The sequence below is a fragment of the Acinonyx jubatus genome, chromosome X, assembly GCF_027475565.1.
Source record: "Acinonyx jubatus isolate Ajub_Pintada_27869175 chromosome X, VMU_Ajub_asm_v1.0, whole genome shotgun sequence".
NCBI classification, from domain to species: domain Eukaryota; kingdom Metazoa; phylum Chordata; class Mammalia; order Carnivora; family Felidae; genus Acinonyx; species Acinonyx jubatus.
The window spans coordinates 23458156-23602334 of NC_069389.1; the positions used below are offsets into that span (position 1 = coordinate 23458156).

At 36.0% G+C, this 144179-nt stretch overlaps 1 pseudogene; it reads left to right on the top strand.

Annotated features, from left to right (window-relative positions):
* Nucleotides 1-17288: 17288 nt before the first annotated feature.
* Nucleotides 17289-54765, top strand: LOC106986300 (ferritin light chain-like; annotated as a pseudogene).
* The last annotated feature ends 89414 nt before the right edge of the window (nt 54766-144179 follow it).

Genomic DNA, 144179 nt, shown 5'->3' on the forward strand with positions numbered 1-144179 from the left:
GTCTTAATTTATCTTTGCATATTCAGGATATAGTTTAATGTTTAATTCAGGACTTAATAATTAATTGATTAGTCCATACATTGTCTCAGGCATCATTTTGAATACCCATGTCTTATTTAGTACAACCATACAGGTAAATTGTGGAACTGAACTGAATCTTTATTTTGCAAACATACATTTCAATCAGTGATTGCAAATGATGTTGGTTTTCTACTACCTCTGTTGGACAGCTAGTTTCTTTCTAGAGTATGCTTGAAGGTGCCACATCTTGATGAGAAGGTGAAAAGTACTCTGTTTAATCAGTGATGTTATGGATATGAGGAGTTTGATAGTTGGAGTTTTGCAAACAATTTGCTATTACCAGTCTTGTTTTCCTAGATTTGTCGTATCAATTTCTTTTATGTTGTATTTGTGTTTTTACAGATGCCAAATCCAAGAGACAGAAGAGAGAAATACAGCTAAGAATTTCTGATCAAAAATATGTTTAAATTGAATTTTTCTAACATGTAAACTATGCATATTTTGGAAAACACGCACAGAATACACATTTTACAATCAAATTGTGCTATAGTCATTTCTGTTCTTATGTGATTGATCTAACATCATAAAATTCTAAATGATTTGTTACCAAGTGATGGTTTGTGAAAACAGAAGGTTTATTAAAATAAAAATTCCTAACATTCTTTTCAAAAGTACAAGTAGGAAAAAGAAACCAAGTAGAAACCAAGAAAATGACATAAGAAAAAGCATGACATGCCCATAGATTAGCAACTTTTTATAGTCATTTAAATGCCATAAGGATGAATTATTTATAAATACTCAAAATCCCTTATCTGTAGGTTTTTCAGTTTATATTCCCTTGATTCACTGCCTAAAGGGAATATGATAGCAAAACAGTAAAATCCCTGGATCTACGGCCATGCAATAGTTCGCACAGATAACTGTGCACTCCTTATGGGTAATAGGGACTTCAGTAGAAGTCTCAAAAGACTACCTCTTGCGAGTGTGTTTCAATTTCCATCCACTTACTTCACAATCTAAGTTGACAACAACATGTTATCTCTTCAGGAATATTTAGAATGTGTCCTTCCATTTAACATTTGCTTTTCTTTCTTGCTTTTTTAAGTACAACTACAGAAAATGGAAAAAATCTTCAAAAGCAATGTTTTTAGTTATCAAAAAGTGAATGGAAGGGTACTTGACAACATTCATAAATTTGGACTAAATATTAAAAGGATACGGCCTCTAAGTGAAGAAATATTTATAATGGAAAGATTAAGTGAGGCTTCTTCTTTGTCATTTCTTCAAGTAAAATATTAATTTTGAAATCCATTCAATTCTCAATCATATAGTATTTAGTAACCATTTATGAAGTACCAGTATTGTTCACAGTACTATTCTATATAGTTAATAGATGTTTAAACCAATTAAAAATGTATAAACAATGTAAAAAGTAGCTGTATTTATAACTGGTTCTCACCTAAACATCTTCCACATACCCAGAAGCCTGATGGAAATTTACAAACTGAACATGTTTACAATCTGCTGACCTCAAGATTTCTGTTTACTCTGAGGTCTAAGGCACTACCCTCATTACAATAAAATGTGAAATTCCTATTAATAAATTTGCTCTTTCTGCCGAAACAACAATCACAAGGATATGGTATTTAGTTATATTGAAATAATCCAGGATAATATACTAGACTGAGCCTAGCTATAAATATGCCTCCATAAATACATTAACACAATCTCATGGCTTGTTTTATTGGCCTATCTAGCTGTGACCTTGGAAATTAGAGAAAATGACCCCAAACTGATCACACCCAAAGCAAATAGTTTGTGATGGTAAGAGAAAAAAAATGAAGCAGTAGGCTATGCCTCTGAAAAGCAATCAAAGTATGATTTTTTATAGAGGTAGGGCCATGAATAGTCCTGTTTTGAAAACTGGATAAGTATTACAGAACAAATTTGCATATGCTTGCAAATTTTGCATATTTGTATACATTTACCACACCTCTTCTAGTATGTATTTTCTAGGCTAAAAGGTGACTGTGTTAGCACTATAGTGTAGTAAATAAACTTTACATTTGATTTAACATCAAACCTTACAGGATATTACATCTGGGAAAAAAATTTCACATTATTCAATCACATTCTCCCATTCCACACATGGAAAAATTATCTTCACATTGCCCTTATCCCAACAAAGACCATTATTGCCAGTTGTTACAGACATTTTTTAGCAGATATAAAACATGAAGATAGCAACAGACATGAAAAAAGCTTAGTCTAAATAAATACCCCTTCAAAAGGTTTTTGTGATATAGTACGTATCAAAAACATCTCATTAAAAGTATTCCTCATTGATAATGAATTCGACATTCTTTGTTACTGAATGTTTACTCTGGGCCAGGCACAGTGCTAAATTCTAGAGATTTCATGTGATTAAATCAGAATTTCTTCTTTCATTTAGCTCAGAATTTAGAGAGAAAAATAGACTTCTATCCCCTTATGATTTTTCAAAGTGCGATGAGAATTCAGATGATGTAACATTTAATTTCATAAAATGTATCTGGTAACCTTTATTGCTTTATGATATGCAAAAAACTTTCACATACATTCGTGAAAATCTCACAACTCTGTGGAGTTGGTACTATTGTCTTACAAGAATTATAGATAACCAAGAATGTGATTTAAGAATAGACATATATGAAATTGAGAATACCACACGCTTATCAAGAAAATAATGTATATTTAACAGAAAAAGAAGTTTTTAATTTCTAAGAGGTTTATATCATTAAAAGTTTAATTAATATTATACCATATGAATTAAGACATTATTTTTAGAAGGCTATTTTCTACTAAAACAAAGAAATCTCCAACAATTATCAAAGCATTGTTATTACATTCTAGGAAATGGTTAGAGAATGGGGTTTTAGTTAAACTGAATTACCATTTAACTAAGAATCCCCTGTGTGTTAAATAGAACAGCCTAAGGCAAGGACACTGATGCAAAGCTATGGGAGCATGTGGCCCAAAACTCTCTCATGAGTGGACAATTATATTGCTTGCTCTCGCAAGTTATTTCTTTTTAGAAATATAGCACTTACCAACCACAAATCTTTAATATAAGTGAACACAGCATCAACCACAAAGTTGAAAGAGAGGTCAGAAATCATAAAGCTTAAGTTATTGCTTCTGGCATTCTAGCAGACTAAGTAACCTGAACAAAACCTTTCAGTAGAAAAAAAAAAACGCAAAAACAAAGGCGCTGGAGAAAATATTTAAAAATATTTTTAAATACATCCAAGAATTGAAAAACTGGTCAACAAATATCCAGAGGCCAATAAAATAAATGTAAGCTAGAACTGAGAAGAAAAATAAGTTGAGGGATGGCTTTCAACTTCTTAACACATGACCAAAAGGTCATCTTGAACTTTGGTTTTCAGATCCTCTCAAGACCCAGAGGAGAATAGGTAAATCCTAGGAGTCAGCCAAGTTGGGGTATCTAATAGGAAATAACCCCCATATAGAGCTAGGGCTAGTCTTCAAAATAAGACTATGCTGGCAGGAAGCCAGCCTCCCTCCCCACTCCCTGCCTCAAGAATGAAAGAAAAATGTCCCACTGAGCTCTGGCATTGAATGCAGGGGAAGAAAAAAATCCTCCTTGAAAATTTGTAGCCAAAATCCAGCCCTTATGTGCATTTGTAACCTGAATTCCCCTACATGAGTAGTCTGAAAAATCTCTAACCAAGAGTTTAAGGGGTCCAGAGCTGGTAAAACCTCCTAGGTAGTCTGCAAAAGAAAATGAAAATGCTTTTTGGATCAGCTCACCTAAAACCCAAGTTTCAAAGGATTTCCAGAGGTAAAATTTCTAGAATTATGAGCTCAAATTCAAAAATCACAAAACGCAAAATGAAACAAAGAAGGCATCAGACAGTGGAGTCGGACCTGTTGATACTCCATACACTTGAATTATTACAAAGAGAACAAAAATAAGTATGATCGCAGATTTAAAAAATAAGTGATTAAATGAGGTAAATGAAGAAATATAAAAATGAACAGATCTAAAAATATCTGTATTTAACGTGAAGATTTAAAAAATATAATATTGAATATTAAGAGTTCAATAGATGAGAAAAACATGCTTGATAAAATTTAACATCAATTTTTAATTTAAAAGTGATCTCAAAAAAAGAATAGAAGGAAACTTCCTTACTTCAATAAAAGAGAACTCCACAAATCCTACAGTAAAAATCACAATAAATGGAAAAACATGAAGACTGTTGCCTTTAGATTCAGGAACATGATATGACTCTTATTTACACATTATACTGAAGTTAAAAGCCAGAATAATTAGCGAAGTAAAATAAATGATTAGAAAGGGAAAAACAAGATTACTCTTTTTCTCTGATAATAGCACTCTGTTTATAAAGATCACCATCTACAGATTTTTTAATTACACATAAGAAAGTTTCTAAAATCCTGCTTGATAAAAATATAAAAATCAGTTGCATTTTTAAACAATAAGAGTAAGCAGATACAAAGTGGAACTTTTTCCATTTTCACATATATATTCAAAGTAGAGCATACACTTCTATCCACAGTTAAACAAATATTAACAGAGTGGAGAACCATATAACTAACATTTAGTCACAAAGTAGAATACTGTCAGCAGTGAAGCAACCCCTTACATACCCCTCCTTAATCATAACTACTTCCTTCCCCCTAAGTGTCAACACTGTCCTGGTGTGGAGCCAGGATAATAAAATAATTAAAAATAGAATTAAAATAATTATAATATAAAATATATAAATTATGTATACAAATATAACTAAAATAATTAAACATTTTAAAAATATTTTTTAAAATTAAAAAATAATCAAAAAGGTAATTAAAATAATTCTCTTATTTTCACTAGTTTTAACATATATGTAGGTATGCGTAGACAATATAAATTAGTTGTGCCTGGTTTTCCTCTTTATGCAAATATAATCATATTAACAAATTCTTTCATGTTTTACCTCTTTTGTCACGGTATCAATAAGAAAAGGATAAATAATTCAACTGAAGAAATGGGCAACATACCTGGAGAGGGACTTTGCAAAAGAAGAAACTCAAGTAATGAATAAACCTATAAGTAATCAGATGATCAGTCTCATTACTAACCAATAAAATACAAATTAAAAACATGAGATGCCATTTCATACCCAACATAGTAGGGAAAAAATATCAAGCATATGTGGGGATATGAATTAACTAGAACCATTATGTACTGTGGTGAGAATGTAACTTGGTATAACCACTTTGGAAAATGAACCAACTTTATAAAGTGCAACTGGAAATGCACATATTCTGTGTTCCAACTTTTCTACTTTTAGGTAAATAACAAGTAATAAGCAAGTAAATTCTTGCTTCACTAACCATGATGTATTCATATAAATTGTTCTTAGCAGCACCGGTTTTAGAGCAAAACTTAGAACTCAAACGCAATAGTAAAATGCATAATTAAAATAATATATGAATTACAGTATACAAATACTATACAATTGAATACTATACAAATATGACAAAATTTATGAATTATAGTTACAAATCATGATGGTGAATATCAATACTAACATTTCTGGGCCTCAGACTCTTTGTCTATAAAATTAAGGGTTTTCATGGAAGAGTGATTTGTACTGTCCCTTTCACGCAAACTGAAAAAAAGATCCTCTAAGAACAAATTGTTAATAATAATAAAAACAGATTCATTAAAGAAGAATTCAGGATGTATTATCAGAACTTCAGTGATATCATTTATGTAATTTTTCACTGAACCCTCTTTTTAGTGGGATCTTTTGTCTGCAGATGGAGGAAGAGTCTGCAGTGCAAGGTTATGCCCATGCAGAATACTGGCCAAGGTGGGTTAAAAATGTAACTCGTCACAAGATTTTACCAAGAAATGCTAATCATTAGAAAACCATCTCGAGGAAGTGTCTTGTCAGGAGAAAAAATCTAAGTCCAAAGCTGAATAGAACAAGAGTGCTGAGAGGACAGAGAGGAGTTGATGAGTAACATGTGAAGAAGGTAATCTCAAACACCCTGTATGCTTTTGTCGAAATATACTGAAAGAGGAAGCTCAAAGTCTGAGTAAGCTGGTCTTATTTCTGTTGGGCGTTTTTCCTTATATTGGCAGAACAACACTACACATCTTACATGAGTCTATATAAATAAAATCAACTAAATCCATTTGAGAGGTTGGGGTGGGTAAGGGGAAGGATTTTCACCAGCATTACAAATTGAAAATTAATTTGCAATTACCTCTCCATTTTTGAGAAACTGATTACATGATCAGTAGCAGAGGGGAGGCACTAGAAAAACATAGTAACATGGAGATTATATTTAAACAATGGAACATGGACCATGGCAGTAAAATATCTGCTTTCTCCTTTATGACTTTTTTTTAAAGTATTTATTTATTTATTTATTTATTTATTTATTTATTTATTTGAGAGAGAGAGAGAGAGAGAGAGACAGAGAGAGAGAACGAACACACTAGGGAGGGGCAGAGAGAGGGAGAATCCCAAGCAGGCTCTGCACTGTCAGTACAAAGCATGAAGTGGGGCTCAAACTCACGAACCTTGAGATCATGACCTGAACCAAAATCAAGAGTCAGACACCTCTTTTATGGCTTTTAATCAACTATCAATAATTGGACATTCAGGTCAATTTGATTCTTTATACTAGGACACAGGGATCTTTGTAACCTTACATTCTAAGGAATCTCTAACTCTATTTCTCAGCTGCTGGCGACTAGATTACCAGGCCATACTTCATTGCTTTGCACCTACAACCATCTTTGACCTTCATCATTGTGAAAGCAGTTGGTTTCTCTAACCTCGTCATTCTCTCTCTCATTCCTGGGTCCAGACCAAAGAGGTGATCTTCGAATTCGCCATTCTGGACCATTTTTGTAAAGTGATGATGGTCAGATCAAATTATATAAAATCCTGTACCAGACACCATGATGTATCAAGTCTAATTTACTATTATCCTTATCCTAGGTAGACAGTATAGATATATTAATTCAATATCTTCATCTCTGCAATAAAACACTGGAAGATAAAAGCCAAATTTAAGTCAAAAATAATTTAATATTTAATTTTTCAAGAGTGTTGAGTTAATTTCCCCAAAGGCAGAGACTGAGATGGGAATTGTTGAACAGGTAATCTAGGGAGGAGTGTTCTCAGGTGAAAGGAAGTTAAGGAAGCAGACACAGCAAGTAAAATAAAAATTAAAAAAAGCAAGAATGTGGTTTAAGCTGGAGTCTACATTGATGTTGATATGGTGCCACGAAGGTCTACTAGAAGCAGAAAGAAATTTTCTAGAAACACTTTCACTGTTTACTGGACCATGGAATTGGTATAATAAAAGTGGCCAAGTTTGAATTCTGTACAATATATTGCTTGATACTTCACAAGCATATTTCAATTTATAAGAACAAAAAAGACTAGATTTTTAGAATAACTTCAGTTTAAAATGAGATAGAACCTACACTTTTAGGGCATAACTTCTAGTAAGATTGCACTGAGTAACAATACTTGTAAACTGAATCACTGACGATTGCCAAGTGGAAGAGACTGTACCAATACAAATTGCAACATTTTGAAAGAGTTGACAGAATAATGAGGATTTGCAACAGTTTAAGATTCTTGTATAATTTCTGAAATATTTTATTTATAAAACACAAGTAAATCAAATTTATCTGACCAGAAAAGGGGAAAACTTCAGGAAGAGAGGTATTTCCTCTGAGAACTCTGAATAGAAACATATATCTTTTCTCTCAAAAAAAAAAAAAAGTCTAAAATCAACATTTACCAGCAATCCCAAATCACATATAGTTTTAAAACCACCTACTACTGATAAGTTTTGTAATCATATATGAGCAAAAGAAAGCACTAATTATTATACGTCAACTTAAAGCCAAGCAACAATCTTTGGCTGCAGCTAAGGCTACAGGTGCTACCCAGTCTTACTGCAAGGAACTTGACTCAGCAGTTTTCCCATCCTCCTGCCTCATGTAAATGAGTGTGGTCATCTTTCCACACACCTAAGTTAAGGTCTGGGAGCTTTGCACTTCCGCTATTTCTGACGACACCCTAAGCACTGCTCCATTCTACTGTACTCACTTCCACACATTCTTGAAAACAGTAGTAATTTCATTGCAAGGGGAAAGTGGAGGGCATCAATATTTGTTGAGTATCTTTTAGAACATAGGAAATGTATATATGTTTTCACCAAGCAGTAACTTTTCACATCCATTATCTTTTAAAATAACCCTATAAATTGTATCCTCATCTGAAAGCCAAAAACCTCAAGTTAAAAGAAGATAAATAACTTGCCAGATGTCTCCCGAAGAAGAAATGACTGGACAGATATTGGAGCCCAAAGACTGGCCTCTTTAAAAATCTGTGCCCTATTATACCAGCTGTTCCCAAAGTGCAGTCCCTGGACCAACAGCATCACCTCAAAATTTGGTGGAAGTACAAGTTCTGGTACCATATTCCAGACCTACTGGTCTAGACACTGCCATATGTAGGCCCAGAAATCTGCATTTTCACAAGTCCTTCAGATGAATGTGGTGCATGCTGAAGCTTAAGAATCTCTATCCCACAGTCTATTTCCTTTTATCAGTGAAAAGAAAGAGATGATGTCTATGATTCAGCTTTAGGTAGTGTTTCCTATTAGAAATTGTACATCCTATGGACCCCAAAGATAACCCTGAACTTGGACTTTGAAAAGTTTCTGTTAACAAGTGTATTCAAGGTTTTGTTTATTTTTCTTGAGGCTGGTAAACAGGTCTATTTCCTCATCAACCTGAGTCTTTCCAACATTACCACACTTTTAACCTAATGCTTATTTCTTCATTCATTCATCTGTGCAGACTTCCATGCAGCAACTATTATTGGAAAGCATTTCACATGTCAGGTATTGTGCTAGGCATATTAATGACCCCCCCCCCCTCCAAGAGGTCCATGTTCTAATCCACAGAAACTTTGAATATGTTATGTTACATGACAAAGGGAAGTTAAGGTTGCAGATAGATTTAAGACTTTGAATCAGCTAGCCTTAAAACATTGAGATTTTCATGGATTATTAGCACTTACAAATGAAGTAATTAGATATAAATCTTAAAAAACACACAAAATCTATATGAGGAAAACTACTAAACTCTGAAAAAAATCAAAATATAATTAAATAAATGGAGAGATAATCTGTGTTCATGGATAGGAAGACTCAAAACTGTCAAGGTGTGTTTTCTTCCCAATTTGATCTATGGATTCAATACAATCAAAATCCCAAAAAGTTATTTTATGTATATCAACAAACTGATTCTAAAATTTATATGGAGAGCAAAAGACAAAAAAGAAAAAAAAAGCTAAAACACTATTGACAGAGAACAACAAAATTGGAGGACTAATGCCACCTTGCTTTAAGACTCAATATAAAGCTACAGTAATCAAGATAATGTAGTATTGATGAAAGAACAAATTAATGAGACAAAATTGAGAGCCAAAAACAGACCCCCATCAATATAGTTAACCAGTATTTAACAAAGGAGCAAAAGCCATACAATGAAGCAAAGACAGGCTGTTTAATAATTGGTGCTGGAACAATGGGACATCTACATGCATAAAAAAATTAATCTGGACACAGATCTCACACCTATCACAAAAATTAACTCGAAATAGATCATAGAGTTAAATGTAAAATTCAAAGCATGTAATTTCTAATAAGAAACATAGGATAAACCCTAGATGACTTTGGGTTTGGTGATGACTTTTTAGATATAACACCAATGACACAATCCATGAAGAAATAAATGATAAGCTGGACTTCAGTAAAATTAAAAATTTTTCTCTGTGAAAAGTAACATCAAGAGAATACGAAAACAAGCCACAGACTGGGAGCAAATATTTGCAAAAGACACATCTGATACAGGACTGTTATCAAAAATGCACAAAGAACTTTTAAAACAATAAGCAAACAACCTTAAAATGTGCCAGAGACCTCAACAGACCCCTTACCAAAGAAGATATACAAATGGCAGATAAAGATATAAAAAGATGCTCCACATCTGGAGCGCATGGGTGGCTCAGTTGGTTAAGTGTCAGACTCTTGGCTTGGGCTCAGGTCATGATCTCATGGTTCCTGAGTTCGAGCCTCTCATTAGGCTCTGTGCTGACAGTGCAGAGCCTCTCGGACTTCTCTCTCTTTCCCTCTGTCTCACCCCTTCCGCTGCTTGCTCTCTCTCTCTCTCAAAATAAATGAACTTACAAAAAACTTAAAAAAAAAAAAGATGCTCCACATCATATGTCATCAGGGCAATGTGAATTAAAACAATGAGAGAGCATGAAGCACACCCAGGAATGGCCAAAATCCAAAGCACTGATGACACTAAGTGCTGATGAAGAAGTGGAATATCAGGAATTCTCATACATTGCTGTTGGTAATGCAGAATTGTACAGCTACTTTGACAGTTTGGCAGTTTATTACAAAATTAAACATTGTTTTACCATACAACCTAGCAATTGCACTCCTTGGTATTTACCCAAAGGAGGGGAAAACCTATGTCCACACAAAAACCTCCACATGGATGTTTAGAGCAGCTTCATTCCTAACTGACAAAATTGGAAACAGTCAAGAGGTCCTTCAGTATGTGAATGAATAAACTGTGGTAAGCCCAGAATGTTTTCAATATTAAAAAGAAATGAGCTTTCCATCTTTGAAAAGACATGGAGGGATGTTATATTCCTATTACTGAGTGAAAGAAGGCAATCTGAGAGTATATACTGTAGGATTCCAACTCTAGGACATTCTGGAAAAGGTCAAACTTGTGGACACAATAAAAGGACCACTGGTTGCTAGGGAGAGGGGAGAGATAAATAGGCAGAGCACAGTGAATGTTTAGGGTGGTGAAAATACTCCGTATGATATTATAATGATGAGTATATGTCATTATACATTTGTCCAAACTCATTGAATGTACAACACCAAGAGTGGACCCTAAGGTAAACTATGGCCTTTGAGTGATTATGATGTATCAATGTAGGTTTATGCTTGGTAAAAAATGTACTACCCTGGTGAGTAGTATTGATAATGAGGGATGGTATGCATGTGTATGTTCAGGGGGTATATGGGAAATCTCCATTTTACTCAATTTTATTGTAAACCTAAAACTACTCTAAAAAATAAAGTCTTAAAAAACTTAAAAAGTCCTATTTAAAGAGGAACTTTACATCCCTTAACAATCAGTTTCTTCCCTAGCATTTCTTTCGCCAATGTGAGTGTGTGGGAAGAGGAGCTGTTTTTCTAAAAGGCTTCTAAATGATAATTTTTTCTAGCTACAGATTTTGAAAAGCATTTAAAACCAGTTTCCTAGTGTACTCTCCTGGATGACATCTTTCTCTTGATGTAGAGGAATGACTTTCTTAAAAAGTATGTTTTTAAACAGTTGCTCTCCCCAAGGCAAAAATGCCTCATTCTCATGTCTTTTCAGCTTCCAGCCTTTTCACCCTCCATTTTTCCCAAGTCTTTCAACACCACTGATACAATTTCCCAATATTTTATTAGGTGGGCTGGATGAAATGAAATATTTTATTCTATGTTGCCATCCATTTTGAAATTATAAAGAAAAATAGGGGCCTGGGGGGCTCCGTTGGGTAAGCATGATCTCAATGGTTTGTGGGTTCAAGCCGTGCATTGGGCTCTGTGTTAACAGAGCTTGCTTATGAATCTTTGTCTCATGTTCTGCCTGTACTTGCTTGTGCTTTCTCTCTCAAAAATAAATAAACATCAAAAAAAATTTAAAAAGAAATTATAAAGAAAAATATTCTAGGTAATAAAACTCATTTTTTTTCTGGGTTCAATTCCATTGAACATTCTAATTACCTCAACCATTTCTGTTTTCCTTCTTTTTTAAAAGAAACACAAAAAGCACAAATCCACATGGTTGGATATAGAGATATTAAGATTAAAAATGGATGTGCTTTAAGTGCGTGACAATTAAAAATAAAGAAAATAAACAGTGTCCTGGAGTTTTACTGTAACACCCAGAGTAGCAGGAGAGAAGTGTGATATTTACTACGATCTTTCTTGATATTTCACCAAACTGTATAACCTAATTTGAATTTCCCAGGCCTTGTTAATAATGCAGGAACCTCATATTTGTACATAAACTTCTTTCTGAATAGTTCAAATCTCTTCCATAACATTTTGTCTAACCATGACAACATTCTACTCAGAAATCTTAGTTATTTATTTTTCCCCAGTGCTACAAGTGAGAAAATGAGACCTAAAGACTAAGGATATCTGACAGCCTGCAAAGTTGTTGAATCAAAGCTATGATGCATCACTTAAGTTCCAAACCAATTATCAAATCAGCTTTGATTCTTTCTTAGGTTAAAAGTTAACATTTACTCTTTAGAGGGTGAGAAACTTACTCTTCTTTCCATGACTGGATATAGCTTCCTGTGTCAAACAACTAAAAACAAGGCAAAGTGCGTATTTAAAAAATGGTTTAGACACTGTATAGCAGTATCAGAGAACAATGATCCCTAAGATAAGGAAAACCAATGGGATAATACCCTAAGTGTACCAGCTTCCTACCAAGAGAAAGTTTCCTGGCTATAACACAGGGATTGAGAGCACTTGCAGAATGCAAAGGCCACCATGATTTGAGGAGATGGAGCTAGAATCTGGTGATACTAGGGCAGCAAGAGTCTTCAGACAGTATACCAGAAGGGAAGAACTTCACAAAGAAATTCAGAGACATGCAGAAGGTCCCCAAGTCATCTTCTAAGTAGAGATCAATGCACATATATGAGGAATTATCTGAGGTCAGGCAAAGACCTGTTCAGAGACAATTCTCTATGGGTCTCTTCATTAGTCTACCAAGGTTTGCATAACAAAATACCCAAACCGGGTGATTTAAACAACAGAAATTTATTTTCTCACACTTCTGGCAGCTAAAAGTCAGAGATCAAGGTGCTAGCAGGCTTGGTTTCTCCTAAGGCCTCTCTCTTGATTTGCACATGGCCCCCTTCTTGCTGCGTCCTCCCATGGTCTTTTCTCTGTGCATGTATATTCCTGGTATCTCTTTCTCTTCTTTTAAACACATAAGTGATACTGGATTAGAGCCTTACTCTTAGGACATCATTTAATCTCTATTATCTCTTTAAATAGATATGGTCCAAATATAGTCACATTAGGTATAAGGGCTTCAATATATAAATGTTGGGGGTTCATCATTAAGTCCGTAACAGTCTCTTCAGGTCTTCCAAGCAGATTCACTAACTGCCTCTGTTAGGCATTTTGAGGAGGTTTAAAGAGTGAACTGTCTTGTAAGACAGAAATAATGTCTCCCTTGGAAGTAAAGGAAAGGTATACTTAGTGTCCAGTACAGAATATCTAAATTCACCAAACTTAGAGTTCGCCTCCTGTAATGTAACCTAGTGCATGTGCCGTAGTCACCTGTTTCTCTGTACACTGTGAGAATTGGGGCTCAGAGAGGTTAACTGTGTTCAGGATCTTACAGCTCCTGACAACATTTATGATACTCTGGCAGCTAAGTCGTCGGCTTGAAGTTGAACAAACGCTCAGATTCTTCACACATCTTCAAAAGAACTACCAAAGAGAATTAGAACAATCGCCATATCTCCCACAGGGACAGAAATAGTTTATGGTCCTACCAGTCAAAATGGAAATCTGTAGGGTTTAGGGGAGAGGACTCAGAATAACATGGATACAATAATGGAGAAAATTTAGCCTTAGATGAAAGACTGCTCTAGTCCCAACTAACAATGCTTAAAAGCAAGCCTTGAAAGGATCAAAGAATTTCAAAGTAATTTAAGTGCAAGTCAGAAGAAATTTCCAAGAAAATCCAGGGCCTCACAAGGTAATATTTGGCATTTCTGACATTCAAGAAAAATATGAGTAGGCTTGCAAAGAAACAGGAAAATATTAGCCACAAAAGGAAAAAAATAGATCAATGGAACACATCCAGAAATTATACAAAATGTTAGAATTATCAGATAAGGACTCTAAAACAGTTATCATAACTAATGCCAAATGTTCAAGAAGACTGAAGAAAAATTTAGCATATTAAATAGAGACACGCTTACAGAAATTAAAAATACAATATGTGATGCAAAAAAATACATTACATAATATTAAGAGATTAGCCACTGCAGAAAAAACAAAAACAATAGTGAACATGAAGACATCCTGTAGGAAGTGTCCCAAATAACACAGAAAAAGACTGAAAAAAAATGAGCAGAGTATCACTGAGCTGTGGTACAATATCAAGTTATCTAATATATATGTAAATGGAGTCCTCAAAAGTGAGGAGGAGTAGGGTGAACAGAAAAAGATATATTTGAAGAAACAATGGCCAAAATTTTTCTAACTTTGAGAAGAAGCATAAACCCCAAATCCACAAAGTGCAACAACCCACAGGCAAAAGAAACATCAAGAAAAATATACCATGGTACAACACAGTCAAATTGTATAAAACCAATGATAAGGAGAAAAATCTTAAAAGGATCTAGAGACAAAAAAAGACATTGCATACAGGGGAACAAAAGTAATAATTACAGCAGAATTTGCACGGGATTCAATGCAAATGAGAAGACATTGGAGCAGCATCTTTAAAGCAATGAATGGAAAGAAGGAAGGAGGGTAGGAAAGTAGGGCATAAACCCTGAATTATACACCTAGCCAAAATATCTTTCAAAAACAAATCTGAAATAAAGACTTTCATACTTATAAAATCTGAATGAAGTAAGTCCCCATCCAGACTTGCATTGCAAAAAAATGTTAAAAGAATTTGTCAGGTAGGATGAAAATAATACTAAATAAAAATCTCTATTTCCTCAAAGGAATGAAGAGGACTAGAAGCGGCAAAAACAAAGATGCGAAAAATTATTTTTTAATAGTCTTTAAAATATAATTGTCAATTAAAGGCATTAACAATAATAATAATAATAATAATGTAGGGTATCATTTACAGCATATATAGAAATAAAATCCATTAACACCATAGCATAATGACTGAGACGGGTAAATTTTTGTAAGGTTCTTATACCATAGATCAAATACTATAGTGTTAACTTAATGACTAGGATAAATTATATGGATATATATATATAGATATACACACACACACATACACACACACACACACACACACACACACATATACACCCTATAAACCCTGAAGCAATCACATAAAAAGAAGAAACATAGCTAAATAGCCAACAAAGGAAATAAAATCATAAACTCATTCCCCCCCAAAAAAGGAAAGGAGAAAAATAAGCAAATAATTGATGCATGTAAACACAAATAGAAAGATGGTAAATTTAAACCATCAACAGTATCAATAACCACATTACATTAAGTGGTCTAAATATCACAATAAAAGATAGAAATAGACTGAATAGTGTAAAAAGGTAGAGTAAACCATAAGCCAAACCAAGAAATCCACTTTGAATATGAAGATAAAAGTAGGTTCAAAGTAACAACAAAAGATATATTACACTAAAACTAATCAAAAGGCTAGAGCAGTTAAATTAATACACGAACAAGTAGATTTCATAACAGAATATTCTTTAGGGTGAATAAGAGGCTGCTTTGAATACTATATCCCTGAAGAATAACAAAATGTGGTCAATTACTAACTCAAATTTGAATTCTGGTCACTATCCTTTTTCTTTTCTGATCTTTATTTTCCTCAGATGTGTGGTAAGGGATTTAGACTAGAAGATTTTTAATTCTTGTATGTTATTAGAAGTCTGGCTTCTTAGCAAGTTTTCCACTACTGAAAATTATCTAACTATATGAAAACTCATGGATAATGCCTTTGATGATATTTATGAATGGTATAAAATATGGCTGTTACTGTCATCAAATCTCTTATAAAAGTGGAATTCTAGGTTTTTATATCAGTAACCACATTTTTTATAAAAGTTTATGAACTACTGAATAAAATAAAGGTCTTACGACAACTCCACGGGAGTTTTGCTGGTGAGTCCAAAAAAAATTGAAAGTCCAATTAAATATTTAAAAAAGTGTTAGCTTTTAAATTTATACATTGCTAGGTAGACCTAGAAGGAGATGAGGAAAACCTGTTTCAAGACTAAGCAACAAATGGCAGATCAAAGATATACCCTCAACCAGGCAGGATAAATTGTTCAAATGTATTTTAGCAGCTGCTAAAGCAACTAGAGATACAGAGGAGATAAAACAAAAGAATTTCAAATGATCTTATGAAGACTAATAAATTGTATGGTTTTAAGGTTATGTATTTCTGGGAATTCCAGCCTTGTCTAAGTTCTTAATTTTTCTTTTTAAACTTTTAACACATCAGGGAATTGTCATCTTGTGTCCTGGTGCTCTGCCCATCTCAAAGAACTACCAGAAAGTCCAGAGCTATTTCCGGGGGAAAAGTAAAACTCATGTTAACCAAGTGCAAGTCAATTTCTAGTTAAAGAAATGATTGTTCTCGACACTGGAATATATATCCTAATTGACTTATGGAATTGACTTGGCAGGCTAAAAAGTTTGAAGTCAGAGTGACCGATATGGTTGTGTACTGAGAATAATGGTTCGGAAAGCAGGAGACCAGTCTTTGTTACGATAGTAACAGTTATGGGGGCCCTGAGAAGTTGCTCAGCATCTCCTGGCTCAATTTCCTTGTTTATACACAGGGGAAATCATTCCTGCCCTCGCTATCTCAGAGACCTTTTATATGGATCAAATTATACAAATTCTATAAAGTATTTAAAAATAGTAAATAGAATAGAAAGAGAAAAGGGGCAATAACCAGGGGAAATTATTCGTGAATTATTCTAAGTATTTTAAAGGTTATAGTGCCTAATATTTGATAAATTTGAGATGTATCACTTATTTTTATTATTTTACCACTTCATTATTTTACCATTTATTATTTTATTATTTAAACCACCTTTTGAATTACGTAAGGAAAATAGGTAATTTTCTAAAAGAGAAACTGAAAAAGGGATTGTCCAAGTTCAAAACTTAATTCATAATATAGTCATCAACCTATCTTCTGTGTAAGAAAGATATCTCCCAACAATTTAAGGTGCCCAGAAAATGGAACAAACTATCTGCTAAAGAAATAAGTTCCATTTCTGTAAATATTATAAGAAGGATTATTCCTGCCAAATAGGGCCAAGTCTCAAAAAATGCTAAAGACTCCTAGGGCCTAGTGATTCTCCTACATAATGGGGTTTGGCCTTGATGTGCTGGCAAAAGCAAGATTTGAGCAAAATGTGGGAAACAGAGGAAGGAGAGGCTTGCACAAGTCTGGAAAAATTCTGGTTAGATGCACTAATGGCAGTCTTAAGGTTAACATAACACGTATACATACACACAAACATACAACACATGTTATGTCAGGGTAATCTCCTGTTTCACCCTATTTCAAACATCAAATTGTATACATTTCAATGTCAATGGTTTTTTTAAATAAAAAGTCACATTTAAATTCCCACATCTGTGCATAATCCAAACCATGAAACAGATCCGAGGTTAAGTATAAGATATTTACATTAATTGAAGAAGAAAAATTTTCAGCAATTATATTTCAGAGGAAAAGCAAATATTCCCTAGAGATATACTTAGTTTTAAATACCACTTTACAATTTACAAACTGTCACAAAAACATTGAACTTTTCACTGAGTTTCTAAGAAAGATAGTAATATATTAACGATGTTATAAAGATATTTATAAGAAAGACACTAACAATATATTAAACAACTACTAACCCTCACAAGAACCCTATGAGGTAGGTACTATTCTTATCTCCATTTTAAAATAGGAGCTTGGGTTTTAGGGAGATTAAGGTATTTTCCCACAAGTCACAAAAATGGAGAAGCCTGGATTTGAACTAATTCATTTAGAATCAGATCATCGCTGTATGCGATGGCTGTGTGGCAGGAACCATGGTAAGGAATTTGCTTACATGGTTCCATTTGATCCTCTATAACTCCATTAATTCAGTAGTATTATGATCCTCTTTACAGATAGGCAAACTGAGATTAGTGAGATCTAGAGTCTCCTAGCTAGGATATTGAAGATTTGGGATTCTCCCCAGGCAGTCTGACTCTAAAGCCAATGTGTTTAATTCCTGCACTCTACTGCTTTTGCAAAGTAAGAGAGGTGCTTAAAATGACTTGTGCATAGAAATACTATAATCATCTTATCCTTTATCACAATGCAGGAGCATAAATCCTTCCAATTCTTCAAACTTGATTCTATTTTTCATTTGTATTGAGTTACTTTCTTAAGAATGTGGTACACGTTACGAATTTTAAAAATATCCATTCACTGGAGCCTCATGTTAGGTTATGTGGACCTAAGTTCCCTCAACGTGTGAGTGCAGTACCCTTTTAGATAGAGAACTCTGTGCTGTTAAATACAGCCACACAGTAAAAACCTCTCCTACTTAAAGGGGGGAAACCCCAAATAATTAGACAATGAAAAGACAAGTAGACTGCAAAAAAATGCATTCTCACAATATTACTTATGCTCATTTCACTTTTTCAAAAACAGGAAGGGGCTACAATTTGGTAACCTTTCCTGAAAATCCCAAACAACGGTTTATCTAGTACTTGCTTCTCCTAAAACGTCTATCACACAAAATCCCTTCTGTGATATTCCTGCCAAAAATGCATAACCTGAAACTTAATCAGAAGGAACCATCAGACTAACTTAAATAGAAGGGCATTCTACAAAATAACTGCCCAGTAGTCTTCCAAAATATCACAATCATGAAAGGCAAAGAAATCTGAGGAAGTAAGTGTTCTAGATTAAAGAAGACTTAAGAGATATGACAACTTAATGTAACAGGCGATTCTGGACTGGAACATGAACTAGAGTAATTTTTTTTTTCTAAAGAAGATTTTGGGTCAACTGGCAAAAATTTGAATCAGATCTATGGGTTAGCTGATAGTATTACTTCAGAACAAATTTCTTGATTTAAATAATTGTGCCGTGGTGATTTAAGAGGTTGTCTTTAAGGAAATAATTAGAGGTAAAGAAATGGTATTTTTATAAATCTCAAATATTTCAGAAAAAAATATATCCAAATCCACTGTTTTTACAAAACCAATTTTACATGCTTTTACCCTCTATTAAATTATACATGGATTCACTGGATGCCAAGAGCCAGTTTGTTCATTTTTGAAGGATTGGGCATGCATTAGCATTTTAGAAAACATGAATAAAATATTGGAAATGATGTTTCCTATATTCGCTTTAGGGAAAATCTGGTTTGGGACGATTATTACTCTATAAGCCATATGTGTGGTTTGAAACCCTCTTATATCTAGAAGTTGGCTTGGCTTCTGTAGGTCACATGAGAAAGGTAGGTCTGACGATAGTCAATCAACACAATATGCCTGTCAGTTCTCAACCTTGTCAGCTCTAATCCCCAGCATTACTGGTCACTTCTTAGCCAGTCCTGAGCATCTTGGAAGCCCAGGATGTAATGGACTCTGATCCCTTGGTGAGTTAGACTCTGTCACTATACTAATCTGCATGTGCTTTCTACCACATTGCAACTCTCAAGTTCTTGAAACTCTCTCTCTATGACCTCAAACTAACCCATGACATACTGTTTGCAGGAATATATGGATCCTCAGATTAAAAGAGGCACATTCACACTCCCAACCCTCTATACTTCTACTTTTAAAATTGGAAAAATTAAAAATTTCCACTTTCATATTTTTTTGATTTTTTTAATGGTAGATTAAGCCTTAAGCCCTGATGGTTTCTAAGGGATAGCTTTTTGGGAGAAATATAGCATAATTGATCAAATTAATTATCATCCAAGCAACATAAAAGGAGAATATTAAATAAGAAGCTTACATATTCTTATACATTATAAGAATAAGTTGATTTTTCCTGATTCACCCTTGGGGATGGAAATCTTTTCTTAAAATAATCCTCAGATTTGTTCACTATAAATTTGATACCCCATATAATGTGAGCATTGATGAAAGAGGATTTTAAATACTTCCATGATTTGTCACTGGGGGAAATACTCCATTTTACAATATGCTGTACAGTACAAAGCCCTTAACTGCCCTTACTTTGAAAACCAGAGATATGGTCATCTAAACTTCTCGTTGATAAGGACCGTCAAAAGACCAATAACTAAAAGCAAACAATAAAAAGCTAAACACAGACACAGTCCATTGAAATGCCTCAAATACACAATAATTTATTATTTCAGTATAAAGCTTTACTGTTTGTAAAAGTTTTCACCAATGTTTTCTAAAACTCAGAAGTATCCCTTAACTCCATGACCATTCCAGCCTCCACATCAGGACATCTTTCTTTTTATTCTACCATAGTTTCTGAGCATTATATATCCCTTATACTTTCACATCTAGTAAATTGTGCTATGTTGACCCCTCAACCTATAATTCCTTCATCAATTACAACCTCCCAATTTCCTGGTTTCTGCCAAATTCTTATCTGCCTTTTAAGCTGCAAGTACAATATCAACTTCTCACTCACAACCCTCTCAGTAAGTTAAAATTAAATGTTGTCTCATAAGCACCCCATGGCACTTTCACAAATACAGACTACGGAAGATCTTACATGGCTTTTAATAATATTAGGTTGATGTGGTAGTTATTTTTACATGTCAACTTGGCTGGACTATCGCATTCAGATATTTGATCACACATAATTCTACAAGTTTTTGTAAAGACACTTTTTTATGGGAGATTAAAATTTAAATCAGCAGACTGTGAATAAAGACTACCATCCATAATGTGGGTGGGCCTCATCTAATCAGTTGGAGGACTTAACAGCACAAGACTTACCTCCTGCTAGGAGGGAATTCTGCCAGAAGCCTTCAGACTTGAACTGCTTTGCTTTTCCTCCCTTGTCACTCCATCTAGACAGAGATATGAATATAAATATATACACACATCTTACTGGTTCAGTTTCTTTGGAGAACCCAGACTAAACTAATATAGCAGAGGATACGGGCATGCTTTATTTTGGTTCTCTGCATTTTTCTGCATCTATAAATTTTTCTGTAACTGCAATCCCACTGATATTTAGATATAAAAAAATTCAGAGGCCTTTTGTTAAACTGGATGCACATACTGTAAAATGCTATTATCTTATTGTGTCTTTCATCATTTTTTCTTTACGTGAGACTCTATTTTCAAGCATTCTGTAAAGAACTGTATTACTTATGTTAAACAAAAAGTTACATTCAGTGACAAAAGCATCAAAAATCCCTTTAAGTGAACTGGAGATTCCATTTATCTCTAGGGCTCCATGCACCCTGATTTGAAGACAAGTGAATAAATACTTGAGGTCAGCCATTTTGGAAAGTCAATAAGAAATGAGAAAAACTATGGTGAACTGGAGAACGTATACCGCATCAACAAACGGCATTAGCTATAGGCCCAGTAGATTATAATTACAAGTTTTAAAACTATGTTAGCCTCTTATTTTGTTCAAAACGTAACAATTTTAAAATGATGACAACTAAGTAAAAAAATAATAATAATAACCACTTTGCTTTCCAAACAAAGAAACCACTGAGGACTCTGGTTTCTGGCCTCAGGCTGATTCTCTTTAAAAACTGATTGAACTTGTCAGAAATAGATTGATTTTAGTACACTCCACTGAGAATATCATCTTTCAGAATGGTATTGAATGCTTATACATGTTGACTATGATATGAATTTCAGAGGCAGAATTAAAGAACTCCACATATCTATTGATGAATGATAATTAACTGCACTTAAAGCAGAGTGGTTCTATGATAATCGCTCTCACTTCAGGCAATTCAAGGGATCTTCCAGCTAAAAATTACTCATTCACATAACTCTAGGCTATTTTAAAAATATATATGAACAATAAATTTAAGAAGTATCAAGGAGATCTCTTGCTGACATAGTTCATTTAGATCAGTAGTATTCTAAGGGGGCCTGTATCACTCACTCCAGGGGAACATTTTAGGTTATCAAAGTGATAGGGGTGGAAAGCTACCAGAATCAAGTACACAGAGGTCCATAAATGCTCCAGATTATACCAAATGTAAAGAAATATCCTGCCCCTCTGTGACTTTCAAACATCCCCATGAATGTTCATGAACACAAAAAGCCTCTTTATCTGTGAGGACAGATAACCTCATCTCATTTTATAAACACAAAGCACTTTTGGAAAGTTTTAAAATAACCTGAATTTTCTGGAAATCCAACTTCTAGGTTTATTAAGGAAGGGTGTGCTTTGCTCTCCAGAATGTTACCAAGAATTTCTCAGTATTCTCAAAAATTATGCCAGTGAAGTCATTGCTGCTTATAGTATTTGAGTAGCCCACATTACACATCTATGTCTATTGGTATGAACAGCTGTCACAAGTCCATAGACTCTATGGAGATGACATACAAGTATGTGAATACTGCATCATGTCTTCTAGAATAGTCATACCAAAGAATTTACATAATAAAAATATCTTTCTTAAAAAATAAAGTGTTTGGTATTTAATGTCTCCTTTATATTACAGCACTTTTGAAAATTTATGTCAGTAGGTCCTATTACCTATTAATTTTATTTCAAGATATTAAATGAGGCATTAAAATATTAATATTAAAAGAGACTGTTAGGTCCAATTGAGTTGAAAAACACTAATTTAGAATATATCCTGATTGATGAGCCTAATCCATATTCATGTCCTCAAGGTGAGAAATACAGCGCAGTCATTCCACCTCTGAAATGAAATGTTTTCTTTTTGCCAAATTATGGACTTATCACAGAGTGGAGCATCATTTCGTAAAACTTTGTGAAAGCTTTCTTGTTTAAAAATTCAACGACTTGATTTCCCACCTACTTTTTCATAATCATCAAGCAGGATTTAGTATACTTATTTTAGCACTCTTCACTGTTATGGTTTGTGCTGTCTCAAAAAAGAAATAGTAAAACACACTTAGAGCACTCATGAAGCATTTTTAAAATTTTGTTTCTGTGCACACCATTACTAAACAACCTGTTACTAATGACACTTCAAACACTATTACAGCCTGTTACCAAAATCAGATCCCTGTGAGCTACAGTGCCGTCCTCTACTTTTAGACTGTGTACAAGACACTTGGCATCCCAGGCTTAAATTGTTAAACTCTCCTCTCAGTGAGATCTAACTAATAATCCCATTCTAGGAGAAATAGAGAAGCCTTTTTATTAATGATTTAAGAAGGGATAAATTCTCCTTTAAATTGACCTTCAGAACTTTTTGGAAGTTCTACCTGGAGGTGAGATGTAGCTATATGCTTATCAAAACCACTTAAAGTCAGTCATCATCTTAAATGAAGCATGCAGCTTCTGGAAGAAAACAAGGGGAGTGGTAAATATAGAAAGGGGCCACACACCTGGCCAGCCAGATAAGCTAAATTAATTCTGGATGAATCAACAGGTTGAGGTAGCTATAACACAATTTCATCCGCCAGAAATATCTTCCTACAATGTCATCTCAATCTACTTAAGCTATTCAAGTCTTCAGTAGACATTCTCCTCATTATGTTGTTATGCTCTTGAAAATCCAATTAGAATGCAGCATAATAAACAAACGACCAACAAGTAAATGAATGAAGATATTCTCCCTCCATCTTTTGCTTTCTCAGGGCTACCACCACTGCCCCAGTAATTTTAGACAAGACTATAGCTCTCATTTCTTTCTAATCATTTCACATAACATCTAGCTCATTCCTGTTTTCATTAGCTATTTAAATAAAAAAAGTACCCTATCCCATTTTCCCCCTTTAAATGTATTCTCTGGCATCTCCAAATAAATCTCATTGTGTCACTTGTCTGACCTACAAAGTCAAAACATCTTAATCTGACATTATTGAACAAGTTGGAATGGATGAGTTAACATACTGAAACAGCTTTAACTCATTATTTTCATAGTCTTACTGAAATGTAACTCATATACCATAATTCATTTAAAGTACACAATTCAATCCTAAAAGAGACCTCATACCCATAAACAGTCAATCCAAAACCTCCCTCCCCTACCCTAGCCCTAAGCAATATTAATTTTCTTCCCGTCTCCATTAATTTGCCTACTGTGGACATTTCATGTAAATAAGTCATACGATAAATGGTCTTTTGCAACTGAGTTCTTTTACTTAACATATTTTCAAGATTCCTCCAAGTTTTAACAGGTATTGGTACTTCGTTTTTACAGATAATCTACTATACGGTTATACCATACGTTATCCATTCATTAATTGATGGAAATTTTGGTTTCCACTTTTGGCTCATATAAACAATGGTACTATAAACATTCACATACAGGCTTGTGTGCGGACACGTTTTCATTTCTCTTCAGTATAGGCCTAGGGTATGTTGCTAAATCATATGGTAACTACATTTAACCATTTGAGAAGCCACCACCAACATTCCAAAGTATGTGCACCATTTACATTCCCACCAGCAATGTACAAAGACGCCAATTCCTATACATCCGTGCCAAATCTTGTTCCTCTCTTTTTCCTCATAGTGATCATAAAGGAGTTAAGCGGTTTTGATCTGTATTTCCCTAATGACTAAGGATGTTGAGCATCTTTTCATGTTCTCATTGGTTTGGGTACACCTTCTTTGGAGAATTATCTATTCAAGTTCTTTTCTCAATTTTAAATTGGGTTATTTGCCTTTCTAATCAAGTTGTGAGAGTTTATATATTCCATATACTAGTCACTTATCAGCTATATGATTTACAAATATTTTCTCCCATTCTGTGAATATTTTTCTTACTTCTTTGGTGATGTCCTTTGAAGCAGAAAAGTTAATTTTGATATAGTGCAATTTATATTTTCTTTTGTCATGTGTTTTTCATATCATATCCATGAAATCATTATTTACCCCAAGTTCATGAAGATTTACTCTTATGTTTTCTTCTAAGGGTTTTATGGTTTTAGCTCTTACATTTAGGTCTACTATCTGTTTGGAGTTAATTTTTTTGTGGGATCTTTGTAAGATGCTGTTGAATTTGTTGAGTTAATTTATTATATGCTTTATTTTAAAAATGGTCATACCAGTGGGTAGAGAAAATGTAACAGCGAATGCAGCCTCCCTTAAAAAGTGCTAATTATGGTGTGTCACCATTCAGTGTTTGCCTTAAGAACCCCAATCCGGGTTTTAATTTTCACTGTCACAGATATTTTTAAGGATGATAGTGGCCACTAAGTTCCATGTACTTTATATGGCACATTAAGAGGAATTCTTGCATGTCTACATGATACTGGGCAACTCATCCTTTGGACTTCAATTTCCTCATTCATGAAATGGTGACATAATAGGGCTCTTAAAGGAGTGTAACAGAAAATAATAAAAAGCATGTAAAGTGTTCAGAATTGTACTTGGTACATAATAAGCATATTAATTCTCTTTAACAATACCGTTCTTGTTGTGTTAATATTATTATTACTATCTCATTTAATCCCCACAACAGACTCTCTTGCACCAGGTTGTGCCAGTTATGAAAACAAATACAGTAAAACCTTGGTTTGCAAGCATAATTTGTTCCAGAAACACGCTTGAAATACAAAGCACATGCATATCAAAGCAAATTTCAAGAACCATTGGCTCAGTTGTGATCATGTGATGTTCAGTGTCACATACTACTCATATTGCAGGACATCGCTCGTTTACCAGATTAAAATTTATTAGAAATATTTGCTCATCTTGCGGAACACTTACAGAACAAGTTACTCACAATCCAAGGTATTAATTGTATTTCAAAACAGGTCACTGAAAACAAAGACCTAGATGCAGAAGTAATAGAGAGGGTGACAAAAGGGCAAGGTGAGGTAACCCAAAGAATAAAAATTAGTCAACTGCTGCCAGTTCTAAAGCTGGAGGAATAAAAAGGCTCAGTTATTTTGGTTGATCTCAGAAGATACAATTACCAATAGAGCTTGGAAACTCGGAACAGGTGATGTCTGAGAGGCTATCCAAGCAAGGACAGGAAACATGGAGGAGGGGGCGACCCTAGAAAGGAGGGCCCCAGTGGAAATGGGACTAGAGAAAAGAAAATATTCTGGTGTAATGACTACTCACTCCTGTCCTTCAGTGTCCTGACAGTGGTATCCATTGGCTAAACCTAACCAGAAGGAAGCCCCCCCACCCCACCCCACCTCCAGGAAATGTAGTATGCCTGGGAAAAGCAGTATGCAGTAAAGGGCTGAGAAGAGATCTGAGCGCAAACAAGCAGACATCCAGCACAGAGGCTAAGTATGTGTTAAGGATCTTGTCTCCTATGACTGCAGAGTAAGGATTCGGCCTGGGAATTCTCTTTTCACCATAATATAAAAACCTCTCTAGAATGCTTAAGAAAAAAGCACTGGAGGATGGCTGGCATAATCCCAGGAACAGTAATTTGATAGTAATTAATTTAGTAATTTAGGTGGCAGTCTGCTTTCCCTTTAACGGAGACTCAGATTGTTTCACTAGTCCTGAAATCATACAACTACATTGATTATTTCTGTCACTGCTTGAAAGAGCCATTATTCTAGCAGTGGAGAGACAGAGAGAGAGATACCTTGAGTTTAGTGAGTTGATCGTTTTACTCAGTTTGTGGTATACTGTCCCACACAAGGACCCAGTTTTGTGTCTTAATTGGTTGAATAATTGAGTAATACTCCCTTTTCTCTACACCCTACTCACTTTTCTCCTCTTGCCTTCAGTCACCATTTAAATTGTTTTACATGTTTCTTGCAAAATGTACATTGCTTTATGTAAACACACTTTTTAGTGCATGTAAAGGTAATAAGTTTTAGTTATCATTCTGCTTAATTTTTTTTAACGTTTATTTTTGAGACAGAGACAGAGCATTATTTTTGAGACAGACAGAGACAGAGCATGAAAGGGGGAGGGTCAGAGAGAGGGAGACACAGAATCCGAAGCAGGCTCCAGGCTCTGAGCTGTCAGCACAGAGCCCGACGTGGGGCTCGAACTCACGGGCTATGAGATCATGATCTGAGCCGAAGTCGGCCGCTTAACCCACTGAGCCACCCAGGCACCCCATCATTCTGCTTAATTTTTATCACTAAACTCCATCCATGCTCTTAAGATCTATGTAAGTTGCTTCTTGTACATCTCATGTTGCTTCGAACCACTCATAACGTTTTCAGTTGTGTATCTGCAGTGCTTTACCTGAACACTCTCTCAGAGATACACACGCAGATTGCCTGTGTCTCCCAGGCATACAATCGACACTTCAATAAACATCCCGCACATATACTCTCATGTGCCTTGATGAAAATTTCACTGCAGTAGAAACACAATCACAAAATTGCTAAACCTTAGGTATATATGTACATACGTATATTTATATACATATATTTATATTTATACATATATACACATGCATATATAAATATGTATATGTATACACACAAACACATATATATTTAATTTTACTAAGCAGTGCATAGTGCTTCCCTGAATGGCTGCACTGGGCTACAGCTTCAAAAGTAATGATGAGGATTTCTAGGTCCCCAAATCTCTGACTGCACTTGGCACAATCCAGCTTTCTAGTTATTGCCCGTCTAACAGCTGTAGAGTGATCCCGTTTTCTTTCCATCTGTATTTCTCAAACAATAATTTAGACAATCTCACCACAAGCTTGTTATTTTCTTGGGTTGTCTCTTTAGTAAAGTGCTTGTAAAAATCTTTGATCCATTATTTTCTGGAGCTGGAGTTCTATTTTCCTGCATTATTTGCAGGAGATCATTTTATACAAAACATAAAACACATTTTGATTTTAGACATTACAAATCTATGTTTCCATTTTTTAACTTTGAATTAAATTTGTCTAACATTCTTCACTGAAAAAGAACAGAAATCCTTAACTTTTATACAAACTCATTACATTTTGCCTTGTGGTTGGTATTTTTGAAATTTTAAAAATGTTTGCTTATTTATTTTTGAAAGAAAAAGAGGACAAGCAGGGGAGGGGCAGAGACAGGGAGACAGATTCCGAAGCAGGCTCCAGGCTCTGAGCTGTCAGCACAGAGCGTGACGTGGGGCTTGAGCTCACAAACTGTGAGATCAGAACCTGAGCTGAAGGCAGGTTCTCAGAACTGACTGAGCCACCCAGGTGCCCTGTAGTCTTGAAATTTTAAGGAGTCCTTACCTCTCATTCATACCCTGATGCCTTTTCTATTAACATTATTGTTGTACCATTCAAATTTTGGCCTGTACTCTAGTTAGAATACACCTCTCGCTGTGGTGGTAGATAATAATCCAGTTTTATTTATTCCATATAGGGATCTCTTTGGCCCACCACCATCTTTGAAACAATCCATTTTCCCCATCGATGTGTGTGACACATGTATGAAACTCCTATCCACGTCTGTTTCTGAACATACTTTGGTGTTTCATTTGAATTTTTTCTTGCTTTGACAGCGCACTCTATTTCTATGACTTTGTTTTTTATCTTAATATCTGGCATGGTTAGTCCTCCATCTTTACTCTTATTTTTAAAGATTGGCCTAGTTATTCCTGAATTTTCATTTATCCATACACTTTTTTAAGGTAAAAAATGAGTTCAGCAAGTTCCTCAAACATTATACTATAATTTTGATGGGTATATTATTAAATTTTTGAATGAACTTGGGGAAAATGGGTATCTTTACAATATTTTTTCATCTCAATCAAGAGCATGGAATATTTTGTGTTCTGTTAGTTTTAAACTTCAGCTATAAAGAGCTATTTTTCTTAAACTAATCCCTATATTATTAATGACAATGTGTTCTGGGGCACCTGGGTGGCTCAGTCGGTTAAACGTCCGACTTCAGCTCAGGTCATGATCTCGCGGTCTGTGAGTTGGAGCCCTGCGTCGGGCTCTGTGCTGATAGCTCAGAGCCTGAAGCCTGTTTCGGATCCTGTGTCTCCCTCTCTGACGCTCCCCCGTTCATGTTTGTCTCGGTCTCAAAAATAAATACATTTAAAAAAAAATAAAAAAAAATGACAATGTATTCTTTTATTAAATATTCTAATTGGTTATTTCTCATCATTTTTATGGAATAATCTTGTTATCAGCAACATAGCAGGTGAACATTTTAAAAATTCTTAATTCTGATAGTTTGTGTGGAGTCTGCCAGTTTTTCTAGGTAAATCATTTATCTACAAAAAAGGTGTCTATTTTATTGTTCTGTATTCCAATCCTATTTCTGGTTTCCTTCTCTAATACTGGCTAGGTCTTCCTATCCTAGATTAAAATGCAGTAGTGATAGTAAATATACTTGCTTTGTTCCAAATCATAAAAAGAACACATTTCAGTTACTACAATCAGTGTAATATTTGCTGTAGGGTTAGAACACAAATTTACCAAGATAAGGAAGTTCCTTTATATTCTTGGCTTAATAGAATTTTCTATTTTAAATTGATGAAGAGCTATATCAAATATTTGTTCTATACTGTTTAAGATAACTGTATAAATCCTTCTTTAATCGACTTATGTGGAAAACAATATTGATACATTTTCTGAATTGGGGACATTTTTGCATTTCTTGGATAACCTTACTTGATGATGATGATAATGATTATTATGTATTTTAAATAGAGAGCGTGAGTAGAGGAGAAGGGCAGGTGGGGGGAAAGAGAATCTTAAGCAGGCTCCACACACAGCATGGAACCCCACTTGGGGCTTGATCCCATAACCTTGGGATCATGACCTGAACCATAATCAAGAGTCAGATGCTCAGCTGACTCAGTCACCCAGGTGTCCCATGTTGTATTATTTTAATAAGGTATTAGATTTAATATTTTGGATATTGTCATCTATTTAAGAGAAAGGGAAATTCTTCTATGTGATTTTGTAATCAACATTATATTATCTTCATAAAACAACATAGGCACAAGTGCTCCTGTTTTTGTATTCTGGTCCACGAGAAAGGAAAAAAAAATAAAAGATCCTTGACCATTTGGTAGGACTCACATGTAAAACCATCTAATCCTGGAGCGTTTTCAAAGAAGTGGGTTTATCAACTTCCCAAAGAATCAATTGGTTTGATTCTTATTTACCTAGTGAAGTTCTTCTCTGTTTCTCTTTGCACCAATTTAAACATTTTATATTTTTCTAGATGATATACTTCACATCTTCAACTGTATTTGCACATGCAGTTATGTTATTTTTTCAATTATTTGTTGCATACAAATTCTTTATCTTACTTTGCATTTTATTTACATCCTCTTTTTGTTTTGACTATGTTACCAATGGTCTATTTTATTAACCTTTTAAAAATATAATGTCTGATTATGGTAATTTTCTGTATTAATGTTAGTCATTATTTGATTTCTACCCTTATATTTTCTTTTATATATTGAAGTATAATTAATATGCAGTATATTATTTTATAATACAGTGATTCAACAATTCTATACATTGCTTAGTGCTGATCACATTAAGTTTACTCTTAATCTCCTTTATCTGTTTCACCCAGCAGTGTCTACAATAGCCAAGCTATGGAAGTAACCCATGATCTTTTCTCATTTTAAAAAATGTGCAAGTTTTCCGTGATTTTTTTACATTAAGTATTTATTCTATTGATTCTGCCTTTGAATCAATGGCTTTAAAGGATTTACATTTATATTACAAATTTTAGAACATATTTATTTATACTATTCCTTTTTTTTTTGTTCGACTTTGTCCTTTACTTTTACACTTTCTTTCATTTTTATATTGCTCTTTGTGTTTTCTGGGTTTGTTTCAAGTTTTTATTCAAATTCTAGTTACTTAACATGTAGTGTAACATTGGTTTCAGGAGTCAAATTTAGTGATTCATCACTAACATGTAACACCCAGTGCTCATCACAGGTGCCCTCTTTAATACCCATCACCCATTTAGCCCATCCCCTGCCTACTTCCCCTCCAGCAACCCTCAGTTTGTTCTCTATAATCAATAGTCTTTTATCATTTACCTCCCTTTTTTTCTTCCTTTCCCTATGTTCATCTGTTCTGTTTGTTATATTCCATAAATGAGTGAAATCAGATGGTATTTGTCTTTCTGTTGGGTAGATCAATATTTCTCTTCTTGGTTTAAAATTTAAATATGCTACTGTGAAGAGATATCTATACCCTCATTTTTATTGCAACAGTTTTCACAACAGCCAAGATATGGAAACAATCTAAATGTCCCTTAATGGATAATAAAAATGGGATATCTATACACAATAGAGTATTATGCATCCATAAGAAAGGAGGAATCCTGCCATTTGCAACAACATGGAAGGATCCTGAGTACATTATGCTGAGCGAGCTAAGTCAGAAAGAGAAAAGTACTGTAGGACATCACTTACATGTGGCATCTAAAAAAAAAAAAAAAGACGAACCCATAAAAAACAGAACAAACTGGTAGTTGCCAGGGTTAACAGAGAATGGGAAATGGGGAGGGAAGACATTTGTTTAAGGGTACAAATTGGAAACAAGTGGTAAATAAACCACAGTAATCTAATGTACTGTGTGATAAATAAAGACAACAAACAATATTGCACTACAATTTTGTAATGTGATACATATGGCTACAAAGGTAATATTATAAATATAAATGTATCAAGTAACACACTGTGCACCTGAAATTCAAGGTTACAGGTCAAATATATTAAAGAAATAAATAAAATTGAAGCATTCTGTTTTGCCCTTACATGTTTGCCCTTCGATTAAGATGCACGGCATATTTATTTAGCCCTACTGATATTTAAATTTTTAATGTTTATTTGCAGCACAAGCAGGGAGGGGCAGAGAGAGAGAGACGGAGACAGAGAATGCAAAGCAGCCTCCAGGCCTTTCTTTTAATTCTTCTAGAATTTTTCTTAGATACAACTCATTTTTACCAGATATTGATTTGCCCATGATTAACATACATTTTTTCACTTTCTCCCAAATTTGTTTAATTATAAAAAAGCATTTGAAACCAGTTTTTGCATTTCACTCATAATTACCATGGCAATTTGGTCAAAATGTCCTAAAAAAGACTTGCCCTTCCAAGCAAAATATAGTACAGAAGACAAAAAAATAAAATCCTTTTTTGTTTCCAGAATTTCTTACTGTACAAGGGAAGGATGTATCTTGATATAATAAATAAAGGGTTAAACTCTCTCTGAAAAGTCATAAATTTTAGGTCTTCCTTTTCAACAGATGAATTCAGCATCCTTTTGCAAAACTTAAAAAATTGCAAGAACCTTTTATTTTAGAATGACGTGAGAACTTTCAACAGAAGACGAACTGAAAGTTTAACTTCAATTTGAAGATGTGGCAGAATTTGTTTTAATAGGAGTTTTAACTGAAGTAGGTAAATTGAAGTAGGCATCAACTAAGGGCTTATACGTTACCGATTCAGGATCCTGAAATAATCATATTGTTCAAGAAATAATCAACCTTTAAAATTCAGGAATGTGTACAGATACAGCAAAATCACAAGAAGTCCACGGATATAATTACACTTTTTAAAAAGAGTAATTTAGAATATATCTATTTTTTATCAGTTTCAGAGACATAGTTGAATAATAAAATATGTATCTGAGGCAACAGGGTGTAGATGAGAACTTTATTTTCTGATCAATTTTTCTGTGCACTTAAAATTTATTTAAAGAATAAAGGTTATTAACTTTTAAAAACTAAATTCGTGACTGGCATCATCATGCCAAATATCTCCACTAAAACTGGACCTAAAAATATCCTTAAAATAATTGCATTATCTACTTTGCAAAGAAACACAATAGGACAAAGCCATTTAATAACTCCTTCACTGATCTGTACACATTAGAGTACTCTTCCTTGGAAGAGGGATTACTAGTATAGACATGAATCTTCCTTTGTTCAGTATGCACAGATTAATGACTATATGCTCATTCATAAAATATTTCATAATAATAATTATGTGATATTACTCTGGGGATTCAGAGCAAACTGTAATGGTCATAAAAGATACCTGGAATCAGTTAAAGTTGTAGGTAACAATCTAGTGCAGAAGCATTCAGTACCACTAGGTATTTCAACATTTATCATTTCTTTTTTTTTAATTTTTAACGTTTATTTATTTTTGAGACAGAGAGAGACAGAGCATGAGTGGGGGAGGGTCAGAGAGAGAGGGAGACACAGAATCCGAAGCAGGCTCCAGGCTCTGAGCTGTCAGCCCAGAGCCCGACGCGGGGCTCAAACTCACGGACCGTGAGATCATGACCTGAGCCGAAGTCGGATGCTTAACCGACCGAGCCACCCAGGGGCCCCTCAACATTTATCATTCCTTAGGTAAAACTCTGTTAAATTACTTCCACAGATTAAAGTTCTCTTAGTATGCAGCAGCTTTAAATAACCTCAACAGAATAACCAAAATCTAATACTGTTAACCCAGGCCCCACCAAATTTAAGGACATAAGATTATTCTGTCAGTAACCTCTTGGACTCAATGCTCATTATGCAGTACATATTCAATAGTTTAAAAAGGGCTTATTTTCCAGCTTCAGGAAAAGGAAGTAATGGATTTAAATCCCATATCCACCATCTGGGCTCTAGGTTTTCCTCCTTCACACGGGAGGTTGTTGGTGTCTGGGGGGCTACTGCCTGTTTGAATCCCAGCCATAGCGTTTACCCAACAAAAGTTCCTGAACACTCTTGAGCTGTGATTTCCTTTTCTATTAATAGTAGCTGACACTATAGTTATACAATGTGCCAAGAATTCTTATGGATTTTGACCTTGATTCTTATGGAATTTGACCTTCATAATAAACCCATTCTTATATCCTATTTTTATTCCCATTTTTTTAATAGTGGATACCAAAGCACTGATACTAAAGTTTCTTGCTCAAATCACACACTAGGTCAGTGACTGGCACTGATACTGAGGGAGTCTGATTTCAGAGTCAGCGTAAGCTTTCCTACAGGATTGCTGTGAAGATTAAGAGACATCAACTCTTTAAAGCATTTATATGAGTTATAGGTTTTCAGTAATCACTGGATAAATGTTAACTACTAATCAAGTATAATAATATGTGTTCAAGAGATGGGAGGGTTAGGCCTTAAGTTTAGACTTTTGATGTAAGAAAGTATATTTATTAATATAGGCATATAAGTTTACATCTTTCATGTGTTTTTTATGATTTCATGAGAAAAATGAGTGGGGGAGGGGCAGACAGAGAGAATCTCAAGCAGGCTCTGTGCTGTCAGCACAGAACCAGATGCCAGGCTTGAACCTCAAAATTGCTAGATCATGACCTGAGCCAAAACCAACAGTCGGACACTCGATAGATTGAGCCACCCAGGCACCCCTAAATTTTCATCTTTCTTTGCAAAGATATTAATTTCTTATAACTAAGAATTTAAATTATACAATGGTTTTGGTAACCATTTTATGACTTTTTTTTTTTTTAAGAGAGAGAGAAAGCACAAGCAGATGAGGGGCAGAGGGAAAGGGAAAGAGGATCTTAAGAAGGCTCCATGCCCAATCCAGATCCTGATGTGGGGCTCAGGCTCAGGACTGTGATATCATCATCTGAGCCAAAACCAAGAGTTGGACGCTGAATTGACTGAGACATCCAGGCGCCCCACATTTCTTCATTTCTTTAAATTTGTAAGATACATTAAAAAATGAAGACCCAGACAATGAAATATGATTTGGCAATAGAAAGGAATAAAGTGCTGATCCATGCTACAAGGATGAACCTCACAAACATCATACTGAATCAAAGTAGCCAGACACAAAGACCACATATTGTATGATTCCATTTATATGAAATATCCATAAAAGGAAAATCTATGGGGACAGGAAGTAGATTAGCAACTGCCTGTGACTGGAGGTGGGAATGAGAGTGAATGGAAATGGGCATGAAGTTTCTTTTGTAAATGATGGAAATGTGGCACATTGTACTACAACCTAATTTTACTGTGGTATTTAGAGTATTTTATGGTATGTATTTTTTATATTCCAATAAAGCTATTAAAGAATATGGAAGTAACCTAGGTCTCTCTTTTCCTCTGTGAGCACCCATAATTAAATACTTGAATGCCCTTAAGCAATTCTCTTTTGTTGCCTCATTCTATCTAGGCTACTTCCTCATCTATCTTTTTTTGTTTCATTTTTAACAGTTTTACTGAGGTATAATACATAAAAACTGCATACTTAACACATACAATTTGATGAATTTGAACATATGCATACACCTGTGAAACTATCACCAGAGTTAAGGTAATAAACATATCACCTCCAAAAGTTTCCTCCTGCCCTTTGTGTAGTGTATGCGGTAAGAAAACTTAAAAGCAGATCTAGCCTCTTTAATTTTTTAAGTATACATTATGTTAACTATAGGCACTATATTGTACAGCAGACCTCTAGAACTTACTCTACTTGTACAACTGCAGTTTTAAAATCACTGAACAGCAACTCCCCATATAACCCTCCTCCTAGGCCCTTGTAACAAACATTCTATTCTCTGCTTCTTTAAATTTGACTTATTTAAGATAGTTCCTATAACTAAAAGCTCTATGTGTCTTCCAGGTTTATTCATGGTATTATATATGGCAGAATTTCCCCTTTTTAAGACCAAATAATATTCCATTCTATGTGTATACCACATTTTCTTTATCCATTGATCTGTCAATTGACTTTACTTCCTCATCTAGCAATCCTATCCTTGATGACTGATACCATGACTTTTTTAATCATTGTATTTCCACTAGGCACTTTGCAAACATCTGTTTAATAAATGAACATAATTTGAGAGACACACAGACACACACACACACACACAATCTTAAGCAGGCTCCATGCTCAATGTGGAGCCCAATGTGGGGCTTGATCCCCCAACCCTGGGATCATGACCTGAGCTCCAATCAAGAGTTGGACGCTCAACTGATCGAGCCACCCAGGAGCCTCAAAGGGTTACTTTTCTTATGGTTCTATATACTTAATACTTTCAATAAGCCCTGAGTGATTTTTCTTCATTTTGCACATGGAAAAATAAAGGCTGGGGCAGGTGAACTAAACAGTATCAGATTATGTAATGTGTAAATATTTGCAGGCAGAATTTGACCTAAGAATGATGATTGTGTCTAGAGTGTATCTGAACAAAAGCCTTAAGTGTATCTTTTTTCCAGCCCAGGATTGACATACTCTGCAGGAAAGACACATATCCCTAATTTAGTCTAAACTTCTGAAGGCTGTTCAGTTTGGCTTTAACCTTCCCTGAAATGCAGAAGCCACTTGTCTAATACAAGCAGTACTATTTCTTTAATTTCCTAAGTCTGACAGAGGCTTTATTAGTCTATGTCTGATCATGAGCCAAGGTCAGCATCCTTCAACATCCAAACTAAAGACAAAGTGACACAAGTTCTAAAAGAGATAAAAAGAGAATTATAAAGCATTCATGTCCTGAAAATGCTGATGCAGATTTCTTTAGTGCTTTTTTAAACAAATGTTAAAATGGTTTAGGAATTTTTAAGGAAATTAGCCAGAATTTTTGGCAGCTTTTGTTAAGAGAGTAAACTTCTGTGGAAGGGTAAGAAAAAACGTAGAATGAAATATAGACATTTCAGTTCTAGGGTACGGATGGTGAGTATTTACATCACTTGGAATTAAAAAAAACCTCTTATCTCTGTAGATATATAAAATTGGGCTTTTAAAAGAAGAAAAACTATATAGTTTGGATGTGAAAGAAAGTAAGGATTAATGTAACAATTTACAATCTACCCTTCTATTAGGGAAATCTCCCAAAATGAGAATTACAATCTTTATTTAGAAATCTAGCCCCATGTGGATTTTTCTACCTTAATAAGCTCATCTCAACTATTTTTTAAGTACATTTGCAAAGCTAATACCAAAACAAAGAGATAACTGAGATCAACAAAATAAAGTGGTATTTCCAGAATTCTAGGTAATCGAGTAATCCAAACAAGGTGGTAAAGATAAGGTTAAGAAACAAAACTTCCTTGTATTTCACCTATGTCAATAAGAGGGGTGACTCTACATGTTTAATGAAACCCAGTAATTTGACAAAACACAAAGATTAAGTCCTGTTAATTATTACATCAAATCAGCTATTTGTGTTTTTAATCAAATTCTTCTATGCCTACAAAAAAATAAATGACATCTATTCTTTCAAGTAACTTTATATATGTTAGCCCAATGTTCCAGAATCGGCTGCCATAAAATCATAATGCATAACCAGCCAAGAATGATATTTTCCTTCTTGGAGTTTCTAGAGTACATACTTCCTGTATCACTTATCATCTAGTCTTTGCAGACATTCTTTATATTCCTGTCTAGTTTTATTATTGGTTCTTGTACAGTGATTTCTCATCCACTGTCATGACTTAGGCCCAGTCTAGATTGACACTTCCTATTGAAAGGGACTGGGTATTATATTTCTGAGGGTCCTCTACTGCCTCAAAATCAGGTGCTACACACTTGGCAGGCCATCAATACTATTTGCCGAATGACTGCAGGGAAGTTTCTGGGCTGAGCATTCCTGTTCAATTGCCTGAGACAGGGTAAAGTGATGCTGCAGCCCTTTTATACTAAGACATATCTTCCATTCCTAGGTGCATGTTCAAGAGAAAAGTACATTCTTGCTTTTTGTTTTGCTTTACTCTGATGTTTTTCTTGTTTAAAATCAAAGAAATTTACTTTAGATATTTGCCGATTTGAAAAAAAATGTATTTCTCACACACTAATGAGAAAAACTAAAAATTCTAATACATTTCAAGCCAAATTAGAGACGTGACTTCTCTGTTTTCTTGAGACCTACTTTCAGACTTTAATGCACATTAAAACTCGTTCATTTCTCTATCATGGAAATGATGGAATCAAATGTTTTACCCAGAAGGAAATGTCATTTGTAACCAATTAGGACCTTAATTTGTGAATTGTTTTGTTTTACACTGTCTAATTTCAAAGTATTCATGAATGTGAGCTCTAGAAATTATGTTTTCAATAATTGCTTACTTCAAGTTTCTTGCTTTCTAGAGTTTGAAAGATGAGTAGTCATTTTTGTTCATAAATACATATTTATGTAAGTACATTTAATAAGGACTTATAAATATTCTAGTAGAAATACTTATGTTTTTAAAAATATTTTTTAATGTTTACTTTTTGAGAAAGAGACAGAGTTTGAGTGGGGGGAGGGGCAGAGAGAGAGGGACACACAGAATCCGAAGCAGGCTCCAGGCTCTGAGCTCTGTCAGCACAGAGCCTGATGCGGGGCTCAAACTCACAAACCATGAGATCATGACCCAAGACAAAGTCAGGCGCTTAATCGACTGAGCCAACCCGGTGTCCCAGAAATACTTATGTTTTAAAATTATTGGTATACTTTAAGTATCTCCTATTTATACAAGCATGAAATTCAGTATATTATCACAAATTGAATATATCATCAATAAAAAAATCAATGATTTCTACCCCTTAGAAGTAGATGAACTTTTTATTAAATTTTAATTAAAAATTATGTTAATAAGCCGTTGTTTCAAATTCAATAGTCTGCCTTTTGAAATATTTAACATGTATTTATGAGAACATATGAAATACCTTTTCGCTTTAAACATTTTTTTTTAAATATTTATTTTTGAGGGAGGGGTAGAGGGGCAGAGAGAAGGAGACAGAGGATCTGAAGCGGCTTCAAACGGACAGCAGACGGCCTGATGCGGCGCTGAAACCCATGAACCTGGAGACTGGGATCTAGGCCAAAGTCGAACCCTTAAGCGACTGAGCCACCCAAGCACCCCTCTTTTCCCTTTTTTGAAATGAAAACAATCTTTAATCTTTGTCTAAGATTTGTATAAGTCAGAAAGGCCCTCAGAAGAGACAAAAATTATAAAATGGCAGTTTCTTTTTTTAATTTTTTTTTTAACCTTTATTTATTTTTGAGACAGAGAGAGACAGAGCATGAACGGGGGAGGGGCAGAGAGAGAGGGAGACATAGAATCGGAAACAGGCTCCAGGCTCTGAGCTGTCAGCACAGAGCCCGACGCGGGGCTTGAACTCACAGACCGCGAGATCATGACCTGAGCTGAAGTCAGACGCTTAACCGATTGAGCCACCCAGGCGCCCCTAAAATGGCAATTTCTATATCTCAAAGTACTAATCAAGTAGGTATAATTTTAGTAACTGACAGTTCAATAGACGTACTAAGAAAACATGAAACTTGGCTTACTTCCTATTTATTTCTATCTGTATTTATATATAATTTGGAGTGCATGAGCATTTTAATACAAATACTGAAATATGAGGCTTTCACAGCTATGTTATGATAAACATGAATTATTAAATACTGTGTCATATTACATTACTTAATGTTTCTCCTTATCTAACCGAACTATAAATCTTTTAAAGGCAATGTATCTTGTACTTCTCCATTTCTCAGTTTTTTGCATGAGCCAATGTTCAATATCTGTTGATTTGATTTTGATCACAAATCTCACAAGAAAAATTTTCTCTTATTTCATAATGAGGATGAATTAGTAGAGAATGTGTCATTAAATAATGAAAAAGGTTTTTGTCTTCCCTTTAATTTGCTAAGGTATTCCTCCGAACAGTGTGACAAACTATTGAACAATGTAATTATGAGAACTCCATTTAGAATGAGGTGAAATTCTAAACTGAATAAACATATTATTCTGAAAGCATTATGCTTAATTCTAGGTGCCATATTATATGAAAGATGCCAGTCAGATTGACAATGCATCTCAAGGGTTGTTGTGAAAGCCAAGGAAAACAAAGAAATGAAGAATTCTACATTTTCTGGCATGATGAAAGGCAGTAATACATCCAAGTATTCAGAACAATCAAAACTTGGCAGATGAAAATAGTTCTTTAAAGCAAGAGTATTAATACCACCACTGGATGTGTATTTCTACCCCTATCCATGGCTTTGGCGTTTGTGATTATTACTTAACAGATGAATACACATGCAATAAAGATGACTTTGGAATAATAAGAAACAAGGATTTGTACACAGAACCAGGATGAAATCACAGACTGGCACTATTACAGAACCTTTATTTCCAGAATGCAAATATCACATCATTAGCTTGTAAACACTGCTAATACAATGCTTTTAAACTTGCATTACTGGACACTGGATAAATATTTTTGAATGAATTAGACGTATTAATAGATTCATTCTTCTCTGTTGGTTTCACATGTGAACAATTATAAAACCATCTCTAACTCATGTGCCTTTCGATGTGTACTGTAGAAAATCCTTTAATTATAACATAAATGCCATGTATGCACACATGCCATGCACACACCCTCCCATCATATAATAAATCAGTGCTAATTACTGCAAGAAGTAATACATTCATGAATGTTAGATGTAGAATATTGTCCTTTCATGTGGACAAAAATATTAACTCATCCACTTAATTAAAAGCCCATATTTAATGCATGTGCATCATTTGACAGTTTGCACATCCATTCATTCTGAAGAGATTTACCAGGTGAAGATATTTCATAATATGTATTAACTTCTAATGGGAAAAAGTTCCAGAGAAAAATTACCCCCAGAGTATATCTTTAAAAGTCATTATTAAGACATAAATTTATTTATAACAGGAAATGAATTTGAGTTATAAATATTCTTTCAAGGATGGGGAAGTTTATTTATAGCTTTAAAGTTTTTTAATACTCAAGTCAATTCATAGTTCAAAGGGGAATTTAACAAAAAATATATGAACGGACTTAAACATCCATACTCCTAGTCAGCAGATCTGATTCTGAGTTCTACCTAGTTATGTGACATTGAGCTTATATTCAAACCTGTTAAACCTCATTTTCTCACCTGTAAAATGGAGACATTCATAACCCCTATGATTTCTGCTTTTTCTCAGGTTCTATTCAACAGTTCTGGAAATAGATCAAGCTTTCACTAAACATAAGACAAAAGGATGCTGGTCCCTCAAGATAACTTCTCTTTGGGGCGCCTGGGTGGCTCAGTGGTTAAGCATCTAACTCTTGATTTCAGCTCAGGTCATAATCTCGCTGTTTGTGGCATTGAGCCCTGCACTGGGCTCTATGCTGACAGCACAGAGTCTGCTTGGGATTCTCTCTCCCCTTTCTCTCTGCCCCTCCTGTGCTCATGCTCTCTGTGAAAATAAATATTTTTAAAAAGGTTAACTTTTATTAATTTTTCTTACATGTGATGCTACATTTTCAACTAGCTTTTCTTTAAAAAAACTTAATCATAAATGCAACACACATGTAAAAACTGCATGAAAAGTCACAGATCAATTATGTGCCATCGAGCAAGTGCCTATGAAACCACTCTCCAGTCCAAATTTAGAACAGTATTGCTACCCAGATGCTTCCTCTTGGGCCACATGTTACTCTACCTTGCTCACAGGTAACCGCCCTCCTGATTTTCATAACAATTACATTCATATTTTTCTTTACACTTTATCAAATCTAAATGCATCCCTACATTTTCCTGTACTTCAAAATTTATATTCATGTAATTATATATCATGTATTTCTGGATCTGCCTTCTTTAATTCAATATTATATTTGTGTTCCATCTATGTTTCATGTGTCTACAACTCACCTTTTCATTACTTCATAGTATTCCATTGAATAAACATGCAGAAACTCAGGTTGCATCCATTCTACTATGGATGACTGTATCCATTTACTGATACGATGAATAATGTGTATGAACATTCATGTTCATGTGTAATGGTAGTCATGTGTGTACATTTTTGTGAGGTGTGTTTCTAGAGTAGAACTACTGAGTAATAAAGATAAAATATTTCTCCCAGTCACAAAGACCAAAAATGAGAATTCTGTTTTTTCTGTCACTTTGCTAAGATATTACACTATAATTTTAATATTAGTTATTCCTGGAGTACATCAGCATTTCATATGTAAATTTGAATTTCCCTGATGACTGAGGAGTTTGAATCCCGGGCTAAATGTTTATTGGCCAACTGGATATCATCTTTCAAACGCATTTTTAAAAACCTATTCTCTAATTAAAATGATTTTCTAATTGTTTACTGCTGTCCAAAGGGGGAATCAAAGACCCCAAAATTCATGCCTGTTGGTCTCTGTCCTTCACTTCAATCAGATATCTTTGGCCTTCAAGAAGGTATGTTCAATAATTTTGCCCTGTATGTTAAGTTAGGTAAAGTTTATTTTTTAAAGTTTATTTGTTTTGAGAGAGAGAGAGACAGAGAGGCAGTGTGTGCTGGGGGGGAGGAGAGGGGCAGATAGAGAAGGAGAGAGAGAATCCCAAGCAGGCTCAGTGTTGTCAGGGCAGAGCCTGACCAAGGGCTTGATTCCAAAAACCGTTAAGCACAAATTAATTTTAATTACCTACTCCACCGTTTCTAGAAGACTGTTACCTCATGTGTTACATAGCAATATCAATATAAAGAACTTGTAGGATCATACATCATTTTCCATCTTGTACCATACTAAATCTACTTTATTTAAGGCCATCCTGTTTTCCCCAGTTTGAAGCTCCTATATTTCTGTACTCAGTACCATGGAGCTTCCCAGCTGCTGATTTTTCATTCAATACGTGACATCTACTAAAGCCAACCAAAAGGAGAAAAGAAGCTCAAAGTAGAAAGGTTACTAGAATCAAGCTTCTATCAATATTTCTGTTCTCTGGGCCAGTTGTTTTCCCTTCTCTATGCCTGATTCTTGTCAGATTTTATTTGTCAAATAAACTCACCCTACTTGGCTTTAAATTGGGCCCCCTCAACACAGATCTTCAATTTTTTCCTTCCCTCAATTATCCACAAACATCTTGGAACCATCTTGCTTCTCAAACATTCCAGATATTTTTGTCTTCTAGCCCCTCTAGGACACTGCCTTCAGTTCTACTGGTCCATGAAACCAGCTCATTCACTTCACTCTTGACATGCCCATGTTCTGACACGACACAGACACTTACGGTGTTTACATCCCTTAGTCTGACATTTTTGTGGTAATATATTGTCCTAGTTCCATCTTGCATTTCAGAGTTCTTTTTACTCCTTCAATTGTGTTTCTTTCTTTTCTCATACCTTAAATGTACATTTCTCAACATACCAACTCCTTTGAATAGCAACAAGGCCAGAATTCTGTCAATTATTTTTCTACTACCTAAACCTGCATTCAAAGTTCAGATTTCTACCAAAATTACAGCTAATTCTAATTTCCAGTGGGTCACAAAACCCAAAACTGTTACATCACTTACATTTCTCAATTCAGTATTTTAATGCCATCATTCTTCTTTCTCATTGTCCCTCAAGACTGTAATCTGAAAATCTTAATGCTATTTTTTTAACATCCATTTTTTTTTTTTTTTACTTTCCACACACACTACATGAAGTAGAGTGTGTGAGCTAGAGTTTTTATTCAATGGTCCATGGAGTTATGGGGAAATGACAATCTCTGAATCCACAGGAAGAATGCATTATTTTGTATATATCTATGTGAATTTATAAAGAAATACCATTAGTTCTTATTAGTTTATTAAAGGATTAAGAACCAATGTTTCAGATTCTCATCACCTTATACTAGGATTATTGTAGTAACCTTTGGCTTAATAGGCTTATTCTCTAAATTTGGCTGATCCAAGTGATAAATCTTTAAAGAAATATTTTCATACATCCAATATTAATTCATTCATTTAATAAATATATAGTGAGTATCTCCTATGTACCAAATACCATTTAAGGTTCTGGGTCACAGTGATGAACAAGATAGAAACAAAATTCTTCTCACAGAGCTCACATTTTAGTGAATAAAGAAAAATCCAATATATTAATAAACAAAGAATTAAGAAAATATCCATTAGCCTTATTTGCTGTCCATGTAATTAAACAGGAAGATTTCACAGTTACTGGGTAGCTATGTCCGAAGAGATGGTCATGAAAAGCTCTTCTAAGAACCTGACAGCTCTAAATGAGAAGAAGCAAGCCATGTACAACCAAGGAAAAGCACCCCAGAGGTGTGCGTTAACATAAAAGCTGAAAGGTGGTAACGAACCTGGGATTTTTGTAGGAACAAAAGAAGAGGCCAGTTTTGCTAATGCACAGTGAGCAAGAAGGCAAAGTGGGGATGAGGTCAAAGGGATAGGTAGGAGCAGATAATTTAGGATGGTGGAAATGAAAACCGAGTTTGGATTAAGGGTAAGCATGATGAAAATTTAAGTAGAAGACATGGAATCTGGTTTATTTTCTGTAAAGAAAAAAAGGATCTTGACAAAAGTAGAAGAGAGGCAAGCAAAGCCGCTAAGTTGATCATGGAGGTCAAGGTGCTGGTCTCTGCAAAACCTACACTATTTTCCTCTTGGGTCCCTCTGTGTAGTCATGGTGATGTTACCCATGCTTCATGTGTCTCCCCTCGCTTTTGCATACATAACCTCCTCTCCTGTCACCACAGCGCCACAGTATTAAACCCATTACACAAACAGTATTAAGAAAAGAAAAACAGGGGTGCCTGGGTGGCTCTGTCGGTTGAGCTCCCGACTTCGGCTCAGGTCATGATCTCACAATTCGTGGGTTCGAGCCCCGCATCAGGCTTTGTGCTGACTGCTTGCTCAGAGCCTGCAACCTACTTCAGATTCTGTGTCTCCTTCTCTCTCTGCCCCTCCCCCGCTCATGCTTTGTCTCACTGTTTCTCAAAAATAAATAAATGTAAAAAAAATTAAAAAAAAAGAAAAACACCAGAATGGTTGAGACTTACGTTGAAACGATCAAGTAGCCAAGTGAATTGGCTATTATTTACATGATGTGTTCTTTAAATTATGTCATAGCTTTAAGTACATTACAGAAAGAGTCTGGCCTCTGTATTATTCATACTAATCCATGTATTCGGCACTATGGTAAAATATAAAGTTCAGATTTTTGAAGTAACCTATAAAAATAACAGTCAAAATACTGTTTTATCCTAAAAATGCTGATTACATTATAAAAAAGAAATATTTTCAAATCAGTATTAATCAATGTCATTTTTAAAAGCAATCGTACATCATGAGTCATGATTCTAATTGTATGGAAACGGCCATTGGCTCATCAACAAGCAGGAATAAAGTAAAATGTTTTGAGCATCAAACTGATCTGTGCTAACTACTTTGTATCACTTCTACTCTCCCTCCTCAAATACCATTCTCTTCTTCATGTTTCTTTAGATACCATCTTAGCCCCTTTTATTTCAAACATCAGTGCCCAATCTTGTCTCTAAACATATTTTTAAAACCATGTTAGCTATCAGCCAAGTTTAAATACTGTTTGTCAGAAAGTGATACAAAACTACTGGGGAAAATAACCACCATCGAACTCTTCTAGTATGTGCATTCTTAGCAGAGGGTCATTATGACATTTGTCATTGGAGAAATGCAAGTTCAACAAATGCGTTTGTTTTTCTTCTAATTTCTAGTTAATCTTTTTACAAAGAAAAAACTTGTTAAAATCCCTTGGCCAAACTGGGGCACCAGGAGGGCTCAGTTGGTTAAGTGTGTGACTCTCTATCTGGGCTCAGATCATGACCTCACGGTTCGTGAGTTCGAGCCCCACATTGGCTCCACTGCTTGGGATTCTCTTTCCCTCTCTCTGCTCCTCCCCTGCATGCATGCTCTCGCATGTGTTCTCTCTGTGTCTCTATCTCGCATAAAACAAACAAACAAACAAACAAACAAACAAACAAAAAGGTCTTGGCAAACCTAAGGCTTAGAATGTCCTTAAGGCATGCATCAGGCTGAAAAGTTAGTTTTATGTAGGTAATATTTGCACATTATCTTGAACATATAGAGGGAAGATACTAGAATAAGTGAAAATTCCATCAAATTAACATCAAACCTGAACATTCCTGACTCCTACATGCAAACCAACTATCTCAGATAAAATTCAAACTGGGGCACAGTTATACTGAACTTGTGATTATCAGAAATAACCGAGTTCTACCAGTAAAACATCATTTCTCACCTCATTCACTTTCCAACTTCTTGAAAGTTAATTACATGTAATACAACAATCCCACTTCAGGTTATTTATCCAAAATAATTGAAGCCTGTATCTCCACAAGATGTTAGCACTCCCACATTCATTGTCATACTACTCTTAATAGCCAACTTGCGGAAACAGATGAATAGATTTTGTTTTTAAGTGTGGTATATACATACAATGTAATATTATTTGGCTTTAACAAGGAAGAAATTCTGACACATGTTACAATATGAATGAAACTTGGGGGCAATATGCTAAGTAAAGTAAGATCTAGAAGGACAAATGCTGCATGATTCCACTTATAGGAGGTAATGAAAATAGTCAAATTCACAGAATCAAAGAGTATAATGGAGGTTTCCAGTGGCTGGGAGGAGGGAAGAATGGGGAGTTTGTAATCAATGGGTATCAAGTTTCAGTTTAAGCAAGACGAATAAGCTCTAGTGATCTACGGTACAACATCGTGCCTATAGTCAAAAATACAGCATTGAACACTTAAAAATTTGCTCATCTCACATTGTGTGATTTTTGCAGTAAAATAAAAATAATTATCCCCGTATAAAAATTGACCATTGTCATAACAGTTATTCCTATGGTACATTGGTTTTAATTCTAATTCTATTGTTTACTTATTTCATTATAGTTACTAGTTCATATGCCTGTTTTTCCATTCAGATGAAAAATTTTGGCCATTACATTTTATCTCAATCGTCACAACATCCTACTCAGAAACAACTGTGATCCCATGCTATATATTAAGAAAGCAAGGCTACTTCATCTAGCTGTCAAGAACAAACAGGAATATAAATCTATTCTCTCAAACTCCAAAGCCATTTTGTATTCACTCTTCTATACCTAGTAGTCCTTGTGGTAAGAACTCTTACCCAGACGGAAGGAGGGACTTACATTTGCTTTCAAAGTCCCTTAACACCCTCAACCTGTGGGTCTGGAGGTCATCATTTAGGTGTTATCCTAAGTTTCAGAGATAAATCAATCCTGCAGTGTTTTATACGAGATGCAGGGGGAAAGTTAGAAAACTGTATTATGCAACCTACAGAAACTAGGCTTCATCATCTCTTCAATTATCATCAATTGAAAAAGTTGCTTTAAACTACTTTTCAAGATGTACTTGTGATGAGTGTATGACAAATGAATTACAAACAGAAAGCCACCAGGGCAAGTGGGTGTCTCAGTCTGTTCAGCCACCGACCTCGGCTCAGGTCAGGATCTCGCAGTTCCTGAGTTCGAGCCCCACATCGGGTTCCGTGCTGACAGCTCAGAGCCTGGAACCTGCTTCAGATTCTGTGTCTCCCTCTCTCTGCCCCTTTCCAGCTCATGCTCTGTCTCTCTCTGTCTCTCAAAGATGAATAAACGTTAAAACAACAACAAAATCAACAACAGAAAGGCACCTTCCTGAATAAAGAAATTAAAATTGAACACCAAAAAAACTCAATTATGTCAAATGATAGGAACATTTCTTTAAAAATCATATGTTACACGAAATACAGAGTTTGGCTTTTAGAGCACCTTCTTTATGATCTTTATAAAGATTAACTGTCAAGATACTATTTTTGCCTTAAAAATACCAGTACCTGTGCATATACAAATGTAAACCAGAAAAGATTCCTAGACAATATTAATCAATGTCATTTGTTAAAAAAAAACAATTGGTGCACATCATGAGTCATGAATGTAAATTATGCAAACTGCCTTTGGCTAATAAACAAGGAGAATTAAAATAAAAATGTACTAAATGTCAACTGGATCAATGATAACTAATTTGTATAGATTTAAATTATATCTATCTACCTCAGGCAATCACCAATTTCTTTATTAACTGTGTTGGAACATTTTTGAGCAATTAGAACTCAATTGCTATCAAATAGCTAAGATTTTAAAATGGCATTTAAAAATTACATGCTTGAACATTGAGAAGAAATTAAAATCCTGTTTATTTCTGATTGCTTATTATACAGGTCAATGAACATTTTCTGAGTTCAATTTCAATAATTTCCTGTGGTATTTTCTAACATTCTTGAAATTTCTAGGTTTTAAGAATGAGGGTTAAAATAAACCGCACCTTTGCTGCAAAACCATATTAACAGGATTAATTCCTATCAAATAAAACACTGACTAGCTTAAGTATATTGTCTTTACTTGAAAACTCCAGAGATCAAATTAAAGAATCCATTTGATGGAGAAATGTCCAGGTTAATTTTCTTTCTCTAAATTTCTGGAAAAAACCCACGAGAGCATGTTCTATGTCATGCACAAGGGAAGAGATCTTCTAAGACCATCAATGTTCTCTGCTGCAATCAAGATCATTTCAAAAAAAAAAAAAAATCAGTTACATCTATACCACCCAAATCCAAGTAGATATCAGGACATAAGTGGTTTGAAAGTTTTAGGCTCTAATTTCCTATGAAAAATTTCTCTTCTTTCCCATAAGATTCTCTTTCAGGGACAGTATTTTTATGCCTCAATTCGAGAGGATGGTTCCTGAGATACACTCTTATTCCTTGTAAATCATGAAGAGATAGAGGCCAGCATCTGAAACCTGACCCATGACAGTGTCTCAGGTATCTGTGGTGAGGGCTGACCATAAAATTGTCTTTCTATTGCAAAGAAATGATCAGTGAAAATATAACTTTAAAACCAATGCTGTTTAGATTTTCACCTCTTGAAATCGAAAACTAGGTAAAAGATACCAATTCTCCCTTAGAAAACAACTTAACAAAGGTTTTAAATAGCTCTCAACATCAAGGAGACAATATGATAGTGAAGAATATACAGATGTGAAAACCCAGAAGAGTTAACGGAGCTTTCAAAGCTCCATTGTCTCATCTAGAATAAATATCTGAAAAATTAAGCTGCAATTTTGTTAACATCACAGGGCAAAAGGAAAAGCCCAGGGCCTTCCTAATGTAGGACTCTGACAATCCACTCATTGAGAATAAATGTATACATATGTATGTTTAGGTATGCTTATGTAAAAGCAAAATGAATGACAACAATATTACAAGGAACAGGAGGAGAAAATTTGGATCATTTTCTTACAGTAACACACTCACACACCCCTGAAGGTGTCTACTGTTACTTCAAAGTAGTCTAGTTATAAATGTATACTGCAAGCTCTAGACTAACAACTTTAAAAAGCCAAAAAAGTATAATTGATATGATATGCTAAGAGAGGAAAGAAAAGGGACTTATATAATATTCTTAATAACACTAAACAAGGCAGAAGGGTGGAAGACAAAACTAGGAACAACAAAGGAAACAAATAGCAAACAGTAACAAATAGATACTAATCCAACTATATGAATAAATACTTTGAATGTCAATGGTCCAAATGCATCAATTAAGACACAATGCCAGAGAGGATTAAAAAAAACAACACTTTATATTGTGTACCAGAAATCCACTTTAAATATAAACATAAATATAGTGTAAAAGTAAGTGGATGGAGAAAAATTTATCAGGCTAACACTATTGCAATGAAAGGAGAAGTAGATATATTAATTTCAGACATAACATACTTCAGAGCAAGAAAAGTTATCACCCATTATGAGGGACATTACATAATGATGGGGTCAATTCTCTAATAAGAGGTAACAATCTTAAAATGTATGCAATTAACAACAGAACATGAAACAAAACCTGATAGAACTGCAAGAATTAACACACAAATCCACTATTAGAGTTGAAGATTTTAACAGCCATTTCTAAAAAAATGGACAGATTCAGCAGGCAAAAGTCTAAGATATATTTGAACTCAATAACAAAACCAATCAACAGAATGTGGTAGATACCTATACATTACTTAGTCCAACAACAGAATACAAATTCTTCTAAAGTTCACATAGCACATTCACCAAGACAGACCACATTCTGGACCATTAAACCCAACAACTGTATAAGAATGGAAATCATACAATCTCAATCCATAGATCACAAGAGAATTAAACTAGAACAGCAGAAAGGTAGCTGCAAAATCCAACATCACTGGAGCTTAAACAACATTTCTAAATAACATATGGGACAAAGAAATCTCAAAAGAAATTTTACAATATTTCAAACTAAAGGAAAAGGAGAAACAACTTACCAAAATTTGTAGGATGCGGTGAAAGCAGTGATTAGAGGGAAATTTATAGCATGGATTGCATAGGTTAGATGAGAATAAAGATCTAAAATCAATCATCTAAGCTTCCCTTTAAGAAACTAGAAAATGAAGAGCAAATGAGACACCAGTAAGCAGAAGAAAATCAGTAATAAGAGGGGAGCTTAGATGTTGCATAGTAAGAGGACCCTAGCCTCTTCTTGCCCCTTGAACACAAGATAAATATCAAATCATTCTCAATACCCCAGAAATTAACCTGAAGACTGACAGAACAGACTCCACAACTAAAGGGAGACAAGAAGCCATATTGAAGAAGGTAGGAAGTACAGAGATGTGGTTTGGGAGAGAAATGGATTACTAGTGCTAAGAAGGAGAGGGAGCCCCGGTGGCAAAGAAGGGAGGGGGGAGATGAAGAGAGGGGAACTAATTGGGGGGAATGCAAACTGGGGCAGCCACTCTGGAAAATATTATGGATGTTCCTCAGAAAGTTAGAAATAAAACTACCCTATGACCCAGTAATTGTACTACTAGGTATTTACCCCCAAAATACAAAAATACTAATTCAAAGGGATACATGCACTCTGATGTTCATAGCAGCATTATAAACTGTAGCCAAATAATAGAAAGAACCCAAAAGTCCATCAACTGATGAAGGATACAGAAATTGTGATACATATACAATGGAATATTACTCAGCTGTAAAAAGAATGAAATCTTGCCATTTCTAACAACAAGGATGGAACTAGAGCGTATTATGGTAAGCAAAATAAGTTAAAATGATAAAGATAAATACCATATGAGTTCACTCATATGTGGAATTTAAGAGGCAAAACAATCACAAGGGGAAACAGAGCGGAAAGCCAAGAAATAGACTCTTAATTTTAGAGAACTGATGGTTACCAGAAGGGAGGTGGGTGAGGGGATGGGTGAAATAGGTGATGGGGGCTAAGGAGTGTACTTGTGATGAACACGGGGTGTTGTATGGAAGTGTTGAATCACTAAATTGTACATTTGAAAGTACTATCACACTGTATGTTAACTGGATTTAAAGGAAGAGCAGTAAAAAGAATCAGAGAAGAAACCAATCAAATTAAACAAAAGAATCCAATAGAGGCAAATAATAAAACCAAAAGCTTGTTCTTTGAAAAGTATGTAAAATTGATATACCTATGCCATGCTAATAATAAAAGGGGGGGAACACAAATTAATAATATGAGGCATGAAATACAGACCTCACCAGAGATTTCATGGACACTAAAAAGATAATCAAGAAATAACGGAGCATCTGGGTGCCTCAGTTTGTTCAGTGTCCGACTTTGGCTCAGGTCATGATCTCGCGGTCTGTGAGTTTGAGCCCCACTTTGGACTCTGCTGCCAGTTCAGAGCCTGGAGCCTGCTTTGAATTCTGTCTCCCTCTCTCTCTGCCCCTACCCTGCTCATGCTCGCTCTCATGAATGAATAAATGTTAAAAAAAAATTTAAAGAAATACTATCAAGTAGTCTATACCCTCAAATTTGATTATCTAAATGAAATTGATCACTTCTTCGAAACAAACAATATTCCAAAATTCACTTAAGACATAGAATTGAAGTTATTTTATTCACACAAGAGGGAAAAGACAATCTGAACAGGACCACATTTGTTAAGTGAATTGGATCAAAAACATAATGCATCAAGCCTAGATGGGTTCACTGGTGATATCTATGAAATATTTAAGGATGAAGTTATATCTATTCTCTACAGTCTTCTCCAGAAGATACTGGCAGAGGAAATATTTCCTAATTCTTTGTATGAGGCAATACATCAACAAATGATGTTGGATATCCACATGCAGAAAAAAAAAAAAAAGAATCTAAACAAAGACCTCAGATAGTTTGCAAAAATTAAGTGAAAATTGATTATATCCCTAAACATAAAATGCAAAATTCCTAAAAGAAAACATAGGAGAAAACCTAGACAGCACTAAGTGTGGTGAGGATTTTTATCACCAAAGCTATGATCCATGAAAGAATGAATTAGTAAACTAGACTTCATTAAACTTACAAAGTTCTGCTCTGCAAAAGACAATGTCAAGAGAATGAGAAGACAATCCAGACTGAGAAAAATATTTGCAAAAAACACTTTTGATATATGGCATTTATCCAAAATATAGAAAGAACTTTCAAAACTCAACACTAAGAAAACCCATATTAAAAATGGGCCAAAGATCTTAACAGACACCTCAGTGAAGAAGGTATACAGATGGCAAATAAGCATATGAAGACATGCTCCACATCACACATTATCTGGGAAATGCAAATTAAAACAAGATACCACAAAACACCTGTTAGAATGGCCGAAATCCAGATCACCGACAATACCCAACTCTGGTGAGGATGTGGACCAACAGCTCATGCAGTGCTGGTGGGAATGCAAAATTATATGGCTGCTATGAAAGATTGTTTTACAGTTTCTTTAAAATTAAACATACTTTTTACATGCAATCAGTAATCATGCTCCTTGGTATTTACCCAAATGATTTGAAAACTCATGCTCATATCAAAACCTGCACATGGATGTTTACAGAGGGTTTTTATGGCAATTAAAGTATTCTGTAGAATACCAGGATGGTGGATAGTGTTATTATATATTTGTTAAAATTCTTAGAGTGTACAATACCAAGAATGAACCCTGATGTAAAATGGGGACTTCAGGGTGATAATGCTGTAGCAGGGTAGGTTCACCTACTGTAACAAATGAGATGATGATACGGGGTGTGGGGCAGATGTGCATCTTTGGGAATAGAGAGTATATGGGAATTCTCTGCACTTTTTGCTCAATTTTGCTGGGAACCTAAAACTTTTCTAAAAAATAAAGTTTATTAATGAAAAATATTATTTGATCAAAAAGAATATATGAGAATAAATATTTTTAAGGCTGACTTTTTTTCTGTGGGGAGGAGTATGGATATAGCCAGATAGCAAGTGACTCCCCAAAATCAATCAATAAAATGCATTCACATAAAAAATTGCCCATAGGAATTTATTTTTTGTAGACATAGTCAAGAAATATGCTATATTTTGTTAAATTTACTTATTCTTTTTGTATTGTAGTCTTTAGAAACAAGGATGACAAATAGCTTCTTATAAAAATCAATGTCTAGATCATACACATATACAGGAAAGCATCACATAAGTGAGAATAATCTGAATTAATAAGTCAACAGCACAAACCAAACCACAGAAATTTGAGCTACTGAAATTAATTGGAACTCCATTTTTACAGTAGAAATGAAATCCAAGATGCAAAATATGGACAGGGAATTCTAAAAAGTGTTGGAGTAATTTTGGAAAAGAACTAAGTAGATATTACAAAAACATTAAATGTCAGGAATGAAATAAAAACTCAATGTATACTTTTAATGGTAGATAAATACAACTTAAGACAGAATTAATTACTAGAAAAAATATCCATAATTCATCCAAAAATAGAAAAAAAAGGAAGGAAAATATAGAAGAGGCACAGAGTTACATTGACAAGGCCTACCTTACATTTAGTTGATGTCCCAGAATGAGAGGAGAGAAAAAAAATGGAGAAGAGAAACTTTTGGGACATAATGGCAAATAGCCAAACCTTATGCAAGACCCTAATCCACAGTGAAATATGTATCCTCCAGTGGGGAGATAAGTTAAATGGGTGATGGGTGTGAAAGAGAGCACTTGTGATGAACACTGGGAATTGTATATAGGTGAGGAATCACCGAATCTTACACCTGACACTAATGTTACACTATATGTTAACTGATATTTAAATAAAAATTTGAAGAAAAAAAATTCACATCCACAAATATTCACAGAAACACTGTAACACACTCAAACAGAAAACACCACAAATGTCCATCAAAAGTAGAATGCATAGGCAGTGCACCCAGCCGTCCCCTGGATCTGTGTCTTGCTTCAGCAGGATGGAAGAGACTCGGGGAAGCCCCTTCTACCAGTCTCTGATCACACTCCAAAACTTTTTCCAGGTGCAACCTTCAAAGCCATCTTTGCTGCCACCCTCTGACTCCAGGATCAGCCAACACCCAATTTTGAGCTTAGCTCCTCAATAATGATGAACCACGAGCTCCCTCACTCATATTATTCCATGAAAGTTGGAGGTCACCCACAACTGCCTAGTCAACATGCAACTGCAGTCTTCCTACACTTACCTTTCTTTGGGCTTGTATTTCGACAGGGACAATGTGGCTCTGGAGGCCGTGGGCCACTTCTTTCACAAGTTGGCTATGCAGAAGCAGGAGGGCACAGAGCATCTCCCGAAGATGCAAAACCAGCCTGGCAGCGTCCTCTTCCAGGATGTGCATAAGCCTTCCCAAGAGAAGTAGGTAAAACCCTGGAGGCTGTGGAAATCATCCTAGTTCTGGAGAATAACCTGAACCAGGCCCTTTTGGATCTGTATGCTTTGGTTCTCTCTACCGAGACCCCTATCTTTGTGACTTCCTGCCCACTTCCTAGATGAGGAGGTGAAAAGCACGAAGAAGATGGCGACCACCTGGCTCACTTCTGCAGGCTGGCTGGCCTCCAGGCTGGGCTGGGTGACTATCAGAAAGGCTCATCCGCTGGGTGTCGGGGTGGCTCAGTTAGTTAAGCCCCTGACTCACGGTTTCAGCTCAGGTCATCATCTCACGGTTTCATGAGTTTGGACCCTGTGCTGACAGCATGGAGCCTACTTCATATTCTCTCTCTCTTCTCTCTCTGCCCCTACCCCCACTTGTACTATATCTGTATCTCTCAACATAAATAAATAAACTTTAAAAAATAAAGAAAGGCTCATCCTCAAGCACAACTATGGGCCTCTGAAGCCCAGCAGCCTTTTAAGGGACGCTCTGGCATCACCCTGGTGCCAAGGCTTGTGCCTGAGCCTCTCCCAGCAGCCACCAGGTAGCTTTGTAACCACCCTGGAGCCCTTTCCCAAGCTGTGGACCAAACAGAAAGTAAGATCTTTTTTTAGAAAAAAAAACTAGAATGCTTAAATAAATTGTGCATAAGTAAATTGTAGCATATGCATTCAGTGAATACTACAAAACAATAAAGACAGATTTCTACTTTAAGCCTCAACAATTAAGGATCTTATAAACACAAGGATAAATGTTAGAAATGAGACCTGCAAATCATACAAAATGATGAGACAAAAAATAAAAAAAACACGAACATTTTGGGGTGCCTGGGTGGCTCAGTCCTCTGAACATCTGACTCTTGATTTCAGCTTAGGTCATGGTGTCACAGTCATGGGATTGGTCCCTGCAGTGGGCTACATGCTGGGTATAGAGCCTGCCTGAGATTCTATCTCCCTCTACCATTCATTGTCTGTCTGTCTGTCTGTCTCTCTCTCTCTCTCTCTCTCTCTCTCACACACACACACACACACACACACACAAGAAAATAGAAAAACAAACACAATTTAGTTTCATACATGGCATGAAATCACTAAGTAGGTGTTTTAGCCAGCAGGGGGTTTCACATCCTCTCAGTGCATCCCTTTGGCCCCTTCCATGGCCATGTCTCCTCAGACCTCTTCTGCCAGCCCCTTACACTTACAAGGATGAAATCACTGGGTTCTACTCCTGAAGCCAAGACTAGACTGTGTGTTAACTTGCAAATTAAAAAAAAAATTATTTGCCATAAATAAATAACAATGTTTAAAAAAAGGATCAAATCTGATTACATTGGGTCCACCTGGACAATGCAAGAGAATGTGTTTAAGATAACCTGTAACTTTTATTCCCCTTTACCACGTATCATAACATATTCATAGTCTGACGCTGGGGGATTAGGAAGTAGGGGTCTCTGGGATGGTGGTTATTCTGACTACCGATTGTATTATTTATTTAAGTTTTGAAACACATTTTTACGTTATCAGGTTTCTTTTAAGCTCACCTAAAGCCACAACTTGAAGTTCATATTCAAAATTGATGTAAAGTGCAATGCCAAATTTCATTACTACTCAACCAGTGGGGCTTTACACATTTACTTTGACAATATGGTAAGTACATTTAGTAATTTTCTTTTCCAGCTTCAAGTCATATATAGAACGCAACTAAATAGGTAGATATTTTGTAAAAATACAGTGAAACTCTGGCAATATATATTATTCCTTCATTATCATCAAATTCTGATAAAAGATTTTTTTAATATTTTTCTTTATTTTTGAGAGAGAGAGCAAGTGAACACTCATGCGGGAGCAGGGGCAGAGAGAGAAGGGGACAGAGAACACCAAGCAGGTTCCATGCTGTCGGCGCAGAGTCTGACATGGGGCTGGATCCCACAAACCATGAGATCGTGAAATGAGCTGAAATCAAGAGTCGTAGGCTTAACAGACTGAGCCATGAAGGCACCCCTAATATAGACAGAGATACATGTGTTGTTCTCAAACAGAGTAAGTTCTTTACAGTACCAGCAAGTTGATTTAAAAGGTAACTGCCACATTATCATTTGAGACTTTCTCAGTTAAGCATTGATTAATTTCCTACATTTATAACACATGAAAACTTGTTTTTATTTTTCTACACGTGAACTGGAAGTATTACAAGTATTGTTTTTTCTTTTGGGGGGGGTGCCTGGGTGGCTCAGTTGGTTAAGCATCTGACTTCGCCTCAGGTCATGACCTCATGGCTCATGAGTTCCAGCCCCACGTTGGGCTGTGTTGACAGCTCAGAGCCTGGAGCCTGCTTCAGATTCTGTGTCTCCCTCTGTGCCCTCCCCCAATTAGTGCTCTGTCTCTCACTCATAATAAAATATAAATAAACATTAAAAAATTAAACATTGTTTTCTGTTGTTGTTAAACTTGAAATACTACAACCAAAACAATTACTGGACTGAATTTTTCAGACCATCACATTCTTGAAGGTATTTCTCTATTTTTAAAAGTGGGGAGGTTCTGGCTAATATAACTATTTCACAACACTTATAAGACAACTGAGGTACAGAGAGACTGATTTCTAAACCCAAAGAAGAGTTGCTAATAGATCTGGGATTGCAGTTTAGTCAATAACAGTTAAGATCATACAAAATGTGCTAGATCTTTGGTCATTTGACAGTGCTTTGGCAAAAGGCGGTACTATATGCAGAATTGGCCAACATAATCCTTTCTTAAATGAGAACAACTTGTCTATCCATCTTCCTATCCATCTCTTCTTTCCTGGCCCCCTCCTTCCCTCTTCATTACAATGCCTAATATTATCTACCAAAGTTAACTAAGCTTTTGACAACATATGTACTCCAAACTTCCATTAAGATGATAATGTGCATTTGTTTAATTCTTTAGAAAGAACTCAAAGTAGCCTACCCTTTCTTCCATCTTCAGTACTGCTTTCCTTTAATGTCAAAAATTACCTTATTTTAACAGAGAAACTACTTTCCAGTTAGTATACCAAACTGTCAGTGTATATGGAAGGCTTTAGCAATTTCCCAACTGCTTTAAAAACTACATTTTGGGAGTGCCTTTAATCCTTACTGACTTATGCATTCATTCAATAAATGTTAATTGCGCACTTACTACATAAGTCACTAAAATTTAAGATTTTAAAAAATAATCATTGGACTAACACTTAAGAACCCATCTCATTTCGGAGTTACAATCAAATGCACTTTATCTAAAGCTTTTTTCACATAGTCTATGATTTTTCAGACTATGAATCACATCTCTAATTACTAGAGACTTGTCTCTAATTGATTACACCCTGAATTTCTACATAAAAAAACTATTAATTAGCATAATCCTAAATTTGAAATGTCTGATATTCCCAATTCCTTGATTAGCATTTTTAAATGCCTTTTTATACATTTGTCTCACATTTAAAATTTTATCACCTCTCAAATAAAAATCTTGAAGTTGACTTAGAATTCCAATTTGACAATCATTTTCTTCTTGATCATGAACTTCTTCATCTGAATTTCACATAATTCAAATAATTGCAAAGATCAGAACTTAAATATACACTAAATTTTTGAAAAATTACATTTCTAGAGTTTGTATTTAACTGTTGTTCATGCTTTACTAAATTATTAACAGAAGACAAAAATAAATGTATATATATATTTGTATGGCAACACGTGTCCCAAGTTCTGTTGTTTACAATCTGGGTCATGGTAGGCTGCCAGACTGGGTGGCCTCAACAACAGAAATTAATATCCTCACATTTCTGGAGGCTAGAAACCCAAAATTATGGCAGGATTAGTTTCCGGTGAGAGTGCACTTCCCGGCTTACAGATGGCTGCCTCTTCACTATTTCCTCACATGGCCTCTCCTTGGTATGTGCATGCAAAGAGAGAGAGAGCGCGAGAGAGTGAGAGCGCGGGTGAGCGCGCGTGAGCGAGCAAGAGAGAAATTTTCTAATGTCTCTTCTTTGAAGGATGCTAATCCTGTAAGATCAGGACCTTACCATTATATCTCATTTAATTTGAATTCTTTAGGGCCCCATCTCCTAATACAGCCACACTGGGGGTTAGGGCTTCAGCATGTGAATTTGGCAGGACACAATATTCAGGCCATAACACTCAACTTAAATAACCATATGTAATGGTAATTCATCTTCTAGTGTAATCTGGAGGTCTATGTTAGGAGTGCTTTCCTGGTCAGGAAATGCAGGGATACACACAGGTACCATAAGCCTTTAGGAGTTACACTTCCTCCTAGGATTGTCTTAAAACATCCCTGGAACAGAAATTCAGTCAGTCAGTTGTAGACATAGTTTGTTAATGAATTATAGCCCAATACAAGCTCTCCTACAGAAATCTATGCTTTTTAAAGTAGGTCTATCTAGGAGCCATTCCTTTCTGGATGTAATCTATGACAAACACAAGACACCAAAAAGAAGGTGACACTGTCTTTTACATGAAGAGTTTCCAAGTTTCCCAAATTTGCTCCAGCTGTACTGGCTTGAGTCCCAGACTCCAGAGCCTTTTATGGTAACATAAGCAAGCTTTTAAGGTAGCTGTGATGCATAGTAGTTCTGATTCCAAACAGGTAAGTACTATTTTGTGGGACCAGAAGTGAAGGAAGTAGGTACAGGACACAGGTCTGAGACTCTGGTGTGGCCGAGGTCAAAGAGGCTCCACTCTTTCCATCAGTTAAGAAGGGGAGGATGGAGGTGGATTAGGGAGGAATTTAGCATTGCAGCCAATATCAAAAAGATGGCCATCTGTAGATGTTTTCTACAGACCACACCAAGTCCTTTCTTTTGTCAGGTTGGGTAACATTAGAACTATTTTATGTACAAAGCCCTGGGACTCCATTTGGGATCAAGGTCCCAACTGCACTGTGTTGCCGTTGCACTTGAGTTGGACTCAGGCTTCACGTTCAGAACAGGAAGCGTACCAGCTTAATGGGCTGAAAGACCTCAGCTATGAATTCCATATTACAGGTGGAGTGAAAATGGCACAGAGCGAGGAAAACTTTCCCAAAATAACATATTCATTTTCCCAGAAATCTTACCAGAGTCGCACTGTGATTTGTTTTGTTAGCCAAGCACGAAAACCTAAGGAAATTATATTGCCCTTACTGAGAATCTCAAGCATAATGTACTCTCTTGTAAGTGCAAGGGCAAGAAACAGAGGATTAAGATCCTAAGTTATTGGTTGCTACTTCCCTGAGTAGTTTTCCTTCCATGATGAGATTTAAGGGAATTTGGTGCTCTAGTGTTTGAGACTGGAGTCGGTCAGCTGTAGCTGGATTCATTACCATGGGGAGGCACTGTTGAGCTGTCAGATCTCCTTGGACTCCGCCTTTCAAGGATGCTGGTGTGTGAACCTAAGTTCTGTGTTGGGAGCCCAGGGAGTACCACAGTACAATGAGCAAGCTGCACCCCACATAAACAAAAATCATCAACGGCTAGAAGGCAGGTCCTAGCAGAAGACCCTTGGAATCGTTCTTTATCGTCCCACATACATCTCATCACTAAGCACAAAATGAGCACCAAATGCTAAGGATTATTCTAGGCACCGGAGATGTGTCTGAACAAAATCTATCAAAATTTCTCTTCTCATGAAGCTTCCGTTTATAAGAAAAAAAAAATTCTTTGAACCTAGAAACTTGGTTTTAAGAAAAAACACTCATACTGGAAGTAAGCAGTGGATTACAGGGATGAGGTTCAAAAACCAGGGTTTGGAAGTAGGTTAGAGTACCAAGAACGTTCAGAAGCATCAAGTATTAAGGGATGGACCGAAAGATAAGAATAAGATCAAAAGTGACTACACAGTGAAGACACACAAGGTGGGATTAGTGAGATCAGAAGGCAGAGCCAGGATGGAGACTGAGAGAACATATACAAAAATCCGTGTTTTATTTAACAACTATGGCTTTACCATGAGCACGGAGGATGTTATTAAGAGCACCTATCTCATTTATACAATATTTAAGATTAAGTTTTATGTTAATACCAAGCAGCTACAGAAAAAAAAAAAGTCCTGGCTTATGATCCCATACTTTGAAATGTTCCCAGAACGAGTTCTAGCTTTAACTGTTCACCTTTATTTGTTCTTCCATTTTAATTGAGTAGCTCGCTATATAGACAGAAAGGCTCTACAGTTTCTTTGTCATGGGATTTATTAGACATTCCTTTAATTGTCAGTCTCTCTTTCTAAACTGTAAGTTCTTAAAGAAAAACTACCTTGAGGTCATTATCCTTATATTCATTCCTGCAACCCATCACAACGCCTCATTTCCTATTAGGCAGGGCCACCTTATATAGTTGTGCAGCTTGTGCACTGCACAACTCCAGGGGCACCACACATACGAATAGGATGTAAATGGCACCCCTGATGTCACACAGTGCACAACTTCACAAGCATTTATGGTTGCCCTGGACCTCATCAGTGTTTATTAATGAAAACGTTTTTACTGCTTACGATTTGTTGTCAGATGTCAAATAAATATGCCAACTTGTGACACACTTAAGTGTACGTGGCAAGCACAATGGCATTGTATAATAAATGAAATGGATTTCTATTTTAATCTTAGACTAAAAGAGATAGCTTTGAAAATTTGTGTTGATCACTTAATGAAGTGACAGAACAAGAACACACACAAAAAAACAGACTTCTAGTTTGAGAATAAATGGATTCCAGTTTCCTATGAAATGGAGGATTTTAAAAATTGGAACTTTGAATATAGTTAAATTAGCAAACTAGAAGATTCAGTTACCTGGGTGAGCAAAAAGTCTGAGGAGATTTTTTATTTTAATGGAATGCGGCCTCCTTGAAACATCCCCACCAAGTAATCTTAAGAGTTAGATATGCTTTGATAATATAGCCACCATTTTTTTCCACATCATACAGGTTATAAAGGTAATATACTTTTTTCTCCCCTAATGATCTTCAGGTTCCCTGTAACAGATACAAGTTAGCAATCAAACCCAAGTGATGAGTGTCCATGTGTAATTTAACAAACAATAAGCCTAGGTGAGGTGACTGAAAGCTCCATCAATTCGATTTGTGCAAGAACTTTTGCAAATTTTGATATCTTTCTTAATTTTTACCTATGATTTCTTGCTCTTTTGATGAGTCTCCAGTTTGTGTACACTGTGAGCATAGATGTATGTGTGTGTGTGTTTAAAACAGTATTCAGATGTAGACTATTAGTTTGTATCCAGTCACGCTGTCCATCAATGTTTATATCATCTCAAAATGAACATTCATGATCCTTTCTCAACTGTGACTATAAAAGCTAACTTAAACCCTTGCAATTAAAACAAACTGAAGTTATTTTATTCACCAACACCATGCCTGTTAGAACAACTTGACATAGGGAGCTTTTGAATGTGGTGTCCTCAATGGTCTATAATTGATGTCATTGAAGAAACATTTAAAAAAAAATTAACGTTTATTTATTTTTGAGAAGACAGAGACAGAACATGAGTGGGGGAGGAGAGAGAAAGAGGGAGACACGGCATCTCAAACAGGTTCCAGGCTCTGAGCTGTCAGCACAGAGCCCGACGTGGGGCTCGAACTCACCGACTATGAGATCATGACCTGAGCCGAAGTCAGATGCTTAAATGACTGAGCCACCCAGGTGCCCCAAAGAGACATTTTAATATGGCTGACCAGTTACAGGACCTGAACATTTTGAATGCAGGACTTTCTTTAGTGAAAAAATTATGAATGTACCAACTGCTATTATGACTCTAGAATTCCATTTAAAGCAGATACTTTTCAATACCAGTAGAGAGAAATTTAATTACTGAAGCAACAAAAATAACTGGTAATAAAAAATTGGACCTCAAAGCAAAGACCACTTGGGACATTGGTTACACATTTAGACCTGTGCAATCAAAGCCAGAATAAAGTCTCAGGTGGATGGAGCTGTGGCAGACATGTGATTATTAGACAAACTCCCAGGATAGTCCAGCACATGCTACATCTTGAGAACCAGTGACTTAGAGAATCGTTTTCTAGTTCATTTAATAGTTTTATTTAGTTCTTGTGGCCTGAGAAGTTTGGACACCTGCTTTCTAACATGAAAATATTAAAGAGGCCATGGTATCTAAAATGAGACTCATGTTTAGCTCTGTTTATGTTATATTTAGGCATGTTCACTAAAATGTTTGAATTCAATTTCCAAAATAAGAGTCATATTTCAAGAATGAGGCTTCACTCTACTTGCAAGCTAACAAGTTAGTCAGCCAGTTTCAGGGATACGGGTAGACAGGTGACTACTGGCTCAGCGACCTTGGGAGACAGGGGTGGGGGGTGGGGGTGGGGGGTGGGCGGGCTCTCCTGGATGTTCAGGTGGGCCTGGTCTAATCACATGAATCCTTGAGAAACTTTCCTGGCTGTGGTCAGAGAAAGAGATGTGAGGAAGGGGGCCATGATCCAAGGAATGGAAGTGTCAGCCTTTAGAAGCTGGAAGAGGGAATTAAATGAATTCTTCCCTGCAGTGTCCAGAAGGAACGTTCCCTGTTGATTTTAGCCCAGGGAGACCTGTGCCGGTCTTCTGACCCCTGAACTGTAAGATAATAAATATGTGTTGGTTTAAGCCACTAACCTTGAGGTAATTTTTTAACAGCAATGATTGAAAATTTATACAAGCAGTAGCCAGAGTCTCAGCAATTTTGTGCCAAGTCTCCAAAGCTCCAGTTCTCCAAGGGCAACACAGAGAAAGCCAGGTGATACTCGCACACACAGTGGATTCCTTACAGGAGAAGAATCCGGAGTTTAAGGAACCTGAATTCTTTGTAATGAGAAGTAAGCAAGCCTTTCACTCCACAGGGAGACACTATGCCTGTCTCTGAAGGCTGTTTGTTCTACAAATACCCTTGAAAAGATTCTCTGAAACAAAGGGCAGTTGGTGTTTACTGGCAAGGTTCACAGCAACACAAGAGACCGATACACAATGGTTCTTCCACACAAGATGCCATCCAGATTCATTCCTCATGTGTTCTTTAAATACAGTTTTCATAATCCAAACTGAGTAACTGTGGACTTTTGCATAAATAGGTGATGAAATTGATAAAGGTTGATACAGCTGCATGAGCAATGTCTGCTAATGAGATTTAAAAAATAAAACCGGCTATTATAAAACCAAAATTAACACAAACATATTGTTCGTGTTGTGATATTACACATACACCAACACATAAACATACTGTCATTATTGAATTTGCTACAGGTAAGGAAATTTCATTATTGCTGCTCTCGAACTTTTTGGACTGTAAACTGCTTTTCCACTTGAAACAATTGTTTTTATTATGGAATTTTTTAATACTCTGAAGTTTTTTAGTACTCTATCATATTATGGCAAAAGGAGACTTGTTTTTTTAGGTAAGATCTATTTTTCTATAAAACTTAGAAACAGATTTTTATTGGAATCTTGGTTAAATTGGCCCGAGATGCAAAAGGATTAGTATAAATTGCATTTTCCAGTCAAAACAGCTGAAAATACCAGTGTATGATCAACTTTCTTGTCCTTCTGGACTTGACAGGCTAAAATGAACCCTAATTACTCATTTAAAAGAAGTACTTTACATCTTCTAGATATTATTAAATGAAATATTATCTACACATGGAGATAGTTTTCAACAGCAGTAGAAAATGTATGGAAACATACTGGATCCCACAGTTTGCCTCATAAACATTATAGTCACCATGGTTACTATTATAATCCCTGAATCACAAGGTCCTCTATTCTGCTCAGGTTAGCCAATGTTTGTGAAATCTCCTCTGTGTCTCCTATCAAAATACACTCCCTTACCCAGGTCTGCTCCTGAGGATGTCCAGGAAGCTCCAATTTCATCTCAGAACTTACAGAACATTCGACTTTACCATTTGGTCTCTCTGAAGACTAAAATAATACTCAAGAGAGCAGTTTAAACACTGACCCTTAATCCCTTTAGAAGAGATGAAAAGGGTTATGCTTCTGAATTCTAGTTCAGATACCGCTTCCCAATTCCCACCGTGCTGCCTGTTAAGCTGTTGCCTCTCAACCTCAAGCATACCCGTCTGTATTCTGCTTTGTGGAGCTCTGGCTGAGACTGGAGACCCCACTGCTCCAATTCCAGCTGCTCAGTGTCAGGCTCTACCAAGAAAGAGTTCCCTCAGGAGATCGCAGGGCTCAACATGGGAGGGTGAAATGCGGCTAGACGAGGCGAGGTGGAAGAAACTCTTCTGTGGGAACCCACCTTCCAGCCTCTGTATCTGAATATAATAACCTCTTTCTTTTGTCCCCCAGGAGTAAGGATAGCAGCTACTTTCTGTAGCTACTACCCCTCTGAGTCCCCTTTTGGCTTTTTCAGTTCTCTGATAATTTAAAAATATTGATTACTTTAAGTGCTTTCTTTTAAAATAACTGGTGGACTTTTGCACTCTGGCCCCTGACTGATAAAACCCTTACCACTCACGTTAAACATCTCGGAGTTAACTCTGGGCACAAACACCTAGTATCTTGGGGGAAGCAAATTCCAGATCATATAGCCTTTGTAGAGCCCACATATTGTTAGTTGATACAAGGAGTCACGTGTTCAATAAAACCTGAACGGAATACCAACGTTTTCTGAGACACCATGCTTAATGAGAGGTGAAATCTGCTCTCACGTAAGTTACATCCAGGTTAATGATGGAGGCAATACCAGAAAGGCTAACATGTGGTAATATTAAGTTGCTGACAAAAGCAAAAGAAATCGTAATAGCAATATAGAAGACACATGAGACAATAAAAGAGACCACTGAAGACTTCTTTTAGAAGTCTGACCAGAAAGTCATCACGCAAAAGTAGAAGCAATTTTAGGAAGAAAGGACCATGTATGCCCAAGCCAGGAGGTGTGCAAAAGTATGGCCACTGAGGAAACTGAAAATCATTCCACATAGGTTACAGGCAATAAGGCCTTGCTAAAGATGAGGACAGAAATGTGGACAGGAGCCATATCATAAAGAGACTGCTGTCTTGCTGAGAAGTTTGGCATACCAACATACTTGTTTTTTCAATGCAACTTTTTAATCAAGTACAACATATTAACAGAGAAGCATACAGATAATAAATATAAGGCTCAAATTTTTAGAAACCGAACACACCAATGTAACAAACACCCAGAAAGAGAAATCAAACTTTATCAGTACATTCAAAAGACCTCACCTACACCTACCCACTCACTGTCCCCATCAAAGGAAACTGTTATCTTGACCTAATACCATGGGTTAGTTTGGGATATTTTTTAAGTTTTATAGAAGTTAATGAAACAGTGTGGAACTCCTTGTTTCTAGCTTCTTTGGATCAACATTACTTATGGGATTGATCCATGTTTTGTATAGATTTGTTCGTTCTCATGGCTATGTAGCTTTCCACTGTATAAATATTACACAAACTATTTGTATTCTATTATTGATGGACATTTTTTTCCAGTTTGTAGCTTTTAAATAGTGCTAGTATATAAACTTATGCTTAAATATACTTGTACACACGTATGTTCACCTTCAGTATATGCTAACAAAAGGCTTGTCCTAATTCACATTCACACCAATGTTGTGAGAGCTCTATTTACCCCACATACTTGCCAATACTCACAGCATTCCTTTTTTTCCTGTTTTTTTGCATTTTAGCCACATGACAGGTCTTTGGTTATATCTCATGATAGTTTTAGTGTGTGTTTCCCAAATGTGTAAGTTTGGGCATATTTTCATACTTTATTGGCTATTTAATTTGGATATCCTCCTTTATGAAGTGATTTTCAAGAAATTTCCTATATATATGTATATATATTATATATACATATATATATGCATACATATCTAAGTTATACATATATATATATAACTTACAAAGTATCGCCCTTAACATCTAAATATTTGATTTTATAAATACCTATTGCTACTGATTTCGTATTTGATTACGTTGCAATCATAAAATATAACTTGTATTTTAGTCATTTGAAATTTACTGAAACTTGTAGTATGGCCCAGAATGTGTCCAAGGGCATGTTCCACATGCGCTTTTTAAAAAGGTATGTCCTGGGGCTCTTGGTTGGCTCAGTTGGTTAAGTGTCTGATTTGGCTCAGGTGATGATCTCATGGTTCCTGAGTTCGAGCCCCACGTGGGGCTCTCTGTTGTCACACAGAGGCCACTTTGGAGTCTCTGTACCAGAGTAGTACCAGCAAAGCTTCAGACAATCCCACCCCAATGCCTGGAATGTGCACAGTCCATACGGATTGTCCCCTGGGACTCAAAGGCTTTGATCAGGCATGAAATATAGAACCTTACCATAATTAATACTTGGTTGTGGGTTGCCCACGTTAACAGGCATACTCTGTGGCTCTCTGCAACTGAGGCAAAATCTGAGTGAACAAACAAGTGAGGGAACAAATTCTTCCTTAAAGAGAATAAGGAATCCACCTTTATTCCTTTGCATCCACCAATATTCTTTAAATCTGCATTCATACAGATATTTTCTGTTATGAAAGTTTGCTTCATGTGTTTTAAAGCTCTACTGTCATATATATACTTATTGTTGAATTGGCCCTTTTATGATTATAAACTGAACGTTTTTATCTCTTTTATCATAGTTCTTGTTTGGAGGTCTACTTCATTAGTCTAGCCACAGCATCTTTTTCCTACTTAATGACTGCATGGTATTACCTTTTTTCAATTCTTTCATATCAACCAGCTTTTGTCTTCAAATTTAAAAGGTTTGTTTCCAAATTCCATGTAGATTTATCTTGTTTTTTTTAAATCAGGTTGCAAATCAATTTTCTGAATTTTTAGAGCATTAATAATTCATTTAATTGTTGCTATGGCTGAATTTGAATCTACCATGTTAATATTTGCTTTCAATGTGGCTTCTATATTATTTCTAGGCAGATCACCCTATTCTAACCAGAGACTGAATATACTAAGAACAGGTTGCAGTTTTCATGAAGTTCCATCTCTCGCTGCTCTATGTTCACTTTTGGGAGTGTAGCCTGGCACAGATCCCAATTTAGAGGTGAGTGGGTTCACTAAGGAGTCCCCTTTGCGCAGTCCTGAATTCCAATTCCAATTCTCTCCTCTCAGCACTGTGAAACAGATATAAACTCTGATCTTCTCTTCTTCAGTGAGACAAAGTATTTTTCAAAGATGAGCACACCAATGTATCCTATCCCATATGATGTGCTTGCAATTCAAGGCTGACAGCAAGAGGTAAAATCCATGTTGTTTGAATCTGGGCGAGCCTGCTTCTACAGGGGAAGTGATAACTTTATCACTTCTGTAACTAAGTCATAAAAGGCAACATGACTTCCTTCCACCTGGCCCTTTGGGGATATTCTTCCTTGGAACCCAGCCACCATGCTGTGAAGGAGCCAAAAAGTCACCTACAAAGGCCGTAAGAAAGTGTTTGGGTCACTTTCTCCAGTGACCCAGCTCCAGTAGAGATTCCAGACAATAGCCAGAATCAACTGGCAGACACTTAGGTGGTGAGGAAATGAGCTTTTGTATTATCTCAGCCTCCAGTATCAAGCCGGCCCAGCTGACAATGAGTAGGGCAGAGACAATCTGTCCCTTCCAAGCCTTGCCTCAATACAGCATCATGGACAAATTAAACATTGCTGTTGTTTTAAGCCACTTAGTTTTGAGGTGGCTTGGTACTCAGAAATAAATCATCTCAACATGCACCTTTCTGTTTAGGTTTTTTAGCTGCTGATACAATATGAACAAATGCCTGAAGAAGACTGTCAAGTGCTACAGGTCACTAGTGTGCCTCCATTTTCACCAGGATCTCAGCCCCATAAATCCTGCTTCCAGGACCCAATCTTTGTTTCTCACGCCCCAGAAGGTTGCCAAACTCTGTTGGCTTCTCTGCTTCTGTTTTCCAGGGGATGGGAGGGGGAGGTTGCAGCCCTGACCCCGGGACATCTGTTTTTCTTTCTTCCCACCTTTACTGAGGCATAATTGAGAAATAAAGTTGTATACGTTTTGCTCTACTTGTTCATTGTGGCCTTCTGACAGAATTCTCAACCCTTTGCCCAGTGCCAAGAAATAGCAGGTGCCACAAGAGGGAAAGGAGCTTATAAAATGTTGGCTTACCTGTCTGCACTTCCCTTTGCACAAGGATCTTAACTGTTTAAGTGGATATTTCTTATTTATGTTTCAGATTTTTTTCTGGTTGTTATCAATACCAACACTGGCCTCCCACAATTATTTCATCAGAAATGAAAGTGGAAGCTCATAGTGCATTTTGCAAGATCTCTCTAGTGTTAATACAGAGAATGGATTTGAGGGAGACCAACCTGGAGTAATAGGAAATAATCTGCGTGAGAAATGATGATGGACAGAGCTAAAATTAAACCATCAGGGCTAGAAAAATGTTACAAATATTTAATGAATTATTAGGGCATGTACTTTGCAGTGTTTGGTATGGGTATAAGTAAGAAGGAAGTATTGGGGAACTTTGTAGGATTCTTGCACGAATAGTGGGGTAAAGGGTAAGGTCTTTCACTGAGAAAAAGAGTATTTCACGCCATGCAGTGATACAAAGAGTTACTGTGTTAAATGCCATTAGGATATTTAGGTGGAGATGACTAAGTACCAATGAATTAACAATTCAGAAAAGAAACCTTGACTAGAGATAAGAAGATAATTGGGAGACCACAGTGTATCAGTATTATTTTAACACACTAAGTGGATTAAAACCACCCAACAAGAATGCAGAGAGAAGAAAAAAGATGAGCCCTGGACGGAACCAACTTGCTTTGGCACCCGGTGGAAGGAAATCAAATAGAATAAAACCAAGAACATTGATTTCATGGTTCTACTTCCCTTAATTTTCCCATTTATCTATATGTTTCTCCAAAATAGATTTAAATGAATGTATCCCAAACTGTAGAACACCCTTTTTTTGAAATGAAAAGAGGGGAAAAATTTGAAAAGTGGTATCAGTCGAAGGCAAAGGGAATAGTTTCCTGTGGCTCTCCGTTTTAAATAACATAAAATGACTAACATAACTTGGGTAAACCATTACATGCTCATATTACAAGCCATGGTTATGATCTTGATTGACAGGGAAAATCAAACACTCCAGAAAGCACACAACCATAATTTCACTGGATTCATTAGAAAAAAGCAGAGCTAAGTTAATAGAAATTTCATGAAATATAGATAAAGAGTGACAAATGTAGGAAGAATGTGTGACATTATCAGAAAAGTTTATCACTTACAACTAAAATTAAAACTTTTTGAGAAATAACAATATAATATGTACTCCTCACTGTAGTCCAAAACCTCAACCATATGTTTTTAACTGCTTGATGACAAATACATTAAATGCTATTTTAATTCTGTTCACATTGGGACATAATAATTCAACACGTTATGAAGATTAAAAAAAAAGTACCATTTCTAAAAAAATAATCAAAACAACATGTGATAAATGAAATAATATATACATTGTATACTGCAGACATTTGTTTCTTAACCTATTATCCATTCCTTCTCCTTTTGAAAGTAGGGTATTCCTGTTCCTTTAGACAACCAAAGCTGCCCACTCAAGTGTTTCTCGAATTTTTAACCTTATATTAGTTCTAGAAAAGAACAAATGTCCTGTGCTGGCCTACCAGTGTGCTACATCTTTCCTGCCACAGATTTTGGTTCAAGAATGCTCAAGTAACCCAAAATGAGAATCAACTACATTGTTTTTTTGGAACATTAAGTCAGAAATATTTCCAGTGGGGCTTCAAAGTGGAAATCGGTAAGCCTCAAGTTACTGGTGTTCATCTTGTTATGGCCTCCAAACATCTCAGTTACCCAGGGCAGTATGAGCTTACACTTGCAGTCTCACTAACATTAGTAATAAGACACTGTCTTGGTTCGAACAATCAATTATATACTAACTTTATTCTTTCAAGGAAACCTTCCTAGGAATAAATTTTAAACGGAAAAAAGGAAACTTGAGAGATGAAAAGCAATCCCAATCTAGTTATCACCTGCAACCAGGTCTACCCTTGGAGTTTTCGGTTTTGTGTAATAAATAAATAACTCATTTTGTAATGGGGTTTAAAATGAATTTCTGCTACTTGCAACTGAAACAGGAATGATTGTTACTATGTGCTATTTTAAAAGCTTGCTTAATGACAAGATAAAGTATACATGTATAAAGAGATTTACTTATTACAAGTGGGTATCCCAAGGAGAAGAGTCTAAATCTTCTTTATTCTATCAAGAACCCAGAGACACTAACCATTCTTCTGTTATAACCCAATCACTAAATCCAAGATTAAGTGCATTATTTATTTTTCAGTGATTTGCAGGAAACGTTTGGCTGAAATACCATTCTTTTTAACTATCAACATTATTATGAACAACCATATTCATCTTTCAAGGCTTATAAAATAAGCTTGTGCCCTCAGGGATGCCTATTTGAACAGTCAGGTTGGAGAACACAAACTCCTTTGTGCCTACATGCAGCAGACTTCTGTGGCCTCCACCATAACACTATGCTATTTCTTAATCAGTTTTATTGAGGTATTATTATCCTATATTCAAATCCACCCATTGCAAGTGTCTAGTTCTGATAAAATGTATACATTGTTGACAAATGCATACAATCATCTAACTACCACCACAGTAAATATGTAACATACCATCTCCTCTAAAATTTCCTCCAGCCCCTTTGCATTCCATCTCCCACCTCAGCCCCCAGCAATCACTGATCTTTCTGTTACTCTGATTTTTCCTTTCTTAGATTTGATATGAATTGAGTGAGAAAACATGTAGGCTTTTATGTCTGGTTTCTTTCACTACACATAACGCTTTTGAGAGTCCTCCATGTTTTTCCATGTATCAACACTTCTATGTGAATATTATTTTATTGTATGGATGGAGTGGAATTTGTTTAACCATTTACCTATTGATGGACAAGTAGGGTGTTTCCAATTTTAGAGTATTTTACACAAGAGTGATTTGAACATTTGAGATTACATCTTTGTATTCACGTGCTTTTTAATTCTTCATTGGTTAAAACCTCACATATGGTACAAAACTGTACCATACAAGGGAAACAAAAGCAAAAATGAACTATTGGGATGTCAGAATAAAAATCTTCTGCATAGCAAAGGAAACAATCAACAAAACTAAAAGGCAATGGATGGAATTGGAGAAGATATTTGCAAATGACCTATCAGATAAAGGGTTAGTATCCAAAATCTGTAAAGAACATATCAAACTCAACACCCAAAAAACAAGTAATCCAGGGAAGAAATGAGCAAAAGACATGAAGAGACATTTTCCCAAAGAAGACATCCAAATGGCTAAAAGACACATGAAAAGATGCTTGACATCACTCATCATCAGGGAAATACAAATCAAAACCACAATGAGATACCATCTCATACCTGTCAAAATGGATAACATTAACAACACAAGAAACAGTAAGTGTTGGTGAGGATGCGGAAAAAGCAGAACCCTCTTGCACTGTTGGTGGGAATGCAAGCTGGTGCAGCCGCTCTGGAGAACAGTATGGAGGTTCCTCAAAAAATTAAAAACAGATCCAGCAATTGCACTACTAAGTATTTATACAAAAGATACAAAAATACAGATCTAAAGGGGGTACATGTTTCCAAATGTTTATAGCATCATTATCAACAATAGCCCAACTATGGAAAGAGCCCAAATGTCCATCAACTAATGAATGGATAAAGAAGATGTAGTATGGATATAAAATGGAATATTACTCAGCCATCAAAAGGAATGAAATCTTGCCATTTCCAACAAAATGGATGGAGGTGGAGGGTATTATGCTCAGTGAAATAAGTCAGGCAGAGAAAGACAAATACCCTATGATTTCACTCATATATGGAATTTAAGAAACAAACACATTAACAGAAGGGAAGAGAAGGAAAAATAAGATAAAAATAGAGAAGGAGGCATTCAAAAGGTATTCTCTTAAATACAGAGAACTGAGGGCTGCTGGAGGGGTGTCGCATGGGGGATTGGCTAAATGGGTAAAGGGGATTAAGGAGGGCACTTGTGGCAATGAGCACTGGGTGTCATAAGTGATGAATCACTAAATTCTACTCCTGAAACCAATAGTATGCTATATGTTAACTAATTTAAATTTAAATAAAATTTTGGAAGAAAAAAAGAAACCCAATATGGATTAAAGACTGGAACATAAGACCAGAAACCGTAAAGCTCCTAGAAGAAAACATGGGCGATAAGATGCTTGACATCATTCACTCTTAGGTATAATTTTTGGATCTGACTCCAGAGGAAATGACAACAAAAGGAAAAATTAACATATGGGCCTAATCACACTAATAAGCTTCTGAACACTGAAGGAAGCTATAGACAAAATAAAAAGGCAATATGCTGAATGAGAGAAAATATTTGCAAATGCCCTCTGCTAAGAGAGTAATATCTAAAATATATTAAGAAATCATACACCTCAATATCAGACAAAACAAAAGCAAAAACAATCTGATTTAAAACAATGGGTAGAGGATCTGAATAAACATTTTTCCAAAGAAGACATCCAGATGGCTAACAGGCACATAAAAAGATGCTCAGCCTCACTCATCATCAGGGAAATGCAAATGAAAACCACAATGAGTTATCACCTCACACTTGTCAGAGTGGCTAAAATCAAAAAGAGAAGAAATAGCAAGTATTTTCAAGGAGGAAAATGGGAACTCTCACGCACTGTTGGTAGGAATGTAAACTAGTGCAGCCACTACAGAAAATAGCACTAAGTTTCATCAAAATATTAAAAATCGTACTGCATGATCCAGTAATTCCCTTTGAGTATTTGTCCAAAGAAAATGAAAACACTATGTCAAAAAGATAGATGCGCTCTCATACTCACTGCAGCATTATTCACAGTACCTAAGATATGTAAACAGTCAAAGTACCCATCAATTGATGAGTGGATAAAGAAGATTAAACACACACACACACACACACACACACACACACACACACACGAGTATTATTCAGCCATGAAAAAGAATTAACTCTTCCCATTTGTGACAATGTAAATGAACCCTAAGGGTATTAAGCTAAGTGAAATACATAAGAAAGATAAATATTGTATGGTTTCACTCACATGTGGAATCTAAAACACAAGACAGATAAACAAACCAACTCATAGATGCAGAGAAAAGATTGCCACAAGGCAGGGGGGTTGGGGATGGGCAAAATGGGAGAAGGGGTCAAGAGGTGTAAACTCCAGTCATAAAATAAACAAATCATTGGAGATAATGTACAGCATGATGATTACAATCAACATTATTGTATTGTATATTATGTAACTTTATATAGTGACAGGAAAAATTAGACCTGAGATCATCTTGCAGTGTATACAAACATCCAACCATTATGTTGTACACCTGAAAATAATATAATCTTATATGTCAATAATACTTCAATAAAAGACCTGTTACTTGTCAACTGAAAAATATGTAATTGTAAGCTGAAGGGAGTTTTAATGTTATATCCTCTGTAAAACAGAAAAATTAAAGACAAAAAAAGACAAAACAATTTATACTACCATCATTGGTTAAAATAGTATTTAAATATTTAAACTGTGAATTTTCACTATAGTTATGTACAAAGAAAAATTTAAAAGAGTGCTCAGGTTCAGTGTATTGTAGTTAACATCATTTATATTCCTTTATCACTATAATTTTGCCAAATAAATGTACATTAGAGAAAAAGAAAAAAGTATCTTATAGTTTATAAGTGACTTTATTCTACTTAAAATTTTTGAGTATGGTCAACACACATTACATTACTTTCAGACGCACAACAGTGATTTCACAAGTTATACATTATGCTGTGCTCACCACAAGTGTAGCTACCATCTAAAGGTGACTTTATTCTTTATCTAGTTCACTCTTTATGATGATATTTTGGTTTTGGTTTTGCATCTTTAACATCATTTTATAAAGTATCAGTTTTGTGGTCAAATATTCCTAACACTTTTTTTTTCCTAACACTTCTTTGATAATTGCATTGACATGAGTCAATAGTATGCCTTTACTGATCTAACAATTGGGCACTTACACTGATTGGGTAAATCAGAGAGGGCTGGGGCACCTGGTTAACTGAGTCCATTTAACTTGGGACTCTTGGTTTGGGCTCAGGTCATGATCTCATGGCTTCATGGGCTCGAGCCCTGCATTGGGCTCTGTGCTGGCAACGCAGAACCTGCTTGGGATTCTCTCTTTCCTTCTCTTGCTGCCTCTCCCCCACTTATGCTGTCTCTGTCTCTCTCAAAATAAATAAACAAACTTAAAAAAAATCAGAGGGGGCTTACTTGTCACAAAAGGAAATCTGTATAGTCACAGAGTAAATGGCCAAGTTACCTGAATCCAAAATCCATACCAGGCAGATGTACCCTAAGGATGAGAATATAAGTCAGAAGGTCCCTTTAGAGATTATGTAAGCCAAAATACCCTATTTTATGACCAGTTTTATAAAACTAACTAAACCTGCATGTAGTTATGTCTGCATATGTAAGGAATATAAATTCATTTGGATCAGGAGTTCCTCATCAAACTCAGTTATATAATATACAGCAAGTTCACCGTGGCCATTACATTACAGGAGTAAACATTTCTGCTACCCTTAGGTCCAGCAAATAATTACAGCCATGTCCAAGAACATTCCTGAATTTTGTATGCTATGTAACTACATTAAGGATCAATTATCTCTGGATGTCATAAACCAGCCCTGAGACTTTGTCTGCAGCACATCCTGAAATAGGTTATCTCAGATTTTCCCAAGGTTTTAACAGTATACCTTCAATTTTTCCTACTTCAATCCCGAGTCTTCATGTTTTGAAAGTTTTTCCTCCCAATGAAGTGCTTGGTAATAACTTGTTTTCTAAATTTTCTAACACTCAAATAGAAAAGCCAGAGTTTCAAGTAAGCTGAGATAACCAGTTAACAGGCAGTATGGAAAGACATCCAGGAAAAAAAAAAAAAAAAAAAAAAAACAAAGAAAAACAAAGAAATGTCAGGTTTCACTTGAGATTTGGCTTTTCAAATAACTAAGCATAACACAAGGGTCACCATTTTTGCTTTATCTTCACCCAGGGATACAAGTACCTGAGATTAGAAACTCCTGAATCAGTTCATATGGAGGAACGTTTAGGAAAAAATGTTTTAATGACTAAGTTTCAAAATGTTTTTGGAGCATCGTCAGTGAGGTAGACAGTGTGAGGGAAGAGATGTTTAAGTATGTAAATCTGCATAAACAAAGAGCTTTGAATAATTAATTACAGCAGAGCTGGGTTACAATAAAACGTTTCCCTTTATAATTCTGTGTGTCCTGATTCAGGCCAGAGGTTGGAATCGGAATAAGTAAAGAAAAACGGTTGTATGAATGAATATAATTAACTTGCATAAGAAAAACTACATGCAACCGTAACTTATAAATGCAAAAAAATACTAATACACGGATTCATATAAAGCTGGGCTTGTCTCAGTAAAAACTCAAATGACTTATTTATATGAGACAGGATTAGCAAATAGCATATTCCACAGTCCACTGATTAAACTGATGTTATCTAGTTGGGAATATGGAAATCCAACAATTGAACCTATTTAAGTCTAATCTGACAATGATGGGGAAAATGTTCTGCACAGTTAAGGATTTTGATTAGAGTTAGGAGAATAAAGTGTTGGGGAAAGTGATTTTAGAAGCAAATTTTTTACTTAATTAGTGAAAAGTAGAGAGGTCAACAAGAGCCGCACACGATCAAGCCCTTGCCTGTCCTGTCTGGAAGACCAAAAAGTGATAAGTATTAGAAATCATACAGATAAAAGAGGGAGCACTTTTAGACTAGAATTAAGAAAATATGGAAAAACTTACGAGGCTTCCAAGGTTGCCTGGAAAGAGACAATATTGAGGCCACAGTGTCAGCTACAAGTAGAAGAAAAAAAAATGCATCTGTTAAATGTTAAAAGTGCTGCCTCAAATTACCTGAAAGTAGGATTTTTCTTTCTTTGCATTATTCTTAGTATAATGTAGGTCTTGATTTTTTTTGTGTGTGTTGTCATTAGGGCTTGTATATATTTTAATGAATCCTATAACTTGACTCTTCAGTCAAATGGACATTATACAAGTTAATTATGAGAGAACTAAAATGTTTCTTCCTGAGACTTAGATTCATTAGTGCTTTTGAAATAATTGAAAATCAAGTTTTCAATATTAATAACATTTCTTTATAAAAGCCTGTATTTGCAAATCAGTTTGCAAATGTCTCAAAAGGAACCAATAGACAAAGAGTGTGAATGACTTAGTCAAACTGAGCTCCTGGTTGTTTCTCATATGTTATTAAATTAGTATAAGGAAGGGACAAAAGTCAATTAAATCAGCAAATATTTCTTGAGTGTTCATTATGTACCAGACACTGTACGAAGCATTAGTAACTTCTACCGAGGACATTCGGACAGTAACGAGTTGTGTTAAAGCAATCAATATTCTGCAAAAGGTGTTACTTAAGTTTGCTCTTTCAGGCCTCAGATTAACAACTGCATTAGCCAAGTGGGGTCTGGAGGTCCAGATCTAACACCCAAAGTGTGCCTACCTCCACACCAACTCAACTGTACTGCACACCTATAGGACTTACAAGACACTGCTGGCACAGACCACAGTTCACTACTAATTTTTATAAAATAAATATTTTCCCATTGTTTTAAAAAAGTGTGAGCATCAACATGAATGACTTTTAACAGATGATAGTATACACTTAACCTTGTGTGTGAACTCCGGACAGTGGTTTCTTACAGTCACTGCTTTTTCCAATATACTATAGTATCTTTATAACTGTATACAATGCTTAATAAATATATGTCACATAATTAATGAGGAATTATTGAGTATCTTGAAACAGGTATACTTGAGCTAACTGTCTCCATTTTTCAGCAATTGTTTTTTGCTTTGTCTACCTAAGTTCTATCGCTCCTCTGTTCTGGTTTCAAAAATGCTTTGCAATGGGATATTTATTTTCATGAATATTAAAACATACAACATAGTGCAACTTCTACAAATGTAATTTTTCGTGTTGACTTTTAAAATTAAATAATAATCAATTAAATTATTAATGAGGCTTTGCTTTTATATGCTCTGCACAGTCCTTCCTCTATTTCTTCATGACCATGGAATGAACTCACCCTACATATATCATAGTGTAGATGCTATACTCTCTATTGGATTCTCATCTGCTTATACACTAATCTGTTTTGTGTGTTCTAATCAAGATGCCTTGATGGAAGCATTTTCATTATAATTAAATTTGGGGATGAAATTTAAACTGCCGATTGAATCCTGGCTAAAAACAGATACACTGATAAGCAAAAACATAAATGTTATGATACTTCTTGTTTACTGCAATTAAATATTCCCTCTGGCTCTCAACTTAGGTGGTCTCTATTTTTCCATTTCCCTCCCAATACTATGTGAGCCCTGCTATTTTATACAAAGAATCCACATACCTCTAGGTAAATATTTCTGAGTAAGTGCATTTATCTCTGGTTCCTGCCTGAAACTCCACTAAAATGACAGTGATACAAATGAAAATTTTATAAGCCCAGAAATTGAGAATGGAAGAAGGGATAACAATGGACAAGATATGTCACCCAATCTTTGAAAGAGCAAAGGCAGATGGAAGAGTTACACCTCATTAAGGGAAGCTGAGGAAGCTAAAACCTAAGCTTGAGACACACACACACACAGTGTTGAGTGATAAGTATATATGCAGAAGGCTGGAGGGCATAGGACCTTCATGGTAACAGCTCATGTGAAGGACTGCAGTAAAGCAGTCAGGTGAATATCCCAATCATTCAACTTTCAGGTGGTAGAGGCTTTTCCAGGAAGAAAACAAACATCAGAGAATTTAGATTCTGGGAGGATGAGAGAGATACATAACCTAAAAGTGGCAGTTGCCTACAGACTAAATATTAAGAAATATAGCTACCACTACCAGTGTCTCAACATATGATTCAAATACCCTCAGACAGGAAATTAGAGGATTTCTTGCCTGGAAAAAACTGAATATCCACAGAGAAAATGCTTACCCATAAGGAAGACACCGTTCATCCTCTAATTACCATAGAACTATACCCTGTAGGCCAAATCTGGCTGGCAGCCTGATTTTTTATATAAACTTTTACTGGAAATCAGCCATACTCATTCATTTGCAATTGTCTATGGCTATTCTCCCATTTCAACAGCAGAGTAGAGTGCTTATAACAGAGAATATGTACCCCATGAGGCCTAAACTATTACTTTCTGGCCCTTCTCAGAAAAAGTTTGCCAAATGCTCTAGAGAAAACCTGTACCAACAATTCCCATGTATATTGAGATAGCAATTGTTTTTTTTAGTGCCTTAAATGAGAGAGAGAGATGAACAAGGATCACCATGTATTGGAGACCATTTTCTAACACAGATGACACAGATCAAAAGCAAACTATCTGGGGCACCTGGGTGGCTCAGTCAGTTAAGCATCTGACTCTTGATTTCGGCCCAGGTCATGATCCCAGTGAGTTCAAGCCCCTCATCAGACTCAAACCTGCTTGGGATTCCTGCTATCTGCCTCTCCTGAGCTTCTCTCAAAATAAATAAATAAACTTAAATAAAAAATTGCCCAATGAAAAATAAAAAGTTGCAAAAAAATAAGAGATACAAGAAGAAAATGAAAATAAAAATTCTCTCAATATAACTATATGCACAAGAGGTGGCATTTCATGGGTTGAATGACAACAGGAAGTTGAGCAAAAGGATTATCAGAAAACAAGAGTTTCAAGAAGTTTCAAACCTGATAAATATAAAGCAATAGAACTTGTGCTAGACACTTTTTTTTTAATTCTCTTTTTCTCCTGGATTTTCTCTTTGGCTACTTACATACAGGGAATGGCTCGAGAGGACATAACTCCTCTGTTATTATCCTCTTGACCTTTATTCCCTACCCTTCTCTGTTTACTTTTCCTTTATCCTATCTGCAACATCGATCAAGATCCTTAAGAATTGTACCCGAAAAGATGAAAAAAGCCTCTGTACCTGATGACATCATTGCACTTGTTTCCATTTTGGACTGCCTGGACCCAGACATCTTGTCAGAGAGGGAAAAGGCAAAGAAAAATAATGTTTATTGAAGCTAGTATACCCTTGTTATTTGCAAGAGAATGCAAACATGGATTCCTAAATGACAGGAACAGGCTAGAAAATCAGCCATCTCCCAAAAAGCAAAAGAAAAATATCATGGGATGGAATAGAGGAGGAAAAAAGAGGTAAGAAAATTAGAGCATCAATATAAGCAGTTTAATACCTGTGGAAAAAGTGTATGACAAAGAAATAGGGGAAATGGGAATGAAATTTAAGAAATGAACCAGGGAACATTCCCAACAGAACGATATGGTCTTCAAATGAAATCATTTTTTGAGTGCACAGCATAATAAATGAAAAATTTTCATAATACCACAAAAAAGATAAAATAAAAGGTAATTAAAAATATTTATTTTGAGAGAGAGAGAGAGAGCACAAGCAAGGGAGACACAGAAAGAGATGAACAGAAAGAATCCCAAGCAGGCTCATGCTCGGTGTAGAGCCCTATGCAGGGTTTGAATCCACAAACTTTGAGATCATGACCTGAGTTGAAATAGAGAGTCAGACACTTAACCAACTGAGCCACGCAGGTGCCCCTAAAAATTAAAATTTAAGATTAGAAAAATAGCAGAATGGCAATCAGAGTGGAAAAGGGCTTCTCAAAAATACTATCTAAAAAATGTATATATCATCAGAAATATTTGGAAAAAACCTTATTTTCAACTATAAATTTTACATAAATCCAAACATTCAATTTTACAAATGATTTAACAAATAGTGAGTACCTAGTTACTTAGGATAAAGCAATAAGCAAATAAATTTAAAACAAAACCCTGCTCTCATAAAGATTACATTTTAGGAGGAAGACTGTAGACAGTAATTATAGAAAGAGCCCAAATGTCCATTGACTGATGAATGGATAAAGAAGATGTGATATGTGTGTGTGTATTATTTTTGAGGGATGAGTAATATTCCATTATAATACACACACACACTCACACACAATGGAATATTAGCCCTCAAAAACAAAGCAATCTTGCCATTTGCAACGGCGTGGATGGAACTAGAGTGCATTATCCTAAGCAAAGTAAGTTAGGCAGAGAAAGAAAAATGCTGTATGATTTTACTCATATGTAGAATTTGAGGTAAAAAAAAAAAGATTAACAGAGGGGAAGGGAAGGAAAAATAAGATAAAAACAGAGAGGGAGGCAAGCCATAATGGAATGAAATATGTCTTGCTCTTATGTCCAAATGATATAACTGAAAATGCTTTCAAGATCTCTAGGCCCTTCAAAATAAAAAGCCTCAAGACAATCGTACTGTGGCTTTTTATAAAATAAATTAACTTTTTATTTTTGATGGCTACTCAGAAATAATATACTGATTAAAGAGTAGAAAATGGTCAGAAAAACATTCCCTGTCTTATTAGTAAAATATGCCTTTATAGCTTTCTTTTATTGCATTTTTTGTTCATGTGTGTAATTAAATAAGAAAGTTATGAGCCCACATATTCATATGTAACACTCCTACTAAACAGCTGTGGCATGGCAGGCATCTGTGAGAATTCCTAGACTTCAAGTTTCTCCTTTTTAACACAAGATTATCTTCATACTTTCTGGATTCTGTCCATCTCTAAAGGTCAATGTTTCTAGCTCCTGTAAGAGAGCCACTGAAGTAATCTTGAAGATAAAAATCATCAGTATGTGAGGTTAGACTAAGTTGATGAGGCCTCTGTAAGGGTAAGGATGACATTATTAAAGATTTATTTTAATTTTTAAAAGTAAAAACAAATTTAAATATAAAAGACACTCCATTCTTCTACCCACACGCTCTCTACCAACCCAGAGGCTGCCTCCATCTTTCGTTGACAGTTCCTATATATACTTAGGGCTTCTTGCCTCAAATACTTGGGTCTCTGGCCAAGAAGTTTCTCCAAACAGTGAAGCATGGCTGCCAGAAGTGATAATTAATACCTTCAGACAACAGAGATGGAGAATGAATACCCAAATATCTTCACTCATTGGTCAGACAATTCTGAAATGTGTTCTATATAGGCACTTAGATAGTCCCCAGGAAATTTAAGCACTACTGTCCCACAAAACTACACAGTTTGATAATAAATCCTTCAATGGATTTCCTCTTTTGCTCTTCTCCTTTCGCTACTCCCTCTCTGAATTTCCTGGGATCACCTTGTAAATGAAATATTTCCACCATATCTTCATCCCAGAATGTGCTCTGGGAACAAACCTATCTAAAATACATGGTCTGAAGGGAAGCCCTGAATTCTTAAATGTTATGCAATGTGTAAAAAAAGTAATGCTTTAGATTCAAGGCAAGAATCATCAATGGCTTCTAAACCTACGGTGTGAATGTTTAATGAGCAACAAAATATTCACACAGTCTCAACTATATACTGCAATACCATGTTCAAATACACAGGGGAAAATGGTAACTTTACAGTAAAGAAACATGGCAGACACCACCTTAACAATAGTAGGCACAATCATGCCCCTTCACCAAGAATATCCATATTCTCATCTCCAGACCTGTATCTGTTCCTTACATGAAAAAAGGGATTTAGAGGTAAGATTAAGGTTGAAGATCGAGAGACTGGAGATCATCTTGGATTACTCAGGTACACCCAATATCATCATACAAATCCTTAAAAGTAGAGAATCTGTCCCAGCTGTGGTCAAAGAGAGATGCTGAACACAGAAAAAAGGTCAGAGAGATGCAGCGTTGCTGGATTTGAAGATGAAAGAAGGTGCCATGAGCCAAGTAATGTTTCCCAGCCTCTAGAAGCTTGAAAAGACAAAGAAATGAATGCTTCCCTAGCGTGTGCAGCAGAAACACAGCCCTACCAACACTCTGATTTTTGTCAATGTCTGACTTCTGACATACAGAGCTGTACCATAATAGATTTGTGTTGTTTTAAGTCACTGAATTTATGGTAATTTGTTAAAGCAGCAAGAGGAAACTAACGCAATAACCAAGTGACTAAAGTTAACAAAAGAAGTCATGGAGAAAATCAACAGCATATGAAGTCTGGAGTGATAATATCATGCCTATTGTACTTCTAACATAAAATGCATAACCTGAATCTCATCACAAGAAAAAACAAGACAAACTCAAATCGATGGATTTTCCATAAAATAGTTGACCTGTACTTGTCGAAAACAATCAAGATCATAAAAGACAAAAGACTGAAACATCTAAATTAAAATAGGTAAAGAAACCTTATAACATTGTGCAATACATGATCCTTGTTTGTTTTTTTTTTTTTTTACCCATAAAGGACATTATAGAAACAATTGGTTAAATTTAAATAGGGTCTTCAGAGAAGCTAATATTACTGTATAAATGGTAATTTCCTTTTGATAATTACACTATGGTTATGAGTACACTTCTAAATATTTCAGTATTTATATGTATTACATGAATGCACAGAGTTCATGCCAATATTTGGAGAATTTGAAGAGTATACAAGAATTATTTGCAACATTCTGTCACAACTTGTTCATATGTCTCCATATATGTCAAAATATTTTTAAGTTTTAGATGTATTAGCTGATTATAAAAATACATAGGATAACATAAATTTAGAGATAATCAAGATGTATTCTATTCTAACCCTAAAAGATAGTGATCATCTTTTTAATTAATTTTTCAACAAATATGTATTTAGCACATATTCTGTGCCACATCTACTTCTGTGTTAGAAATTTAATTGTGACAAAATTACAAACTCCAGCATTCCCAAAGCTTACGTGTATGAGAGTTTAGATCCGACTGTGGCAGTCAACTGGACAATTTGTCTAAGTGAATCATTTTTCAAGTTCTTAGTTACATTTCAGTAGTTTGAAATATTATTCCAATAAAAAGAACTCAAACAATTGCTTTAGCCTAAACATTGTCCCTTGACCCAGTTTCCACAGTTGTGATCTGTAATTTGAATCATTCAAAAGATTTTTGGAAATCTATTGATCATTTTTCAGGTTGATTAATGAGAATATATGCTTTACTATAGTATTTTCTTCCTTGCTTCAGATTGCTAACTCCAAAACACATTTGTCTTTAATTCTACAATGTGTTTTATGTATTCAGAATTTTAAAATTTATTAATATGGTTAGTTTAGTATTGTTAGTTTTACTATTATTGCCACCTTTGAAAAAATTCTCTTGCCCATCACATGTAGTTTAAAAGTCGTTCGCTTGGCTAAGAAAAAAATCTAAAACAAATGTAATTTTAAAATAAGTGTTGGGAGGAAAAAGTCATTGATAGGTTTGGGGAAAGAATCCCCAACAGAGAACAGCGGTAAAGATAGCTCAGAAAACAAAGTGTAAAACTATCTAAGGCAAAGATAAAATGGATTTTTTTAAAGGTCAGACAAACCACATATGGGTCAAACTGGGTGAAACTCAAGGAGATAATGGAAAGAAAGGAACATGGGTTCTATATGAAAGAAGAAATGTTAATGCCATGCTTGGCTGGTTACTGCCCAGAGCTTCAGTGCCTACTTTGGACAATAGATGGAGAAGCTGCAACTATTGTATTTAAATCCGAGACACCAAGCACCAAACACCACTAAGAGAGTGTTTAGACAGCAATGTGTACTTAGGGGTCAGCGTGGTAGGATACTAATTTACCTTCAGAAATAATTATGCAGCTTTCCAGTGTTGACACATATTGAATACCATTTCTCTGTTCACATCTATGCTTCCCACAGAATAGAAACATATCTAAATCCTCTCAGTGACAAAGGAATCATCATCACCATAACCATCATCATTCTCGCTAAACTTTGTGGTAGACTCATGTGACATTAACTGTCTTAAGTACTTTACACACCACCCATCCTAAAGCTGAAAAGAACACCATATTCATTTTAAAAACAAAAATATGAATTGCAGAGAAGCAACTTACCTACTGAGGGTCAGGGTCCAAACATAGGCACCAAAGAGTTATTTAATAGATGAACTTAATCTCTACACTACACTGTACTTCAGCATCAGTGCGTTCTGAGGGTGTTATGAGAAACAAGTCAAGAGAATCTCTGAGCCACTGATGTGGAACCCAGGCATAGCAAGCCTTTAGTCTGCCCCTGTCTATGACCTTCGCCTTAGGTGAGATCATAAATTTGTTTATTGTATTTATTTGCATTCGCTGCAAGGTTTTTATCATCTACAGCTGAAGAAAATTACTCTTCCTAGATTTCCTTGGACATACTTCCCTGCATTCCTTCATCATCTTCTTTGCAGAGCTGAAAATATACTTGTGGCTTGGGCATCTAGTCAGGGTTACTGAGAAGAATAATTTTGTTTTTTTCTTTACATGCCTCAATTTCCTGGTGTATAGAAAGCATCCTTTGCTTACTATGGACACCACACTGCCTACTTCCATTCCATCTTCTATCTATGTTCCAGTCTCTATAATGCCACGTTCACATTTTGCTTTCAATATTCTCATTTTTCATCTAATTTCATTCTTTGCGATACCACAATATTTTACAATGTTTTATCATTCTACTAGTAAACCTTAAAAAATAAGAAACTCCTGTAAGATCTATGTCGTTTTAATGCTTTTTAAATTTTTATTTTATTTTGATTTCTTGGCAGACATTATCTTACTGGATTTTGTTATATATTTTAGTCATATTCAGTGATACTCATTTTGGTGTAGAGACTCCTCAATGCAACATCCTAGTTAGCAATAGAAACTCACCATACATTTAATTAAAGGATTATAAAAATCTGCATCCTTTTTATGGATCACTAACCTCGTCATTTTTCCTCATAAACATATGAAACACTGACAGATCTTTCAAAGAAGGATTTTAGTTGTGGATTGAGAAGTTTTTTTCTAAATTTTCACAGCATTTTATAAACATGTAATTCTCTGCATTGGGCAAACAAGGTAGAAATATGTGGCTTATTATGCAAATAGCAGTGTCATGCCAGATAATTGCATAACTTTTAAAGCAAAATAACACCACCTACCTACTACTAACACCTTGCAAGTAAATAAAACATTTTTTCATACTAAGCATTCAAAAAGCATTTAAAACTGATACCAAGTTATTTATGAAGAAAAGTATGCATTGGTAACTTAAACTCTGAGTATTTCGATGGCGATTCTATAAAAAGCAACCTTCAAACTATTTTCTGTTTTTGACACTTCAACAAAACTAATACTTGGCCCAATTGTTCTAAAGTGAATTTTGGTAGCACAATTGTCATCAAGTAAGGTTGTATCAGCTATGTGAAATGCTAAGCTCAAGATCCACATCCTATTTTAAAGAATTATCTTCTAGTGTGTACCTAGACCAAAGGCTGTGTACAACTTCTAGCCTTATTTTCAAGGATTGTAGCCATTCTGATCTCCCTGTGAGAGTTGAAAGCATTTATAAGAATGAGAGACATGAAGTCAGGCTTCCTCAGTTCTTTGCAGCACAGTATGATCTAAGCCAGTGGTTTTCAAAGTGTGGTCCCCAGACAGCATCATCAGCATTTCCTAGAAACTTGTTAGAAATGGAAATTTTCTGACCCCTGTCTCAAACTTACTGAATTGGCAACTCTGAGGGATGGGGCCCAGCAACCTGTATTTTAACAAGCCCTCCAGGGGATTCTGATGTTCCTTCAAGTTTGAGGAACTCTGATATTAGACAACTTAATTAGTCCTGGTCTGTTGTCTTGACTTCCAAATTTATTTAACTCTGAAAAGCTGTTACTAATCTACAATCTGCATTCAACCTGACGTTTTGCTGACTAGGCAGATTTCTATTAGAGTTTATTTTGTTTGGGTTTCCTTAGTAGAGACCATCCCCATCCTTAATTACTAGTATTTGCTTTTTATAACTGCAAGAACCAGTCTCTAATTTTCCTTCTAGAACCTTTATATTATCCATATGCCATACATTCACTCACGTGTCTAAATAAATGGCATATGCACACAGTGGATCCATCTGATTTTCCTCCCTATTGCCTATTTATTAAAGGCAAGTTCATGTGCCATTTTTCTATGAGAAATAGCTCGGAACTGCATTGCAATGCAAAGGTTACTTTTATCTTACTTCTCACCATATTCCTAATAGCTGAACAGTAGGTCTGAAATGATGTTACCATTTTCTGAACCTCTGCCAGGCTGCCCACTCCAGCTCCAAGCAGTAAATTCTTTTTATCAGGTTTTGCTTCTTGATTTCAGTCTACAATGTGCTGCATCCTGAGAGGTCCACATATTCTCATTGAATTACCAGCTTTAACATTATACAGGCATCGATTTTACTTTTCCCGGAATGATTTGATCATACTAACAATTTATGAGTGTGAAATTGAGGACAAACAGCCTCTTGAAGCAGCAAATTAATAGAGTCATACCTCTCCAATTTGGGCATGTTTATTTTTTAACAGAGCTCAAAATCAAGTATGTATAGATTCCCTAGGTTAATGCATTTTACTTCCTATTGCAGACTTCCATAAACCATTACATACTAGTAAGGGGTGCCACGTGTTTTAAAACAAGATTCTATGTATTTTCTTTCATCTTTATATCCTGAATAAAGACCATTCAACAGAGTACTGAACAAGGTATCCAAATATCGAATTGTTACTCCATGTCACACACACACCCCGTGGCCAATGCTGTCACCATTCCTCACATGAGGAAAACAACGTCTCAGATTAAATGATAGCTCAAGGTCACAGCTAATAATGGATTTAAAAACGTGGAAATTTTTCTCAAAATGACCTTTTAAAACTATGGGATAGTCTTATACTGTAGATAAGGGAGCAGCAATTTTTTTTTCTATAAAGGGTTAGACAGTAAATATTTTGGGCTTTGTGGCCCGTGTGATCTCTGTCACAACTGTTCACCTCTACCATTGTGATGTGCAAACAGCCATACACAACATGTAAATTAATGGGCATGGCTGTATACCTATGAAATCTTATTTACAAAAATAGTGGACCAAATATGACCTGTAGGCCAGTAGTTTGCCGATTTTTATTCTAGAGCCCTTGGTTCTCAATTTTTAATAAGTATACTAATCTCCTTGGGGATCTTATCCCAACGCATATTTTTATTCACTAGATCTGAGTTGAGGCTCTAAATTCTGGTCCCATCTCATGCTGGACATTGCTAGTCTGAAATACTGTTATTTGAGTAGTAAAACTAAACTTTATAAAGCCTCTAGTATTTTGGGATTACTTTCTCTTATACAACATAGTCATGATGAAAGAAGACAAATTAGCCTGAAACTACCTTGGTCACAACTCCTTCAGGACATTAATATTTGTGAACAGATTTAGTATTTATTAGTGTATAACCTCACAAGAACAATTATCGGGTATGTTTGTAAATAAACATTTTATAACTCACTTTTTAAAGTCCTACAAAAGTGTTTGTGTTGTGAAGATCACAAGCATAGACTTATAGCATAAATAAATTGAAACTCTCTATTAAAGTTGTGAGAATGGATACTTAGGCTAAGGAATAAAAATTCTGGTGACAATTCATTCAAAATCTCGGAAGTAGGCAAAGATGGCAAGAAATGGAAAATGGATGATCAAAAAACGATTGTAATAAAGCTGTAGATGGCCTTTCAGTTACTTATGGAAAACCAAACCATCTCTAAATTTAGGATGAAACACAACTGTTGTTACTTGCTCAGGATTCTGCAGTTGGTGCCAGTTTGTTGGGGATGGCTTGTCTCTTGCTCCATGTGACATTTCCTGGAGTTGCCAAGCACCTGGAAGCTTGGCTGTGGTTCTACCATCCAAGATAATCTCTCAGCTTTATCATTCAATAGTCTGGGGCAAGCATTATTGCAGCAGGGCATTTGGCTTCAAAGAGTGAGCTGTCCAACAGGAAAAGCCTACATATTCAAGTATTCATCAAGCCTTCACCTCCATCACACTTGCTAAAGCTCCATTAGCCAAGGCAAGTGACAAGGCCAAGCCTAGAGGAAAATGATACTAAATGATATATAAAGGCAAATGGCATGGTATGTCAGGGGTCACAAATCTAACAGTCTACCACTGCTAATGATGGCTAAGATGTATGTGAATAGTTGAAATAAATTTCTTTCATGAAATATGAACAAAAAACCTCCAATATATCTAAATCAATATTTATACAACACCTATTTAAATATATAATTGAATTGTGTAAATATGTCAGAAACTTGGCAATTTCATCTACAAATTACTATATATTCACAATTTTACAAACCTAAGACATATTCCTGTTGGAAAAAATAGGGGAATGATTTACACGCAGGATTCCTTTCTAGACTGAGCTTTATTTAAGATAAGCTACTGATCTTTTGTTACTTCATTTCTAAATAGGGATTAACTTGTATTTGAGATGGTGGTGGGAATTAGGAGAAAGCAAGTATAAGAACTAGATTAGGAATAAGATGAAGATAGAAGCAGGTTTTACAGTAAAACAAAGTATTCATTTTATTTTTTTTTTACTTTGTGTTTCTATGTATCCATGCTATAGACTAGTCAATTAAGGTAAATTCAGTGAGTATGGGTGATGGTGATAATAAACGGGATGCTATTTGTAAATGTTATTTACTTTTGCAAAGGGCTATGCAAAAGTAAATCATTATTATATAACTTTGGGAAAATGCTTACAACATCTTTGGTTTAGACTTGAGCATAATCATACCCTGGTCTTTTAGGGCAGGGATGGTCATATTCATTGCCTCCTTTAATACAACATCTGTCAGAGGAGGTAGTCACTATTTATTTGCTAGAACAAAAATAGATACCACAAAACTTATAATTCTATAAAATCGTTTTCCTGTTTCTAGAAAGCACACGTGATTTGTGTGGTCTCACTGAAGTATAATTTAGAATTACAAACACAAAGAAAATATTGAAGAGTATTTCTCCATTAGAATTGCCTTTTAAATGCCTAATCACTTATATTAACTCATTGTTTGTAAAAGAGTTTATTAACCAAATAATAAATAAACATTAATACTGACAAGAGAATCATGAGGACATTGAGATCTGTAAGGATTTTTTTTTTTAATTTACCTTCAAGGTTCTCATGCACTTCTTAACCAAATTAGGTGGCAGGAGGCTGTCAAATAATCTTGTTAAGGATCATCCCATTAACTTACACTTAACTCAATTATACCTGCATTATTACTGAATACGGTGAAGACCTCTGTTACCGTTGGTAATAAGAGAGGGCAAGCTTTCAATTTGAAATACAATGGACTTGATTTTTCCAAGAGTAGGTAAGTATGAAGCTTATTTAGGTATTAAATTTTGTGAAGGGACGTGCACACATGAACATACATTCGGTATCAAACACCTAACTTTAGGAGTAAGACTTTTTTTTATCTTGTTTTCAGGTTTTTTTCCAGCACTTCTTCCATTCCCCAAACATATTAATTACTCATGTATCAACTTCCCTCTTCCTTAAATCTCATACACCACTTGTTTTATTTCCTCCTCTATTTGACATTTCTTGTTGATCCTCGACACTTGCACATGAATTCCCATGTGTACTTTGACCTAGTCACCACTACTTAAAAGTAGGATAAAAAGATTTAAAAATATTACAACAGTGAAAATAGTTAATAAAAACAGCTTAGTAATATCCTAATTATACTAACACAATACTATGTCTTTTCTATTTTTATTTTTTTAAAAAGTTAAATCCAAGTTAGTTAAGATGTAGTGTAATAATAGTTTCAGTAATAGAATTTAGTGATTCATCACTTACATACAACACCCAGTGTTCATCCCACCAGGTTTCCTCCTTAATGCCCCTCATCCCTTTAGCCTTTCCCCCAACCCAACAACCCACCAGCAATGCTCAGTTTGTTCTATTTAAGAGCCTCTTATGGTTTGTCTCCGTAGGTTTTCATATTTTTTTTTTGTTTCCATTCCCTTATGTTCATCTGTTTTGTTTCTTGAATTCCACATATACGTGAAATCATATGGTATTTGTCTTTCTCTTATTTCACTTAGCATAATACACTCTAGTTCCATTCATATTATTGCAAATTGAAGATTTCATTCTTTTTGACCACTGAGTAATATCCCATTGGATATATATACCTTATATTCTTTATCCATTCATTAGTCAATGAACATTTGGGCTCTTTCATACTTTGGCTATTGTTGACAGCAGTGCTATAAACAATGAGGTGCATGTGCCCCTTCGAAGTAGCACTCCAATATCCTTTGGATAAGTAACTAGCAGTACAATTGCTGGATCATAGGGTAGTTCTGTTTTTTTGAGGAACCTCCATACTGTTTTCCAGAGTGGCCGCACCAGCTTGCATTGCCACCACAATGCAAAAGAGATCCTCTTTCTCCACATTTTCGTCAACATCTGTTGTTGCCTGAGTTGTTCACTTTAGCCATTTTGACAGGTGTGAGGTGGTATCTCATTGAGGTTTTGATTTGTACTTCCCTGATAATGAGTGATGTTGAGCATTTTTTCCTGTGTCAGTTTGCCATCTGGATGTCTTCTTTGGAGAAGTGTCTAGTCATATCCTTTGCCCCTTTCTTCACTGTATTAATTATTTTGTGGATGTTGAGTTTGTTATGTTCTTCATATATTTTGGATACTAACTCTTTATCTGATAGGTCATTCCCAAATATCCTTTCCCATTCTGTCAGCTGCCTTTTAGTTTTGCTGATTGTTTCCATTGCTGTGCAGAAGCTTTTTATCTTGATGAGGTCCCAATAGTTCATTTTGCTTTTGTTTCCCTTGCTTCTGGAGACCTGTCAATTAAGAAGTTGCTGTGACTGAGGTCAAAAGGGTTGTTGCCTGTTTTCTCCTCTAGGATTTTGATGGCTTCCTGTTTCACATTTATGTCTTTTATCCATTTTGAGTTTATTTTTGTGTATGGTGTAAGAAAGTGGTCCAGGTTCATTCTTCTGCATGTCGCTGTCCAGTTTTCCCAGCACCATTTTTGAAGAGACTGTCTTTTTTATCATTGGATGTTCTTTCCTGCTTTGTCAAAGCTTAGCTGGCCATATGTTTGGGGGTCCATTTCTGGGTTCTCTATTCTGTCCCATTGATCTGTGTCTGTTCTTGTGCCAGTACCGTAGTGTCTTGATGATTACAGCTTTGGAATCCAGCTTGAAGTCCGGAAATGTGATGCCTCCTGCTTTTGTTTTCTTTTTCAGGATTGCTTTGGCTATTCGGGGTCTTTTCTGGTTCCATGCAAATTTTAGGATTGTTTGTTCTACCTCTGTAAAGAATGCTGGAGTTATTTTGATAGGGATTGCATTGAATATGTGGATTGCTTTGGGTAGTGGTAACATTTTAACAATATTTTTTCTTCCAATCCATTAGCATGGAATGTTTTTCCATTTTTTAGTGACTTCTTCAACTGATTTCATAAGCTTTCTACAGATTTCACTGTATAGGTTTATTCTTAGATGTTTTATGGTTTTGGATGCAATTGTAAATGGGATTGATTCCTTGATTTCTCTTTCTGCTGCTTCATTATTGGTGTGTAGAAATGCAACCAATTTCTGTGCGTTGATTTTATATCCTGCAACTTTGCTGAATTCATGAATAGGTTCTAGCAGTTTTTGCTGGAATCTTTTGGGTTTCCCATATAGAGGATCATGCCATTTGTGAAAAGTGAAAGTTTGACCTCCTCCTGGCTGATTTGGATGCCTTTTATTTCTGTGTGTTGTCTGATGGCAGAGGCTGAGACTTCCAATACTATGTTGCGTAACAGTGATGAGAGCAGACACCCCTGTCTTGTTCTGACTTAAGGGGGAAAGCTCTAAGTTTTTCCCCAGTGAGGATGATATTAGAGCTGGGTCTTTCATATATGGCTTTTATGTTCTTGAGGTATGATCCTTCTATCCCTGTTTTCTTGATGGTTTTTATCAAGAAAGGATGCTGTATTTTGTCAAATGGTTTTTCAGCAACTATTGAGAGGATAATGTGGTTCTTATCTTTCTTTTATTAATGTAATGTATCACATGGATTGATTTGTGGATATTAAACCACTCCTGCATCCCAGGAAAAAATCCCACCCACCCAGTCTTGGTGACTAATTCTTTTAATGTGTTGTTGGATCCAGCTGGCTAGTATCTTGTTGAGAATTTTTGCATCTCTCCTCTTTTATTCATGATTTTATTTATTTGGGTCCTTTCCTTTTGATCAATCTGGCCAGGGGTTTATCTTTTTGATCAATCTGGCCAGGGGTTTATCAGTTTGTTAATTCTTCCAAATAACCACATGCTGGTTTCTTTGATCTGTTCTGTATTTTATTTTGAGGTCATTGATTTCTGTTCTAATCTTTATTATTTCCCTTTTTCTGCTAGTTTTGGGCTTTATTTGCTGTTCTTTTTCCAGCTCTTTTTGGTGTAGGGTGAGGTTGTGTATTTCAGACCTTTCTTCCTTCTTTAGGAAGGCCTGATTGCTATATACTTCCCTCTTAGGGCCACATTTGCTGCATTGCACAGGTTTTGGGCTATTACACTTTCATTTTCGTTGGCTTCCATGTACTTTTTCTCTTTAATTTCTTGGTTAACCCATTCATTATTTAGTAGGATGTTCTTTAATCTCCAAGAATTCATGGTCTTTCCCAATTTTTTCTTGTAATTGATTTTGAGTTTCATAGCATTGTGGTCTGGAAATATGCATGGTATGATCACAATCTTCTTGTAATTGCTGAGGTCTGATTTGTGACCCAGTATTTCATCTATTCTGGAGAATGTTCCATATGCACTTCACTTCAGAAGAATGTGTATTCTGCTGCTTTAGGATGAAATATTCTGAATATATCAGTAAAGTCCATCCAAGTCCAGTGTGTCATTCAAAACCATTGTTTCCTTGTTGATTTTCTGCTTACATGGTGTGTCCATTGCTCTAAGTGGGGTGTTCAAGTCACCAGTATTGTGGTATTATTATCAATGAGTTTAAGTTTCTGATTAATTGATTTATAAATTTGGGTGCTTTCACATTGGAAGGATATTTACAACTGTTAGATCTTTTTGGTGGTTAGATCTTTATTAAAATATAATTCCATTCTTCATCTCATTACAGTCTTTATTTTAAAATCTAATTTGTGTGATAGAAATATGGCTCCTCCAGCTCTCTTTTGATTACCACTAGCATGATGGGTAGTTCTCCATCCCCTTACTTTCAATCTACAGGTGTCTTTAGGTCTAAAATGAGTCTCTTGTAAGCAGCATATAGATGGGTTTTCTTATCCATTCTGATACTGTATGTCTTTTGATTAGAGTGTTTACTACGTTGACATTTAGCAAGAGTACTCAAACCTATGGATTTAGTGTCATCCTGTTGCCTATTGAGTTGGTATTATTGGTAACATTCTCTGGTCCTTCCTAGTCTTTGTTGCTTTTGGTCTTTTTTTGTTTTGTTTTGCCTTTTCTCCCCTCAAAAGGACCCCCTTAATATTTCTTGCAGGGCTGGTTTAGTGGTCAGGCACTCCTTTGGTTTTTGTCTGGGAAAATTTATGTCTCCTATTTCGAGTAACAGCCTTGTTGGATAAAGAATTCTTGGCTGCATATTTTTCCAATTTTGCATGTTAAATCTATCCTGCCACTCCTTTTGGGCCTGCCAAGTTTCTGTGGATGGGTCTGCGGCATGCTTGATCAGTCTTCCCTGATAGTTTAAGGACTTTTTACCCCTTTGCTTTCATAATCTTTTCCTTACCTGTGTATTTTGTGAATTTAACTGTGATATGCCTTAGTGATGGTCGGTTTTTGCTGAATGGCGTTCTCTGTGCTTCCTGGATTTTGATGTGCACGTCCTTCCCCAGATTAAAAAAGTTTTCTGCTATAATTTTCTCACAGAAACCTTCTGCCCCTTTTTCTCTCTTTTCATCTTCTGGGACTCTTATGATTCGTATGTTATTCCTTTTTAGTAAGTCACTGAGTTCTCTAAATCTTCTATTGCGATCTTTTGCCTTTGTTTCCCTTTTTCTGCCTCATTTTTCTCCATAATTTTATCTTCTACATCACTGATTTGCTGCTCCCCTTTGTCCATCCTTGCCATCGTGGGATCCATTTGAGACTACATCTCAGTTATAGCATTTTTAATTTTGGTTTGACTAGATTTTATTTATCTCCACAGAAGGGGATTCCATGCTTTTTCAATCCCAGGTAGTATTCTCATTATTGTGATTCTAAATTCTAGTTCAGACATCTTTCTTATATATCTGTGTTGATTAAGCCCCTGGCTGCCATTTCTTCCTGTTTTTTCTTTTGGGGTGAAATCTTTCATTTTGTCATTTTGATGAATAAAAAAAGATTAATAAAAAATTCAAATTCAGAAATTCAAAACAAAACAAAGAAATCAAATAAAGGAAACTATATCCTACATGTGCTTTGGTCTGCTTGTTGAAAGAGTCTTCACAGAATAGAGAAAAAAAGGGAAAGGAAATAAAAAGAAGAAAAATTAAAAATTATATAATAAAATAGAAGAAAATGAAATAAAAAAATTAAAGAAAAATTAAAGTAAAAAAATACAAAAAGTTTTTCTCTTTCTATATCCAAGAAAGAGGAAGAAAAGAAAGAAAAGACAACAATTTAAGCAAAAACAGAAACAAAGAAAATGAACAAATAAACGAGTAAACAAAATGGAACCCAAAGGAAGTTACATCCAGTTTCCCCTAGAATGAAGAAACTCTGAAGACTTCTATACTAAGTCACTAAGCAAGTGGAGTGACTTGTCCTGGTCTTCTAGGGGATGTGCTTGGAGGGTGCATTTGGGCAGGACTTGTTTTAGTGGCTCCATTCTCCACCAGCGCTGCTTAGCTTACTGGGGTGATAAGTAGCTGATGCACATGCGCATCACATGCGCATTCCACAGAAAAGGTGGAAATGGCTTAACCCAGCACCCTAGTCTCTGGCACAGGACCTTCATGTTCTCACGACCAAGTACCCCTCCTTTGTCTCAGGCTTCTGTCCACTTCCCACCTCTACCCTGTTCATGTCCAAGCTGTGCGCTTGCCAGGTAGCACTTCCCTCCAGAGTTTCATCTCAGATGGGGTTGTGTCTCAAAACCCCACACTTTAGAGATGCCCAAAGCTTGCCTACTCTTTATGGGAGGGTCTTGCTGAGCAATGGCTGGGTGCCAGCCTACCCCAGAAAACGTTTGTGTGATCGCACAGCAGCATATATTCAGAGATTAGGGCAAATCCAAACACAGAGCCAGCACCAGGTCTTGCCACACTCTGGCATCTTTGTCCTAATACCAGCAAACATGGCTGCTCCCTGGGGTCCTCTGGCACCTTTGCCTGTGGGGAGGCCATATGGCCTGTACCAAATGCATTCCAAGCAGGGGAGCAGCTTCTCCCCATGTGGCACATGGACCCCTCAGACCAGGTTGCCTTCTCCTGGGGATTCGCCCTGCCTCCTTACAAGAGGATAACCAGGCACCGAGCTCTGAAACTTCAAACTCTGGACTCCAATGTTTACAGAATTCTAGTGGTAATGAATACTCTCCTTTCTTTCCATCAATAGTTTTGGGGAACAGATTTCTTTTTCAATCCCCATGAGTTTTCACTCTTTCTCTCTCTAGCTACTTTTGGGGGAGTGCTTTTTTTTCCCGGCATGATCTCAATGTGCCACACTCTCTTCCTTTCTCTTTCTCTGTCCTCTCTCCCCAAAAATAGCTCCACGGCTTTTCTCTCCCTCAGTTCCCCTCTCTGCACCATGTAACTGCTGATTTCTGTGGCTCAAGTTATGCATATTGCTGTGTTAATCCTCACATCAATTTCCTAAGTGTTCAAAATAGTTTGGTGCTGATGTGTTTCAGGGATGAGACAATCTCAAGGTCCCCATGCTGCTCTGTCATCTTAACTCCCTCCACCCTATTTTTATTTTTAAATACAATTATTTACTTTTATGAAAAGCAAATTGAATACTAAAGAAAATCTACTTTACATCAAATAAATGATTCTTCTCTGTGAGTTATCATACCCTAAAATACTCCTCTAAACTTAATACATTGTAGAAAACAGTAAGAGGCTAAAATCATTACTTATTTTTTAAACCATGGTTCAATCAAAGTAACAATGATCAACTCCCTGCTTTGAAAGATCAGAATACTAGTGCTCACATTTTTCCACACATTCTATGCTATTATCTGACCAAGATTTGTTACTTTTACATTTTATTCTATGACCCCAATAACTTTGGTATTAATTCTATTATAATGTCATTCAATCCTTTTTGTAGGTTTTATTCATTCCTTTCAGGAATTTCAATTTTTTTCAAAGCCTAGATTTTAATAATGTAATGAAATGTAAATTAATTTTACCCTAAACACAACACAAAAGACAAAGGCTTATGGCTATTCCCCCTCACTTCTTTTATAATAAAAATGGTTGCTTGCTACTGCAAGGGTCCCATGTCTGGCAATCCATTGTTCAGTTAAAATTTCCTTCAAAAATATCTGGCGCTTAGTCTGGATTTTTCTTCTTCAAAGTGATTTTTCTGTCTGGATGACTAAAGATTTTTTTTTAATACTTCCACTTCAGTAATTTAACCATGACATGTCTCAGTGTTTCTTGGAATATAGTGCTTTTTCCAACCACTTTAGATTGCTTTTTGATTTCAGAGAAATTTTTATATGTTTAAATCCTTGTTAATTTGGATACTCTATCAAATTATTTTTTACTTTGAATCTTAGTTATCCACATTCCACATCTCATAGTTTTTTTCTAATGGTTTTAATTCCTTTGTTTTTAGTTTTATCTGCATTGACCGTGATTGTATCAGCTATCTCTCTAGCTGATTTTCTAGGTTAGTAATTCCATTTTCTGTCATTTTTATTCTGTTCCCTTCAGCTTATTTATTCTTAATTTATTTGTTCTGAATTGTATTTGTTTTGTCCTCAATATGTTATTTCTTATGATCTGCAATCCCCATTTTAATCTCCTATTATTAATCTCATCTTTGAGCTCTAGTCTTATTGAGTACATATGTTGTATTACAGTGCAAAGAACATGGGGAGAATTATCTTCTCTCCCTTGGGTTATGTTTGATTCTAAACTGAGCAATTTATATTTTGCGTTGCCTGCCTGCCTTCCTGCCTTTCCTACTTTTCTTTCCTTCTTTCTTCAATAATTACCATGCTGTTTCTTTTCAAATTGTTGGTGCTTTAGGATCCTTTAGATATGTTTTTTTCAGGTATTGTGTAGATGATTGTTTAACTTCCTTCCCACCCTACCAGAGACATGTGTGTTTCACTCTTAGCTGCACTTTGAAGATATGTTATCTGACCCCTCACCACCTCCTTCTCCCATAACTTGAGATCAGAGAAGGGGAGGAGACAGCTTAGATAGGGATTTATCTTTGTAAAACTTTCTTAGACTCAGGTTCACACCTGTGAAAGTGTGTTAAATGCCTTGTTAGGGTTCACTCCTTTTAGTTGGAGAGTAGTATAACCCACTGACATGGAGGAATAAGCCTGTCAAAGATAAACAAACCCAGACCTTTGTTCAAGCAGTGAAAACTTATTTAGTAACTTCTCACAGTAATGGAGAGAGCAGGGCTCAGTTCTAATTTTCACAGGGGTCACTGGACATTTTAAAGGTAAGGGGAGGGAGGTGGAAGGGAAGGACATGGGATAGAGGTTGTGAGGGATGGCTCAAGTAGAGTCAAGGAAGGGAAAATTTACAAAGGCTTGGTCAGTATAAATGTGATTAGACCAGCTGTGTCTGCAAGCTGGCTGAATATCAAAGTTAGGAATCTATCCTCCTGCAGAGGCTGGGAGACAGAGGCCCTATCCTTGCTGATGGTGGCATTTCAAAGAAATGGCTTTCAGGTCCTAGAAAAAAAATTTCTGACTTATAGAAGACACATACACATTACAAAGAGATAGAGGAAGTGTTCCAGTCCAAGATGTCAATGCAGAAGGACCCTGATTTGACCTTCTCCATGGAATACAACAAATTACACCTATTTATAGAGTGCTTCCTCTTGAAGAACTGAGGACTGACTGAACAGATTCTGCACAACAAAAGGTAGAACAACAAAAGAGAACAGCAAAAGAAACAGAGACACAGCAACAAAGAGAGTGCCCACCCCTGATCCTGCACACCGCAATGGGGAGGGATTGTGCTGAGGGACTGGGAGAAAGTTCCTCTGTCCTTGGACACAAAAAAGAAGAGCCGTGATTTAAGAGAGCAACTAGTACACAAATAAGCCAGCCCTAGAACTTCACCAATGGTGGAAGATGAACCAGAGTTCTCTCTGGGTCAGAGGGACCCAAGAGTGACAGGATTTACACTTTCCCTTCACCGTGAAACTCCAGACAATAGCAGGATGCAGATGTCACAGCCAGCTTGCTCCTTCAGGGAGCCCCAGCTTCCCTAGCCCACACCAGCCCCAGACACAATGGGGCACAGAAAAGAAGACTTGGCTTTGAAAGTTCAACTAGCCTATGAAGACATCAGCTCTAGAACTCTTACAAACTAGTGGAGGGGAAAGAGCGGATAAAACACTCTCCAATGTGAGGGGATGGTGGATACCATCTACCTCCCCCTACACCTTAATAACATGAATGAGAGCAGAGCCTCCATGCCCTAACCCACCTGCTACCCCAGCTAGCACCAAGTCCCCTAGCCTACACACATTAGCCCCAGAAGCCCTAGAATACAGAAAAAAGCCTTATTTGAAAAAAAGAACTGGCATATAAAAGACCAGCCCTGCAACTCTGCCCAACAAGGAGAAAACTACTGGAACTCTCTCCTTGTGGGAGGTACTGATGGACAGGGTCAATGTTCCCTTTACCTTGAAAGCACAGATCAGTGTGTGGTGTGAATACCCTAATGAACCTGACACCTCAGTGAACCCCAGGCCACTAGCCCACACTGGCCCCAGCCATCCCACCAGGTGGCAACAGGGCAACGTATACTGGGATAACCCTGGTAAGCACTCACTAGAGCTCTAGCTTTCTTTCCAAGGTGATACAGAAGCAAAGCACACAAGAATGCCCACACTGCCTTGACTTCAGATGGCTTGCTAGAGTGACCCAGGTGCAGAGCACTCCAAGGACCTCCCAGGTGAGGTCTGGGAGGAATAAACTGATGGTTACCAGAAGGGAGGTGTGTGTGTGTGTGGGGGGGGGGGAATGGGTTAAACAGGTGATAGAGATTAAGGAGGGGACTTGTGATGAGCACCGGGTCATGGAGGGAAGTGTTGAATAATGTACACATGAAACTAATATTACACTATATTAACTGGAATATAAATAAAAACTTAAAAATTTAAAAGTAGAATCAATAAAGAAAATAAATATCTTTCAGAATAGAAGGAAGGATAAAGTGTTTCCCAGATAGACATAAGTAAAATAATTGATCACCACTAAACCAGTCTTACAAGAAATGTTATCAAGGACATAACATGTAAGTGGAAAAAATGGCCATAATTAGGCACAAAAACATTACAAATAAAAAGATGAAAGCATATACATAAAACATGGACAAGGGAGTAAAAAAGTTTGTTTTAAATGTGTTAGAATTTAAACAATCATCAACTTCGTAAAGACTACTTAATACTTAGGATGTTATACATGAAAGTCATATTAACCCACAAACCCAAATGTTTGATAGATACACAAAACAAGCAGAGAAAGTAATTCAAGAAGAAATCTGGAACTCACGAGAAAGAAAGAAAGAGAAGAACAACCGAGCAGAGAAGTACCAAAAAAGCGAGAAAAAGATTAGTAACTACATACCTATCACTATTTATTTTAAATATTAATAGCTTAAATGATCCCTTCAAAACACATGAAGCTGTGAAATATTAAGACCCATCTATATAATGGCTATAAGAGACTCACCTCTGATATTAAGACACATACAGAATGAAAGTGAAGGGATGGTAAAACATTTACCTTGCAAATGGTAGCAAAAAAAAAAAAAAAAAAGCCAGGGTAGTAATACCGAGTCAAAATAGACATTAAAACAAAACCTATAGTAAGAGACAAAGAAGGGCATTACATAATGATAAAGGGATTAATCCAACAAGATGATACAACAATTGTAAATATTTATACACCAAACACAGAAGCATGGAAATACATAAAGCAACTATTAACAAAAAAAGAGGAAGAAATTGAAAATAATACAATAATATTATGGGAATTGAACATACCATTTACACAAATGGATAGATCATTAAAACACAAAATCAATAAGGAAACAATGGCTCTGAATGACACTTTAGACCAAATGAACCACAGATATATTCAGAACATACTATCCACAAACAGTGGAATACACATTCAAGTAGACATAGAACATTCTCCAGAAAAGATTAAATGTTAGGCCACCAAACAATTCTCTATAAATTCAAAAAGAATAAAATCATACCATGTATCTTTTCCAACTACAATGGTATGAAACTAGAAATTAATCTCAAGAAAAAATCTTGAAAAACACACAAATACACAGACTAAATTACCTGCCACTAAACAATGAATGAGTCAACAAAGAAATCAAAGAGGAAATGAAAACATACATGGAGACAAATTAAATTGAAAACACAATGATCCACAACGTGGGGGATTCAGTAATATATATATATGTATATATATATATATATATGTTCAGTAATATACATATATATGTATATATATACATATATATATAATATTATATTAAAAGCAATAAAACCAAGAGCTGGTTCCTTGAAAAGATAAGAGTGATAAACCTTTAGCCAGACTCATCAAGAAAAAAGACCAACGACCCAAATAATTAAAGTCAGAAACAAAACAGAAGAATTAACAAGAGACACCAAAGAAACACAGTGGATTATAAGAGAATGCTATGAAAAATTATGTACCAACAAAATGGACAATCTATAAGAAATGGATAAATTCCTAGAAACATACAATCTTCGAAAACTGAACCAGGAAAAATCATAAAATCTGAACCTATTACTAATAACAAAACCAAATCAGTAATCAGAAAACTAAAAAAAGTTTTTTTTTAAACTCCATGACCAAATGGATTCATGGATGAATTCTACTGAACATTTTAAGAAGAATTAATTCTGAAACTATTTTGAAAAAAAGAAGAGGAATGAGAGCTTCCATGTACATTATATGAGGCCAGCATTAGCCTGGTACCAAAACCAGACAACCACAAAAAAGTAAAAGAAAACCAAAGCCAATATCCCTGATGAACACAGTCACAAAGATGTTCAACAAAATATTAGCAAACTACATTTAACAATACATGAAAAGGATCATTCACCACCGTCAAGGGGGATTTATTCTGGACATGCAAGGTGGTTCAATATTCACAGATCAATGAATGTAATACACTGAATCAACAAAACAAAGGATAAAATTTGACAAAATTCACCACCTGTTCATGATAAAATTCTCAACAAAGTAGGTTTAGAGGGCCCATAACTCAACATAATAAAAGCTGTTATCTGAAAAACTTCTAGATAACATCATACTCAACAGTGAAATACTCATAACTTTTCCTCTACAATCACGAACAAAACAAGGATATACACTCTCACCACTTTTATCCAACACAGTACTGCAAGTCCTAGCCACAGCAATCAAACAAAACAAAGAAATAAGAGACATCCGTATTGGTAAAAAAAGAAGTTAAACTGTCATTATATGGAGATGACATAATACTATACATAGAAAACCCTAAGGACCCCCCCCCCAAATATTACAACTAATAAATGAATTCAGTAAAGGTGCAGGATATAAAATTAATACCCAGAAATCAGTACCATTTCCACACACTAATAACGAACTAAAAGAAAGACGGATGAAGAAACCTATTCCATTTATAACTGCACCAAAAATAGGGGCGCCTGGGTGGCTCAGTCAGTTAAGCGTCTGACTTCAGCTCAGGTCATGATCCCGCGGTTATTGGGTTTGAGCCCTGTCGGGCTCTGTGATGACAGCCTGGAGCCTGGACCCTGCTTGGGATTCTGTGTCTCCCTCTCTCTCTGCCCCTGCTCTGCTCACGCATACATGTTCTCTCTCTCTCTCTCTTTCTCTCTCTCTCTCTCAAAAATGAATAAATATTAATTACATCAAAAATAATAAAATATCTAGGAATAAAGTTACCCAAAGATATGAAAGGCTCCTACTCTGAAAACTATAAAATGGTGACCAAAAAAATTGAAGACACAAACAAATGGAAAGATATTCCATGCTCATGGATTTTAAGAATTAGTACTGTTAAAATGTTCCTAACATCCAAAGCAATCTTAACATTCAATGCAATACCTATCAAAACACCAATAGCATTTTCCAAAGAACTAAAAAAAAAATACTGAAATTTATAAGGAAACACAAAAAACCTGAAACAGATAAAGCACTCTACATAGAGAACAATGAAGCTGGAGGTATCACCATTCCAGGTCTCAAGATATACTACAAGGCTGCAGTGATCAAAACGGTATGGCACCAGCACAAAGACAGACATACAGATCAATGGAACAGAATAGAGAATCCAGAAATAAATCCACGCTTAAATGATTAATCTATAACAAAGAAGGCAAGATACACAATGGGGAAAAGGTGGTCTCTTTAAAAAATGGTAATGGGAAAACTGTACAGCTACATACACAAGAATGAAAATGGGGCCACTTTCTTGTACCACACACAAAAATAAACTCCAAGCACATTAAAAACCTAAATGTGAGACCTGAAACCATTGAAATCCCTGAAGAGAATGCAGGCAATAATTTCTGTCATCAGTTGTAGCATTATTTTTCTAGGTATATCTCCTAAGATAAGAGAAACCAGAAAAAAATAAACTATTGGAACCATATCAAAATAAAAAGCTTTTGTACAAGGAAGTAACCATAAACACAACTAAAAGGCAACCTACTGAATGGGAGGAGATATTTGCAAATTATATGTCTGATAAGGAGTTAATATTCAAAATATATAAATAAGATATATAACTTGACAAGATAAAAACAATCTGATTAAAAAATGGGCAGAGAACCTGAAGACACATTTTTCCAAAACAGACATATGGGATACAGATACATGAAATGATGGTGAATATCACTAATCGTTAGGAAAATGCACATCAAAACCACAATGAGTTATCACTCTATACTTGTTACAATTTGTAAAATCAAAAAGTTAAGAAGTAACAAGTGTTGGTGGAGATGTGGAAAAAAAAGGGCCCTCATGTACTTGGTGGGCACGCAAACTGGTTCAGACACTGTGGGAAACAATACAGAGGTTCCTCAGAAAATTTAAGACATAAACACCATAGGATCCAGTAATTCCACTTCTGGGTTTTTACCAGAGAAAATGAAAACAAAAATTCAAAAAGATGCAGGCATCGCTATGTTTATTGCAGCATTATTTACAATAGCTAACATATAGGAGCAACCCAAGTGTCTACTTAAAAATGAATGGATAAAGAAATGGCATATATATATATATATATATATATATATATATGAGACACGGTATTAGCCATAAGAAAGGATGAGATCATGCCATGTGTGACCACATGGATAGACCTGGAGGATACTATGCTAAGTGAAATAGGTCGGTGAGAAAAAGACAAATACTGTATCATTTCACTTATATGGCAGAATTGGACCTAAAGATACAAAAAACAAACTGATGTCTTCCAGAAGAGAAGGGAAGTAAAGAGATGGGCAAAATGGGTGAGGGAAGTGAGAAATACAGACTTCCAGTCATGGAATGAAGGAGTTACTGGAATAAAAAGCACAGCAGAGAGAATATAGTCAATAACATCGTAATAGCTTTGGAGGGTAACAGATGGTAGCTACACGTGTGGTGAGTATAACGTATAGAGAAGCTGAGTGACTATGTTTTATGCCTGAAACAACAGAAACACTATTGTCAACTATTCTTTAAATATTTAAAAAAAAGAGAGATAAAGGAAGGATTCACAATTCCAAGACATTTTTAGTAAATGCTCTAAGAAAAGTAGGTCAGTGGACTATCTTTAGTTGTTGTCTAGAATGAACAGTGAATTCTTTTGACAACCCTAAGTTTTCTGAGACAGGAACTCAAAAGGGGATTGGGCCATGCCAGGGATCACCTTAGGCACCTACAAAGCCTTAGTAGAGTTGGTCAAGTCTCTTAGTGCACATTTTGGATGCAGTGGTTACACTCCAAGCTTTTGCAGTTCTCAAACCTCAGAATTCAAGTTGCTTTCAATTTGGTAAATCCTGGAAATTTGATTCCCATTAAGAACTGTCAACTCTGTCTTTCCCTTTCTTCCCAGGGATCTTTTGCCTAAGTCCACAGTCAGAAGATGCAGAAGATAAAAACACCCACATTCCTATTTCCAAATTTGAGTGTTTAAGAATTCTCACAATGTTTTTTAATTTACCAATATATATAGTTCCTTGGGAGTGGGATAGCGGAGTGGAGTCAAAGTTGTACACCTCAAAGCCAACCTAGAATTCTTTTCTTCTTTCTTTGGCCACTATCTTGGATTATGCTCTTGACAATACTGAACTTCATCTGATTCCTGAGCTCTCAAAAAATAATGATTAAGAAACCTCCCACCTTGGGGTGCCTGGGAGGCTCAGCTGATTGTCTGACTCTGGGTTTAGGCTCAGGTCATCATCTCATGATTCATGAGTTCAAGCCCCATGTTGGGCTCTGAGCTGGCAGGACGGATCCTGCTTGGGATTCTCTCTCTCTCCCTCTACCCCTCCTGCATTCATGCTGTCTCCATCTCTCTCAAAATAAATAAATAAACTTAAAAAAAGGAAACCTCCCACCTTTTGTCTCCCCAGAAACGGCTAAATGCAAAGGATCAACCGGCCCTTGCATCCTCCAAGGTAACTCCCACCTTCACATTCCACAGTAACTCTCCTGCTTTATAAAACCCAAAGGTTTCTTCCACTTTTTTTGAGAAGTTCTTCTCTAATAAGTGTTCTCCCTACTGTAGTAGCCTGAATATAATCACTGTATTAGTACATTATGTCTTTCATATCCCTTACCTTATATGGAGTACTACTTGTGACTTTTAAACCTTTTGTTTATTTCCCTAGACATTGGGAGGGAGATTACATGATAAGGTATTCTTCTACCAGTTGAAAATGAAAATCCTGCTGGAGCATTTAAGGATTTGTGTTCTAAATCTTTATGTTGGCAAAGAACATTTGAGGATAACGCAAACTAGCTAGGCAACACAAACTATTAGCCTGGACCACATGCTACTAAAATGTACCTAAGTCTTGCGATCCATGAGCTACTCAAGCATTCAGTTGTTCAAAATAAAAATACATTGATTTAACAGAATGAGTCCCAAAAATGGAGGGACCCAGGGACCTAGCGAGATACCAATGATGATTACCAAAGAAGACTTTATTTCTGTATTAGGGAATGTATGTATATCCATCTATCTCCTCTCCTTGCAGAGCATCTTGCCCCTACTACATTGACGCATTGGTGATCTCTAAAATATTACAAGCACATTACTACCTCACTCTGTACTTTGTTATGGACTAAATGTGCCCCTCCCATTCTTGTATAGAAATCCTGATCTCCAAGGTGATATTAGGAGGCAGGGCCTTTGGGGAAAGATTAGGTCATGCAGGTGGGGCCTTCATGATGGGATTAATGCCTTATAGCAGAGACCCCAGAGAGCTTTCTTAGCCTTTACATGACTTGAGTACACAGAGAAAAGATTATGAACTATGAGGCTCTCACCAGACACAATATCTGCTGGCAACTTGATCACGAACTTCCCACTCTCCAGAACTTTGAGAAACACACGTTTTTGTTTAAGTGACTCAGTCTATACCATTTTTGTTATAGCAGACCAAAGAGACTAAGACAAACATTCCCGGAATGCTCTTTGGCTAGATATTCTCAGTACACACTTTGGTAAGCAAAGACTTTATTTGAAAGCATTACTTCAGCAGGGAGAGCAGGACAGAGATCTTCAAGTATCTCCAAAGTTAGGCAGAAAAAGGCTTTATAAAAAAACAGGGACAAGTCAATAAGCCTGGAATGAACCAGGTAGTGCAAGCATGAATGAGGGTGGCATGATGGGATCAGAGTATGATTTATCCTGAAGTCAGCCCATACTTGGAGGGGGCAAGTAAGGAGGGGTTGTATGCTTGTTCAGGTTGAGGGTGGGTCAGAATTCAGGGATTTGGGAGTAGAGAAACTGAACTTCATTCTGGTTAACAGGTATTCAGTTCTGACTGGTAACAGGTAAGTGTTCAATTAATGATTTCTGAGGTGAAAAATGAGAAATCTTGGTTGGGGCTCTGTGTCTGGCCTTATCATAGGTAAACAAGGCAGGATATCTGTGAGTTTTTATCTAAGACAGGAGGAAGAGTGTTACTTTTCATTAAGCCATTGTCCAGGATACAAAACACTGAAGGACTTTTTAAACACTGCTGTTTTTCTAGGATTACAGGGTTTACTTAAAAGCACTCTATATAACCAAAGAAGTTTTTCTCCTTCATCTCTTGGAAAAAAAAATGTGTGATTCACATGCATCTACTCTCTTCCCTATCAGAGACTTTTCACTTGCTGTTTCCAGTACTGGAATGCTCTTCCTCTAAATAACTACATAAATACTCTCCAATTCCTATGCTCAAATGTTACTACTTTAAAAAGATAGTTCCTTCCACCTTATATAAAATAGTGACTTTTCCCCACAACTGAAATCCCCTTTTCATCACAAGGAACGCTTGTGCACTGTTTGTGGTAAATTGGTACAACCACTATGGGAAACAGCATGAAAGTTCCTCAAAAAAATTTTAAACTGAAATACCATAGGATTCAGCAATTCCTGTATAGTGTATCTACCAAAAGAAAATGAAAACACTAATTCAAAAAGATATAGGCACCCATATGTCTACTGCAGCACTATTTACAATAGTAAGCTGTGAAAGCAACCCATGTGTCCACTGATTGATGAATGGATAAAGGAAATGTGGTATACATGCAGAATGGAATATTATGCAGCCATATAAAGGAATGAATTCTTGCCATTTGTGATAATATTGATGGATCTAGAGGTTATTATGCTACATGAAATAAGTCAGTCACAGAAAGACAAACACTGTATGATTTCACTCGTGTGGAATCCAAAAACAAATAAATTAAAAGCAAAAAATAAACCGATTATACAAAGAACTGATGGTTGCCAGAGGGGAAAGGTAGGGGGGCAGACAAAAAGTGCAAAGGGAGTGGGAGATATAGGCTTCCAGTTATGGAATGCATAAGTTACTGGGATAAAAGGTACAACATAGGGAATACAGTCAATGACAGTGTCATAGCGTTGCATGATGACAGATGGTAGCTACACTTGTGAGGACAGCATAATGTATAAACTTGTTGAATCACTAAATTGTATACTTGAAACTAATGTAACATTGTTTGTCAACTATATCCAACAAATAATTTTTAAAAATCCCCTTCTCATTTACTCTTTTTATCTAATACACAGTAGGCACTAAATGAGTGTTTGTTGCATGACTACATCTTTTGTATTTACCACCTGTCTCTATCTCCGACAAATCTTGTTTGAGTCAAATACAAAATATTGGGATGATTACACATTTAAGTTAGAGTAGTATTTTGTAACCCCGTAAGTCCAATTAAAAGTATAAAATTCTGAAAACTAAAAATGATATGTAGTGAATATCTATCCTTAATGATGATTTAAAGCTTACAGCCAAAATCTAATTTTAGCCATGTAAAACTTTTATAAAATGACAGAAAAATCTGTGTTTGTATGAGAGTATCCAGATAGCCAAGAATGTGATAGAGGATTCTATTCAATCTGGCTCTCTGTATTCAACCTATTCTTTTTTTCCTTCTGAAAGTGCTATTTTAAGATCATTTTTTATAAAGCTAGAAAAAATCATAATGAATGAAAAAATGTTTGAAGATAAGAAAAAGTAGGCAACTTGTTTGTTTTTATTCAAAGAAAGTAAGGCTGGCCACTCATATTAAGCATAATGCATTTCTAATTACAGCTTTTCTTGAAGTAGAGTACTTATAACCTGCAGATTTAAAATCTTTCCCTTCTTGGTTAATTTTACATATTTTATGAATAGTAAATGTTATTTTAAAAAATTTACAAATGTAACACTTGCCAAGTTAAAACAGTTGACTAACTCCTTGTCATTTCTACGCTGATACCAATATTAACTCCTGAAGTCTAAGAAGCAAGCAACATTTTGAAATAACTGTGCATTTGTTTTTAAGGACATACTTTATTTTTCTCTGAACAAGCCTGTTGTAAGAATTAATGAGGACATTTGTAATGCAATTTGTTCTTCCTCAGAGAAGGTATTATCTCTTAAAGGAGCAAGAATGAGATGTAACTCTATTCATTAGTTCCAATTCTCACAAAAGTTGTGAGAAGAACTCTCCAGACAAGGGCTTACAGAGAGAACATTAAATGGATAAAAGAGTTTATATCCCAAAGTGATTGAGGATATAATACGGGCTATGATTATCATCCTTTAATAGGACTTGCCTTCCAGGAATATAAATTCTATACAAATATGAACTAACTAAAACCTTCCAACTACTCTTAGGAAATCCTCAAGTGCTTTGGCCTTTGTTTAAAGCTATGCAAACTAATGAACTTAAGGCAACAGAAAAATTCATGGCCATTTAAAATACTGCTGCCTAAAATGGTTTCCAATATGTTTTAATAGCTTAAGGGAGTTGTACCTACATACTACAAAATTCACCCATTTAAGTGGTATGATTCAGTGACTTTAGTTAATTAACAGTGCTGTATAAACATCTCCATAAACCAATGTTAGAAATTTCCACCACTCCAAAAGTTTTCCCCATCCCCTTTTGTGGTTAATCTTTACTCCCATGACCAGCCCTAGGTTACCATTAATCTCGTTTCTGTCTCTATGAATTTTCTTTTCCAAACATTTTCAAAGAGAATCATACAATATGTAATCTGTGTTCATTCACTTAGTGTGATGTGATGTATCATGTTTCAGGAGTTTACTTTTGATTGCTGCGTAGTATTTTGTTACATGAATATAATACATTTTCTTTTTCTACTCAAGACTTGATGCACAATTGGATTATTTCCAGTTTTTGGTATTATGAATAATGTTGCTATGAACACCTGTGTACGGGTCTTTTTATAGACATGTGTTCATTTTTCTTGGGTAGATTCAAGGAGTGCAATTGCTGAGATGCATAGTAAGTTTATGTTTTTTTTTTTTTTTTAAAGAAATCCAATTGCTTTTGAGATGCCTAGATGGCCCAGCCAGTTAAGGGTCTGGTTAAGATTCTCTCCATCCACCCCTCCCTAGCTTGTGCCTAGTGTCTCTCTCTCTCTCTCTCTCTCTCCCTCTCTCTCCCTCAATAAATAAATTTTAAAGAAAGAAACTCATCTTATTTCTAAAAAGTAGAAACCACCAATACATGAGAGTTCTAGTTTTTATATACCCTTGCAAGGAGTATGTCTGTCTTTTGCCCTGTAGGCATTCTCAGAGGTATAAAGTGGTATTTCATTGTGGTTTTAATTTTTATTTACCTACTAAGCAATGATGATAAACAACTTTTCATTTGGCTATTAGCTACTCTTGTGTCTTTGGTGAAATGTCTATACACATTTTTTTGTTCATTTTCAAGTGGGTTATTTGTCTAATTACTGAGTTGCAACACTAGATATCTGGATTTACATCCCTCATGATATACAGGATTTGAAAATATTTTCTCCCAGCCTGAAACTTGTCTTTTAATTGTCTCAAAGGTGTGTTTTGAAGCATCAAAGTTTAGAGTTTTATTAAGTCTACTTAATGAGTTTTTTTTCTTTTATCATGATTTTGGGATCATAACTAAGAACTCAGCCTAACTGAAGGTCACAAAATTGTTCTCTTATGTTTTCTTCTAAAAGTTTAATAACTCTAGTTCTGAAATTTAAATCTGTTTCACCTTGAATGAATTTTTATGCATGGTGTGATGTAACAGTGTCTATTCATTTTATGCACGTGGATATTCAATTTGGATATTCAATTCTATCAGCCTCATTTGTTCAAATTATTATTCTTTCCCCTGTGAATTGTCTTGATATAGTCAATGAAATTCAGTTGGCCATAAATGTAAGGGTTTATTCCTAGACTCTCAATTATATTCCAAAGGTCTATGTAACTACACTATGCCAATGCCAGTTGGCATAGTTTTTGATTGCTGAAACTTTGTAGTTAAGTTTTTAAATGGAGAAAAGAGAAGTGTGAGTCCAACTTTGCTCTTCTTTTTTAAGCTTCAAACATAACTTTATGAGGGCAGTCCAAAATGGCAGGACAGGAAGATCTTGGACTTACCTCCTCCCATGGAGACAGCAAATCTCCAAGTACATAGAGAGCAATTCTCTCTGAAGACTAGCTGCACAGCTCTTCCACAAGAAAGGATAAAAGGGCCACATCAAGATGGGTAGGAAAGGCAGAGATGCAGTCCAACCAGAAACTTGACCCCTAGCTCAGGGACCCTGAATATGGAGGTATCTCACAAGGCAGGAATTTCTCCCTGAGGAGTGAAGGGTTCATGTGCCACGGCAGACCCCTATCTTTGGGACCTGTACAAGATACATGAGCCCCCAAAGCATTTGGCTTTGAAAAGACAGTAGACTTTACCTAAGGAGATCCAAAGGCTGTTGGGAACTGAGATACTGCTCTCAAATGGCTCACAAGAGATCCACTTGCTCCAGGGGCTGGTGCAAAAGCAGAAGTTTTAAAAAGTGTCTAACTATTCCTGAAGGAGATCAATTTGCCAATCTTAAACTATCTGCTGAAAAGGTAGGAGCCTCTTGAAACTCAGTCTGAGACAGAGGTACTGGCAGGTGCCATCATTGCCCTCTCTGACTTGCTAGTGCCAAAGGATATACACAGATCATGAAATCACCTGCTGCTCTGCTCATGTCACAGCATGAAGTACATGCAAACTTCCACTGCCCTGCTCAAGTCAGCAGTTGCACCTGCCCCTGGACTCCCCAGCTGCCGTACTGAACCCAGCAGGGGTGCACAGTTCCTGCACTCGTACACTGCCCTGCTAAAGCTGATGGGCATGCCCTGACTCTACATTCTTCAGGTGCCCATGAAAGTCAGGGGACATGCATAAACGATACAAAGGACTCTCTGCTAAATAGCCTGGTTCTGGTGCACTGGTGAGTCTCTCAGAATTCTAACAATCAGTGAGACAGTTCTTGGCAAGTTACCATGCCCAGGGCACTGCACAGGCAAATGAATGAAATACACCCCCACTCTTCCTATTTAAAAGGCTCACTTACTTGTCCTGGAGCTTCATCCTAAGGGGGCAGGCTTCAGGTGTGCTACATATCTAGAGAATACAGAGGTGCTCTCAGGGAACACAGGCTGGGGAACACAGTATTTGTTCTCTCCCCAGGCCCCACTACAGCTTCCTTGTACCTCCAATAAAGGAGCATATACACTAGTCTGGAGCAACGATTTATCTAACTATCACTCAAGGGACACTTCCAGATCCCCTTGTCCAAACGCCAGTAGAATTGTCAATTTTGGTTCAACAGAAACATGTGGCTTTGAAAACCAGCTAGGTTTAACTCTAGGAAAGCTGGAGAGTTAGAGGAAATGGAGACTCTGCTCTTAAAGGGCTCATACGCTTTATCACTCACTCCAAGAACTAGCCAAGAGGCAGACATTTACAGCTTTTTAAAATTTTTTTAATGTTTATTTTTGAGAGACAGGATGAGAATGAGCAGGGGAGGGGGAGAGAGAGAGAGAGAGAGAGAGAGAGAGAGAGAGAGAGGGAGAGAGGGAGAATCTGAAGCAGGCTCCAAGCTCTGAGCTGTCAACATGGAGCCTGATGCAGAGTTCGAACTCACCAACTATGAGGTCATGACCTGAGCTGAAGTTCGAGGCTTAACTGACTGAACCACCCAGGTGTCCCTTAGATGCAGCGGTTTAAAAAGAATCTGGGCTAGGGGCACCTGGTTGACTGTGTCAGTTAAGCATCTAGCTCCTGATTTTCACTCAGATCAAGATCTTACAGTTCATGGGTTCAAGCCCTCCCTGCATCACACTCCATGCTGTCAGCAAGGAGTCTGCTTGGGATTCTCTCCCTTTCTCTCTCTCTCTCTCTCTCTCTCTCTCTCTCTCTGACCCTCCCCCGCTTGCCCTCTTCATCTCTCTCTCAAAATAAATAAACTATAAGAATCAAAAAAATATTTAAAAAGAAAAAGAACCTGGGCTAAACATGAAAGAGATATTGCCTAATTTTAGACTGTGTGCCAGAGGTGCAAGGATCTATAGGAACTTTCTCTGGAAATGGAAATGCTGGTAAGTGACATTTTGTGGCCTTCCTTCAGTCTAGCTGGCCCAATGCCAATGGGAATCTGTTCTGCCACTCCCCATTAACTTGTTAGTACTACTCAACCCACCCCAGCATTCTCTCACATCCCCATCCCTCCCAAACTGCCCATCTTGGCAGGCACCCCTTCAAAGTGGCTCCCACTCTACCATCCCAGGTATGCAGACTTAGTCAGGACCAGCATCCATCCTTCCAAAGTGACTACTGCCCTAACACATGTGGTGGGCAATGCAGTCAGAACCAACACTTCACCAAAATGACTCGTGACCCAGGTAGGGAGGGGGGGTCAGCCCCATCCACCATCACATACACAGAAGGTGCAGCCAGGCGTCTCAGCCAAACCTAGCATGTCTGCTACAGCTAGGCCTTTCAGCCAGATGTGTCAGGACTGGCTATGCCCACAGTGCACCCACAGTAGGCACAGCCAGTCACTGCAGTCATCTGGGCTGGGGGTCATCCCTTTCAAAAAAGTCATGCCTCAGTGAAAAGAGGAGAGTATATGCAGCCCACACAGAAGTTACTGGTTCTGGTGACCAGGGGGACTGTGCTAGCCCCTACGGGACACTTAAACAAGGCCACAATTTTCAATGCCAGGAGACAAAGCTAACCTACCAAAAACAAACACAAAGAGTAACACAAAATGAGGTGACAGAGGAGTATGTTACAAATCAAAGAACAAGACAAACCTTCAGAAAAAGAACTGAATTAAATGGAGCTAAGCACTCTACCTGATTAAGAGTTCAAAGTAATGGTCATAAAGATGCTCGCTGAATCCAGGAAAATAATGGATGAACATAGTCAGAACTTGCAACAGAGAGACAGAAAATATTATTTAAAATACCAATCAGAGATGCAGAATACAATAATTGAAATGAAAAACACACTGGAAGGAATCAACAGCAGATGAGAGAAAACAGATCAGTGATCTGGAATATAGGGAGCAGAAATCATACAAGGTGAACAGCAAAAAGAGAAAACATTTAAAGACAGGATAGGTGAAGAGACCTCTGGAACAACATCAATCACATGAATATTCACAGTATAAGGGTCCCAAGATAAGAGAAACAGAAAAGTGCAGAAAGCTTATTTGAGGAAATAACTGAAAAATTCCCTAACCTGGAGAAGAAAAGAGAAATCCAGGTCTAGGAATCAAGGAGAGGCCCAAATAAGATGAGCTCAAGGAGGTCCATACCAAAACACATAATTATTAAAATGTCAGATATTAAATATAGAGCAAGAACCTTAAAAGCAGAAAGGGAGTTAAACTTTCACTTTTTGCAGATGACATGATATTATACATGGAAAATCCGATAGACTCCACCAGAAGTCAGCTAGAACTGATACATGAATTCAGCACAGTTGCAGGATACAAAATCAATGTACAGAAATCAGTTGCATTCTTATACACTAACAATGAAGCAACAGAAAGACAAATAAAGAAACTGATCCCATTCACAGTTGCACCAAGAAGCATAAAATACCTAGGAATAAATTTAACCAAAGATGTAAAAGATCTGTATGCTGAAAACTATAGAAAGCTTATGAAGGAAATGGAAGAAGATATAAAGAAATGGAAAAGCATTCCGTGCTCATGGATTGGAAGAATAAATATTGTCAAAATGTCAATACTACCCAAAGCTATCTACACATTCAATGCAATCCCAATCAAAATTGCACCAGCATTCTTCTCGAAACTAGAACAAGCAATCCTAAAATTCATATGGCACCACAAAAGGCCCCGAATAGCCAAAGTAATTTTGAAGAAGAAGACCAAAGCAGGAGGCATCACAATCCCAGACTTTAGCCTCTACTACAAAGCTGTAATCACCAAGACAGCATGGTATTGGCACAAAAAGAGACACATAGACCAATGGAATAGAATAGAAACCCCAGAACTAGACCCACAAACGTATGGCCAACTCATCTTTGACAAAGCAGGAAAGAACATCCAATGGAAAAACGACAGTCTCTTTAACAAATGGTGCTGGGAGAAATGGACAGCAACATGCAGAAGGTTGAAACTAGACCACTTTCTCACACCATTCACAAAAATAAACTCAAAATGGATGAAGGACCTGAATGTGAGACAGGAATCCATCCAAACCCTAGAGGAGAAAGCAGGAAAAGACCTCTCTGACCTCAGCCGTAGCAATTTCTTACTAGACACATCCCCAAAGGCAAGGGAATTAAAAGCAAAAATGAACTAGTGGGACCTTATGAAGATAAAAAGCTTCTGCACAGCAAAGGAAACAACCAACAAAACTAAAAGGCAACCAACGGAATGGGAAAAGATATTTGCAAATGACATATCGGACAAAGGGCTAGTATCCAAAATCTATAAAGAGCTCACCAAACTCCACACCCGAAAAACAAATAACCCAGTGAAGAAATGGGCAGAAAACATGAATAGACACTTCTCTAAAGAAGACATCCGGATGGCCAACAGGCACATGAAAAGATGCTCAACGTCGCTCCTCATCAGGGAAATACAAATCAAAACCACACTCAGGTATCACCTCACGCCAGTCAGAGTGGCCAAAATGAACAAATCAGGAGACTATAGATGTTGGAGAGGATGTGGAGAAATGGGAACCCTCTTGCACTGTTGGTGGGAATGCAAATTGGTGCAGCCGCTCTGGAAAGCAGTGTGGAAGTTCCTCAGAAAATTAAAAATAGACCTCCCCTATGACCCAACAATAGCACTGCTAGGAATTTACCCAAGGGATACAGGAGTACTGATGCATAGGGGCACTTGTACCCCAATGTTTATAGCAGCACTCTCAACAATAGCCAAATTATGGAAAGAGCCTAAATGTCCATCAACTGATGAATGGATAAAGAAATTGTGGTTTATATACACAATGTTGTACTACGTGGCAATGAGAAACAATGAAATATGGCCCTTTGTAGCAACGTGGATGGAACTGGAGAGTGTGATGCTAAGTGAAATAAGCCATACAGAGAAAGACAGATACCATATGGTTTCACTCTTATGTGGATCCTGAGAAACTTAACAGGAACCCATGGGGGAGGGGAAGGAAAAAAAAAAAAGAGGTTAGAGTGGGAGAGAGCCAAAGCATAAGAGACTGTTAAAAACTGAGAACAAACTGAGGGTTGATGGGGGGTGGGAGGGAGGAGAGGGTGGGTGATGGGTATTGAGGAGGGCACCTTTTGGGATGAGCACTGGGTGTTGTATGGAAACCAATTTGACAATAATCTTCATATATTGACATATATATTCATATATTGACATATATTGACATATATATATATATTCATATATTGACAAAAAAAAAAGCAAGGGAGAAGCAACAAGTTACACACAAAGGAAATCCCACTAAGCTATCAGCTCATTTTCAACAGAACCCTCACAGGCCAAAAGGGAGTGGCATGACATATTCAAAGTGCTGAGAGGAAAAAACCTAAAAAACCAAGCTTACTCTGGCTGGCAAGGTCACCATTCATAATTGAAGGAGAAAGTGTTTCTCAGACAAACCAATGTTAAAGGAGTTCATCACCACTAGATGAGTCATTCAAGAAACATTAAAGGAACTTCTACAAGCAGAAAAGAAAGGCATAATCAGAAAAAGCATACAGTAAAGATACTAGGAACAATCACTTATAAAGCAAGTATAAATGTTAAAAGCCAAAACTAGTAAAATCAATTATATAAAAAAATTTGTTAAAGGACTCACAAAATAAAAAATATGTCAAATACAAGAACATAAACATTGTGGAGAGTAAAAATGACAGTGTTTTAGAATATATTGAAACTTAAGCAACCATCACTTACTATACAACAGCTATATAGTTATTATATATGAATCTCATGATAACCACAAATCAAAAATAAATAATAAACACACAAAAAGTAACCAGAAAAAAATCTAACATTTAAAAAAACTTTTTATTTATTTTGGAGAGAACAAGACACAGAAAAACAGCAAAAAAGTGAGTACAAGCAAGAGAGGGGCAGAGAGAGAGGGACACACAGAAACTGAAGCAGGCTCCAGGCTCTGAGCTGTCAGCACAGAGCCCAATGTGGGGCTCAAACCCAGGGACCTTGAGATCATGACGTGAGCCAAAGTTGGAAGCTTAACCAACTGAGCCACCCAGGCACCCCTAAGTATAACATTGAAGAAAGTCATCAATCACAAGCTAAGAGAGGAAAACAAAGAGAACTACAAAACAATCAGAAAACAATTAACAAAATGGCAATAAGTTCATAACTATTAATAATTACTTTAAATGTAAACTGTCTAAATGTTCCAATCAAAACACTTAAGGTGAGTAAATGCTTAAAATAAAAAATCTATGTGCTGCCTATAAGAGACTCACTTCAAAATTAAAGACAGATTAAAAGTGAAAAGATAGCAAAAGATATCATATGCAAATGGAAGCAAAAAATAAAGCTTGCATAGCAATACTTTTAACAGAAAAAACAGACTTTAAAAGAATTTAATAGAACTGTAATATACTTTATTACAAAGACTGTAATAAGAGACAAAGAAGAGCATTATATAACAATAAAGGCATCAAGCCAACAAGAGGATTTAACGATTGCAAATACCTAGGAACCCAACAAAGAAGCACCTAAATATATAAGGCAAATATTAACAGACCTAAAGGGAGAAAATGACAGTAATATAATGAGGGGAGGGGATATAATGATTATGATTATTTTAGAGAGAGGAAACAAGCAAGAGAGTACACATGAGTGGGGGGAGAGGGCAGAGGGAGAGAGAGAATATCTTAGGCACACTCCATGCTCCGCATAGAGCCCAAAGCAGAGCTTGATCCCATGACCATGGGATCAAGACCTGAACCAAAATCAAGGATCACTCAACTGACTGAGGCATCCAGGTACCCCAATGATAGTAGTGGATTTTAACACCCCACTTCTATCAATGAGATTATCCATACAGAAAATCAGCAAGGAAATAGTGGCTTTGAAAGACACATTATATCATATGGACTTAATAAATACATACAAATACTAAGTGTAGATCTATACTTAATAGATATATTCCAAAGACAGTAGAAAACAAATTATTTTCAAGTGCACATGGAACACTGTTCAGGATAGATCACATGTTAGACCACAAAACAAGTCTCAATAAATTGAAAAAGATTAAAATCATATCAACCATCATTTCCAACCATAAAGGTATGAAACTAAAAATCAACTATGAAAAAAAATTGGCAAAAAAATACATGCAGTTAAGCAAATGCTAGTAAACAATCAATGAGTCAACAAAGAAAGGAGAGAAGGAAAAATTACCTGGAGGCAAATGAAAATGGAAACACAGTGATTCAAAACAGCAGAAACTATTTTAAGAGGGAAATTTATGGTGATCAGACCTACCTCAAGAAACAGAAGTCTCTAACAATCTAACTTTACACCTCAATAAACTAGAAAAAGGACAACAAAACAGAGAGTTCACAGAAGGAAGGAAATAAAGACCAGAGTAGAAATAAATGAAATAGAGACAAAAAAAAAAAACGCAGAAAAATGAAACTATAACCTGATTCTTTGGTAAGATAAAATTAATAAACTTTCTGATAGACTCAAGAGAAAAAGAGGACTCAAAAATCAGAAATAAAAGAGGGGAATTACAACTGATACTGCAGAAATACAAAGGATTATAAGAGACTACTAAGAAAAATTATATACCTACAAATTGGACAACCTAGGAAAAATGGATAAATTTCTAGAAAGTACAATCTTCCAAGCCTGAATCAGGAGGAACTAGAAATTCTAAACAGACTGATTACTAGGAATAAAACTGAGTCAGTAATCAAAAAACCTTCAACAGGGCTCCTGAGTGGCTCAGTTGGTTGAGCATCAGACTTTGATTCAGGTCATGATCTCATGGTTCATGGGTTCCAGCCCCACATTGGGCTCACTGCTGTCAGCACAGAGCCTATGCCAGATCCTCTCTTCCCGTCTCTCTGCCCCCTTCCCCCAAATTAAAAAGCATTAACAAAAATAAGAATAAATTAATAAATAAAGACAAAAAAACCTCCACTATGAAGTGTCAAGAACCAAATGGATTCATAGGTGTATTCTACCAAATGTTTAAAGAGTTGATATATATCCTTCTCAGGTATTCCAAAAAATTTGAGAGGAATAAATGTTTCCAAATTCATTCTATGAGGCCAGCATTACCCTAATATCAAAATCAAAGACACTACAAAAAAAGAAAATTAAAGTATAATATCCCTGATGAACATAGATGTAAAATATTCCAAAAAATATTAAAATTAAAATTCAATAATACATTAAAAGTTGAACTAAGTGGGATTTATTCCAGGGATGCAAGGATGGTTCATTATCTGTAAATCAATGTAATATGCCACAATAACCAAATGAAGTATAAAAATCTTGTGTCTTAAGAGATGCAGAAAAAGCATTTGACACAATTTAACGTCATTTTACAAACTCTAAACAAAGTGGGTACAGAGAGAATAAACCTCAACATGGTAAAGACCTTATGTGACAAACACAGTTAACATCATACTCAATGGTGAAAAGCTGGAAACTTTTCCTCTAAGATCATGAAGATAAGGATGCCCATTCCTGCCACTTTTATTCAACATACTACTGGAAGTCCTAGCCACAGCAATCAAAACATCAAGGACATCTTCTAAGTTGGAAAGGAAAATGTAAAATTATCACTATTTGCAGATAAAATTACACTATACATAGAATTCACCATAAATCTATTTGAATAAATGAATTAAGTAAAGTTTCAGGACACAAAGTTAACATGCAGAAATCTGTTGCATGTCTAAACAGTAATAATGAAGTATCCAAAAGATACATTAAGGAAACAATCCATTATACAATTGCATCGAAAAGAATAAATTACCTAGGAATAAATCTGACCAAGGAGGTGAAAGAACTGTAATTTGAAAACTGTGAGATATTTACTAAAGAAACTGAAGATTACACAAATAAATAAAATGATCCACCTCATGGATTGAAAGAATATTGCTACAACGACTAACCCATTTTATTTGGACAAATGCACAACCCAAAGCAACCTACAAATTCAGTCCAATCTCTATCAAAATATGAACATTTTTCACAGAACTTTAACAAATAATCCTAATATGTGTATGGAATCACAAATGACTCCAAACAGTCAAAATAATCTTGAAAAAGAACAAAGATGGAGGTATCACAATCCCAGATTTCAAATTATACTACAAAGCTATGGTAATAAAAACCTTAAGGTACTGGCACAGAAATGAACACAGAGAGCAATGGAACAAAAAACAAAGTCCAGAAATAAAGTCATGCTTAAATGGTCAATTAATCTATGCCAAAGGAAGCAAGAGTATACAATGGGAAAATGTCTCCTCAATAAATGGTGTTAGGAAAACTGGACAGCTATATGCAAAAGCATTATAGTGGATCGCTTTCCTACATCATATGCAAAATAAACTTAAAATGGATTAAGACTTAAGTTTAAGACCTGAAACCATAAAACTTCTAAAAGAAAACATATGCAGTAAGCTGTTTGGCAAGGTCATAGCAATATTTGGGGAGATTTTCTTTAAGGAAGAGTAATAAAAGCAAAAGTAAGCAAATGGGGCTACATTGAACTAAAAAGCTTTTACAAAGCAAAGGGAGCCATCAATAAAATGGAAAGGTAACCTACTGAATGGTAATAAATATTTGCAAATTATGTATCTGATGTGCATTCGTTAATATCCAAATTATGTAAATAAAACATACAACTCAACGCCAAAAAAAATATGCTTAAAAAATGCATAGAGGACCTAAATAGACACCTTTCCAAAGACAGATGGCCAACAGACACATGAAAAGAGGCTCAACATTAATCATCAAGGAAATGCAAATCAAAACCACAGTAAGATATTATCTTACACTAGTCAGAGTGGCTATTATCGAGAAGATACAACAGGTGTCTGTGTGAAAAGGAACCTAGATGTGCTGCTGACACAAACGAAAACTGGTGCAGCCACTGTGGGAAACAGTATGAAGTTTCTTCAAAAAATTAAAAATAGAAATGCCCTATGAACCAATACTTCCACTGCTGGGTATTTACCCAAAGTAAATGAAAACACTAATTTATAAAGATACATGCACCCCTATGTTTACTGCCGTATTATTTAAACTAGTTAAGAAAGGGAAGCAACCTAAGTGTCCTCTGATACACGAATGAGGAAGATGAAATGAAGTATTATAGCTATTGAAATATCAGCCATAACGAAGAATGAAATCTTGCCATCAGGAAAACATACATGGACCTAGCAGATACAATACTAGATGAAATAGTCAATTAAGAGAAAGACAAATATAAATAATCTCACATGTGGAATTGAAAAAATGGAACAAACTCATACATACAGAGAATTGATATTTGCCAGCGGAGAGTGTTGGGGGGAATGGGAAAAATGGGGATTAAAGGATAAAGGGGATTAAGAAGTACAAACTTTCATTTATTAAATAAATAAGTCACAGGGATTAAAGTACAGCTTAGGGAATATAGCCAATAATATTGTAATAATATTGTAATAATATTGCATGGTGGCAGATGTTAACTACACTTATGGTGAGCGTTTTGCAATGCATGTCTGTGTGTGTATACACACACACATACATACGCATACACATTAGATACATGTATATATACATATATATATGTCAAGTCACTATGTTGTGCACCTCATACTAATATTGCATGTCAACTATACATCAACTAAATTTTTTTAAAGATGAAGATGTACAATAGAATACTACTCAAATATTAAAAAAAAAGAAATCTTTCCATCTGGAAGAACACAGATGGACCTTGAGGGAGCCAAGCTAAGTGAAAGAGTAGTTTGGTGGGTGGGTAAAATGGTTGAAGGGGGTGAAGATGTACAAACTTCTAATTTTAAATAAGTAACTGATGCAGAAGTGATGTACAGCATGGTGACTATATTCAGTAATATTGTATTGCATACTTCAAAGTCCAAGGGGAGTAAATCCTAAAAGTTCTCATCACAGGAAAAAAAGTTAATTTTGTCTGTTAATGATTGGTAACTACACATTGTAGTGATCATTTCACACTGTATACAAGTATCAAATCACTATATGTTGTTCACTTGAAACAATGCTGCATGTCAATTATATCTCAATATAAAAAATCTACAGCCTTGAGTCATATCAATATATTAAGAAATCATAATGATCTGCTTTGAACTAATTATATATCAGAAGAAAATTAAATTCTATTAGTGGCAGGCATTTCATGGAAAATTATAGCTCATTTCAGGAAGACAAAAATAACCAAATACAAACAAAAAAATCATATACAAATGGAAAAGATAAAACAAATACTGGTTTTAGCACACAGATTTTAAGATAATGATGATTAATATATTCAATAAAATAAACGACAATGTAGAGAATTTTTCTAAGAAGCTAAAATATATATACAAATACATCAAATACCAAATTTTGAAGAGAAATATACCATAATCAAAATTGAGAAATAGGTGGTTTTAACCATGGAATAGAACGTCTAGAAAAAATATAAGTGAACAGAAGACAAATGATATTTCAGAAGGCCACAAAGTGAAGAATATTACGTAAATATGGAAAAGAACATGAAACTTACGGGACATGATTTTTAAAGATCTAATATTCCTACAATCCAAGGAAAACAAGAGAATGGGGTACAAGTATTGTAGACAAGGTGATTTTATTACCCTGTCTCATAAACCAACAAAGCTCAAAGAGGCTAAACAATTCTTCCAAAGTTACATGAGATTGTATCTCAAACAATCTAGTTTAAAACTAGGTCTTACTTCAAAGCTTAAGCTCTTTTTTGTAAGCCGTAATACGCTACAACAGTTAAAAGTGATTTTTGCAGTTTTGTACTACCAAGCTTTCATGAGGTGTCATACTTTTAATTTGTATGTGAAAAGATGCACTAGGGAAAAGAAATGCACACAAAAAGCATAACCCCCACGTGACAGAATGTTCCATGGCCTATTAGAAGCGGCCTACCCCTCTCTTGGTTCTTCTCTACATAACTTAGCTCTGACAAACCCTGTGGTCGTGGAATCTCTTTCATCTGCTTTATCCTGGTGCCTTCAAGCTTGTTTGAACTCAGATTCCACCCCTCCTCCCCCACCACATACACCTTTTTGGGGGGCATAAATCCAGTAAGTAAATACTAAATCGTGAAAATTGTAGGATTATTTTTTCTCTTGATCTGGAGACCTTCCTTACTAACAGCATCTTTCCTAGTATAATCATGTTACTTTACTTCAGATAAACAATTTGCTGACTTTTCCAGTAAGAAATTATTTTTCCAAATATTATGTTATCTTGGGGTGTGGGAGAATGCTAGAGGGAGTGAAGAGAAAAATGCTACCTATAAAAGTTGCTTAGGGAGGGCCTGTGGCTTTTTGCCTCCTTCCACAGAGAGTCTTGATGGTTGGCAAGGAAAGAAAGATAAGGGAAATTTTGTAAAAGTTCAGCCCCAAAGTAGACTAGTGGATTGCAATTATTTTGATGGTCATGTTTTTGTCAATTTTCCAACTGCCTATTGTGAATCTACTACATTTGTCTCTGTCCCACCCTCAATCCTCCGCTGTAATTTTACATAACATTTATCTCTTCAGAAAAATACACTTGAATAGCAGAGATCATCTGAAGATGTTTCTGTATTCCATTATGTCTCTGTATTGACACAGCCACCCTGGGACCACTTTTAACTGATTAGTTTCACAGAGAAAGAAATTATTGTAAAATCTTGATGACGTGTTGGAATTTTTTACATTTAAACATTCAAAAACATTTTTAAAATAAAGCTATCGTTTACAGAAACCTTACATTTTTAAATTCAATTACCACAAAACAATCCAAAACTTCAAATGAGAGTCATGAGTGAGAAAATATGGTGTGCCAAAATGAGTTCACAGGAGACAGAAATACAGACTTACAAGAACGAAATGAAAACATTTCTAGACAAAAGAAAGAGTTCATACTCAAAGTCAGAAAAGCCAGTCTTCTCTCAACACATTTTTAAAAATTTATCAGTCAGAAAAAAGTCAAATCCAGAAAATAGCATCAAATGCATTGTAATCCACGAGAAACTCATGAGCAGAATCATTCAAATTGACTCCTACCTTTCAGCTCATAAGACAAAATAATTATTAGTGATGAATAGTCTGAGTCATCTGTTCTAAATTAAACACAGTGTCCTACTTGAGGTATAGGCATATACACGCATGCATGCTTGCGTGTGCATGCATGCACGCACACACACACACGCACACACACCAGTAGGTAGCTTTGAAATTGATCCATCGCTGATAGCAGTAGTGAGGAGTATACGATTGGCTGTTCTGAAAATTCAAAGAACCATGTCATGATTTTTGATAATGAAACCCCTCTACAAGTCATTGTTTCAATTTAATTATGTACACTTCTTCAGTTAATCCTAGTTTATGTACATCAGGAAACAAGCTTTTCTCAATCAACTTAAAGGGATTCTACACTTTCTTTGCATCTCTATTAATTCAAACATATTCAGTAATATTTAGTGGTAGCTAGGGGGCTCAGTTGGTTAAGCCCCTGACTCTCGATCTCAGCTCAGGTCTTGATCTCAGGGTCGTCGGTTCAAGCCCAGTAGTGAGCCACACTTTGGGTGTGAAGCCTACTTAATAATCATATTCATAATCCTAACTTAAAACGGCTATATTTCAAGCCCCAGGCTATTATGGGAGACAAAGAAAAAGAAGGTGGGGGGCTGCCAACAAGGAGTCATAATCCACTTAAATCTAGTGAATTCATCTTAATTGGAATTGAGGTCACAATGCACTAGAAACTGTTTCAAGAGGATTTTAAATGCAGAAAAGAAAACTTTTAGTTTTGGAAATCTTTTGGGCTTCATGAACATTGTGTCACAATTTTTTTTAAACAAGTTATTCAAATGCTTTCAAAGTATGAGTTGGTCCAAGTATTTAGTATATTTTGGAATCTGAATTGCATAGAAATACTTGATTCTTAGGTTTTTTCCCCTATCTATCATAATAAAAGGCATGTGAAGGTGAAAGACTTGCATCATGAATAAACTCAATTGTTCAGCAGACAGCTCTTTAATTATAAATCTTTAAATGTTTTGGAGGACTGCATTTTACTTGAGTTCCTTTCACACAATGACAAATTTTGAAATACAACTTTTGTATTCTATAATTAAGAGAAGATATTGCTAAAGAAGGCCAAGTGGTAAATTCTTTCTTTTCAAGTGTGCATAATGGCACATGTTTACATGGGGTCTTTTCCATAACATTTAAAATCATATTTATGCAGTGAAGATGGCAAAGTGTCTATTAAAAATATATTTTTTCTGCAGTGCAGAATGCCTTAACAAAGTAATGCTGGATATGTTTCAAGTCAGTAACTCTAATGGCATTCTTCAATTTCTCATATTACCAAGCCCTCAGAACAAAAGTGCCACTATCAATAGGGTGCAGATTTTCTAACTCATTTTGATTTCCAGTGAAACCTTTTCTTCATACTTACATGGAGTCTCTAAAAAGTCTTCAAGCTTTTTAAATATTGGATGTGAAGACTAAAGTCAGAAGCTATTTATTTGGGAAATGAATTATCCTAATCTCTTGCAGCCATTTCCACACTATAAAAATGTAGAAAAGCAACGAAGAATAACAATGGGAGGGACAAATGAGCAGTGACAAAACCGAAACCCAGTTTGAAGGAGATAGTTTTAGAGGTCCGAATGAGGATGTAATGGTACAATTCAAGAGTGTTCAAAAGTAGGTATCTAGGGTGTAGTTATTAAAATGTGATTCACTTGCCTTGCAAAATTGGCTTATGAATATATAATATCAAAGTCTTAAAAATTAAAACCTCTGAGAAATATATATATTTTTAGTCAAAGTATCAAGTGTATTCCTCTAATCCCTCAACACACACAAATATACCAATGTCAGGTCAGGAGTTCTCAAACTCCTGATTGCATCAGAATCCTCTGGAGGGTTTGTTACAACACAGACTCCTTAGTTTCAACTCCAGAGCTTGTGGTCTGGGATGGAGCCCAAGAATTTGAATTTTTATCAAGTTCTCAGTTTTATTGGTCTGGTAGGGATGCCATAACAAAATACCACTGACCCGGTGGCTTAAACAGCAGCAATTTATTTCTCGCAGGTCTGAAAACTTCCAAGTCAAAATCAAGGTACTAGCAGGGTAGGTTTCATTCTGATGCCTCTTCTTTGGGCTTATAGGTAGCAGGCATCTTGCTGTGTGCTTACATGACTACCTCTCTATGTGCATTTGGAGCAAGAGATCTCACATGTCTGTTCTTCATCTTGTGAGGACATAAATTCTATCACATTAGTTCCCATCCTTATGATGTTTTTTTACCTTGATAATCACTCTCAAGACTCTATCCCCAAATACAGTCACATTGGGGATTAGGGCTTCAAGATGCGAATTTCTGGGAAACACGGTTCAGTCCCAACATCAGGTGATGCTGATGCCATGGCTTCAAACACACTTTGAGAACTAGCATGTTAAGGGCTGTGATGAGTAGAGAAGTGTATTTGTGGGGCACCTGGGAGGCTCAGGAGGTTAAGCATCCAACTTCGGCTCAAGTCATGACCCTGGGCTTCCTGGATTTAGGCCCCACATCAGGCTCAGTGCTGACGGCTCAGAGCCTGGAGCCTGCTTCAGATTCCGTGTCTCCCTCTCTCTCGGTCCTTCCCCGTTGACACTCTGTCCCTCTCAAAACAGAAAAAAATTGAAAAACAAAACTGTGTTTGCAAAGGCTACTGCCCTCAGTAAATTTCCATTATTTTCAGGGACAAGTCTAATACACAAAAATATTAAAAAACTAGGGCCATATACTTAACTTTGTGTATGTGTCAAAAAATATATATGAGAAAATCACGTTATTAAGCTCTTGAGAACACATCACAGAACTAGACAGTGCTACAAGAATTGTAATATTTTGAGAAATGAATGTGGAAAATTGTGTTCTAGGTATAAAGTATTTGGAAGGAAAGAAACTTTGGAATAAGATTATATATCTGGGGGTGGGGGGAGGGAGGAGTTTTTGTCTGAAGAAATTTGTGTGAAACGTAGTGGGAGATGAGGTTGAAAAATTGGATCGGCCTATGGAAAATAAGAATTACAGTCCGAACATTCCAAAGAAAAACAAAACCTATTTAAATCAGAATAAACAGTGAAAATTGAATAAGAATAATATCTAGATTACTCAGAGGAGTATCTAAACCTTACCTCCACTTATACTTTGATGTATTTTACGATTCTTTAAAGACTTTGATTTTTATAAAGCACTATTAGTATCACAGAAAAATTGAAGGGTAAGATAGAAATTTTTGATGCACTCCCCGCCCTGAGACATATCTAACCTCATTATCAACATTTCCCAGATTAAAAATGTGTTATAAGTGATTAACCTACATTTACATATCATTATCACCCATAGTCTATAAGCTACATTAGAGCACACTCTTGGTTTTCTATAGTATAAGCATTTGGAAAATGTATATTAACATATTCATCATTGTATCATACAGACTATTTCCAATTCCCCCCCAAAATCCCATGTGTTCCATTCATCTCTCCACCCTATCACCCAGTGCAACCATGCATTTTTTGTTGGGTTTCCAGAGTTTTGCTTTCTTCCAAAACGTCACAGTTGGAAAACATGTTACCGTGTCAGATTGCTTCCTTCCACTTTGAAGATTCCTCCATGTCTTTTCATGGCTTGATAATTTATTTCTTTACAGTGCTGAATGATATTCCACTGTCTGGAAGTACAACAGTTTATTCATACATTTGCCCACTGAAGTATATCTTGATTGCTTCCAAGTTTTAGCAATTAATAATGCTGCTATAAATATCCACACGCAGGTTTTTGTGTGGACAGGTTTTCAATTCCTCTGGATAAATACGAGACAGAATTACTGCTGGATCATGCAGTAAGAGGTTTAGTTTTATAAGAAACTGCTAACCTCTCTTCCAAAGTAGTTGTACTATATTCCATTTCTATCAACAATGCGTAAGAATTCCTGTTCCTCCACATCCTCAACAGCATTTGGTATTGTCAGTGTTCCAGATCTGGGGCATTCTAACAGGAATGCACTAGTACCTCATTTTTTTAGGTTGCACTGCCTTCAAGACAGAACATGTGGAGCATCCTTTCATATATTTACCATCTGTTTATCATATTTGGTGAGGGGTCTGTCAAAGTCTTTAGCACATTTTTGAATCACGTTTTCTTATTGTTGAGTTTTAAAAGTTCCTGGTATAATTAAGGTAACAGTCCTTTATCAGGAACAACTTTTGCAAATATTTTTCTCCCAGTCTGTAGCTTGTCTTTTTATCATCTTGATGTGGTCTTTCAGAGAACAGAAATTTTTAATTTTACAAGAGTCCAACATACTCTTTTTGTCATGAATTGGGTCTTTAGTTTTGTATCTAAAAGATCATTACCATGTCCAAGGTCATTTGGGTTGTCTCTTATGCTCTATCTACGTGTTTCATAGTTTTCCATTTTGCATTTTGGTAGGTCTGTGATTTAACTTAATTTTTTGTGAAAGGTCTAAGATCTGTGCCTAGATTCATTTTTCTCCCATGTAAACGTCCATTTGTTGCTGCACCATTTTTTGAAAAGATGATCTTTGTTCCATTTTATTGTCTTTACTCCTTTGTCAAAGATTAGTGACTATATTTATGTCAATCTATTTCTGAACTACCTATCCTGTACCACTGATGTGTTTTTCAATTCTTTTACCAATACCACACCATGATAATTACTGAAACTTTAGAATAAGTTTTTAAGTCCATTAATGTCAATCCTCCAACTTTGCTCTTCTCTTTCAACATTGTTTTAACTATTCTCAGTCTAATTTCTCCTCTCCACATAAACTTTGGAAACACTTTATTGATATTCAGAAAATAACTTTTTGGGATTTTTATTGGAATTCCATTGACTAAATTGGGAAGAACAGACTTGTGAAAATATTGAGACTTCTTATTCATAAACATGGAGTACATGCTCTTTCTTTAGCCGGTTTTTTTTTTTCCATCAGTTTGGTAGTTTCCTCAAATAGATCTTGTACATACTGTGTTATATTTGTATGTAAATATTTCACTTTTTGGGTGGTAATACAAATGGATATTGTGTTTTTATTTCAAATTCCACTTGCTCATTGCTGTGTTTGGGGATTTTTTAAATTGCAAAATATTGGTGACTAATGACATTAAACCTTAGAACCACAACACATGAAAATCTTGAAATTTTGGCCTATAAAAGAGAATCTACAATGTTACTCCATACTACAAATTAGATAATGCCCAACAGCAAAGCTCCCACTAATTACTGACAGAATTTTATCTCTTTCATGTATTCTGTGTGTTTATTCAACATCATCAAATCACTTGTCACAAACAAGCAGACACTTCAGAAATACATACAGCCTAACTTGTATAAGTTCAAGTATTTCTAGTGTATATAAATTATGACTGTATTTATTTCTTCTTTGTCCATTCTTAGTATAAAGAACATATTATTTTCCCTATTATATTTTTAATTGAATGAAAGAGACTTATGTTTCTATAGTTAGGGTATATATATTTCAAACTTTTTTAGGTAAGCCTGGAAAATAATAAATATACTAATTTTCAAGGACTGTATCAGTAAACTTTATTTTGCACTGTGTTAATTTGGATTAATTAAAAGTATACAGGTCTTAACTACTCCACTTTGTAATTACAACATAACAACCTAGTTCCCAAATGAAACTCAAGACTTTTATGAAGACAAGGAGAAGGCAATGTCACAGTTTATCTGTGTGCTCAGAAAAAAATTCACTTTAACGGAGACAATTTCACAACGCATGAAGAAAGCCTGTGCTTCGTGTAATCTATTTCCTAGGGCAGTTAACTTCTATGAATAGAAGTTTCTAGTGAGGATGCTGTCATAATGTTTGTAAGGGGAGCCACAATGGTATGAAAACATATAGATGTTTATTGAATGTGGGAATAAAACTGATAAGATTTTTGCCAGGAAAAAGTATAGGGATTATTTGCCATGCAATTCCTTTTTTATTTACAAACTCCTTTGTTCATGTAGCTATGTATCTTTCACTCTGGTTATCTCATGTTTCATCTTTAGTTCTTTCTTCTAGGTCAGCATTGGCCAAGTTTTATTGAATTCATTGTTCAAGTTCTAAATTCTATTAATTTAGCATTTTCCAATTTATTTTAACTGTATCATTTCATCCTCTGCTCTTTAAAAAAATTTTACTATTCTTAGTAATGTATATTTTATTCTATTTTTAACATTTTTGTAAATCATAATTTTTTACATGAGTCAAAAATTAAAGGTAATCTATAGAACAAGTTGTAGGGTGAAAAATCTCCCTCCTTCCCATCCGGGTAACAACCCACTTCCTCCTACCTGAGTAGTCACTATTAGTAATCCTTGTGTATCCTTTCAAAGATTCAAAAGCAAATGCGAGCAAATATGAAGATGTATTAACCTCTTCCTGTTCTATTAAAATAACTTCCATGCACCACTTTTGTTTCACTTAATATTTTTGGGTATCTTTCTCTAACAACTTATAAAGAGCTTTTGTATTCTTTTAATCAGCTTCATTTTATTGATGTATTTACCACGATAAACTTAACTATTATTTTACTGACAGACATATTCATCTTTTTCATTTCTGATTTTAGTATTTTTTAAACAATGGATGAATAAAGCCTTTTTACATAGTGAATATTCCTACAGGATAAATCCCCAAGAGTGAAACTGCTGGACCAGAGGGTATAATTCTTAGTTATTGCCAGACGCTTGTAGAAAATTTAATTCCAATTCAAACTAAGTGCATATTACCCTGTAGCCTTGCCAGGGCTGTGTTCAAAGCCAATTGGTGAAAAATATCTCAGTATGTTTTAATTTACATCTACTTTTAGGAGTGAAACAGAATCACTCTATATATTTAAGATTTATTTGCATTCCCTGTTTTTGTCCATTAACCATTTTGGGGGGATGGTTGGTATTCACTTATTAGGGAAAATATCTTTTCACTTGGCGTATGAGTCTTTTGTCTTTTAACTTTGCTTATGGTATTTTTTGCTGCAGAGATTTTTAAATGATATGTCCTTGAATTACCAGACTTTCATAGGTGGCTTCTACACTGTGGCCAAAGTAGGAGGTTCCTGATTGTATAAGAATTCTTTCAAAGGTCTGCCAGTTTTGTTTTTTGTTATATTTTGTACAACTAAGTATTTCTTCTTTTGTAAAATGGTGTACAGTATGACATAGAGAGTTATTTCTTCCCTTATAAAATTACCCAGTTATCAAAACACTGTTTTCACTTCTTTTATACCAAATTTCTCCAGGCATTTTTGCTATCCCTCCCCATATCTACGCTGTCTCTGGCTCCTCTGGTAATAAGGAAGGAGGGAACAGAGTGATTAGGGGTCCAGAAAGGGTTCACTTGACTGGTCTTCATGTGTCACTAGCTTTCTATGGCTGTGTGAAGTACTCACTCTATCTAAAAGGTATTTTTTCGTAGTTGTCCTCTAAGGAGACTACCTACTAATAATTCCCTTGAAGCTTGTGAGGGCTTCTCCACAGTTGTCAACTCAATATCCTTCCCATTGTCCTAAACCTTATTTCTGCAGAGGTTTTCTTGCTTGCCCATAAAGCTCTGTAAATTCAGAAATTCTCTCCCCCTTAGGTTTCCCTTATCTGTTCCTCTAATAATGCACATCACTTAAAAAGCATAACAATTACATCTTTTTTAAAAAAAAATAATCCTCTCGGTACTCGATATATTTCTTGTTTACTACATGTGGATGAAAAATTCCAAGTAATATAACTCATTATTTTTAAGTTTCTTCTTTCTTAACTCTGTATGGTCATTTTGTGACTCACCCTGAGCATAAATGGCACAGAGATTAAATAGTTCAATTTAATATCCTGTTATATAAACGATTTATTATGTTATTTCCTGTATTTCCTTATAACTTGGTCTTTCAAAACTTAGTGCCGTGCTTTAAATATTTTGCCATGACTGTCATTTTCTTCAGTTTATCCTCTATTTCTGTATTAGTTTTCCATTACAGCTCTAACAAATCACCACAAATTTAGTGGCTTAAAAAATACAGTTCCATTATCTTAAGTAAGGGCTAAAGAAACTGTAGCTACTATAGTTTACTTTTTCCTATTCTCAGAAGACCTTTTGTATTTCAAGTTCAATTCTTTATGTTTGTGGAACTTTTTAATTTTTTTTTTTTTTGCTTACCTTTGGTTTTCTTTGTTCTCTCTTTATGGAATTCTTATTATATATATTGAATTTCCTGTATCTGTCCTCCAGGTCTCTTATCTTTTTACTCATCACCTTCATTTCGTTAACTTTTTCCTCTGACTTCTGAGAAAATGTCTCAGGTCAATCTTTTAAATTCATTACATGAACTTTTGCCATATGGAGTCTGTTGTTTACTGTCTAGTGTATTTTTAAATCTGATCAGCATGTCTACTGATCTGTAAAGGCTCAAAGAGACATGTTAAAATTTCACTCTGACTGCAGTTTTGTCAATTACTTTGAGGATAATCATTTTGGATTTCTGATTGATTCCTTTCCACGTTAAAATTACATGGTTCATTTTAAGGCTAAAAATTGCCCCAGTCTCCTTTTTCTCCTTGTTCATCCTCCAAATTAAAGATAGATTTTACAAAACTCTTGTGTTTATATATTCAAATGTTATAGTATTAGACAAAGAAGAATAAAGTTCATATTTTGTTTTTATTTTGCTCAAGTGTGACTGACAGCAATGTAACATAGATTATTACTTTGTCGTACAGTTAATTTTCAGCACTTCCTATGTAGATACCATTCGGTGAGATTCCCTGAACCTTCTTGGGATCAAGATTCCCCTCTTGCCAACTCTTTCAGGCAAAACTTTGCCTCCTGCCTTATCAAGTCTTAGCTTGGGTGCCCTATATTTGGCCAATGCTCTAATGGCCTTTAGAAAAGTGGAAGTAACTACCACACAGGGACAGTGTCTTTCACTTCCTTTTACGCATACATGTCTGCCAGAGTGAGTAGCTGAACTTGAGTCATATTTCCTGTAGAAGCCTGACGATGACATTGTCTGCGTTGCCACAAGTGCTTCTGTGAATGAGGTGTCCATCACCTATGAATGACACATTGGACTGCATGGACTGAAAAGACATTTACAGAGTATTCCATCCAAAAACAGTGGAATACACATTCTATTAAAGTGCACGTGAAACATTCTCCAGATATATCACATGTTAGGCCACAAGACAAGCCTCAATAAATGTAAGAAGAATAAAATCACATTAAGCATCTTTTATGATCACAATGGTGTGAAGCTAGAAACTAATTACAAGAAGACTGGAAAAAACAAAAACATGTGGAAACTAAACAACATGCCACTTAACGACCAATTAATCAATGAAGAAATCAAAAAGGAAATCAAAAGCACTTGAGACAAATGAAAATGGAAGCACGATGGTACAAACTTTGGGGAAGAGAGCAAATGCAGTTGTAAGAGAAGTTCATAGCAGTACAGGCCCATCTCAACAAACAAGAGAAATATCAAATAAAACAACCTAACTTAACATCTAAAGGAACTAGAAAACAAAGAACAAAGTCCAATGTTAATAGAAGGAAGGAAACTTAAAGATCACAGAAGAAATAAATGAAATAGAGACTAAAAAATAATAGAAAACATCAGTGGAATGAAGAGCTGGTTCACTGGTTCTTTGTAAAGAAATAAAACAATCTCTTAGCCAGACTCACCAAGAAAAAAAATAGCAAGAGCCCAATAAATAAAATCATATCAAAGAGGAAAAATTACAATCAATACCACAAAAATACTCTTAAGTTAATACTATAACCAATTATTTGCCAACAAATTAGACAATCTAGAATAGATCAATTCCTAGAAACATACCATCTTCCAAGAAATCATGAAGAAATAGAAAATCTGAACACATGAATACTCGTAAAGAAATGGAATCTGTAACCAAACCTCCCAAACAAGAGTACAGGACCAGTCAGCTTCAAAGGTGATTTCTACCAAACATTTAAAGAAGAGTTAAAACCTGTCCTTCTCCTATTCAAAAAAAAAATACAAGAGGAAGAAATGCTTCCAAATTCATTCTATGGTGCCAGCATTACTCTGATACTATAACCAGACAAAAACATGAAACACACACACACACACACACACACACACACACACACACACACACAACAGACCAATATCCTTGATGAAGATAAATGGAAAATTTCTTGACAAAGTAATAGCAAACCAAATTCAACTATACATATGATGCCAAGTAACCCTTGTGCTTTGTTGGGAGGGATGTAAATTGGTACAGTTCCTACAGAAAACAATATGGATGTTCTTCAAAAAATTGAAAGCTAGAACTGCATGATCAAGTAATTTCATTTCTGCATATTTATCAAAAAAACTCCCCAAAACACTAATTCAAAAAGATATACATACCTGTATGTAATTGCAACATTATGTATGACAGCCAAGATATGGAAACAATTCAAGCATCCATCAACAGATGAATGGTTAAAGAAGATACGGTCCATATACATATAATGGAATATTACACAACTAGAAAAAATAATGGAATCTTGCTATTTATGACAACATGAGTAGACCTAAAGGGTATTAGGCTAAATGAAAGAAGTCAGACTGAGAAGGACAAACACTGTATGATTTCACTTACATGTGGAATCCAGAAAAACAAATGAATGAACATACAGAATCAGACTTATAGACAGAAAAACCAAACTGCTAGTTGCCAGAAAGGAGGGAGGTAGGGACATCAGGCTCAACAGGTAAGAAGGATTCAGAAGTACAAACCTCCGGTTATAAAATATTCAAGTCACGGGATGTTATATTCAATACAGGGAACATTGTCAATAATATCGTAATAATTCTACATAGCCAACAGATGGTATCTAGATCTATTAAGGTGAACACTTAATCTATAAAAATATCCCATCAATATGTTGTATATCTGAAATAATATTCTATGTCAATTATAATTCAATAAAAATTTTCATATAAAAATTAGGGTAAGGGTCGATCGTTATTTTTATAAATTTCTACAAAACTGAGAAGGACTTGGATAGGTATATACAGTGCATCACCTCTCCACAACAGTGTCAAGAGAATAAAAAGTGATCCACTTTTTGGAAGTGTTTCCTTCCACAACATACTTCATATTCTTCCTAACCAACTGTATCCTTGACTAAAACTGTAGGAAAGAATACAAGTTGTATTTGATCTTTTATAATGCTGTTCAGATAAAGAAATACTAAACCAGCATCACTAACAGCAACAAACATTTATTGCCCCAACTATCATGGATGGACCACTAAGGTCAATGGAAAGGATTTGGATGAATCAGCTTGCTAGAAATATATTCATGGAGAGCATAAGGCATTTGTCCAAACTTTCCATGATAGCTTAAAAAGAAGATACATGCCAAGTAAATCATCTCTCCAAAGCTTTACAAATTTTAAAATAGTATAGTAATGGAGGCATTTGGAATAAACAATGCACACTGAGATTCCAGCAATGTGACTATTTGGGAAAGAGCAGGTTTCAGGCTAAACAGAATATTGGGGGTGAGGAAAATGACCTGTGTGCAGATACTGACTCATTATTAAGAGCTGAAATTGTGTTGATATTATAAAAGGGGAAGTACGTGGGGCACCTGGGTGGCTCAGTCGGTTGAGTATCTGACTTTGGCTCAGGTCATGATCTCACAGCTCGTGAGTTCAAGCCCTGCGTCGGGCTCTGTGCTGACACCTCAGAGCCTGGAGCCTGCTTTGGATTCTTTGTCTCTCTCTCTCTCTCTCTGCCCCTAACCCACTTGCACACTATCTCTGTCTCTCTCAAAATTAAACAAAAATTTATATATATATATATATATATATATATATATGTATATACATATATATATATACACATACGCATATATATGTATATGTATATATATATATGGAAGTACAAAAGAGCTTGGAAAACTGTTGTGTGTCTATGTCGCACATGTGTAGAAGTCTATCCATCTCCAGGCCCTATGTTTAAAATAGAAAAAGGACAATGATAAGGAATATAAGGACGAAGGGAAAGGAACGGAACGAAGGAGGGAGAAAACAATTATGCCCCTTATTCACATTCAAAAGCGTATTTTACTATTCCAAGCAATTAATTATATTTAAAATGTGTTTCTGACATTACTGACCTATTACATTTTTATTTAACTTCAAACAAGAAACAGCCTCCAATCAAAATAGAACTTGCATGGAAGCATTTGAAATGGGTACCTCCTGTGCTAATTGCCTGGTCCTGCTTCCAAGGACTTCCCATTGTCTAAACTTGCCTGCTTTCTGGGAAATTCACTTGTATTTTGTGACCCCAGATCTTCAGTTATACCTGAATGATCTTTGGGTGGAATCAGGACCAAAACTAGGCCCATCAGCTATTTTTCCCCTGGTAATTTCAAGAAAGGAAGAAGGTAAGAGTCAGTTGAGGTATACTATTTGAATTACTCATATTGATTACCTCCTCAAGCTCTTTCTGCAGAGGTCCACTGGGCTCCTTGGTTTCCCTCTAAGCTCTTCTTGCATCCTGCTGATGAATCATCTTCTACTGGTGATGCTAGCCGGAGTTACGGTCAACCAAGACAGACCGAATTCAACTCACTCTGTATCACTGATGCTAAGAACAGTTTGTGGCAAAGCTGTGGACTGTGTAATTTCAAATAATAAAATGACAAATATACCACATGATGCAATTTGGTTCGAGCAAATGTGTAAATTTTAGCACACGTCACTCAATTGCAAGCATTTCCAAGAGTATCAAACATTTTGCTCGGGTTCTCTTTGGGGGTTTGACCTCAACTTATAAGGGTAGTCATTCATTTCTGGAGAGCGAATCAAAATTTATTTTAAATATTTTGTAATAGCAATGTTTAGAAGAAAAAATCCATCTACTTTGTAATATTAGGACTTAACAATACATTTTTATATTGCTTCATATTTTCAAAACCCCTAACCAAAATTCCTAAATTAATCCTGACCAGGCTGGTTAATATGGTCCCAAGTAAGTAATTACATACAAGGAAACTCAAGCAGAGAGAAACAGCCTTACTTCAGGTTTTTAATCAGGATTGTTGCTGAAGCAAGAGAACTCCCCAGCATGTAACTTCTTGGGCCTGTGAAATTGAATCTAAATTATAATGGCTTCCTTAAAACTTAACAAATACCCTCAGTTAAAATTCAAGGGCATGTAATATCATGGGAGTTACTTGTCCAAATATATTTTTACATGACCCAACATGCACAATGCTCTGTGAAGAACATGAGGGTTGTGAGTCAAGAGCAGATACATTGTCTATGAGTTACAGGCACTGCTGTGTCTCCAGCACGGACTTGTTTTCACAACCAGAAAGATACTCACAGACTCCATCGCTACATCCACCATTATATTAGGGAAGCTACCAGAGCCCTCTCTGAAGATTTTGCTTCCCCTGTGATTTGCTTTTATGGGCTTTGAGACTAGATAAATCATAGACAGTTTTATCAAGGTATGTAAATATTTAAATACTTGAACAAAATCACAGGAACAGGACATAAGAAGGCCATTTTCCTATCTTTTACCACATAATAACTACTTTTGCTTTTCTAACCTTGCGAGGAAACATCAGTTAGGCAACAAGTCCAAGTCTGAACTCTAACCATCTTATGCAATTGCCGGTTCAACTGTGATAATTCCAGGATCGTTCTTAGACTGACATCCCTTACTCTCCTTATATTCTGTAAAAGCATCAATTACAGTTCTGTAGAATATTCAACTCCAAAATCTCAGTGTTTCACAAAAAACATTTCCTGACCATGGATCCATAGGTTAGCTGCGATGACCCAGTTCTAGGTCGAAGTTCAAATTACTTCTCATTCTGGGACCCAGGGTGAACAAACTTCTCCAGGGAGTGTTCTCATGAAGAGGTGGGAGTTTAATAGGGCTTACAGAAACTCAGATACCTCTTAAGGCTTCCTTTCACGACTGCTGTAACTTAAAACTGGCACACTGTCACCCCGCCTCCCATTCCACTGTTCAAAGTAATGACATGGTATGCCCATCATTAATGGGATGGGGAGGGATATTCTTTTTATGATGGGGTGAGGGAGAGGAATGAAGATTGTCTCAACAATACCGTAATCTATTACATATTTTCTGACCAAGACCCTCCAGAAACTTAATATCCTACTCAATTTTCACACAAGGACAAGGAATGACAAAGAAGTGGCAGATTTGAAAAGACACTTAAAATTTTTTTAAGTTTTTATTTTTGAGCCAGAGACAGACAGACAGATGGACTAAGCATAAGCTGGGGAGGGGGAAAGATAGAGGAGGAGACACAGAATTGGAAGTAGGCTCCTGGCTCTGAGCTGTCAGCACGGACCCGGAAATGGGGCTCGAACTCAGGAGCTGTGAGATCATAATCTGAGTCAAAGTTGGTTGCTTAACGGACTAAGGCACCCAGGGGCCCAGGACACTTTTAAGTAAAGGAAAATGAGAAGGTTGGAGAAGCTGCATGAACTTTGGTAAGATTTTGAAATGGTCAACGTCCAAGTGATCAGCCTATGTGTAAATCGTTAAAATCTAGCCTCATTTTGGTATCTTGATCTATTATCAGCTCTCAATTTATTAGTTTATTCAGCATGTATCAAAGATATCTAATATACTCTAAGGAATAAACTGAATGTATATTTTTTAATTTTTTAAACATTTGTTTATTATTGAGAGACAGAGAGACGCAGAGCATGAGCAGGGGAGGGGCAGAGAGAGAGGGAGACACAATCTGAAGCAGGCTCCAGGCTCTGAGCTGTCAGCACAGAGCCCGACGCAGGGCTGAAACTCACAAACTGCAAGATCATGACCTGAGCTTCTAAAGTCGGTCGCTTAACCAACTGAGCCATCCAGGTGTCCCAAAACTAAATATATTTTTAAAGTTGAATTTTAAATAAAAATTAACACGTGCTCTGGGGCTCCTAGGAGGCTCAGCCTGTTTGGTGTCTAACTCTTGATTCTGGGTCAGGTCATGATCCCCCAGTTTGCAAGACGGAGCCCTGCTGCGGACTCTAGGCTGATGTTGCAGAGCCTGCTTGAATTCTCTCTCTCCCCCTCTCTCTGCCTTCCCCTGCTTGCATGCACACATGCATGAACTCTCCCAAAATAATTATTTTAAAAAATACATGTGTTCACCCTTTATCATGCTCTCTGAAAGCTAAAATTAACATGGACACTCCCTCAAAAGGTGATATTCTTGTGCCAGGCATCTTCCTCAGAAGTATGTCAGTTGATAGGATGTGCGCACAGAGCTGAAGTTTAGTATGCTGTTAAGTGCCATTTTTATTTTTTCCTGCTTTAATTAAAGCTTTCATTGATGGTGAAATTATTGGTCCTAGAATGATCCTTGACAGTGTATTTAAAAAAAAAAACACTTAAACTCATTGTTATATGGTGCTTTTGAACTTGCTTAATACAAAAAGAATAGTTGCACAAGACAATTAAACTTTTATTTAATAATTGCCTCAAGGATGGGGCGCCTGGGTGGCGCAGTCGGTTAAGCGTCCGACCTCAGCCAGGTCACGATCTTGCGGTCCGTGAGTTCGAGCCCCGCGTCAGGCTCTGGACTGATGGCTCAGAGCCTGGAGCCTGTTTCCGATTCTGTGTCTCCCTCTCTCTCTGCCCCTCCCCCGTTCATGCTCTGTCTCTCTCTGTCCCAAAATTAAATAAAAACGTTGGAAAAAAAATAAAAAAAAAATAATTGCCTCAAGGAATTTAACTAAGACCCTAAAGTATCTGTAGAGCCGAGTTTTCTGACAATGTATATTTTGTGTTTTAATGCAGAGGATTCCATCTAGCACTTCGTTCTGTGTTTTCCATCTGTAGGAAAGAAACAATACTGTGCATGATTTCTATTTTGTTTGAATTTTAAAAGATTTTTACTTAAACAAGATGACGTTATTAAATTTTACTTTTTGTCATCATGCAGCTTTTAGTTTTTAATAATTGAAGCTTTCACTTATTAGTTTCGTTGGGTTTGGGTAGGGTTGGTTTTTTGTTGTGTTTTGTGGAGGTTTTATTGTTTTTTTGTTTGATGTTGTTACAGCCACTCCATGTTAGGCACTACTTTTTTCCTTCAATGAGTTTGAAAGAGATTTCCTGGCTCAGATGTAACTTCAAAATTCCATTCATCTTCCAGTTCCAAGTATGTTATTATTAAATATTTCAGTGAATTTCTCTGAACTCTAGATATTTGTCTCTTGAGAACAAAACATGCAAAGCAAAGTTAGAGTTTGCTCTTGGATTTGTAGTAAAGCAAAGCAGAATAACTATGGTTTTAAAAGATACATGGAATGCCACCAAATTAAAATTGTGAAGCCTCCAACCTCCTGTTCTCCTTTTCTCAAACGTGTGCAGCAGGATTAGATAAGCTACCATCACCTGAGTGGTTTCTTCTAATTAAGGCAGAAGCCCCACAAGGCCACATAGGCCGTTTCTGTTAGAAAAACAGTAACACAAACGCTCTGTCCTACCTTCAGAATGTGGACTTTGTGTCCCTCTAAATTTATTTGGAACCCCACCATTTTGAAGTTCTGCATGACCAGATAGCCAGCCTGACAAACCTACCCCTTGCTCAGACTGCCTCAGACGATCTTCCTCACATATTTCTAGTCCAAGAGAAAGGCAAGAACATAAAGCATCAAGGGGTTTGGGCTGAGATCCTGACATTTCCACTTTACATATCCCTTTTTGATAAACAAGTTGGCTCATGGCTTACAGCTGCAGAATCCAAATGTCTGTTTCCAACGGCTGTTTAACGTATGGGCTGTAGAAAACAGATTCTAAGTTTGACTGTGAACTCTGCCTATGTGTGATCTTTATCATATTACTTATCTGTGCCTCTGAGTCCATGTTAATAGAAGCAATGTATTCAGAGTATTCCTAGGATCCAATGAAAGGATATATAAAGCATTTCATATAGCATTCAATTCAAAGTAGACAATAAATGATAATTTATAAATATTGTTAGGTGAAATTACAAGACATCCAGGAAGGAAAAACAAAACACACTAACCAGCAAAAACGTTGGTCTCCACTTAGAGATTTTACTTTAATGAGAATCCAGGTGGTCATTTTGAACGACACAAAAAAATCATAACCTGGGTTGACCACCCCTTCTTTTAAATATGCTATTGGTAACATGACTGAGCTGTACGGAAGGAATTGTAGCTTTTAGATTCCTCCATCTTGAGAAACAGTGAAAGGACGAGAGGCATGCCTTTTGACAGAACTACAGTGTGAGCCATGTAGGCTCACACTACATTTTAAATATTTTAGTAGCCACATTAGTAAGGTAAAAACAGGTGAAGTTTATTTTTATTTTATTCATTCTGATTTATCTAAAGTGTTGTAACTCATAACAATTGTTGCTGTATTTTACATTTTTTTCCTCTCCATAATCTGGTATGTATTTTCTACCTACCGTACATCTCCCTTCTGACCAGCCCGACACATTGCAAACTGCTCAATAGCCAGATATGGTTAATGGCTACCATACTAAACAGGGAAGGTGTGGAGAATGGGGAGGATGAGGGAGAAGAATTGAGAAGGTGAAGCAGGTTAGGAGGCTGTGACGTGGCATTCACATCCATTTTGTGACTAAATGCTTCAACTGAAAGCTGAATGAGATCAGACAATCATTTTCAAGGCTGCAATAAGCCACATTAACCAAAGATGTGGGTCTGTGTACTAAGATCACTTGACCATCTATCTTTTTTTAAAAAACTCTTTTTTAACATTTATTTTTGAGACAGAGAGACAGAGCATGAACTGGGGAGGGTCAGAGAGAGAGGGAGACACAGAATCGGAAACAGGCTCCAGGCTCTGAGCAGTCAGCACAGAGCCCGACGCGGGGCTCGAACTCATGGACCGCGAGATCGTGACCTGAGCCGAAGTCGGATGCTTCACCGACTGAGCCACCCAGGAGCCCCTTGACCATCTATATTAAGACGACATAAGTCAGTTTTAGCAGTTGAGAATATCTTTTGTTGCCTACTTAATAAATTTTAAGAGCTACAACAGCTTCAGACTACTTTTACCATGAAGGGTCTAATAAAAAAGGAATACAGTTCCTCAAAATGGTTTATTAAAACTCTATTGTATCCTCACCTAGCCTTATCTTAGCATTCTTTTCAAAACACACCGAGGATGGCTCTGTAACTGAGCCTATGTACACCACGCTGCAGAGAAGAATATTGATCAATTTTATCTTGGTCCCTTAAGAATTGCACATTTTATTGTACTAATGCTTCTTACAGTAACTATCATATTAAATCAAAACTTTAACATTATGATTCATAAACATCATAAAACTTGGCACCCATAAATCACAGCACTAAATTGGAAGTTTAAAAGGTAAGATTTATCAACTAACATACTAAATCACAACTTTAAAATTTAGGATTCATTAATAAGAACTTTTATATGCATGATATATAAATCAGAGCACTGCACCTGATTCTTGGATGTTAATGCATGTAAATCAGAATTCTGAAAGTTAATATTAATAAATCAAGGAAATGTATTTTACTTGGTAAATTTCTTTAATGGAATACATAATAGGCACTATCTTCTGAAAAATACACATTTGAGAATTTCCTTTGATAGCCATTTCCAGAACAGATTTAATTTTATTTAAGCCCATTGCTCTTATGTGAGCGTGGAAGTGTCTGACATGCACCTTCTTCCTACAAAGCTCATATTTTTGAAAACAGTAATTAAGTCACACTACAGGTTCCTCATTTCTAGGCTAAAAATACCTGCAAAACTTAGCCTTCCTCCATAGGAGTTATTTTCTGCACCTTTGATCACTTTTAACGAGTGACTACGAGTCCTTTTGAAGGTGATGTGAGCAAACCTGGACAAAATGTCCTTCCATGGGTCCTATTAACACAAAGTGTGGTGGATGAATTACCTCTAGACCCTAATATGTCATGCCTGTTTGTAGCAGTCCATTTATATCTCACAGCCAAAATAACAGGAACAGCTTGAGTTTCCCATAGTCAGGTGGTGTTGTGAGCTCAGAGGCTGAACCGCTTCACTCCCTTCATGCTTTAGATTCCCTGGGCTTCTGAGTAGCCCAAAGCCAACTAGATTCTGTCTTTTGCACTCCATTAAAAGAGTTCTTATTAAAGTACTAAAGACCTACATGCCACCAAAGACCAAAAACCGACTACCTATCATAAAGGAATATTCATCAACAGTTGGCACTGGTGTTTCCTGTATCACCAGTACCTGTGATCCTTCCTTTCTCCCCCTCACTGTACATGAGCTCACCTTTTCCCACACGATCCACTACCACATAAATGTTTATTATTTACGGACTTCTTTCCAAATATCTAGGAATATTTACCAGGTTTTTTTTCCTTATTACAATACCAGCTGCTCTAAATTTACATTCTCAAAATGAGATTCCTTAATTCTTTTGCCAAAGCAACTTCTTTTTTCAATCCCTAATGCCAATCCCCAACTCTGAACAGTTAAGACTTCTCTCAGATTTCACCCATTCATTCCCTTTCTACAGCTACTATTTTAGTTTAGGCCCTCATTAATTCATTCTTAAACTGTTCCATTGTTTCCTAACTGCTACTCAGCACTGCAGAATGGAAATCCAACCATGTAACTCTCTTGTTTAGCCATTTCCACTTGCATTCTACTTCTTATTCAGGTGGCCCTAATGACCCGTTTCTACCTTCTCAACTCTAGCTCTGCCCCCCATCATATTCTACACATTAAATGAGTGGTTTCCAATTTGGGGAATTTTGGTTCCCAGGCAACATTGAGAAGTGTCTGAGGGCATTTTTGGTTGTCACGATTAGGGGTGGCAATGCTACTGGCATACAGTGGATAGAGGCCATAGGTATTGCTAAACATCCTCCAATGGACAGGACAGGCCCCACAACAAATGATTATCCATTCCCACATGTCAATAGTGCAGAGATTCAGAAACCACGCTCTAGATGAACTAAAGATGCAGA